Source organism: Ptychodera flava (genome assembly GCF_041260155.1).
Source record: "Ptychodera flava strain L36383 chromosome 23 unlocalized genomic scaffold, AS_Pfla_20210202 Scaffold_23__1_contigs__length_28996876_pilon, whole genome shotgun sequence".
NCBI lineage: Eukaryota > Metazoa > Hemichordata > Enteropneusta > Ptychoderidae > Ptychodera > Ptychodera flava.
The window spans coordinates 17,291,034-17,435,212 of record NW_027248277.1 but is presented as its reverse complement, the minus strand read 5'-3'; the positions used below and the strand labels follow the sequence as shown (position 1 = coordinate 17,435,212).

At 38.0% G+C, this 144,179-nt stretch overlaps 5 protein-coding genes and 1 long non-coding RNA gene across 10 annotated transcripts; 3 read left to right on the top strand and 3 right to left on the bottom strand.

Moving 5' to 3' along the window:
• Positions 1 to 6,355: 6,355 nt before the first annotated feature.
• Positions 6,356 to 8,009, bottom strand: LOC139123522 (uncharacterized). The gene is made up of 2 exons (XR_011549707.1): positions 7,959 to 8,009; positions 6,356 to 7,343 (listed from the first exon to the last, which is right to left on the bottom strand). It is a non-coding gene; the product is annotated as an uncharacterized lncRNA (long non-coding RNA).
• A 1,847-nt stretch (positions 8,010 to 9,856) lies between these two features.
• LOC139123791 (ethanolamine kinase 1-like) lies at positions 9,857 to 17,700 on the bottom strand. Its single transcript, XM_070689944.1, has 6 exons — positions 17,533 to 17,700; positions 12,909 to 13,168; positions 12,166 to 12,309; positions 11,572 to 11,714; positions 10,078 to 10,161; positions 9,857 to 9,864 (listed from the first exon to the last, which is right to left on the bottom strand). The coding sequence occupies exons 1-6, from the start codon at positions 17,659 to 17,661 to the stop codon at positions 9,857 to 9,859; spliced, it is 768 nt and encodes a 255-aa protein (XP_070546045.1). The 5' UTR covers positions 17,662 to 17,700.
• A 2,551-nt stretch (positions 17,701 to 20,251) lies between these two features.
• Positions 20,252 to 42,853, top strand: LOC139123520 (ethanolamine kinase 1-like). Of its 3 annotated transcripts, XM_070689693.1 has the most exons (11): positions 20,252 to 20,409; positions 27,936 to 28,195; positions 28,795 to 28,937; positions 29,403 to 29,545; positions 32,344 to 32,427; positions 32,925 to 33,084; positions 34,727 to 34,800; positions 35,465 to 37,235; positions 38,189 to 38,289; positions 38,617 to 38,691; positions 41,249 to 42,853. In XM_070689693.1, the coding sequence occupies exons 8-11, from the start codon at positions 37,137 to 37,139 to the stop codon at positions 41,388 to 41,390; spliced, it is 417 nt and encodes a 138-aa protein (XP_070545794.1). In that variant the 5' UTR covers positions 20,252 to 20,409; positions 27,936 to 28,195; positions 28,795 to 28,937; positions 29,403 to 29,545; positions 32,344 to 32,427; positions 32,925 to 33,084; positions 34,727 to 34,800; positions 35,465 to 37,136; the 3' UTR covers positions 41,391 to 42,853. The 3 variants fall into 3 exon arrangements, with proteins under 3 accessions (XP_070545794.1, XP_070545793.1, XP_070545792.1); XM_070689692.1 differs by lacking the exons at positions 38,189 to 38,289; positions 38,617 to 38,691; positions 41,249 to 42,853 and having other exon boundaries at positions 20,256 to 20,409; positions 32,347 to 32,427; positions 35,465 to 36,004; XM_070689691.1 differs by lacking the exons at positions 38,189 to 38,289; positions 38,617 to 38,691; positions 41,249 to 42,853 and having other exon boundaries at positions 20,256 to 20,409; positions 35,465 to 36,004.
• A 13,925-nt stretch (positions 42,854 to 56,778) lies between these two features.
• LOC139123790 (uncharacterized protein F54H12.2-like) lies at positions 56,779 to 57,981 on the top strand. Its single transcript, XM_070689943.1, has one exon. It carries the CDS (start codon positions 56,779 to 56,781, stop codon positions 57,979 to 57,981), a length of 1,203 nt encoding a protein of 400 aa, XP_070546044.1.
• A 12,000-nt stretch (positions 57,982 to 69,981) lies between these two features.
• Positions 69,982 to 71,559, bottom strand: LOC139123789 (tripartite motif-containing protein 2-like). Its single transcript, XM_070689942.1, has one exon. The coding sequence runs from the start codon at positions 71,557 to 71,559 to the stop codon at positions 69,982 to 69,984; it is 1,578 nt and encodes a 525-aa protein (XP_070546043.1).
• A 9,199-nt stretch (positions 71,560 to 80,758) lies between these two features.
• Positions 80,759 to 143,563, top strand: LOC139123517 (coronin-1C-A-like). 3 transcript variants are annotated; one of them, XM_070689684.1, is made up of 10 exons: positions 80,759 to 81,227; positions 101,442 to 101,642; positions 129,232 to 129,348; positions 130,314 to 130,463; positions 131,886 to 132,050; positions 133,450 to 133,569; positions 134,343 to 134,447; positions 134,697 to 134,906; positions 136,556 to 137,917; positions 140,657 to 143,563. In XM_070689684.1, the coding sequence occupies exons 2-10, from the start codon at positions 101,442 to 101,444 to the stop codon at positions 140,771 to 140,773; spliced, it is 2,547 nt and encodes an 848-aa protein (XP_070545785.1). In that variant the 5' UTR covers positions 80,759 to 81,227; the 3' UTR covers positions 140,774 to 143,563. The 3 variants fall into 3 exon arrangements, with proteins under 3 accessions (XP_070545785.1, XP_070545784.1, XP_070545786.1); XM_070689683.1 differs by lacking the exon at positions 80,759 to 81,227 and adding an exon at positions 82,527 to 82,771; XM_070689685.1 differs by lacking the exons at positions 80,759 to 81,227; positions 101,442 to 101,642; positions 129,232 to 129,348; positions 130,314 to 130,463 and adding an exon at positions 131,011 to 131,100.
• The last annotated feature ends 616 nt before the right edge of the window (positions 143,564 to 144,179 follow it).

Sequence of the window (144,179 nt, the reverse complement as noted above, 5' to 3'; positions counted from 1 at the left end):
ATAGGGTAACAGGTATAGGAGGTGGGCTTCTTGCATTTGTGAAGTCACAAATTCTGTTCAAACGCAGGAAAGATCTTGAGTCCAATTCAGTAGAGATGATTGTTCTCGAACTTGAAATGAAAAGTGCACGCCCACTGATTGTAGTTGGAGTATACAGGCCACCCGCTTCATCTTTTTCAGTAGACATCGAAATTGAATCAGTTATTGAAACTCTTTATCTTGAAGATAAAGAAATTGTCGTCTTGGGAGATTTCAATTTTAACTTATTATCTCAGAATGGTAACAATCACTATATTTTTAAGTGTATGGATTCAATGAATTTTACACAGCTTGTCTCGGTTCCCACCAGACCAGTGTCGGGGACTCTCCTTGAACACGAGTATGTCAGTTGCCCACAGAATTTTTCATCTGTCTGTGTTGCTGAAGTTGGCCTATCTGATCATTATCCTGTTTTTGTTGTACGACGTTTGAATGCATGCTCCGATACCACTGGTTCCCATATTACGATTAAGTCAAGACAATTTCGTAATTTTATTCCCGAGCACTTTGTTGGAGATCTGGAATCTACCTCATGGCCAGATGTCCAAATGTCTGATGATGTCGATACCACTTTCAATAATTGGACTGACTCCTTCAGTCGTATTTGTAATGCGCATGCACCGATTATCACGAGACGTGTGAGTAGGATTAGGCAACCACCGTGGTTCTCTCCTGAAATTCTGGATCTTATTCGTGTCAGAGATTTCAATCTTGTGAAAGCCACTCGGTCCAAAACCCCAACGACTGGCTTGTGTATCGTTCGTTACGGAACAGGGTTGTCCATGCAATTACCTCTGCTAAGCGACGTCATTATCGTAGTGTCTTCATAAACAACCCTAATAACGCTTCTGTTCTTTGGCGTTCTGTTAATGATATTTTGTCCCGTGGTAACAGTCAGTCTCTCAGCTCAACTTTCTACCATGAAGGTAAGAGGCTGAAAAACCACGGGGATATCGCCAAGGCTTTCAATATTCATTTTACTAGCATCATTGATAAGTTTCGTCAGCATTTTGACAACACTCGTGATCTCAGTATAACCAAAGCTTGGGTTAACTCGTGCCATGGTAACTCTTCACCAAGCTTCCAAATTCCTCCTGTCACTGTTGACTTTGTGAAAAAGCATCTTTCTTTGCTCGATGAAAAGAAGTCTCCTGGTAATGATGAGCTCTCCTCAAAATTTCTGAAGATTGGTGCGTCGTGTATTGCTGATTGTGTTACCAGTATTTTTAATATGTCAATAACAAATGGGGTCTTCCCTACTTGTTATAATGTGCCCGTGTTGTTCCCATTCACAAGGGTGGTTCGAAAAGTGATGTAAACAACTATAGGCCAATTTCGATTTTGTCCTTCCTCTCTAAAATCCTGGTTTGATTGTTGAGTCCCAATCTGGCTTCAGAGAACATCACTCATGTCACACTGCTCTGATTAAACTGACGGATCATCTATTTTCGAACATTGATTCTGGTCTCTTCAATGGTTTATTATTTTTGGATCTACGTAAGGCCTTTGATCTGGTTGACCATGATATTCTCATGGATAAACTTGCTATTTATGGTGTTTCCGGGTCATCCCTCCGTTGGTTTCGCTCGTACCTGACAGACAGAACTCAGCTTGTTCAGTATCTTGGATGTGAGTCTGAGGTCTTGCCAATTGTTAGTGGCGTCCCTCAAGGGTCCATTCTCTTTTTGATTTTCATCAACGACTTTCCCCTTTGCCTTAACACGGGTGAGTTAGATATGTTCGCTGACGACCAGACTTTGTGTGTTTCAGGTAATAGCGTCGATGAAATTACTTCTCGTATGAACGATAATGTTGTCCCAATCTCATCGTGGGTTTCTAATAATGCTATGGTTGTCAACATAGAGAAAACTAAAAGTATGGTTATTGCTTCTTGCCCTAAAATTAGACATGTTACTAACGCTGAGGCCTCTATTTGTGTCACAATACAAGAAACAATATCTCCAATGTCTCTTCTCACATCCTTTTAGGCGTTTCAATTGATTCAACTTTAAGTTGGGATGTTCACGTTGATAACCTGTGTAAGAAACTTTCTACCAGAATTGGTATCCTTCGCAAACTACGTCCATTTGCCAATACGAGTACTTTTTTGGTTGTGTACAATGCACTTTTCCTTTCTTTAATTGATTATTGTCGCACTGTTTGGGGCAATACTTCGAAGTCGAATCTTCACCGTATTTACAAACTCCAGAAGAGGGCTGGAAGAGTAATTTTAGGGGTTGACATTAGTGTTCCCTCACGAACTATATTTCTAACTTTGCACTGGTTGCCGATTGACCTTCGTATTATCTATTTCACCGCATTATTGACATTCAAATCATTGGCCTTGCACCCTCTTATTTGAGTGTCGTTTTTTATCGAATTTCATCAAACACCCGTAATGCCAGTCATGGAAATTTGTGTGTTCCAAAATTTAAGACTACCACAGGTCAAAAGTCTTTCTCTTTTCGTGCTGCAAGTACTTGGAATACAATTCCCCCTGCGATTAGAAATACCTCAACTTTAGCCACTTTCAAAGTAAAGTTGCGAGATTATCTTATGACGAAGTTTACAAATGAGGGTTCAGCTTTAGATTAATTTATTTCTTTTTGTTGCAATGAAGATGTTACTCATCCTTATTTTGAACACTTACTGTATTTACATGTACATTGTATTTGCTATTTATACGCATGTACTTTTTTTCGAGCTCACAGAGGGCTCTGATGTAAATTACAATTTGTTTTGTAACTCAGATTACCCTCTTTAAATAAAGTCTAATAATAATAATAATAATATAATAATGATAAATATTTTTCAGGTTCAAGTAAACTTTTGAAACACTTTTCATGTTCTTAATTTTAGTTTGCTGCATACATACACACCACAGACACATATACATATATACATGTATGTTAATGCATATCTATCTACCTACCTACATATGGTACATACCTGCATGCACACATATACATGCATACATACCATCATGTAAATACAGATCTACCTACCTACCTACATACCTCCCAACACACACACACACAAACACACACACACACACACACACATACACACTCATATACATACATACAGTGCATGTCTATCTATCTACATACATACATATATACATACAGTGCATGCCGACCTATCTACATACATACATACATACATACATACATACATACATACATACATACATACATACATACATACATACATACATACATACATACATACATACATACATACATACATACATACATACATACATACATACATACATACATACATACATACATACATACATACATACATGCATACATGCATGCATGCATGCATGCATGCATGCATGCATGCATGCATGCATGTATGTATGTATGTATGTATGTATGTATGTATGTATGTATGTATGTATGTATGTAGATAGGTCGGCATGCACTGTATGTATATATGTATGTATGTAGATATGCATGCATGCATGCAATACATGTATGTATGTATGTATGTCTCGGACGTAACAAAGACGACCTTTAGTTACCTGTACACTTCAGTTTATTTTGCTCACACTATTGTTGAGTAACTGAAAAACATTTTACATATTTTTGCATCTGGTATATCGATTAAGTCATCATGTATTTATAAATACTTTATAAAAATATGCAGATCACATTCTCAGGTTGTCAGGAACAATTGTAAGCACATTATACAAAGGTTGCCTTCTTGACATATCAAAATCCACGATATTCAACAACTTTTCAGAAGTAGACCCTAAGAGTAAAGTTGTTACAGAAACGAAAATACTGAAAAATGGCACAAATTAAAATTGTAGTGGAGTTTATACGAATATGGCCTTCTATTTCCTGCCACACGTCTCACAACGATGTATTTTATTGCTGATCAAACATTAAGATTCAATGTTAGCTTGTAAAGCTGAAGCACTTAGTAGGCAAACAAATAAAACTTTACAATATTTTACAACAATCTGCAAAATACACATTGTCACCTTTCCCTATTTTACTAGTCAAGGGGCAACTTTGCCATTCGGAATGTTAGATGATACAAATTCTGAAAAGATTAAATACAATGTATTAGATTGCTATAGCTGTGATTCTGCCAGTACACCTTTTTCAGTTAAACTTTCGTCCAATGCTTCTTCCATCACTTTTTTAACACCCCTGAGTCCCTCGATGACTTTGGTTGCCCGTAGAAAATAGTCCTGTATTCGTTCAGGGGTCCATCCTTCAGGAGCGATTTCTTTCAAGTCTCGTAAATTGTTCAATTTGACAGCTAATTTGACTAATTTCGCTTCGCGACTTATGTGTGGTGCATGTTCTATTTGTAGTCATTTGCGCTCCATCTGGGGAAAGACTTGTCATCTGTGACCTCTGCCACGACTTGTCTTACATCTTTACTGAAATGTTATTAGATTTCTTCAAGATGTGTATATGAGAGATAAACGTCCTTGTAATGGGGTGTAAAATAAATAAAGAGTCAAGAGGCTAGGTGAGGTTATTTAATAGTCATTTATTTTATCACAGTCGCTCTGTGATTTATTTACTCCGATCAGTCTCAGCATCAACAAAAGGAGAGGAACTAATAGAGAAAACTGAAAAAACTCAATAACAAGCTTATTTATAGTAGTGTCTGGACCGCCTATGGTCTCTGCGGGAATTTCCAACGTGTTCGCTGTACAACGCTAAAGAATTACTCTCCGCGTGCCAACCTAATGTCAGAAACATAATAAAGTTTTGATAATCTTTCATTCTTCCTAGTAGTACTCCCTTCTCTCGTATAAATCATTTGTCTGACTGATTTTTGGGAGTGCTGTCTAACTTTGTTGCCGGTGAAACAACGTGTCTGCATTTATTTATTTATTTCACTTTATTTCGGACTAAATCAGTCCATATAATTCTTATTTCACGTGTAGGAAAAATTTTCTTAGAGCATTACAAAAATATGTTTCTTGTGTTGGTAGAGAAAGACAAAATCAAAGGTACAGGGAATCGATCCACAATTTACAAATATCAGAGATGAAATAAAGACGATCATGTACCAGCCTAACGATCATTCATATTTTCACTTCTCGATAAGCGAGTCATACGGACTTACTTTAAATTTTAGATCGCCAGCCTAAAGGGCCCGACTAGGCCCAACTAGGCCTTGGTTTTTCACTTTGCCGTTCATCTTGTTTTAAATTTTCGCTGAGATATCAGCCGTGTATACTGGTCCAGGTCATTCTGACTCAGGCGTACACAGCTGTTTAGGGAGCCGTCATAATTTACGGCCTGGGGATCGGAGGAAATACACTAGAAACTCCGAAATTTTGAGTCACCCCAGCCACCCATGATGAATATGGGTAACCCCCTGTCTAACACAGAAATGTTGGCTTACCTGCGCCCAGGTAACAAAATCTTGACATAAAAGCTCACCCAATAACAATTATATCCGATGTTATGTATCCCGAAAAAAGTACGAAAAAAGAAACTTTAATTTTCTCTACAGAAGTGTACAGCTTTGTCCTTAAGGTGGCGTTGCAGTTATATAAGGGGCCGTCGATAATAGAAGCTGACGCACAAGAAACGTAATTCCTTCGTTTTACTAGAAACCCCCTCCCTCCCCCCTCAAAATGAAAGTTCTTATGTGAAATCAATTTCGTATTATGATGCCGTGTCTGACAAACCCACACGCACCTCTCCGATCCGCACGCCCATGAACTTAAATACCGGAAGGGCACGTGTATTTCGCACGTATGAAAATGTTTCACGTACATGTTTCACATTGAAAAACCATATAAATTTTTATTTCACCTTCATGTCTTTTCGTTGTCTTTTCTGTCTCCGTATTGTATGGTCATTCTGTTCTCGATGAACGGGAAGGTAGTTCTGCGTTCTCGCTGCAAAGTTGCACTTCGAAAACAATAGAAAATCCTTATGCGATTTTGACGCACACGAAACGAAATGAGCTTTTACCCCTCCCCCCTAAACGAAAGAATTATGTTTGTCGTGCGTCAGCTTTTATTATCGACGGCCCCTAAGGCACTGTTTTCGAACAAATGTTTCTTATCAAAGGTGGCATGCAAATTTCTTAGTAAAGGTAGCGAGAGTTTACTTGATGGGGTACATATTTGGGGTAGAAAACGTCAACTTTGGAATTAATGATAAAATTGATTTTGATCCAAACCTTGATACTACATGAAATTTAATACCTCATATGAAACGACTATTTGTAGAAAAACCGAAAATTCTGTTTATTTTTGTATTATCTATCTCATTCTAAAACAGTAGGGGTTGGAAGAACATGAACAAAATTGAAATTACTCGAATTCAAAATGTAAGACCTTTAATGCCAAACAAAATTGTCGTTTTGTTACAGTGTGTCATGTAGGTCATTCTCTCCAATGACCATAGTCTAGAACGTTCTCAGAAGGTCAGGTTTACTACAAGTGAAGATACTTTTAGAACCGTTATTAGCATATCAATGGAAAGTCTGTAAATTTCTTCTTTGCAAAGATTTTCACCAGACTTTTTTCGGATTTCACGTCATATTCTTTTCAAGCCCTTCACGCTAGATTTTTCTCTGTGAACACTGCACGGTTCAGACCTCATCAAGCCTGCAGCCAGAGAAGCATTCACTCCTTACTCATCAGAGTCTGTCTGGACTCAACTCCTTGGGGACTGTATTTCAGGAGTTTTGTGTCGTCAGCTAAGCTAACTACTGCAATCTCTGTACTGTTTTGTAATTTTTACTTAATCCCATAGACTTAGTTATTAATTTTAATAAATTTATTTCACAGAAAATTGCAGACTTCGTCGCCTTTTTTCTGTCGTAACAATAGCATTTAAATAACATAACGTAGTACTATTATAAAATTGTGCCCAGCCAAAGTGGGGTTAAAATTTATTGAAATGTTGAAAACAGGAGAAAAAGGTAAAGCCAGGAAATCTGCTGATTTGCATAAAGTTACGCTTCTTTCAAATCAAACTTATGATCGCTCGTCATGCGAAAAGATGTACAGATGTACGGATACGCCTTTCATTTGCACTTATACCTTTCGTATTGTCAATCATAGTGGTCTGGAATGTATGGGAGGTTTGTCTCGTTTCCTTTAAAAACTTCATTTTTCATTGATACTAGTGCAATATTGCCCTTTAACATTGATAATTATTACAGATCTGTGTTTCTTTCTCATTTTCACCAAGGTTGGCCGAATCGAGGGCTGCGATTTGTTTTAGGTTTTAGTCACTTGGCATCTGCAAAGCTAAAAACTCCTGCTTCCTGCGAAGTATTCCCCGAATCTTTGGATTGAAAACCTATAAAGATAAAAGAAATTATAAGAATCTTGAAGATGTATCACATTTAAAGAACTTACGAACTTAAGATTGTACAGTGAAAGTATACAGCTTGCTATTATAGATCCTCTTGTTGACTTTAACATACCGGCTAGAATAAAAATTTAGGAAGCGACATATAATATTTAAAAGATCCCGCAGTTTCATAATTGATCGGCGAAGACTTATCAAATGTAAATGAAAATGTGACGTTTCCTGACGATACTTCAATCATATTCGACCTGATTCCTATCATTGGCAATACTCAAACGACAAATTCATGTTCAGATAACTCACCCTCCCTCTAGCAACTTATATTTTAAATCAACTGCTTTCTGTATTCCACAACGGAATTTGAAAGCCTAGCAATTAATCTGTGAAATAATTTCACAATCCACTTTACAACAGTATATGATGAATCGAAGGTAAGATTATGTGACATTCAAAAAGTTGTTAAAAAAAGGAAATAATTCCTATTTGTGAAGTGGCGCACATTTAACTTATAAACTGACAAGAAAACAGAGTAAACATGTTGCTTTTGTGTATATCAACATTTTCAAGTAGTGGCAAGTAGTGGCACACATTACAGTAACTTACCCGAGATAATCAAAGTCAATGGTGGAATGCACTTTTTGTTCAAACCCCAAAGTACGCAATAAAATGAGCAGCCTAAGAAATAAAACCAAAGAAAATCAGAATAAATGAAATGTGTAAAATAAATGAAATACGTCACACAAATGGTAAATGACATATATTATCTGTGATATTGTTTTCACGACGTTATCAATGTTGAAATAAGACAACGATCGCAACCTCTGTAAAACAAAATTAAATTATAGGTACAACCCTGCTGAAAGCCCAATGAAGCCCAAATGCCTGTGGAGATCAAGTATTGGTCAAACAAATTCAATTTGAACATATGGTCAGTTTAACAAAGTAAACAGTCCACAATGTTGTCCATAAATACGCAAATATCAATCTTTACTCACTGCAGTAAACTGTAGTAATGCTTGATATTAAGATAGTGATATAAAGACCTTGTTCTTTCCAAGTAACCGTATGATACGACAATATTTACCAGCAACCCTTACACAATCATTCTGGAACACTTTTAAACTGGAGCGCTAGACCGTATATGTATAGTATTGTTGCTGTTTATTTAGTGACTGTGTGTTTTTAGTACCCATATTTTCTAAGCAATATTAACAAGAAACCAGAAATACCTTCCTTAAGTTTGCATGTATGTATGTATGTATGTATGTACTTACGTACGTACGTATGTATGTATGTTTGTATGTTTGTATGTATGTATGTATGTATGTATGTATGTATGTATGTATGTATGTATGTATGTATGTATGTATGTATGTATGTATGTATGTATGTATGTATGTATGTATGTATGTATGTATGTATGTATGTATGTATGTATGTATGTATGTATGTATGTATGTATGTATGTATGTATGTATGTATGTATGTATGTATGTATGTATGTATGTATGTATGTATGTATGTATGTATGTATGTATGTATGTATGTATGTATGTATGTAAGTTTGTATGTATATAGGGCCCGTCAACTATCGAAAAAAAAAACGTTTAACCCCCGTCTAACATCAGTCAGCAATGAAGTAAGCTTGCATATGAACTTGTTCCGTGGTGTGATCTAAAGGACAGAGGGGTTATGGCCAGTTTAAAGGCCTGTGTTGGCACCAGATTGTCTCATCAGAAATTTACCAAGCAGATTACACTTTCAATGGAAACAAAAGGTTATCACACCTCCATAATCCTCTTACAGACAAGAACAAAGGCGATCCCAGGGATTGCGAACAGTGCCTTTAACTTTTCAATATCCAGATGCATTGTTTTGGAATGAAATTTGATCTGAAAGACCAAAGGTTACCGATATCTGGCACTAGTCTCATCATGACGTGACATTGGCATTGCTGGTACTTAAGTATCACACTATTGATATACAAGAAGACTACGCGTCTATAAGCTTACATAAATTATGAAAAGAAGTGCAAAATTGCCACCGAAATATTGTACTGAAGCACTGCCCACCTACCAAGGCAAATTTATTGACAACGACGTATAGCTTTTCCACGTCCTCGTCGGTGACATCTTTGTTGACTCCAGACAGTGTATACCAATCGCTAAGGTACGTTTTCAACCATTTGAGTTGAAATTCCTTCTGTGGGTACTTGTCGAAGTCCATCACGTGAACTCCTGGAAAGAAACAGCCAAATGATATTAAAGCCAATGCTATATGTACCACGGACCATAATGTTTTCGGTGTGTACATTTTTACCAACGAGAATGAATCTCTATTGGTAAATGTAAGCGTTTCTGTCATATAATAATATAAGATTGAAATGACATATTGAAATATGGGGTAGAGCAAGTATAGCTCACGCACCATATCATAACATCAGAGCAAATTTGCTTGATGTTGTGTGAAGTTTGATAAACACAAAATTCGTCGGTGAATAGCTATGCGACTGTAGGATTACATCGACAAATGAAATATACTGCAAGAAAAATCTCTTAAAAATTTTGCCTCCTGTAAGAACAGGCTGATAATTGTTAAAAAGGAGGGTTTAAAGGTGTTCATGATATGTGGTCAAGGAATGGAACGTAAATCTAAGAACGTCTTTGCATTATCAAGGAATACTGAATGAATGAAGGTAAATAAAAACCAATTTTAATCTTACCAATAAACTCACAGAAATGGCTAGCAATGTCATAACCTTGGTAGTTGAAAAGCGCTAATTCAAAATCGATGAACCCAATATCTTCTGCAATAGAAATATTTTTAGTAAGTACAATTGTGTGATTTGCTGGTATTCAGCGTAACTTTCGTAAGATGTTTCCTTTCGTAGTTTTAAGTGCTTTATATAATTCAATGGTATCTTTTAGTCTCCTACTAATTAGATTTCTTATTTTCTCTTGTTTTGATAATTTTGAATTTTGGAGTGGTTGAAATCTTTTTATGATTTTAAATTTGTGATATTCATCTGAATAATGTCACGTCAAACGTGTCTATTAATTAGAAAAGCAAAAATACGATGCCAAAGGTGATTTCTACGGGCCGAGCTCTTGATTATCATACAAACAAACATGGAAGTACGGCAGACACTAGATTAGATGAGAAATGCACCTTGGGGACAGCTATTAAAACTCTCAAATATTTATGATTCTTTCCTGGTCTACTGCTTGTTGGGACTCATTTCAAAGCTCCCAGAGTAAGAAAAATCTTGTCATAGTTTTTCAAATTTTATTTTTTCATATATAGTTTACAAAGAGATAGCGGCTATTTTGACTTTCAAAGAGCGCTTAATGTTAGGTAATTTGTTTCTCTTGAGAAAAACTTAGCTAGGTGACCCCTGATTTTTATTCTTGATTTGGTAAGAGAATGGATGAAAGTTTCATTTAGGAAAGTTCGAAGAATGGTTTAGGGCGTTTCACAAATGGCTTGCTAATCTGTTATTTCTTAACTGTTGACTGAGTAACTTTTTTAAAGGGGAAGTTCACCAAGGATGATTTTTACATTATGTGCTAGTTTTGTGGTCGCTTACCCCGGAAAACCTATTTTCGCCATTTATAACTCGCGCGATTTTTTACAAAAACCGATAAAAATAGTACAGGATATTTATTGCCCATGTAATTTGAATCATGGGAAATAGCTCCAGGCTTGGAACTTGCATCACCTGATATGGAAGGGACATCTTCCCATGGGTATTGCATTGTCCACTCGCCCACGCGCAAACAAGACTGTGCGTATTTACATAACTTTTGTTTATACTGAGGATCCTTGCATAAACGATAAATCACTTATAATAAACTGTACACTGTCAGATTCTGTGTTGCTGTTTACTACTGTGTTGCTGTGAATGGACAATGCGGGGCCATACCCGTGAACTTGGTGAACTTCCCCTTTAACTGTCGACCACTTTATTGTTTTAAACCACACCATAGACATTTGAGGACATGGGAATACTGGCTGAAAAATTATATAGCATCTTCGTACCTCAAGAATAAACAGTACTCTTTTTGAATGAATGAATGGATGGATCGATGAATGACAGAATGACTGGACAGAATGACTGACTGACTGAATGGATGGATGGATGGATGGACTAACGAAATGTATTACTAATATTAGACATTCGAATAGGTTCATACAAATCGATAATTATTTCACTTACCACTTTGTTCGTCGTACACTATATTTCCAGATGATAAATCATTATGACAGAACACAATTGGTGAATTCAATGGAACCAACTTTGTCTCCAACTCTTCAATCTCCTTTCCAAGTTGGTCATAGCTCGGAATATTTTCTTGAAACCTGTGTGTGAAGGGATGATATACAGGCAGGGGATAGCAAAAATGCACTTGTGGGGGATTTTTACAGAAATTAACACGCGAAAGTACACAAACTGGGATCGACGACAGAGGAATGAAGGATATTCACCGACATATGTTTAAGGAGGAACGCTAACTATAAAGTTAAGTCGCAAATTCCAAGATATAACTCATCATTTATGATTTATCATCATTTATCATTCGCGGGTTTATAAATTTTCTCTATCAGATTTTGTCCGCTTGTTTGCCTCTTTCTGTTCTGTTTCATCATTCTCTCCTATCACTTGGGTCTTCTCTGCAAGTTTTTCTCTTCCTCTCTCAGACTGCTGATATTTTTATCTTCTGTTGAAATATCTGTCATTCCTAATTCTCCGAAATAGAAGTCTATGGAATTACCGAAGGATACCTTGAATAGTACATGTCATGGATTATACCTTCTGTTCACCTCTTCATTTTCAAACTCCCTTGGAATCATCTGATAGTATTTTTTCATAGATGGGAATAATCCAGCATTTAAAATCTGCTTACCATCTTCCGGTTTAAGTGTGTGCAGTTTTGCCATTTTATTGGCAATTAACCTGGAAATACACCAAGACTTCATATAAATACCTTCATGCATTCATCGTTGGTCTGTTCGTCACAAGGCTTCAATCACTGTTGACTTTCATTCTGCATCCAAGATTTGCCTATTGTGACCTTCAGACCGCTCAATTGCAAAACTAGCGTAATAGGCTTACCAAATTAACATGATGCATTTGCTCATCCAATAAAATTTACTCTTCTGATATATTTGCTAATGTACAATTTCTTCAAATATCAGCACATGAGTGTCTAACAAGTGTTCATTTTGAACTAAGCAATGTCTCAATTGCTACAGCTTTTTTCAAATAAAAGCTAATCTAGAACTGTATGGGATTCTGCTTTGACAGAGAATGCCAATTCAAATCTCAAAAATGCACTTAAAAATCATGTGACACTTATACTGTTGATTAGAGATATGTTGATTGTCGTGATAGTTAAACTGTTGAGTTATTGTCACTATCTATTTAAATTGTTTGATTTTGTAATCATAGGTTGCTTTGCAAAGTGAAAAGAGCAAAACATTGAGCATTGTTAAAGTACCCACCCAATGATACCAATTTGAAAACACTGATGCAAAAGATTTTCGAATACTCACGGATATACTTTCTCTGACTTGACCATGTGTGAATCTATTGTCTCACCAGGCATAAACTGATAACAAAGTCCATTATTGAAACAACAGTAAAGTTCAGGACCACACTTGGCTTTGAATAAGACCTGAAAGGTTTCTATTTCTTTTACTCTGTCCACCATCAATTTTGATTTGTTTCCGTAAACGCGAATTAAAACCATGTCACGTGTGTTTTCAGGCAAATAACAACCGAACAATTTATTCGTAGTGCCAGCCGTAAACACCTGAAATGTAAAATAAAAAATTGATATCGTATTAGATGATGGTTCTTGATTCAAAATTTGACAGTCACACCAGGATAATATACCTGCATGCGAATGTGTATCATACATGTTGGACGATTACGCCAAGCGTGGCTGGCCTGATAATTTTTTTGTTTTTCAAGGTTTATTGACATATCATGATATAAAGGTATCGACATCTTGATTGGGGTTGTCATTGTCTTGTTCCCTGAAATAATCCCAGCACGTTTTGTTCCCTGAATAATCTCAGCACAATAAATATTTTGGGTCTATGACGTAACTATTACAGCATGGTTGCTAAACTTAAGTCAATTACAAAGAGAAACATCGACAGTATTACCTTGTGAATAACATTGCTTATCAAAAATTAATCTATGCTGCCTTCATAAGTTGGCGTCGATTGTCAAGTCGTTTACACCAACGATGAAGGCTTCTGCTGTTCAGGTATGTAGGAAAACCGTGGCAAGGATAAGGCTACGCTCACAAATAACGGTGAAGGGAGGATTAGAGGAATCGCGATTGAAATCTCTTTTTTTTCAGGTCCCCTAAATGCCCTAAAATTTTCGAGTCCCTCCGTCTAAATGATCAATTTTTCAAATCCCCCAATTATGATACAGCATATTTATAAGGGATGTATGCACACAAAGAAAATATAAATATGTTATGGGAAGTTCTGCTCGAAAATGTTCAACACTACCTGTGCAAACATGAACATTGCGTGTTTCAGCATGCTTTAGGGAGACAGCAAGAAACTGTATCTGACAAATATTCATACAGATATTGAAACAATATCAACAGTTGCAGCTTATGCCCTGATATTAGGCCTACTTGTTTATTTTTATACAAAATTCATACATTTTTTTATTTTTCGAAATTTTCGAATCCCCCTGAAATCCTCCAGCCCCCTCACTCTTTTTGTGAAAGCAGAATAATGAGGAATTGACATAAAGCTAAGGGAAAGCCTTGGCGTATTGATCGTTAAGATAACTGGACTCCAAAACCGACTGGACCCTAGTCAACTAGACCTCAGGTCAACTCCACCTTAAACCCCGAACAAGTGTACCTCCTATTAAAAGTTTATCTCTTCGAATCATTTTTGATTAGTAGCCACTTGTGTTGAGGGTCATTCTGTTTCTTCCTTATGATATATGTACGGACCACGGGTCACCTGTTGTCAAGCTACAGTCACACAAGAGCTTCCATAGTTTTAGTAATTTAATTTGATTTTACATGTAATTTTTCTCAGAACTCCGTCCTGACACTGTGTATGACAGTGAAGCCCGTTCATACCTTTTATACGAGACCATGAACTGCTTGATGAATTCCTATGGTTCAGGCGTGATAGACCCCGGAGAAATAGAGGTGGAGGTGTGGCTATTTGAGTAAATTTCTCTCTCGGAGCCAAACGAATGTCACACTATGAATCCAACTGTGAACTATAATATACAATGACTATGTTGTTTCTGTTGCAGGAGATCTCGAGAACAACCCAAGCGATTTTTCTCTTTTGCTACAGCCTGTATGAAAGAGACAAAGTCGCGTATACCTTGTACTATAAGCCTTGTGACGAGCAAGCTCAGAGGCCGATATTTTCAATACCTTTTTTGAATCTGTTTTTACAAATGATGTCATTAATACCAATCCTGAATTAGAAACCCAATATATGATCCATAGCTTAGGTTCATTTTTCTGTGTCAGAGGTTAAGTTAGAACTTTAAGTCCTGAATAAACATAAAGCAATGGATGACGATAATTTGCCAGCGATAGTTTAAAAATGTGCTGATTCACTTTTCCATTCCATTAACGTTCATATATAATCGGTCTATCCATGAGCGGGGTTTCACGAAAGCTGAATAAATCTTTGCTTGTACCTAGTACCTATACACAAAAAGGGTACCAAAACAAACGTAAGAAATTATCGCCAAGTGTCCCTCTTATTTCAAAATGTGTGAGAAAATGATACCAAGGCTAGTATATAACCATGTAAAGAGTGTTTCATCTGAACAACAACATGGTTTTTCGTCGGGGCGATAATTTGATCTATCTGTCTTGCTTAATGAAGCTCGTATTGCTGTTAATGAGGCAAAACAGTTGGATGTCAAATATACAGATTTTTCTAAGGCATTTGACAAAGTATATCATAAATATTTAGTTCACACACTTAGTAAGTATGGAATACAAGACGCCCTCCTTGACTGGTTTGTAAGCTAACTAACTGATAGATCGAAGGTAGTTAATGTTAAAGGGTGTAGATCAGACCCTTGTTCAGGGAAGTCAGGGGTTCCACCCAGGTGTCACAAATAGGATCACTGTGTTTCATTCATTATTTAAATGACCAATTTGGCAATTTTAAGTGTGGCTCATTAGGCTTTGCAGACGATCTGAAGCTGTTTAAAGGCATGTCTGGCGATCCCTGGGATTGCCATTGTTCTGGTCTGAAAGAGGATTATTGGGATGTGATAGCCTTTTATTTTCCAATGAAATTATAATCTTGTTGGTAAATTTTCTGATGAGACAATCTGGCGCCAACGAATGCCCTTAAGATAATAGATAGTGTGAATGACTGTTCAATGTTACAGAAGGATATCACTTGTCCACGTGATGTGAAAAATGGAAAATGCGTCTTAATTATGCTAAGTTTGTAGTACTCAGCCTTTCTTTGAAAAGATTGCCTATTGAAAGGCCTTATAACTTTGATGCACTCAATTTGGAGACAGATTATAGTGATAGCATAGTCCCTCTGAGCATGGAGGTAGGGACTGTAGTTATAGTGATCTAAGGGTGACACTAGACACCAAGTTAACTTTTTCAATGATGTTGTTTCTATTATCACTGATGATTGAAAGCTACTTGGCATGCTAAAAAAACGGGAAAAGATTGTTAATGTGTTGCAAAAAGTTGGGACGCTATTACTGTACCAAAGGGGTGCCTTTTGGCCATAGTGGCTTGTGGATGCATTGCTCATAGTTTACACAACGTTCATCAGAACCACGTGGATAGAGGGACTGTGTCAGAACTAAACTTTAATTGCCTCAGTTGTTTGAAACAGTATTGACAAAGTGTACGCTGACAAGCAAGAAGCTGTACGGCGTAACTTTGTTAAATATTTTGTTATTTTGTAAAAGTAACATTTGATGATTATTTATAGGATGATCTGTGTGTTATACTTATTTTGCCAATGCTGTCTAAAAGGCACACCTATTTATACACAAATCAATTAATTTGAGAGGTCTCACGAATTTTTGATATGTACATGTATTTAATCTTGATCACCTTTACGATGAAAGTCAAAGAGTTCCCAGGGGTCGGTTTTTGATTTGCGTTCATTACGTCCCAGAATGTCACTGCAAGTAGTAAATCGTAACCTCCAAAATAAACGTTTTGAGTGAAATCGATCAGGGCCCGGGGCTTTGGCAAAATATTTTAGGGGTCAGTTGGCTAACGTACGGGGTCAAGTTGACCTGGGTCCAGTTTACTGTTGACTAGTTAAATATCAATCGCGTTTGTGTCAAGCCCAGAGTCATCACTCGGGTCAGTATGCTGTGGCGATGACTCTGACCACCGTAATTTGAATGGCCAGTATTAGCATGGAGCTACAAAAGGTAGCTCTATTGTATTAGCTTGTGAACACAATAAGTATACATATGAAGTTCATTCATATTCTGTACAAAGGAGCTCAATGCTGAATAAAAATATAATTGTGTACAATAACAATACAATGTACTCATATAATGGTTGTAATTCTAGATGTGTCAATTGCAAACAAAATATTGTGGACAAAAATACTGAATTAAATCAGCAAGTTTACACAGTGCGGAGATAGATTTAACACACTGCGGAGACAAATATAAGACAGCGCGGAGATTTCTACACAGCGCGGACTAGCTGCAATAATTTTAGCCTTGGTTGTTGGTGGGGATTGGGCTTCTGTCGTGTCGGCTCGCGCCTTGCCCCAACCAACGAGCGCAAGACAGAAGGCCAATCCCACCAACAACCAATGCTTCGTCGTGCGGCTCGCGCCCTTGCCCCAACCAAGAGGCAAGTGCGAGCCGCACGACAGAAGCCCAATGCCCACCAACAACCAAGGCTACAATTATTGCAGCTAAGCGCGGACACAAATTTAACACAGCGCGGAGCTTTTTACACCGCGCGGAGATGAATTTAACACAGCGCGGACATAAATTTAACTCAGCGCGGAGAATTGTCGTTTTCGTCCACGGTAGTTACATCTAGTAAATTAATAATGCCTCTGCCGAAGTAGAGTCGCGTCACGCGATATCGATTTGAAGTTGGGCTTTTCGTGCCTACTTGAAACAGGAAACGCAGCAAAATTAAAATTTAGTCACCTTGAATTGTATATTCTTGGCCATCCATTCAGGTCTGAGTGTCTTCATTAACTCCAGCGCCCCTGGTTCGGGATTGTTTTCATCCACAGTAATATTAATGCGTTTAACTCCAGCTTCAGACAGTGCCATGATTAACTACTAACCCAATCTCAAATCTATCACAGATGAAATCCCAAATTTAACTTTTTTATGCAATTGCATAAATTTGCATTAAGTTGGTCACCTCCTGTGCTTTATGCAGTGCATAAAGGTGTGTAAACAGGATGTCAGTGGTGGTGCCTGTATGCATCTTTTATGCACTCGTATAAAAGGGTTTAATGGCTCATTAATATTATGCACCTTTATACAATCCAATAAAAGATGCATAATTTTGCATGATTGTAAGACAACAATGAGGATGACAACTTACAGTCTCTACAAATTGGAAAGGACTAGGTTTTAAAGAATAGCTGGATGTATAGAGAGAAACATCTAGTCACTTCCCTGGGGTCACTTTGTAAAATATGTGAAAGAGGCTCCCCACCTAACTATCCAAATGTTTTTGTGTCAAGATTGTGTTTGATTTGTTTCGAATATGTGATCCTTCATTCTTATCCGATTGTTTGTGTTAATAAAAATGTTGTTTCGCTTCGGATATTTGTAGGGAAGTTTGGATTAGTGTGAACGGTAATGTTTTACTTGTGTGGGAAAGCTTATGGCGATGAATGCAGCACGTATAACGCCCGTGTCTGACTCAAATAAGACTAGAAGAAGCCTACAAACATGTGACAAACATGTGACGGCAGTCAGGGATTGGTCGTTGCAAAGGTGGCCTTGTAAACGTTATGCAAATATAGAACGTATAGTATTTTCGGTGTTTTTTTAATTCTCTTTGCGAGCTAGTGGCCGATTCTTTTCGTACATGTCCGCTGAGACTGTCCGTTACAAAACAAACCAATCCAAAGAATATCAAATGGTTCGACTTGAATGCGCTTAACTTGAATGGAAAGCCATGAAAACGGATAAGTTGTCTTTCAAAGTATAATGGCAATAGACTACTTTCAGTTCGTTACACTTCTGTCCCTATTCGCCACTCCTTCATGTAATGTCTCTAGTTGTAACAGTAGAATGCACTCAGGGACAGATATTCGGACTTTCAAATTTTACTCTGCAATTGTTGGCAGATCGATCCACTGCGTGTGTCACTCATTTTGAAGACTGTGGAGTACATGAAGATTTCACCGTCCAGTTTTGTTTTTGAAAATCGAAACGTCAATTTTGTCACATAAATGTATATTTTATTGAGCCTTTTCTAGTGAAACGTACGAGATTTGAAATAAATATGCAGATACACGAAATAAAAAGAAACGACAATAAAAACGCTAAAGAAACCCCGCCAAACCCAGAATTGTATCTTGAGTGCACCGTTGCAGTACGTAGATTCAAATATGAAATTTTATCCACAAAACTGATGGTACGTATTTCATCTTAAGTCTTTGTCGTTCTTCCTAAATTGCACCAATTCACGTTGACATTTTTCTGTCTTCATTCTTTTGTTTTTAAATTACAAAATGTTGAATGCATGGCACCCTCTGCCTCTGCGCATGATCTCTCCGATCACGTGACCATAGATTGTCTACTGGTGATCTCTCGGAGGCACCAGAATACTCTGCAGCATCCACGAATAGGGTTTGAGAACTTGTTCTTCCTACTCCGTTAGATAACCGACTCTTGCAAAGGTTGGGCCATTATTGGCTGAATTGGACAATCTTAAAATTTCTCGCAGCGTTGCTTCTACAATTTTCGGACGGATATCTATTTTCATTTGTGCTCCAATTCTCCAACCTTTCATGCAACATACTAACAGCCTAAGAAAATAAGAAGACAAATATTTGTAAGCCGTCATTTCAAAACATTATGCGAGATCTTTGCATTGATTCGCGTTATGCAATGGCACTTTACCGCGTACACTAAAGAAGCAGTGCGCGATTCGCGTCTACGATCGTGCGATCAGAATGCGGAAAACCCGACAATCGCGTTACACCGCGCTTTTTAAATCCTTCATCACTGTTCAAATATTAAAGCCACGAATTCTTTGCCAGCTCTGATCGGATATTTGATGTTACAGCCAGCCTATGGACCGTCAGCAATAGCTCTGCACGACAGGGCTGTGTGTTACGGGCGTTATACGTGCTGCATTCATCGCCATAAGCTTTCCCCACACAAGTAAAACATTACCGTTCACACTAATCCAAACTTCCCTACAAATATCCGAAGCGAAACAAACATTTTTATTAACACAAACAATCGGATAAGAATGAAGGATCACATATTCGAAACGAATCAAACACAAACTCGACACAAAAACATTTGGATAGTTAGGTGGGGAGCCTCTTTCACATATTTTACAAAGTGACCCAGGGAAGTGACTAGATGTTTCTCTCTATACATCCAGCTATTCTTTAAAACCTAGTCCTTTCCAATTTGTAGAGACTGTAAGTTGTCATCCTCATTGTTGTCTTACAATCATGCAAAATTAGCATCTTATTGGATTGCATAAAGGTGCATAATATTAATGAGCCATTAAACCTTTTATACGAGTGCATAAAAGATGCATACAGGCACCACCACTGACTTCCTGTTTACGCACCTTTATGCACTGCATAAAGGACAGGAGCTGACCAACTTTATGCAAATTTATGCAATTGCATAAAAAAGTTAAATATTGGATTTCATCCTGTGATAGATTTAGATTGGGTCAGTGGTTAATCATGGCACTGTCTGAAACAGGAGTTAAACGTATTAATATTACTGTGGATGAAACAATCCCGAACCAGGGCGCTGGATTTAATGAAGACACTCAGACCTGAATGGATGGCCATAACTATACAATTCAAGGTGACTAAATTTAATTTTGCTGCGTTTCCTCTTTCAAGCAGACACGAAAAGCCCAACTTCAAATCGATATCGCGTAACGCGACTCTACTTCGGCAGAGGCATTATTAATTTACTAAGATGTAACTACCGTAGATGAAAACGACAATTCTCCGCTCTGTGTTAAATTTATGTCCGCGCTGTCTTAAATTCATCTCCGCGCTGTGTAAAAAGCTCCGCGCTGTGTTAAATTTGTGTCCGCGCTTAGCTGCAATAATTGTAGCATTGGTTGTTGGTGGGGATTGGGCTTCTGTCGTGCGGCTCGCGCCTTGCCCCTTGGTTGGGGCAAGGCGCGAGCCGCACGACAGAAGCCCAATCCCCACCAACAACCAAGGCTACAATTATTGCAGCTAGTCCGCGCTGTGTAGAAATCTCCGCGCTGTCTATATTTGTCTCCGCGGTGTGTTAAATCTATCTCCGCACTGTGTAAACTTGCTGATTTAATTCAGTATTTTTGTCCACAATATTTTGTTTTGCAATGGACACACCTAGATTACAACCATTATATGAGTACATTGTATTGTTATTGTACACAATTATATTTTTATTCAGCATTGAGCTCCTTTGTACACAATATGAATGAACTTCATATGTATACTTATTGTGCTCACAAGCTAATACAATGGAGCTACCTTTTGGTAGCTCCATGCTAATACTGGCCATTAAATTACGGTGGTCGGGGTCATCGCCACAGCATACTGACCCGAGCGATGACTCTGGGCTTGACACAAACGCGATTGATATTTAACTAGTCAACAGTAAACTGGACCCAGGTCAACTTGACCCCGTACGTTAGTCAACTGACCCCAAAGATATTTTGCTAAAGCCCCGGACCCTGATCGATTTCACTCAAAACGTTTATTTTGGAGGTTACGATTTACTACTTGCAGTGACATTCTGGGACGTAATGAACGCAAATCAAAACCGACCCCTGGGAACTCTTTGACTTTCATCGTACAGCTGATCAAGATTAAATACATGTACATATCAAAAATTTGTGAAACCTCTCAAATTAATTGATTTGTGTATGACACAAGGTCAGAATAAGTATGCCGTTCGGACAGCATTGGCAAATTAAGTATAACACACAGATCATCCTATAAATAATCATCAAATGTTACTTTTACAAGATAACAAAATATTTAACAAAGTCACGCCGTAAAGCTCTTGCTTGTCAGAGTACACTTTGTCAATACTGTTTCAAACAACTGAGGCATATTCAAGTTTAGTTCTGACACAGTCCCTCTACCCACGTGGTTCTGATGAACGTTGTGTAAACCATGAGCAATGCATCCACAAGCCACTATGGCCAAAAAGCACCCCCTTTGTACAATAACAGCGTTCCAACTTTTTGCCAATCTTTTCCCGATTTTTTTTTTAGCATGCCCAGTAGTTTTCAATCATCAGTGATAATAGAAACAACATGAGTTGAAAAAATTAAATTGGTGTCTAGTGTCACCCCTAGATCGAGTGGGGTGCGGGATTGCTTGATAGCTGAATAGCCCCGTAAATAGCTAGGTAGCTAATAGCTATGTTAGCAATAAGAATAGCTTATATTTAGCTGCTTGTGGCTATTTAAGCTATTATTAATTTCCACAGGACACTTTTAGCTGCTAATAAACGTAGTAGGTAGCTATTCAGCTAAAAATAATGATTGTAGGGCTGGCTATATAGCTATTCAAGCTATTAGCCGTTTTTAGCCGCTAATAGCCACTATTAGCTGGCTACCAGCTAAGAACTCCCGCGGTCCGAATGGGCTGGCTGTTGAGCTATTCAAGCTATTAGCCGTTTTTAGCCGCTTTTAGCTGTAATTAGCCAGTTATTAACTGGCTACCAGCTAACAACTCCCGAGGTCGGAATGGCTGGCTATTGAGCTATTCAAGCTATTAGCTGTTATTAGCCAGCTATTAGCTGGCTACCAGCTAATCATTGGACACGTCTTAAAAGGCCTGACAACTACTTACAAAGGAAGTTACGGGCGTGACTTTCACTTAGGTGTAGAAAGAATTAGACTCACATGAATATACTGAATAAATATTGTAGAACCAAGAACGTAGTATTGAGTTCTGTATGGAAATATTTTCTTTCATGCAAGTATAAGTTTCTACTAACCACAGCACATGGCATTTTTTCTGCATTGAGAGCTAAAGAAATCACAAATTGTGCGTATTGAGGATTTCATTCAATGGCATGAAAAATTTTGTTGCAAAATGATCAGGCGAATCTTGCGATTTGTAGAACCATAGACCCTCGAGAAATGGTAGAACCAAGAAAATATATTAAGTCACATGGCTGGTTGACCGGTAGAGGAGTTATGGTCGATTAGTCTTTGTTTGAAAAGGTTTCATGTGATTGCTTGTGTCTGAAAAAGTTTCATGTGATTACATGGTAACGACATTCAGCAGAGGCTTTCTTAAAGACGCACTTTTCAATCCCAGGTTCTCGCATTAGTGGAGTTCTCCTCCCAGTCAAACACTTGGCCAGTACGATGTTTGATTTCTATAACATTAATTACACAAACTGATCTCAACCTTTTGTCACCTTTTGCTAATCCTGCAAACAGAGTTTATACAAGCGTTTGATTGACGGTCGGTTCAAATCGCCAACGGTCATTGATTCCCCATCACAAACGCTCGAATTTCCTAAAAAATTGTCTTCCAGTCGCGTTAGACTTTGAATATAACCACAGAGTTCGATCGGCAGCAGCTTCGCGCTGACCGCTTGGCAGTCTGTCTGCGTTTTTGCGGCCGGAAAAAACTAAACGTGTGCCCGCATACTACCTGTTTGATGTCCACTTACACAATGAACGCCGCCATAGCTTCGCGCCCTTTTAAAGGGAGGCCCCGCCTTTAAATACCTTTTTGCATTGTCTTTTGTTCAAAGACTCATTAAATATGCATGTCAGTTTGCAGCTGAACACAAAAGTTGTTTGCAGAAGACTTCCCACAACTGACAAGTACTTACATAGGAAGTTACACAAGCGTTTGGACGATCAGCTGTAGTTTTCGCTGGCCTCTGTATTAAATAGAAATGCTCTCTGCTACCTCCATGGTAGAACCAAGAAAATAATATCAAATGTCAGGTTACATTAGAAATACCTAATTGCATTGTGCATTTCTTGTCGAGCGGGGCTCTACGGAGGCAATGGTGAACATGGTAATTATTTTGTTTATTGTCTTTAAGTTTTAAGCGAAGGGTAAAATCACGCCAAAAGATCACACTGTACATGAGAATTGGTAATGTTTATGCCCACTTTACAGGTTTTAATAGATACTAATCCCGGAGACAAACATGAATGACTGATTACACAGGTTCTAAATCAGACAAAGAGCTGCGACGAGTAAGTTCATGTGGAAAAGCAGAAGCGCAGTTGCGAGATCACTTAGATCGGCAGTGGGAATAATTGGTGTAAATAAGAAAGATATCGACAAACAGGTGCTGCATTGCAATAGTAATCGCACTGTAAGACATTGCGAGATTTCTCGAGTTTAAAAGTTAAAAGTTCGTAAGCAAATGTTTGAAATGTAATTAAAAAGTCAGAAAATACACATACGCATCATGGGCCAGTGGATAGAGCAGTGGACTTACGATCACAGGATGGTGAGTTCGAGCCCCGGCATGGCCATGGTGTTGTGTCCTTGAGCAAGGCACTTTATTCCTCATTGCTCCTCCCCACCCAGGAGTGATGGGTACCTGGTAGGACAGTGTTGTAATGTGTGTGTTTAGCTCTGCTGCGCTTATTGGCTGCACATGTGAGCTGTAGTTTGCTCCCCAGGGAGTTGAGTGGTATCATATTAGGTCCAGTGACCAGGGGTAATAATAATTGTAAAGCGCATTGAGCACATGTACTTGTGGATATGTGCGCTATATAAGAACCCAATATTATTATTATTATTATTATGTCACCTCATTCGGCGGGTTGATGATGAGCGTATAAGTTCCAGGCAAGGCAATAGTTAATACGGGAAAAAATGACTGTGTTTTTGCATGAATAAGATTGATAAGAAAATAGCTGATAGCCAGCTAATAGCCAACTAGCATTGGCTAATAGCGGCTAAAAACGGCTATTGGCTTGAATAGCTGAATAGCCAAGGATTTTGGTATCATAGCAAAATAGCTAAATAGCTGCTCAACAACCCCGAAGCACTATTAAGTTACCACCATGAGGTCCCAAACATAATAGCTGAATAGCCGCTAATTATCCCTTGAGTCGTTGCTGTAAACCCTCTTAGCTGCATAGCTGCTAAATATGTCAAAGCTGGCTATTTTGGCTATCCATCAATCCCACACCTTTATGCCTAGATCACTATAACTACAGTCCCTCAGAGGGCCTATGCTACAACTATAATCTGTCTCCAAATTGAGTGCATCAAAGTTATAAGGCCTTTCAATAGGCAATCTTTTCAAAGGAGGGCTGAGTACTACAAACTTGGCATAATTAAGGCGCATCTTCCATTTGTCACACCATGTGGACAAGTGATATCCTCCTGTAACATTGAACAGTCACTCACACTATCTATTATCTTAAAGGCATTCGTTGGCGCCAGATTATCTCATCAGAAAATTTACCAACAAGATTATAATGTCTATGGAAAACAAAAGGCTATCACACTTCAATAATCCTCGTACAGACCAGAACAATCGCAATCCCAGGGATCGCCAGAAATGCCTTTAAACAGCTTCAGATCGTCTGCAACCTTAAAGGCGGAGCCTCCCTTTAAAACGACGCGAAGTTATGGCGGCGTTCACTGTGTAAGTGGACACCAAACAGGCAACACGCGGGCACACGCTCCAGAAAATGCCACTTTTTAGTTTCCCCGGCCGCAAAAACACAGACAGACTGCCAAGCTATCAGCGCGAAGCTGCTGGCGATCGAACTCTGTGGTTATCAAAGTCTAACGCGACTGGAAGACAACTTCTTTAGGAAATTCGAGCATTTGTGGTGGGGAATCAACGACCGTTGGTGATTTGAACCGACCGTCAATCAAACGCTTGTATAAACTCTGTTTGCAGGATTAGCAAAATGTGACAAAAGGTTGAGATCAGTTTGTGTAATCAATGTTGTAGAAATCAAACATCGTACTGGCCAAGTGTTTGACTGGGAGGAGAACTCCACTAATGCGAGAACCTGGGATTGGAAAGTGCGGCTTGCCAAATAGGTCATTTAATGAATGTAACACAGTGATCCTAGTTGTGACACCTGCGGAACCCCTGACTTCCCTGAACCAGGGTTGATCTACACCCTTTAACATTAACTACCTTCGATCTATCAGTTCGTTAGCTTACAAACCAGTCAAGGAGGGCGTCTTGTATTCCATACTTACTAAGTGTGTTAACTAAATATTTATGATTTACTTCGACAAATGCCTTAGAAAAATCTGTATATTTGACATCCAACTGTTTTGCCTCATTAACAGCAATACGAGCTTCATTAGCAAGACAGATAGATCAAAGGATCGTCCCGACGAAAAACCATTCTTTACATGGTTATATACTCGCCCTGGTATCATTTTCTCACACATTTTTGAAATAAGAGGGACACTTGGCGATAATTTCTTACGTTTGTTTTGCTACCCTTTTTGTGTATAGGTACTAGGTACAACCAAAGCTTTCTTCAGCTTTCGGGAAAACTCCCTCGTGGATTGACCGATTATATATGAAAGTTAGTGGAATGGAAAAGTGAATCAGCACATTTCTAAACTATAGCTGGTAAATTGTCATCATCCATTGCTTTATGTTTATTCAGGACTTAAAGTTCTAACTTAGCCTCTGACACAGAATAGTGAACCTAAGCAATGGATCATATATTGGGTTTCTAATTCAGGATTGGTATTAATGACATCATTTGTAAAAACAGATTCAAAAAGGTATTGAAAATATCGGCCTCTGAGCTTGCTCGTCACAAGCCTTATAGTACAAGGTATACGCGACTTTGTCTCTTTCATACAGGCTGTAGCAAAAGAGAAAAATCGCTTGGGTTGTTCTCGAGATCTCCTGCACCAGAAGCAACATAGTCATTGTATTTTATAGTTCACAGTTGGATTCATAGTGTGACATTCGTTTGGCTCCAAGAAAGAAATTTACTCAAATAGCCACACCTCCACCTCTTATTTCTCCGGGGTCTATCACGCCTGAACCATAGGAATTCATCAAGCAGTTCATGGTCTCGTATAAAAGGTATGAACGGGCTTCACTGTCATACACAGTGTCAGGATGGAGTTCGAAGAAAAATTACATGTAAAATCAAATTAAATTACTAAAACTGTGGAAGCTCTTGTGTGACTGTAGCATGACAACAGCTGACTCTTGGTCTGTACATATATCATAAGGAAGAAACAGAATGACCCTCAACACAAGTGGCTACTAATCAAAAATGATTCGAAGAGATAAACTTTTAATAGGAGGTACACTTGTTCGGGTTTAAGGTGGAGTTGATCTGAGGTCTAGTTGACTAGGGTCCAGTCGGTTTTGGAGTCCAGTTATCTTAACCGATCAATACGCCAAGGCTTTCTCAGAGCTTTATGTCAATATCCTCATTACTCTGCATTCACAAAAGAGTGAGGGCGTTGGAGGATTTCAGGGGGATTCGAAAATTTTGGGGTAGTCACGAAAAATAAAAAATAAATTATAAATCTTGTATGAAAAATAAACAAGTAGGCCTAGTATCAGGGCAGAAGCTGCAACTGTTGATAGTTGTTTCAATATCTGAATGCATATTTGTCAAATACAGTTTCTTGCTGTCTCCCTAAAGCATGCTGAAAACACGCAATATTCATGTTTGCACAGGTAGTGTTGAACATCGTCGAGCAGAATTGCCTATATCATATTTATATTTTCTTTGTTTGCATTCCTAATAAATATGCTATATCATAATTAGGGGATTTGAAAAAAATTGATCCGGAGGGACTTGAAAATTTTAGAGCATTTAGGGGACCTGAAAAAGAAGATATTTCAATCGCGATTCCTCCAGCCCTCCCTTCAGCGTTATTTGTGAGCGTAGCCTTATCCTTGCCACGGTTTTCCTACATACATGAACAGCAGGAGCCTTCATCGTTGGTATAAAGGACTTGACAATCGACGCCAATTAATAAAGGCAGCATAGATTAATTTTTTATAATTATGTTATTCACAAGGTAATACTGCCGATGTTTTAATTTGTAATTGACTTGAGTTTAGCTATCCATGCTGTAATAGTTACGTCATAGACCCAAAATATTTATTCTGCTGGGATTATTTCAGGGAACAAAACGTGCTGGGATTACTTCAGGGAACAAGACAATGATAACCCCAATCAAGATGTCGATACCTTTATATCATGACATGTCAATAAACCTTGTTAAACAAAAGATTTAACAGGCCAGCCACGCTTGGCGTAATCGTCCAACATGTATGATACACATTCGCATGCAGGTATATTATCCTGGTGTGACTGTCGAATTTTGAATCAAGAATCATCTAATACGATATCAATTTTTTATTTTACATTTCAGGTGTTTACGGGTGGCATTTCGAATAAGTTGTTCGGTTGTTATTTGCCTGAAAACACACGTGACATGGTTTTAATTCGCGTTTACGGAAACAAATCAAAATCGATGGTGGACAGAGTAAAAGAAATAGAAACCTTTCAGGTCTTATTCAAAGCCAAGTGTGGTCCTGAACTTCACTGTTGTTTCAATAATGGGATTTGTTATCAGTATGTCCCTGGTGAGACAATAGATTCAGACATGGTTAAGTCGGAGAAAATATATCCGTGAGTATTCGAAAATGTTCTGCATCAGTGTTTCAAATTGGTATCATTGGGTGGGTAATTTAACAATGCTCAATGTTATGCTCTTTTCACTTTCCAAAAAAACCTATGATTACAAAATTAAACAATTTAAATAGATAGTATCAATAACTCAACAGTTTAACTATCACGACGATCAACATATCCCTAATCAACAGTAAAAGTGTCCCATGATTTTAGGTGCATTTTTGAGTTTTGAATTGGCATTCTCTGTCAAAGCACAATCCCATACACTTCAAGATTAGCTTTTATATGAAAAAAGCTGTAGCAATTGAGACATTGCTTAGTTAAAAATTAACACTTATTAGACACTCATGTGCTGATATTTGAAGAAATTGTACATTAGCAAATATATCAGAAGAGTAAATTTTATTGAATGAGCAAATGCATCATGTTAATTTTGGTAAGCCTGTTACGCTAGTTTTGCAATTGAGCGGTCTGAAGGTCACAGGAAGCAAATCTTAGATGCAGAATGAAGGTCAACAGTGATTGAAGCCTTGTGACGAACAGACCAACGATGAATGCATGAAGGTATTTATATGAAGTCTTGGTGTATTTCCCAGGTTAATTGCCAATAAAATGGCAAAACTGCACACACTTAAACCGGAAAATGGTAAGCAGATTTAAATGCTGGATTATTCCCAATTATGAAAAAATTCTATCAGATGATTCCAAGGGAGTTTGAAAATGAAGAGGTGAACAGAAGGTATAATCCATGATTTGTACTATTCACGATATCCTTCGGTAATTCTATAGACTTCTATTTCGGAGAATTAGGAATGACAGATATTTCAACAGAAGATAAAAATATCAGCAGTCTGAGAGAGGAAGAGAAAAAAATTGCAGAGAAGACCCCAGTGATGGGAGAGAATGATGAAACAGAACAGAAAGAGGCAAACAAGCGGAAAAAATCTGATACAGAAAATTTATAAACCCGCGAATGATAAATGATGATAAATCATAAATGACGAGTTATATCTTGGAATTTGCGACTTAACTTTATAGTTAGCGTTCCTCCTTATACATATGTCGGTGAATATCCTTCATTCCTCTGTTGTCGATCCCAGTTTGTGTACTTTCGCGTATTAATTTTTGTAAAAGTCCCCACAGCGACAGGCCCACAAGTGCATTTTCGCTATCCCCTGCCTGTATATCATCCCTTCACACACAGGTTTCAAGAAAATATTCCGAGCTATGACCAACTTGGAAAGGAGATTGAAGAGTTGGAGACAAAGTTGGTTCCATTGAATTCACCAATTGTGTTCTGTCATAATGATTTATCATCTGGAAATATAGTGTACGACGAACAAACTGGTAAGTGAAATAATTATCGATTTGCATAAACCTATTCAAATATCTAATATTAGTAATACATTTCGTTAGTCCATCCATCCATTCATTTAGTTAGTCATTCATTCTGTCAGTCATTCTGTCAGTCATTCTGTCATTGATTCATCCATCCATTCATTCATTTAGTCAGTCAGTCATTCAGTCAGTCATTCTGTCATTCATTCATCCATCCATTCATTCATTCAGTTAGTCAGTCAGTCAGTCATTCTGTCAGTCATTCTGTCATTCATTCATGCATCCATTCATTCATTCAGTTAGTCATTCTGTCATTCTGTCAGTCATTCTGTCAGTCATTCTATCATTCATTCATCCATCCATTCATTCATTCATTCAGTTAGTCAGTCAGTCTGTCAGTCATTCTGTCATTCATTCATCCATCCATCCATTCATTCAGGTAGTCAGTCAGTCTGTCAGTCATTCTGTCATTCATTCATCCATCCATTCATTCATTCAGTTAGTCAGTCAGTCAGTCATTCTGTCAGTCATTCTGTCATTCATTCATCCATCCATTCATTCATTCAGTTAGTCATTCTGTCATTCTGTCAGTCATTCTGTCAGTCATTCTATCATTCATTCATCCATCCATTCATTCATTCAGTTAGTCAGTCAGTCTGTCAGTCATTCTGTCATTCATTCATCCATCCATCCATTCATTCAGTTAGTCAGTCATTCAGTCAGTCATTCTGTCATTCTCCATCGATCCATCCATTCATTCAGTTAGTCAGTCATTCAGTCAGTCATTCTGTCATTCATCCATCCATCCATCCATTCATTCAGTTAGTCAGTCATTCTGTCAGTCATTCTGTCATTCATTCATCCATCCATTCATTCATTTAGTCAGTCAGTCAGTCATTCAGTCAGTCATTCTGTCATTCATTCATTCATCCATTCATTCATTTAGTCAGTCAGTCATTCTGTCAGTCATTCATTCATTTAGTCAGTCAGTCATTCTGTCAGTCATTCTGTCATTCATCCATCCATCCATTCATTCATTCATTCAGTTAGTCAGTCATTCAGTCAGTCATTCTGTCAGTCATTCTGTCATTCATTCATTCATCCATCCATCCATTCATTTAGTCAGTCAGTCATTCTGTCAGTCATTCTGTCATTCATTCATCCATCCATTCATTCATTCAGTTAGTCAGTCAGTCAGTCAGTCATTCTGTCATTGATTCATCCATCCATCCATTCATTCATTCATTCATTCATTCATTCATTCAGTTAGTCAGTCATTCAGTCAGTCATTCTGTCATTGATTCATCCATTCATTCATTCATTCATTCAGTTAGTAAGTAAGTCAGTCAGTCAGTCAGTCATTCTGTCATTGATTCATCCATCCATTCATTCATTCATTCATTCATTCATTCAGTTAGTCAGTCATTCAGTCAGTCATTCTGTCATTGATTCATCCATCCATTCATTCATTCATTCATTCAGTTAGTCAGTCATTCTGTCAGTCATTCTGTCATTCATCCATCCATCATTCATTCATTCATTAAGAGTACTGTTTATTCTTGATTTACGAAGATGCTATGTATTTTTTTTCAGCCAGTATTCCCATAAGTCCTGAAATTTCTATGTGTGGTTTAAAACAATAAAGCAGTCAACAGTTAAACGGGAAGTTCACCAAGTTCAGGGGGTATTGCCCCGCATTGTCCATTCACAGCAACACAGTAGTGAACAGCAACACAGAATCGGACAGTGTACAGTTTATTATAAGTGATTTATCGTTTATGCAAGGATACTAAGTACTAACAAAAGTTATGTAAATACGCACAGCCTGGTTTGCACGTGGGTGAGTGGACAATACCATACCCATGGGAAGATGTCCCTTCCATATCAGGTGATGCAAGCTCCAAGCTTGGGGCTATTTTCCCATGATTCAAATTACATGGGCAATTTCCTGTACTATTTTATCAGTTTTTGTAAAAAATCGCGCGAGTTATAAATAGCGAAAATAGGTTTTCCGGGGTAAGCAACCATAAAGCTAGCACATATGTTAAAATCATCCTTGGTGAACTTCCCCTTTAAAAAAGTTACTCAGTCAACAGTTAAGAAATCACAGATTAGCAAGTCATTTGTGAAACGCACTAAACCATTCTTCGAACTTTCCTAAATAAAACTTTCATCCATTCCCTTACCAAATCAAGAATAAAAATCAGGGGTCACCTAGCTAAGTTTTTCTCAAGAGAAACAAATTACCTAACATTAAGCGCTCTTGAAAGTCAAAATGACCGCTATCTCTTTGTAAACTATATATGAAAAAAATGAAATTTGAAAAACTATGACAAGATTTTTCTTACTCCATGAGCGTTAAAATGAGTCCCAACAAGCAGTAGGCCAGGAAAGAATCATAAATATTTGAGAGTTTTAATAGCTGTCCCCAAGGTACATTTCTCATCTAATCTAGTGTCTGCCGTACTTAAATGTTTGTTTGTATGATAATCAAGAACTCGGCCATAGAAAACACCTTTGGCATCGTATTTATGCTTTTCTAATTATAGACACGTTTGACGTGACATTATTCAGATGAATATCACAAAATTAATTTGAAATCATAAAAAGATTCCAACCACTCCAACATTCAAAATTATGAAAACAAGAGAAAATAAGAAATCTGATTTGTAGCAGACTAACAGATACTAACAATGAATTGCCATTGTATAAAGCACCGAAAACTACGAAAGGAAACTTCTTACGAAAGTTACGCTGAATACCAGCAAATCACTCAAATGTACTTACTTAAAATATTTGTATTTCAGAAGATATTGCGTTCATCGATTTTGATGAAACGTTTTTCAACTACCAGGGTTTTGACATTGGTAACCATTTCTGTGAGTTTGCTGGTAAGATTCAAAAAAATTAGATTTCATTTACCTTCATTCATTCGGTTTTCTTTGACAATGTAAAGAGACGTTCTTAGATTTACGTTCCATTCCTTGACCACATCTCATGAACACCTTTAAACCCCCCTTTTTAACAATTATCAGCCTGTTCTTACAGGACGCAAAATTTTTAAGAGATTTTTCTTGCAGTATTTGTGTAGTATTTGTGTAATTTCATTTGTCGATATACTCCTACAGTCGCATAGCTATTCACCGACGAATTTTGTGTTTATCATAACTTCACACAACATCGAGCAAATTTGCTCTGATGTTATGATATTGTGTGTGAGCTATACTTGCTATACCCAATATTTCAATATGTCATTTTACTCTCGTATTATTTTATGACAGAAGCGCTTAAATTTACCAATAGAGATTCATTCTCGTTGGTAAAAATGTACATACCGAAAACATGGTCCGTGGTACATATAGCATATCATTTGGCTGTTTCTTTCCAGGAGTTCATGTGATGGACTTCGACAACTACCCACAGAAGGAATTTCAACTCAAATGGTTGAAAAGTACCTTAGCGATTGGTATACACTCTCTGGAGTCAACAAAGATGTCACAGACGAGGACGTGGAAAAGCTATACGTCGTTGTCAATAAATTTGCCTTGGTAGGTGGGCAGAGTTCAGTACAATATTTCGGTGGCAATTTTGCACTTCTTTTCATAATTTATGTAAGCTTATAGACGAGTAGTCTTCTTGTATATCAATGGTGTGATACTTAAGTACCAACATGCGAATGTCACGTCATGATGGGACTAGTGCCAGATATCGGTAACCTTTGGTCTTCCAGATCAAATTTCATGCCAAAACAATGCATCTGGAAATTGAAAAGTTAAAGACACTGTTCGCGATCCCTGGGATCGCCTTTGTTCTTGTCTGTAAGAGGATACTGGAGGTGTGATAGCCTTTTGTGTTCCATTGAAAGTGTAATCTGCTTGGTAAATTTTCTGATGAGACAATCTGGTGCCAACACAAGCCTTTCAACTGGCCATAACCCCTCTGTCCTTTAGATCACACCACGGAACAAGTTCATATGCAAGCTTACTTCATTGCTGACTGATGTTAGACGGGGGTTAAACGTGTTTTTTTCGATAGTTGACGGGCCCTACATACATACATACATACATACATACATACATACATACATACATACATACATACATACATACATACATACATGCATACATGCATGCATGCATGCATGCATGCATGCATGCATGCATGCATACATACATACATACATACATACATACATACATACATACATACATACCATACATACATACATACATACATACATACATACATACATACATACATACATACATACATACATACAGACAGACAGACAGACAGACAGACAGACAGACAGACAGACAGACAGACAGACAGACAGACAGACAGACAGACAGACAGACAGACAGTCAGGCAGGCAGGCAGGCAGGCAGGCAGGCACGCACACACACACACACACACACACACACACACACACACACACACACACACACACACAAACAAAAACACGCACGCACATATGTACCTACGTACTTGTTGTAGTTTATTGCAAACTTAAGGAAGGTATTTCTGGTTTCTCGGTAATATTACTCAGAAAATATGGGTACTAAAAGCAGACAGTCACTAAACAAACAGCCACAATACTATACATATACGATCTAGCGCTCCAGTTTAAAAGAATGTTCAAGAATGATTGTGTAAGTTTTGCTGGTAAATATTGTCGTATCATACGGTTACTTGGACAGAACAAGGTTTTTATATCACTATCTTAATATTAAGCATTACGACAGTTTACTGCAGTGAGTAAAGATTGATATTTGCGTATTTATGGACAACATTGTGGATTGTTCACTTTGTAAACTGACCATATGTTGAAATTGAATTTGCTTGACCAATACTTGATCTCCACAGACATTTGGGCTTCATAGGGCTTTCAACAGGACTGTACCTATATTATTTAGTTTTATGATTCAGAGGTGTTAATTTATTTGAATAACACTTTGGATATAAAGTTACGCAGCTTATACATGTATATTGATATTTCTTATTAACGTTGAGCAAATTGTAGGTCAGTGTTTCAAAATGTTTAAGCTGCGATCGTTGTCTTTTTTCAACATTGATAACGTCGTAGAAACAATATCACAGATAATATATGTCATTTAACAATTTGTGTGACGTATTTCATTTATTTTACACATTTCATTTATTCTGATTTTATTTGGTTTTATTTCTTAGGCTTCTGATTTTTATGGCGTACTTTGGGGTTTGAAACAGACAGTGCATTCCACCATTGACTTTGATTATCTCGGGTAAGTTACTGTTATGTGTGCCACTACTTGCCACTACTTGAAAATGTTGAAATACACAAAAGCAACATGTTTACTCTGATTTCTTGTCAGTTTATAAGTTAAATGTGCGCCACTTCACGAATAGGAATTATTTCCTTTTTTAGCAACTTTTTGAATGTCACACAATCTTACCTTCGATTCATCATATCCAGTTGTAAAGTGGATTGTGAAATTATTTCACAGATTAATTGCTGGGCTTTCCAATTCCATTTTGGAATACAGAAAGCAGTTGATTTAACATTGATTTAAGTTGATTGAAGCAGTTGATTTAAGTTGCTACAGGGAGGGTGAGTTATCTGAACATGAATTTGTCCTTTGAGTATTGCCAATGATAGGAATCAGGTCGAATATGATTGGGGTATCGTTAGAAAACGTCACATTTTCATTTACATTCGATAAGTCTTAGCAAATCAATTATGAAACAGCGGGATCTTTTAAAAGTTATATGTCGCTTCCTAAATTTTTATTCTAGCCGGTATGTTTTCCAGAATCAAACAATGGAGTTAAAGTCAACGAGAGGATCTATAATAGCAAGCAGTATACTTTTACTTTACAATCTTAAGCTCGTAAGTTCTCTAAATATGATACATCTTCAAGATTCTTATAATTTCTTTTATCTTAATAGGTTTTCAATCCAAAAGTTTGGCGAATACTTCCGCAAGAAGGAGGCGTTTTTAGCTTTGCAGATGCCAAGTGACTAAAACCTAAAACAAATCGCAGCCCTCGATTCGGCCAACCTTGGTGAAAATGAGAAAGAAACACAGATCTGTTATCAATTTTAAAGGGCATTATTGCACTAGTATCGATGAAAGATGAAGTTTTCAAAGGAAACGAGACAAACCTCCCATGCATTCCCGACCACTATGATTGACAATACGAAACGTATAAGTGCAAATGAAAGGCCTATCCGTACATCTGTTCATCTTTTCGCATGACGAGCGATCGTAAGTTTGATTTGAAAGAAATGTAACTTTATGCAAATCACCAGATTTCCTGGCTTTACCTTTTTCTACCGTTTTCAACATTTCAATAGATTTTAACTCCACTTTGGCTGGGCACAATTTTATAGTATTACCACGTTATGTTATTTAAATGCTATTGTTACGACAGAAAAAGGCGGCGAAGTCTGCAATTTTCTGTAAAATAAATTTATTAAAATTAATAACTAAGTCTATGGGATTAAGTACAAATTACAAAACAGTACAGAGATTGCAGTAGTTAGATTAGCTGACGACACAAAACTCCTGAAATACAGTCCGCAAGGAGTTGAGTCCAGACAGACTCTGGTGTGTAAGGAGTGAATGCTTCCCTGGCAGCAGGCTTGATGAGGTCTGAACCGTGCAGTGTTCACAGAGAAAAATCTAGCGTTAAGGGCTTGAAAAGAATATTGACGTGAAATCCGAAAAAAAAGTCTGGTGAAAATCTGTGCCATGCCGTATTTAAAATGCAAAGAACTTATTCAGAAATCGATAGAAAATTATAGACTTTCCATTGATATGCTAATAACGGTTCTAAAAATATCTTCACTTGTAGTAAACATGACCTTCTGAGAACGTTCTAGACTATGGTCATTGGAGAGAATGACCTACATAAGACACTGTAACAAAACGACAATTTTGCATTAAAGGTCAGTAGTAATAGGTGGCACCGTAACAGGCGGATTTTGGCAGGAGGTTCAGTGAGGTTCAGTGAGGCACAGTGAGGTTTCAGTGAGGTTTCAGTGAGGCAAAGTAAGGTTTCAGTGAGGCAAATTGAGGTTTCAGTGAGGCACAGTGAGGTTTCAGTGAGGCACCAATGTTATAAACACCCCTTGCTTGTTGGGACCCCTAGCCCAGTCAAAATTAACGGGAATCCCCTCCCCTCCACACTTCTATTTGTTTGGGACCCCCTAACTCAGTCAAAATTGACAGTTTGCGAATTTTGGCAGGAGGTTCAGTGAAGTTCGGTGAGGTTCTGGGGTTTTCTGCTGGCATGAGATGCAGTGAGGAGCCGCAGGCGCTAATGTTTTGGACCCCCTAACCCAGTTAAACTTGGCAACCTAAATACTTGGCTGTGGTTGGCCGTATGCATCGTGCTTAACAGCTATAAAAGGCCCAGTCTTGGCCCTCTCCTCTCAAAACAAAAAAATGGTAGTGAGGTACAGGATCGGTAGCGATAGTCACCCGTCCTGGTCAGCTCTGAGCATGTCCTCCAGCTCTAACTTGTTGTGATGTGCGCCATCTATCGACGGTTTCAACTGCTTCTTTCGCCTTTGCTACCTGTTCGTGTCTCGGTCTGTTACTTTCGCTCGAGGTAACATGGAATGGGATGATTCTCCCGAATTCACTGCAAGTCAGTGGGAAATAATCGACGATTTGGAGAGACAGCATGGACCACAGTCACCAAGTGATAACGCTGTAAGTATTCATCATCAAAAGTGAAAGTTTACGGAGATTTGTTTTTCAGTACACTGCTGCTATGTATACACGTAGGCCTATAAGCTTACATTGCCGTACCGACACTGCCATCCTTGTGATCATTTCCTTTAAGTATTTTTTATTGCAAAATACAATAGCTTGTTTACTCTTTATCATTTGGCTAAATTCAGTGTGTTCGTCAATGCTATATGTGAATATTACAACTGAAAATAACCTGTGAGTTTTATACATATTCTCCTCTGCGTACGCTATTTTCGTGTTCACTGTGGAGGCTACCGCAACTCCCGCGCCGGGCTGTGATTGTCGTCTGCGCACTGAATTCGCGGAAGCTGTGCGATCATTAACACTTTTTCGATGCATTTGAAACACATTCCCTTCAATTCCTCAGATTTATCGTTATATAAAGATGGAACAGTGTTTAGAGTCAGTTGGCATGCTTTAAAATGATAGTAACTCCTGCGCCGGGCTGTGATTGTCGTCTGCGCACTGAATTCGCGGAAGCTGTGCGATCATTAACACTTTTTCGATGCATTTGAAACACATTCCCTTCAATTCCTCAGATTTATCGTTATATAAAGATGGAACAGTGTTTAGAGTCAGTTGGCATGCTTTAAAATGATAGTAAAGGATAACTATTGGACGTACACAATGTTTTCGTGTTTCAACTGCTTACGTTTGTGCGGCCGCGGTTGCATTGCACAATGCATTGCATGCACGTAATAAATGCATTGCATGCCGCGTCCAGTTCATTCTTTCTATTTCGACTTGTAATATTCGAGCGACACAACTACAAAATCCGTGAAGATCATGTCATTCGGAATTACGATGAAATAGCTTGAAATCTGTACAGTTTTTTCCGACCGTTACAGACAACTGTATGATCAGTTTGGGACTAATGACGCTCTGATCGAATGATCTGTTTCACTGTATAGGTGTTGGAGTGTGATGAAAGCAGTGAGATGGACAGTCAGTCACAGAGGTCTGCTGAAGACGTATGTCCTCCGGCTTCACCTGTAGGCCTACGTGCAATAAAGTAAGTAAATAGTATTGATATCAAACATTGTAATTAGAGTATATAACATAGAAACAACTTATTTTCAAAGTGCAGTGAATGGTGTGAGATATAACTGCATAAAGCTGGCAATTACCTCACTCATTGTGTTTATTTTATTTCCCTGTAGCCACCCGAACGTCTCCTCCGAGTCATCGACACCTAGATATGAAGCTCACTCACCTCAGATATGCAGCTATACCTTTCTTATTTACGTGTGCGATGATATTAAATTACCCGACTTTCTCTGTTGAGTTGTGTTAAAGTCATGTACAACTAACAATTTCTCTTTTTCCCTCCGTTCAACAGAGCCGCTGTTCAATCACAGACAGCAATTGATCAATTACTTAATGAAGATGGCTGTTCTCCTACTAAAAGATCGAAGTAAGTGTTCTTTTTTTTTAACAACTGTTGGTTACTCCACACTAAGTATCTTTACTTATAATAATAATAATAATAACAAGGCAGTATTGCTGAAGGCAATGAGTACTTGGGCCGTGATAGAGTAATTTTGAGGACAATATATACTACTATTCAAATATGGTCTTGAATTTCCTCCTGTCAATGAGGCATTTGATTAATTGGTTATTAAACGAAACAATGGCATGACAACGGCAAAATATGTCTAGCAACTTTTGTGGAGTTTGAGGCAGGGGTTCTTTATTTATAGCGGGAATTGCTTAAACTCCTTAAATATTCAAATTACAGCAAATTTCTTTTGTTCTCGATGGTAAATGTCTAATATTTAGATGGGCATATTTAGATTTCTACCCTATAGTTATCCCTATATACCAAAAATCGGACATCCAGCTCTCGAGCGACTGTGATCCGGCCAGCTGCCCATATGGCCGGGTGCATGAGATTGTTTTAGATGAATTTTGTCTATAGGCTGAAATTTCGCCGAAGTTTGACAAAATTACATCGATTTTTCAGGATCATATGCGACATTTTTGAGTTTTGAGTGCAGACAGAGATAAGTTTTGAGGCAACATGGCTGCAACCCCATGTTGACCCTTGCCCTGCGTACGATGCTATGTGCTACAGCTAACACACTGTCACACAGCATCGTACGCAGGGCCAGCGAGAGAGTTGCCGACATCGACGGTTATTTACGAGAAGTGAATAAAAGACTGTCATTTTTGGAAGCGATCGAGTAGCTGAGGTAGGCTGGGATACGACTTGGGCCCAAGAACGCTGAATTTCGGCAGTAATTTGGCTTTTTACGTCAAGTCCCAAAATGGATTTGAAGTCACCGACCCAACGTACGGGTCTTTGCAGGGCTGTGGTGAGCGGGGCGTTAGCTGTAGCGGAACACACGGCATCGTACGCAGGGCTAGTTGACCCCAAGTGAAAATGTGTTCGCGATCAAATCTTCCTACATTTTTTTCAGAATTTTCAACAAAATCATTGCTTCTTACATCTTTTGTAAAATATAAAATACTAAAATAAAACTGTGATGTGCCATGTCTCCAGATTTCTAAAATATCGTTCGTTGACCGTTCGACGCAAACTTGTGACGCAGTTGAAATTCAATACTGACCGCCAAATAAATGAGACGAGATCAGTCTAGACATCCTCCAAATTATCCAACCATTCGCATTGGAGTTCAGCTCGCTTAGAGTATCATAACATTTTTCGGCCTTTTAGATCGACCCTAATATCTCCCATTTAGGAAATAAATACACAAGCTACCTCGACAAAACTTCGTGCACCATCCAAGACCAAACGCACTACAAATCTGTCTTGACGTCATCATCTCCTTACATGGTAATCGGCATACCGTATTTTTTAGCAAAGGGGACACAGAATACGTCGGAGTATTCAATTTCAAAACGTATTACATTGTGTGATGTTGTCAAAAAAAAGTCATGTTACTGCAGTGGTATAAATTACAAAACACAAAAGTTCAAATCAGTTTATTTTGGACTGGCTTTACCCAACATTTCATATTGTTTCTTATGCCAGATTTGACCACGTGCTTACTGGCGACCCCTTTTCATGCAAATTTTGTGTCAAATGTTGTGTTCCCCTGGAAAAACAAACGTACGATTTCTAAATGAAGGAGGCGAAATTTGCCCTCAAGACTCGAAACCACCCCTTATGGGGTGTACTACTAGCTATTTTTAACGAGCTTCTCGAATCTGCAGCTCTATTTCGAAATGATGGTCTGGTTTTCTCAGCTCAAGGATAAGTGTTCTCCATCGCTGTGGGCGTTACTATTCTCAACCGGGGGTACAGTTTCCAGTCGTAATGTTTTTCATTGTGTCCGGGATATAAAACCTTTCCTTTTCAAACTTTCTCTTTGATTAACACTAATCCACATCTTGTCAGTGATTAAACATGTTTCAAGTTTAAATGTTAAATTCTGGTCTCGAGCCCTCCTGTTCGACCAAACCGAAATTACCCCTCCCACTTTGGCTCGTCCAGTGGGTGTAGCAAGGGTCGTGCCATCGCCTAGTAAACGGAGGGTGCATTAATTGTTGCATTTCGATGCACATTTTGATTATATTCAGAAGATTTTGTTGCAAAAACTCAGATAGAGAAGCATTATATTCACATCTCACTTATTCAAGACTGGCTGAGAGCAGCACTTCCATTCAGTTAACATCATTACGCCATTTATTATGCCAAGAAAGATGAAGCCAATACATTTTGCCCTCCCTGGTCTCAGCCAGAAATGGTTATACCTTACAGTTTTTTCCCACGGAATGAAAACAAATGTACTTGGGCTGAGGCCCAAGTACAATAATAATAATAATAATAATAATAATAATAATAATAATAATAATAATAATAATAATAATAATAATAATAATAATAATATTACAACAACAACAACAACAATAATAATAATATTATTATTATTATTATTATTATTATTATAATGTTATTCAAATATAAGAAACAGAATCATATTTTTCCCCTTTTTTTTCAATTTCAGGATTGCAACTGGCTCTGTAGCACCACCTCTGCTCTCCACACATCAACAGCCATCCCCAGAGTCTTTAGAGGCCCTACAAGAAATCACAAACCGTCCACTCACAACTACACCGGTAACCTCGGTGGGTAATGCTAAAAGTTAGCTATGTTGCGACCACTGCAAACAGCATTTTTCTTGTCAAGGCACTTTGCGTCGTCACATTGCCAGTGTTCATGGTGAACAGCATCGTTACTCATGCTCATACTGTGACCGGTCTTTCAATCGGAAGGACAACCTGGTGCGGCACGAAACCAGTGTTCATCGTTCAAATGCACACGCCAGTACTTCCAAGGGTACAAGCGGTTCTTCCACTAAACAAAAGCGTCTTCCCTGCCCGACTTGCAACCGTCCTTTTACACGGAAAGACAACATGCTACAACACATGAAGGCTGCTCACGGCACAGCAAAGGCAAAGTACAAGTGTGACGTATGCGACATGACCTTCGTCAGGAAGTCTCATCACATCAACCATAGCAAAATCCACAAGAAAGTATGCAGATCCATTACATACAAGTGTGCGCGATGTCGTTACGCTTTCAAGTCCTTTCAGGCATTAAAGGCACACAGCCATCATGATCATGCACCCGAAAGTTCATCTCCTGCATCGTCCGCCTCGTCATGGTCTTCATCGTCATCGTGAGATGAAGAAAATGCACCAATACCAGTTCAGATGGGCGGTGGTAGGAGTGGACATGCCTCAGCGTCAGGCAGCGACATGGAACAACAATTGCCTGTTGATCCCATTGAGCCCATTTTTGGAGAAGATGATCCATCAGATCTTACTCCAACGTACAGGGAAAACTGGTCCCATATCAGGTCAAGGCATCGAGAAGGAAACCCCTTCTAGATGTTTACAATTTTAGACTGACAAGTGGTTTCCAATTAGATGACTTGAGGAGTTTCCTAAACATGGTCCATCGACGCCAATCCACCCAATATAAAGTCAACTTTGCGCTTGGTTTTATTATGCTTCATGTCGAAACCGATCAGTTGAGATACTTCTATCCATCTCAGAACACCATCTCTTAGACAACCTTAATTACAACCTTAGTTACATGTGGAGTACCACAAGGATCTGTCCTTGGACCTACCCTATTCTTACTATTTATCAATGACATTGCCCGTTCCTCCACATACTTCAATTTTAGATTGTTTGCTGACGATACCAATCTATTTCATACTTTCCCTGCTAACCAAGTTAATATAAATTTAAATACTGTCGACATTCACCTCAATACTGTAGTGGACTGGTGCAGGGCTAACAAACTTACTGTAAACTACCTCAAAACAAATTACATTGTCTTCAGAAATCATAACAAACATATTTCTTGAATGGTACTCTACACATCAATAATACAGTTATCAATGAGGTTGAAGTGACATCATTTGTAGGTATTCACATGGACAGACATCTTAAATGGTCAAAGCACATTAAAATGATTAATTCTACTATCAGAAAAAAGGTTGGCATCCTTTTCAAATTGAGACAGTTTTTACCACGCAATATCCTTATTCTTCTATACAAAACTTTCATCCTACCACACATCACTTATGGTCTTGAAGTTTTGGGGTTCAACATATTCCTCACATCTCAATAGTATCTTTCTTTCGCAAAAAATGGCAGTCAGAGCTATAACTTTCAGTGACTTCACAGCAAACTCAGCTACTCTTTTCAAACAACTTAATATTCTCGATATATACAAATTACATAAATTACATATCAGTACATTCATGTATGATCTTATAAATAATAACTTGCCACACAGTCTTACAACATACTGTCAGTATGCCTTCTCATTGCTACAGTACTCGTCATAAAATTAATGGTACCTTTATGTCCCAAGTGTCAACACTTCCTTGGGTAAATTCTCGATATCATATACAGGCTGCATCTATTGGAATACATTACCTAAACAAATTAAAACAAAAACCACTAGAAGTTCGTTCAGACACTCCCTTTCAAGTCTCCTCATACACGGTTAGTGTTTTACATGACGAAGAGTTATATTCAACTTTACAAATATGTATATCATAGATATATAAATATATATATTTCACTATACATTTTGTTTTTGTTTGTTGGGTTTTTGTTTTTTTATTTTTTATTTTACATATTTTCTACTTATTCGTAATGAATTTTATGTAGTTGTTCTTATTTACTTAGTTAGTTACTTAGCACTTTCAAGTCTACTTTACACGATTGTTTTTTGTTTTTGTTTTTTAAGTGATGAAAAGTTATATTCAACTTTACATATATGTATATCATATTTAAATATATATATATTTATATTACGTTTTTTTTCTTTCTCTCTTATCGTATTCTTTTTTACGCATTTCTACTTACTCGTAATGTATCTATTTAGTTATATATTTATTTATGTAGTTGTTCTTTTATTCACTTAGTTACTTTGTTACGATATACTTCAGTTTTTTTTTTTTCTTCGCGTTTCCTTGCTTTAACATCAAATGGCTTTGGGAACGGACTAGACTAGCATTTGCTATTTTCCGTTTCCATTTACCCTTTATCACAGCAACAACTCAGATGTACATTCATAATGAATTGTAATATTATTATGATTAAGGGTAATAAAGATATTATTATTATAACCCTGCCTTGATTCGAACCCAAGATGATTTGGCCGACCTGTTGGATCGCCTTCGTGATTTCAATGTCATGGAAGACATCAAACACCGCAGACCGGACACTAAATGGGTTATTGAACTTATTACCAATGTTACCATCTATGTTGTGAAAATGTCAAAACACAGCATCAGGTGCCAGGACATCGGCAACTTACCTGTTGCACTGACGGCATGTCGCAGTGTTGTAGCACTGGTTAACAACCCGCACACCAACCGACCCTATGATGACAATCTGTGTTTCTTTCGTTGCCTCGCACTAGCCAAGGGTTACGAAGAAACCAATCTAGAAGTGGCTACAGTCAACTACCTAAAGCAGTTTCTCCAGCAGCAGGGACGTTCAGTTGGTGAGGAATTTGAAGGTGTGTCCTTTGACGACGTTTCAAAATTAGAAAATATGTTCGCTATTAATATCGAAGTTTGCGAACTCTCTATGGAGGAAGAAGAGTCTCCCCGCTCAAAGAGAATCGTCAAACACCTTGTCCAATCCAAGAGAAAATATGGCCACACCATGTACATCAACCACCACCATGGTCACTTTTCGTACATTCGTGATTTCTATCAATATGCTGAATCCTTCAAGTGTTCCTCCTGTGACAAATTATATGACTGCTTAAGAAATCTTCACAAACACGAGAAATCCTGTACATCTGAAACAAGACAAAAGTTCCCCGGAGGCACTTTTCAAATCGCATCTACCATTTTTGATGCGCTTTCATAATGATGGCAATTGCTGTGCGGGAAGATTTGCGCTTCTACCCTTACAGGGCAACGTTTGATTTCGAGTGTTATCTCAACAAGGACAACATAAGTTCATGCCATGGTGAAAAACTGCGCCTAGAAGCAAAACACGAATTGTTGAGTGTCAGCATATGCAGCAATGTACCATCGTTTGATGAACCGCGCTGTTTTATTTCTGAAGGAGACCCTCAGCAATTAGTATGTGACATGCTCAGCTTCCTGAACACCATCAGTCGTCACTGCTTCCATATGATGGGGGATAGGTTTGCATCCATTGTAAACCAGTTAAAGGAGAAGGTGGAAGACGAGGGCGTTGCAGATGATGATGACAAACATCCTCTGATAAAGCTGTGGAGTCATTTGATGAGGTACTTGAAACAACTACCTGTTCTTGGCTTCAATTCTGGACGTTATGACCAGAACGTAGCAAAACCTTTCCTTTGGCCAGAACTGTTACAGCAAGATGAAGTCAAGTTCGTCATAAAGAGGTCTACTGATTATCTGGTGCTAGAGACAGACAGACTCCGGTTTCTTGATGTTGCAAACTACATCTCCCATGGCTGCAGTTATACTCAGTTCTTGAAAGCATACAATGCAGGTGACGAGAAGGGATTCTTTTCGTACGAATGGATGGATTCACTCGAAAAGCTGAAACAAAGGTCACTTCCACCACACTCGGCTTTTTATAGCAGCTTAAAGGCGACCAACATTAGCATGGAAGACTATGCATTTTGTCAGCAGATCTGGGAAACATGTCAAATGACAAGTTTCAGAGACTTCCTCATATGGTATAACAATAATGACGTAAACCCTTTCTCCAAGCCATTGACAACATGGTTGCCTTCTACAGAGATAAAGCAGTTGATCCTTTCAAACATGCAGTTTCGTTACCCGGTGTGACTATGCGATACCTCTTTGGTCAGCTTCCTGCCGACGTCACCTTCTCTCTAATAAGTGAGCAAGATTGAGACTTATACGACGCATTCAAATCCAACATCATTGGTGGTCCAAGCATTATTTTCCACCGTTACCAAGAGGCAGACAAAACCACCATTTGTGATGGCAAAAACTGCAAGAAGATAGTAGGCTATGATGCCAATGCCCTATACCTTTGGGCACTGATGCAAGACATGCCTACGGGTTTTTATGTCAGAAGAAAGGCCAGTGAAAACTTCAAGCAAACATGGTCAGAACCCATGGCAGTGGAGTGGGTGGACTTTGTTGCTAGCAAAGAAAACATCCATATTCAGCATAGGGGTAATGCAAGAGAACGACGTCTTGGCAGTCGTCAGCTCCCCATTGATGGGTTTTGTGAAAACTCCATCACTGTCTTCCAATTCCATGGTTGTTTCTGGCATGGCCATGATTGTATCGTAAACAGAGGAAAAGAAATCAATGAGATGCGAGGAAAGCCAATGCGTGAACTCCATAGGGACACTGTGAACAACGAAAAATACATCAGAGACATGGGGTTCGATCTAGTAACCCTCTGGGAATGCCAGTACCTTGACATGAGACGTAATGATGTTGAACTAAAGTCCTTTCGTCAGAGAAGACAGGTTAGATATTTTGACAGGTCTTTCTTCCCGCAAGAAAATGACATCCTAGAGGCCGTCCGCAGTGATTTCTTTGGAATGATTGAGTGCGATATCGAAGTACCACCTCATCTCAACAAACACCTTTCTGAAATGTGTCCAATCTTTATGAACGTGAATGTCTCAAGATCAGACATAGGTGAACACATGTTTTCATTTGCGACAGAAAAAGATCAGCTCAGGTCCCCTCGTCGGTCACTGATTGGTAGCCTACATGGCGAGCAACTTCTTCTCATTTCGCCCCTTCTGAAATGGTACCTGGAGCATGGACTTGTTTTGAAACGAATACACCAAGTCATCGAGTATACGCCGAAGTCCTGTTTCAAAGAGTTTGGCGAAGCTGTATCAGAGGCCCGCCGACAAGGAGACGCTGACGCCTCTAAGTCGGTTCTGGGCGATACGATGAAACTCCTCGGCAACAGTGCATACGGGAAAACTTTGATGAACAAGGACAAACATCTCGATGTGAAAATCTGTGGTATCGTCGAAGCAAACCGGCTTGTCAATTCACCCCTTTTCAGAAGAATCATCGACTTCTCCGATGACACCTACAAAGTATCTTGCTCAAAACAAACGATCACCATAGACCAACCCATGCAAATAGGAATATTCGTCTACCAGTATGCCAAGCTACGCATGCTACAGTTTTACTATGACTTCATGAACAAGTATTTCGACAGGAGTCAGACTGGCAATATGTTGAAATGGACACAGACTCTGCACACAATTAGCCATTGCCGCAGACATACTTGACAGTTTGGTTAAGACTGAACTGCAGACCGAGTATGAAGCCGAACGCCACTTGTGGTTTTTCCGACCAACCCATTTTCAACATGACAAGAGAACACCCGGCCTCTTCAAGGTAGAGTGGCAAGGTGAAGGCATCATCGCCCTCAACAGTAAATCATATTACAGGATTTCATCTGGAAGGCATTTACATGTACACCTATCGGCAGTTTAAATTTGGATTCACCTACCTTTACATCAAGAGAAAAGTTCTTGAAGATGGTATATCCACCATTCCATTGGATCTGTAATGTAATAGTGACTGACTGTTTGGAATTCAAATCGTGTTGTTAAAGTTAGAATCCAATCTGTTTTGTGACGAATACAGTCACTGTGACAACTTTGTTTGTTTTCATCTCAAAAAAAAACAACAAACAAACAAACAAAACAAAACAAAAAAAGAAAAAAACAAGTCATTTTACATTCGTTTAAAACTGATTTAAAAAAAGCAGCGTTTAATTATATAAAAAAAGCAGTGTGACAGCCTTGGATATTCTCATGAGATATTGAATTAATTGCCTTTGAAAGCAAGTGCTGTTCGAAATCTTGTTAAAAGTTTGATGTATTAAACCTTTCACCACCATGGTTTGTCCCAAATCCATTGTTTCTATGGTAAAGTTGGACCTGTACACAGGGAACTGGGGGTGAAAGGGTTTAAACCAACTTGCTAATTTGCAATGAACCAGAGGCTGGTCTGAATTTATTTGCAAGTGTTTGTGTATGTATGTGTTGGTCAAATGAGTCAGTGTGTATGTGTGGCCCCTTTGCCCCAAAGGCCAAAAAGTGGGCCCCGCTGCCCCGGGGGCCACCTTAAAGGAGTTGTCCTCACCAATGAATGGTTCATCCTTTCATTTGATATGTCCCCACAAGAAACTTTTGAAAGCCCTTTTGCCCTCCTGCTGTCAAGAAATGAGATCATCGGATGACATTACTTTCCTGTATAAGTTTTGATGTTTTCAGTCTGACATTCATTTGATGTGATGGGTCTCATTCTGCAAACACTGTTGAAGTTGATCATCAATAATCGGGAATTTTCACATCCAATGTTCTTCCTGTATTTATATGTGTTACCGTACATAATCTATGATAAATCTTTCAAAAGGAAGCCCGTCTCATGTCACCATAAAGTTGATTCAAACAGGGAAATTGACTGAAAAGGAATACTTAAAGGCCAGGGACTTGATACCCGGGATCAACTTAATCCCGTTCACCTTTGACATTCACGGGCGGGATCGAATGTTTATGTCTTTGTAAATTACGGTCACCATTAGTGTGCACAGGAGGTTGTACACAGGCCAATGTGTTGACATGCAAACAACAGATTACACGTAACTGAATTTAACGGCGAGACCAGTACACTGAGCAGACTGAGAAACATTTCATGAAGCGGCCTGCGATGCTTGTAGCAATAACAGGGGTAATTCAACAGTAATGACAAAGGTAAAGCACGACGCCACTGCAACTGACGGCTTTATTACGTTCCGAAGTAGACCTACCCGGGGCCAGGGCGCGGGCTGCAACTGTACAATTGCTGCAGCTAAATGATAGCGTAGACGTCGTGCCATTGTCAAGATACTCTGCTATTACCGATCGTTTCGTCTACAGAACTACTAAAAGCCCTCTCACTAAAAAAAAATAATTATGGTTTGAAATCGTTGAATTAATCTGAAATTAACACAGTGGTGCATTAATCTATAAAAGATTATTAACAGAAATAATAAAATGTAACATCACCGATCATAAGAAACGTGGTGTTGAAGAACATATTTCTTTGAAGAGAAGACTGTAGCGACTATTTTCTGTAAGTATAATATGACTTTAGCAAACTTGCGAATCAAGCATCTGAAGAGTATCTTCAACACTTTTGGTTTTGTTCCACTCTTGTTATAAAATAAGTCAAATTTCGGGAAAGTATCTGTACATTTTCGATATCTGTGCAGCGCAAATGTGTAAACCGACATAGCATCCATCCATCCTTTAGACCTTGATCAGTTCGCGAGTGCATAAACCACTTCTCTCTCTCTCTCTCTCTCTCTCTCTCTCTCTCTCTCTCTCTCTCTCTCTCTCTCTCTCTCTCTCTCTCTCTCTCTTCTAGCCATTTGATGTTTTATTTTGCCGACATTTATTTAACGCTTCACGATCACCGTTCAATGTTGATGTCGATTTTGATTTACGAAGTTTACCGGATAAACTTCGGAACTGGAGACATGTCATGACATGGAGCTAGTTATCACCATCGAAAGTCTGTAAACGTTTCTGCTCCCAAATGGACGTATTTAAATGCACAGGTGACTTCGTGCGTAAAATATTGAATTGCAATATGAATTTCACAGTTGAGAACGTCTATGACTTTCAAACTAGACGTACAAACAACAATAAACATAGCGGATCGATGATATCGACGCATATTTTCCTCGCGACCGCTGGTGAGAGCAACTTGCAGAAATTTTCCAACCTGGTAAGTATGCTGGGTATGTACATGTAAACTAATAACAAAAGTTTAGCATTTTCTGTAAATCGATAAGCCTTTCGAACACGAAAGATTCGGATATCTGAACCTCAACAGTAACTACGCAGCTCGAAAGTTATCCTACGACAGGACAGGAACATTGGTCAAAGCCGGATTTCGCATGGTAGCTATGAAAACACGCTGTTCATTCTTAGAAAGCGTGCAATGTACTGCGTACTGCTGATACTCCCATGGTCCGTGAACTGTTGCCGTCCCTACACACAGTCAGTTGCCTAACATTCACAGGATTCAATCAGTTGTGTCTTCAAATTTTGATACATGAATTCTACCAATCATCAACCACAGAACACATAAAAAAACGATGGTCGCGGGTACGGGTTAAAGGACGTTCACGAAGAGACACCATCATTGTCGCAGAATTGTTTTGACTAGTTTTAGGATAATATGGGCGATCTGTGTACGGTCGCACATCAAACCGACAAGTGTACGCTTTTAATAGATGAAAATATGATGTCCGAAATTTTATTCAACTATATACAGAGTCATCGCCTTTGTTATCGCCTAAACATCCCGAGTTTTTTTTTTCGGAGAGACTGCAACATGAATATCCCCTAATGCATAGAGTACGGCTGTTCATCCAATATATTTATTCACTGTTTCGCAAAACATCTCGTCAGATACGTGCTTTGAAGAAGGGACCAAGTTTTGTACGTTGGTCAAAAATAAATGACAATATGTTTGGATATTACATCTGTCATGTTAGGACAGAGTATTGAAGATGAAATTACTTTCATCGATCGACAAAGAAGAGAAAGAATGAGTCAGTGAATATCGAATCATAGACGGGAGAATCGAGACAGTCCACTGTCTATAGTTTACTCAACTGTGAACAAAAGTATTTCGATGAATTGACTAATGCAAACAGAAATGAAATTATATTCAACTTGAAAAAAGTCACCGCTTTTCCTTGACATCGGATTCCATGGCAATGGAGCAACACATGATGTCGTTTAGGTCCTCAAAAATCTTTTAATAGGGCAAGACGATAATAATAATACTTTTCACCGTACGACAGCAAAATCTAAAAGAACTTGAATCTGAACTTTACATGACAGTTCGATTGGAAAAAGTGGCGTGTCGTGGTACTGCGTCTACGCAAGAACGCGCTATGGCTTGATGACATACTGGCGGGCACAGGCGCTCGAGCTGGCTAGTCTGCTAAATAGATCGCTTTTAGGCTCGGTCTATCCATACCGTAGTCGACATGCCTGCACTGCAACCTCGTCAATGAGTGTTAAGGTTGCAGTCGTGGGCATATCGACTACGGGATCGATAGATCGAGCCGAAAATCGATCTATTAGCAGACTCCAAAGCTACATAGTGCCTGTGCTTGCGGGTCTGCACTGCGGTCGCTCCATCTAATTACAATGATGTGGCATATCTAACATGTTGACATCGCAAACGTTTACAGCTTCACACCTGTATCGCGTCCTTTTTTGAGTGACAGCTTGCAGACCTTTGTTACGGCCGTTTGCCACGCTAGTTGAAGACAAAGAGAAATACCTTCATCGATCAAAATCAGCTTTATTTATGCTCAAATCATAAAATTTTATCGATACATTCAATCACTAGACATTCATAGTTAGGTATAGGTGCATGGACGCCTAAATTTCTTCGCCTGTGACCATTTTGGCATGGTTTTTACGGAGCGATCGAGCGTGATGCCACCCAAGCCACGCTTTGCATGTGAACTAACTCCAACGGGGGCAGCTAGCTATTTATACCCGGCCCTGCCCTTTAAGCAGTCACACTGAAGAGCTGACAGGCTGACTTGATGTGCCATGCCCGAGTTCGAAAGAACTGTCCTTACCCTGGCTGTCATGCAAAGCACCTTGTCAGATTGGCAAACTATCTCACACAAGTGCATAACATCGAAGACAAAGTGGAAAGACGCAGATTGTTGAAGGTAGCCAGGCAATCTGATTCCCATCAGTTGATGTGCCAGCTGATTCGAATAATTCATATTTTGTCCTAACAACATCAACCCATTCAAGCATGGACGTCAGACTTCAACATCCATTCACTGCTCTCATATGTGGACCAACACAATCAGGCAAAACAGAGTTTGTGAAACGACTGCTAAGGAACAGGGAAGCCATGATTTTTCCTTCTCCAGAAAACATTGTCTGGTGTTACGGTGAATACCAATCTGCCTATGCACAACTCACTGCAAATATTCCAGGCATTCATTTTGTCGAAGGCATTCCTGAAGACTTGGACAGAATGTTCTCCCCTCGTCGATCCAATTTATTGATTCTTGATGATCTGATGTCTGAAACCGAGGATTACCAATCTTTTCACCAAGGGTTCTCACCATCGCAATCTGTCTGTGATGCTCATTTTGCAAAATTTATTTCATCAAGGTAGAGAGACCCAAACCATGAGTTTAAATTCACATTATCTGGTCCTTTTCAAAAATCCGAGAGATGGATCACAAATCACACACCTGGCCAAACAAATGTATCCTGGAAACACACGTTTCATTCGGGAAGCCTTTCTCGATGCTACCTGAGAACCCTATGGATACTTCTTATTGACCTGAAACCCAATGCACCCGAAGTCATTCGTCTGTGGTCCCACTTTTTCCCCGGAGAGACTACCTTCGTTTATGTCAGAAAAACATAAAACAGATATGACTAAGAGAAATGTCATCATTCATCATGTCTCAGCGAATGAGAAAGCATGCCCACTTTCTGTCTGTGTTAGCCAGAGGCAACCCAAAGCAACAGAGGGGAGTTATTGAAGGAGCCAGTAACGAACTCGTTCACTGTCTTTGCGAGTGTTGTTTGAATATCCTGAGGGAGAGTGTTCCACTGACAGCGAGTCAAAAGAAGAAACTGAGCAAATACAAACATCAACTTCGCACACTGACAGATAGAAAGGTTAAAACATCCAAACAGAAGAAAATACTGGTCCAAAAAGGAGGATTCCTCTCTGCTGTTTTAGGACCTGTCCTCTCCGTGCTCGGAAGTCTTCTGTTTAAGTGACACGGCCACCATGCCCATGGAACACGCCAAGAAGATGGCACTTGTGCCGCAGGAATTACTTGATACAATACAACTACAGCAGAATCAGACAACACATCCTGTCACCAAGGTATTGTCCTTGTTAGACCGGGAGATACAACAGATCTTGGCAAGAACAGATATAGCTGATGATGAAAAAGCTAAGCTATACCAACAGTCTCTTCAGCAGTGCAGAGCTTTTGTCGGCAAATGGAAGGAACCTGTGAAAATCAGCATCGTTCCATCTGAGATGAAAAGTGATGCTTCGGCTGCAACTTCCTCTTCCATATCTTCATTAAACCTGAGCGCAGAAGGGGAAAGGGTTGATGATGAAAAGCCAGCAGATGGGGTAGAGTTGGATGTCATCGAAAGTGTACCAAAATCTATGAAGAAAAAAGCAAACTTCTCCTGGAGAAAATGAAACAGAACGATCAAATAGACTGGAACAAGAAAGGGGAACTGATGTACGATGGTAGTCCTGTGCCAGGTACCCACATGGTAGATCTTGTCAATGATGTTTTACGTCGAAGGAAAACTTTCACTCCTAGGGGATGGCAACAGTTTGCACAGGTATTGTCTACCATGAATGTTCCACAAGATCTGGTAGGAAACAGAGACAGATGGAACTGGATCCAGTCTTTGAAGAAATCAAAAAGATTACTTCACATGGACCACAGTGATGATGGATTGGAAATGTTTACTGAACAGCCGTCTGCCAAACAGAAGAAGGTGTCTCCTGTTATTTCAACAACAAGAAGACCCCGGCATCGTCCAAAGAGTTGGATCGACTTTTAAAACAACAAGGCCCGTTCTGCTGCTGATCATTTTACAGGAGGTTGTGGTCATGGAGTGTTGTCCCCCTTCTCTGTCTTTAAATGATGTTCTCAAATGCGTAAGGTGTCTGTGTGTCTGGGTCCATCGTCATCAAACATGAAACATGCAACCAAATCGACGGAGTTGGATCACATCTCAGCAAGGTATTTTACGATCCAGGTCATTCCGCAAGTTTTGGAGGAATCGATGCTGTTTACCATGCTGCAAAAGAAATGGGGGCAAAAATAACCCGTCAGCAAGTGAGGGAATGGATGCAACGTCAAGACACTTACACACTGCATAAGCCTGTGCGGTGGAGGTTTCCAAGGGCAAGAGTAATTGTTGGGGTTATAGATCAGCAGGGGCAAGCTGATCTGGCTAATTTGAGTTCACTGGCAAAATACAACAGAGGATACCGATACATCCTATAATGTATTGACATCCTGTCCAAGTATGCCTGGGCCATTCCCTTGAAAGATAAACGTGGAACAACCTTAGTGTCAGCCTTCCAACAGATTTTAAATAGTGGACGAAAACCAGAGAAACTGCAAACAGACCAAGGTAAAGAGTTAGTCAACCACATATTTCAAAACTACTGAAGAATGAAGGCGTCCATTTCTTCACCACTGGAAATGAAACAAAAGCATCAGTGGTAGAGCGTTTCAACCACACCCTGAAGACTAAAATGTGGAAATACTTCACCAGAACCAACACCCTGAACTACATATCCATACTTCCTCAATTGATGTACTCCTACAACAACAACACCTGGCAACGCAGCATCAAGAGAAAACCTGCTTCTGTGAACGAGACCAATGAAAAAGAGGTGTGGGACACACTGTACAGTGATTTTGACTCCAAAGCAATCAAATTCAAATACGACATTGGTGAGCAAGTGAGAATCAGCAAAGCCAGACGAATGTTCACCTTCCAAAGTGGTCTGAAGAAGTCTTCACCATATCAGGACGGATCCATGATCGACTACCCTTGTACAAGTTGAAAGATTACAATGGTGAAGTGTTAGAAGGAACATTCTATGAGCAAGAACTGCAAAGAGTGGTTAAGAAAGACGACGATGTCTTTAGGGTGGAAAAAATACTCAAGACGAGAAAGAGAAGGGGAAAGAAAGAATACTTGGTCAAGTGGTACGGTTGGCCTGCCAAGTTTAACAGCTGGGTGACAGATTTAGCAAAAGTATAACAAGGACATACTCTGGCCAAGCACCACACTTGGAAAGTAACAGTCACCATGGCTGAACACTCCTTCTTCATGACATTACCTAGCAACGCATCCATGGAAGTTTTCCCAGACAATAAAGTGACAGGCTACACTGTGAAATTACCAAAGCACATTTCCCTCCAGGGTAATTGAGAAGTGGCCTTGACGGAAATACACTACCCTTTCTCTTGGTACAACGTGATCGAGGGCAGAAACTTCCTTGTGTATGATGATCAAGACCATAGAAAAACACTTGTCAAAATACCTACAGGTTACTATGATGATTTTGGAAGTATACTGACTACTCTGAGAGAGCGAGGTTTACCTGACGATGTCCTATTGACTTTCAACACAGAGTCCAGGAAAGTAACCGCTGATGTGAGTGAGGGCACCAGCCTCCACTTTTCTTCCAGGTCTGGCTGAAATCATTGGATTTTATCCAAATACCATATTACGGCAGAAGAGTGATGCCCCCTTCATGTTCAGTGTTCGAAAACTCTCTTCTCTCTATGTATATTGCGATCTGGTGGACGACCAGTTGGTGGGAGACACCTTTGCACCACTGTTGAGAATAGAAAATGTGGAAGGGATCCATGGACAGATAATCAACCACACCTTTCACACTCCATACTTTCTTGCCCTAAGAAATCGCGAATTTGATACAGTAGAGGTCTACATAAGAGACGACACTGGTCAGAGAGTACCATTCCAGAGTGAGAAAGTGATCGTGACACTAGCCTTCAGAAAGCGATGCCCTACACTGTTGTAGCCTGAATAATGAAAGCAACCCAGCCACTAGCTGTGGGTCCATAGCTGTGGTGTTTTCGGACTGGATTCCTGCCTTTTACGGGCTGGTTTGACTTTTTACGATTTTAACGCCGCCACCACAGCTATGGGAAAATGCGTAGAAAAGCGTCCATGTTACGCCCGACAGCACCCTTGTCGCAACTTTGTTCGGCGATATTTCGAAAAGTTCCCATCCAAATTACAAATTGCCAACACTCATCGACAACTTGGTTATTAGGACTCACCACGACCAGAAATCCGCTTAAAATTCATTGAAATATCGCCGTTTTTCTAGTTTCAACCGACATGACTACCCGGAGACCGCCATTTTGCTGGCGTAAAACTGTTGTTCGAGGCTCTCTGCAGAACGTCACTACAGTGACGTAGCGGTGACCTCTCAACTTATAGAAAACAAACTGAGTATTTCATCGTGTGATATCGATGACCATCGTTTGTCCTTTGGACATTGCCAGTCTCACATAACTAAAATCAAACTTTAACTTGGAAAAAAATAGTTCAGTCCTGGGATCTGTCATTGTTTATGCGGCGCGGATGCCGGCTGCAATCTCTTAGTTTGTTTTTATAAGTTGAGAGGTCACCGCTATACGTCACTGTAGTGACGTTCTGCAGAGAGCCTCGAACAACAGTTTTACGCCAGCAAAATGGCGGTCTCCGGGTAGTCATGTCGGTTGAAACTAGAAAAAACGGCGATATTTCAATGAATTTTAAGCGGATTTCTGGTCGTGGTGAGTTCCTAATAACCAAGTTGTCGATGAGTGTTGGCAATTTGTAATTTGGATGGGAACTTTTCGAAATATCGCCGAACAAAGTTGCGACAAGGGTGCTGTCGGGCGTAACATGGACGCTTTTCTACGCATTTTCCCATAGCTGTGGTGGCGGCGTTAAAATCGTAAAAAGTCAAAACCAGCCCGTAAAAGGCAGGAATCCCGTCCGAAAACACCACAGCTATGGACCCACAGCTACCAGCCACATACAGGAAGTTTTATGTGGATCAGGTGGGAAATGGAGCATCGTTCCAGGGAGCAGCTGTGCAGCAAGGATATGGCTTAGGTGGTCTGTTGGGAGGTCTTTTCCGTGCAGCCACACCGCTGCTGAAACAAGGTGCCAAAGTCCTAGGGAGACAGGTGTTAAAAACAGGACTCAATATTGTAGGTGATGCACTCAGTGGACATAATGTGAAGCATTCTGCCAAAAGGCGATTGGTAAAAGCTGGGAAAGACCTAATGGCAGGAAGGGGTTTGAAACAGTATTTCTCCCCTGGTGGTGGTGGTGGTATAAAACACAGAGCACCACGCAGAAGAGTCATTTCCTCCAAAGCAAAGCGACAGAGAAGATCTCTTGACATTTTTGACTAACATGGCATTTCTTCATGAACACTCCTGCGAATGTACCAAGAGTGAACTTGACTTGTTCACAGTTCCTCCAACTCAGACCAGTGTAGAAGAGGGACAATGGGAAGAAGTGCATCCCCTGACACACATAGTGGAATCGGGACCCATCGAATTTGTGATTTCGGGCTCAGGGGAAGACTACATAGATTTGTCCTCAACACTCCTTCTGATCAAGGCTAAGATCACAAAAGCTGATGGTAGTAACCTGGGTGCAGATGCAGCAGTGGGACCTGTCAATCTGTGGCTCCATTCACTGTTCAGTCAAGTGGATGTACACCTCAATGGCAAAATGATATCCAACCCTTCCCCTACTTACCCATACCGAGCGATGATGGAGACGTTGTTAAATTATGGGAAGGAGGCCAAAGACACCCATATTGGTGCTGCCCTATTCTTCAAGGACTGTCACTTGAAAATGGATGAAGTGGACCCTACTAAAGAAGGTGGGGAAGCAAACAAGGGACTGAAAAGCAGATACCGGTATGCCTTCACATCTGGCAGTCAAGTTGTCGATATGGTTGGACCCATCCATTCGGATCTCTTCTTTCAGCCCAAGTATCTAATGAATAGTGTGGAATTACGTGTCAAACTCAACAGAAGCAAGAATGCCTTCTCTTTTGTGAGCTCTGCAGAAAATCCAAACTTCAAAGCAGTGGTCACCGAAGCTACATTACTGGTCAGAAAAATAAAATTCAGTCCATCGGTACACCTGGGCCATGCAGAAGCTTTAAAGCAGGGGCCATCCAAGTATCCCATACATCGTTGTGTGATGAAAGTTCTGTCCATTTCTGGAGGTACAATGTCCTTCAACAAAGATCACATCTTTCTAGGACAGCTACCTAAACGTGTGGTCTTGGGTCTGGTGGACAACAATGCCTTCAATGGTTCATACAAGAAGAACCCTTTCAACTTCAAACATTATGACATGACATCACTCGTCCTCAATGTCGGTGGAAAACAAATTCAAAGCAAACCTCTGAAAATGGACTTCACCAGGGCCGGGGGTCAATCGTTCCTTATGACCTACAACTCCCTCTTTACTGGAACTAACAAAATGGGTCGGGATGAAGGCATCAATATCAATCACTATGAATATGACAACCGATACACACTGTTTGCCTTTGATTTCACACCGGACTTGTCTGCAGACGGAGGGCATTTGAACTGATCAAAGAGGGCAACCTAGGCATAGAACTGCAGTTCAGATAAGCCCTGCCAAATACTGTGAATTTACTCGTGTATGGTGAGCTGGACAACGTGATTGAAATTGACAGAGATCGCAACGTCCTGTTTGACTTTTAAATCTGTGTCCTTCAAAACTCCGAATAAGAAAGCATGGACACCTTAAAGCTCAGGAAGATCTTGACTGTGGACAGGTACACAGCATCTTCTTTTGCTGGGGTGCTGGCCTCTGACAAGTTGCCCAAGACAAGACTGGCATCATATCCAGCTGCTTTTGTTGCCAATGTGGACCCTAGCACCAAACCAGGAAAACATTGGGTTGCTTTCTACTTTGTGGAAAGCAACAATGGGGAATATTTCGATTCCTATGGACGTCCGCCCATCAAGACACCTTTTGAAACATTCCTGAAAAGAAACTCTCTTGACTGGATCTATAACAGGCAGAGACTCCAAGGACCCCTTTCTTCAGTATGTGGACAGTACGTTCTCTATTATCTGCTGCATCGGTGCCAGGGATGGTCCATGCCAAACATTGTGAAGCAATTCACTGAAGATTTGACTTTCAATGACTTTCTTGTCAATGATTTTATCGAGAAACTGAGAGGTTTTGATTTTGATGTTTATGATGTTACCTTTTTAAAGAAGCGTTAGAATTTGCCGTTTGCTTTTCATTGCAAGTTAGTTGTTTTTTGTATATTTGCATTGGTGTTAGCATTTGAATAAATTTTTAAAAAGTTGTTCAGTTGAAAACATTGCCAGTGTGTATCATTTTTTATCCCCTTGTTCATTTGATTTTTGTTTTGTTTTGTTTTGTTTTTTCAAGGGATGGTTTGGCGGACGGGGATAAGGGGTCAGTTAAACATAATCAACCACCCACACTTCTCTCACACACAAAGACTGTAGACTGACAAGTTTTTTCATCTTTAAGTCTTAATGGTACATTTTATTTTCTTAAATGCAAAACTTTATATAACACAAACATGAAAAAGAATAAAACAAGTTACAAGTGTCCCGCAGTGTTCTTGTTATACTGAAAAAAAGTCTGAGAAGAAACTTCAAGTAATTCATTGCATGCTTAACCTTACAAAAAAGAGAACATCAAAAAATAGCAACTCGAAGCTAAAGATGCGGTAAATAACTTTGAACGTTGACTGATACAATTGAAAACATTGCCGAAATTCTAACAACTAGAAGATCCATTTGTTGCACACATGGACTCGATAATGTCATTGCAGAGAACCATTCCGTACACAGTAATATTGTCCATCAAGGCTTCAAAGCATCCCACTGGATTGTCAGCCCATCAATAACACAGTAAGTGCAGCAATTCGTCAAGGTCAATCAATCCAAAGTCCATTTGGAGGTTACAGATCTCTGCAACTTCCTGGATAGATCTTTCCACTGCAGACATGTCGATCTGTTCAGCAGCTGCTCCAAAGTATTTGGAAATCACTTCCCTCTGTCCAGCAGGTGTGCAACCATAATGTAGACACTCATGTTCCCTCTCGGACAGATAGTCATGTTGACATCCCTCACAGTTTTCACTCACAAGTTTATCAACTTCCTGTGAGATAAATTTCGCATAGATGTATTTCACCAGCTTGCGTGCCACTTTCCTATCCAGGTCATTGGGGATGGGGTGGAGTGTGCTCTGGAATAGAATGAATTAAGTACAGGTCAGCATCTGGACAGCGTCATCAACTCTCCCTATGATACATTTTAACTGACACCATTCATCCAGTCTAATGTAATACCTTTCTTGGTGTGTATCAACTGTCCAGTCTTCTCCTGCTTAAAGAACTCACGAATTCCAACATAGGCACTTCCCTTGTACATCTTCACACTAACAAGTCTAGCAGATGTGTCCATTGAAGAAAGTTGAAATCAAAACTCCTTTTCACCTGTTTGAGTGTTGACATCACTGGTGATGGGTCTGGAGTGCACTTTGGAGTACAGTTGCGGCTGGCTATCTGTCACATCTGTACTCTGAGAATCGAACAGAAGGGGTGTTGATGGTGGTTCTTGGGCAGGCTCAGGAAGAGTGGGACTGTGGTTGCCTGGGGAACTGACTGCAGGCCCATCAAAACCTTCTGGGACACCAGGCATTGATCATCGGCTTTCATTGCTTTTAATATGGAAGTAATAGGGCCTCTCAACCCACGCTGAATAACATTTGCGCCATCCTTGCTGACACTGGCTCGGTGTAAGGTCACAGGTTGCTATAGCTGTATGCGTCTGCACTTGTCAAAGGTCAGAGCTCGAATGAGGCCCTGAGTGGCCCTGATCTCTTTTAAAGAGTGTCCTCATTTGCATAACTTCAAATGGACCAATCAAATATCTTAGATTTAAATACGCCAATCAGAGAAAGACTGTTAATCATCCCATGATGCTTTGCGATATTTAAACCAGCCAATCAATGTGTCCTTCAATATCTCAGCCATATGAAAATTTTTCGCAGACTTAGGGTGTCAATATCTACCTCACCACTCCAAGTCACCAAGTAAGAGACAAAAGAGAAGAATCTAAAAAAATTGGAGCCATACCACTGATTTCAACTGAGTTAGGGGGTCAAAATATTAGAGCCTGCAGATCCTCACTGCAGGTGATATCAGCCGAAATCCACAGAACCTCACAGAACCTCACTGAACTCCTGCCAAAATTCACAAACTGCAAATTTTAAAGGAGCAAAGGGGTCCAAAATAAATAGTTGCGAGTGGGGGGGAGGGGGGCCCAAAACGCCGGCACCTGTGGTTCTTCAATACACCTCCTGCCAAAGCCCCGCGAACCTCACTGAACCTCCTGCCAAACAATCGATAACTATTAATTTTGACTGGGCTAGGGAGTCCAACACAACAGGTGTGTCGGGGGGAAGGGTAAACATCAGCACCTACGACTCTCCAATACATCTCCTGCCAAAGCCCCCCCCCTCAACCTCACTGAACCTCCTGCCAAAATTCGAAAACTGTTAATTTTGACCTGGCTAGGGGGTCCCAACAAGCAAGGGGGTGTCTGTAACATTGGTGCCTCACTGAAACCCCGGACTGAAACCTCACTGTGCCTCACTGGAACCTCACTTTGCCTCACTGAAACCTCACTGAAACCTCACTGTGCCTCACTGTGCCTCACTGTGCCTCACTGAACCTCACTGAACCTCCTGCCAAAATCCGCCCGTTACGGTGCCACCTATTACTACATACCACTGATTTCAACTGAGTTAGGGGGTCAAAATATTAGATCCTGCAGCTCCTCACTGCAGGTGATATCAGCCGAAATCCACAGAACCTCACAGAACCTCACTGAACTCCTGCCGAAATTCACAAACTGCAAATTTTGAAGGAGCAAAGGGGTCCAAAATAAATAGTTGCGAGTAGGGGGGGAGGGGGGCCAAAACGCCGGCACATGTGGTTCTCCAATACACCTCCTGCCAAAGCCCCGCAAACCTCACTGAACCTCCTGCCAAACAATCGATAACTATTAATTTTGACTGGGCTAGGGGGTCCAACACAACAGGTCTGTTGGGGGGGGAGGGTAAACATCGGCACCTACGACTCTCCAATACATCTCCTGCCAAAGCCCCCCCCTACCCTCAACCTCACTGAACCTCCTGCCAAAATTCAAAAACTGTTAATTTTGACTGGGCTAGGGGGTCCCAACAAGCAAGGGGGTGTCTGTAACATTGGTGCCTCACTGAAACACCGGACTGAAACCCCACTTTGTCTCACTGAAACCTCACTGAAACCTCACTGAAACCTCACTGTGCCTCACTGTGCCTCACTGAACCTCACTGAACCTCCTGCCAAAATCCGCCCGTTACGGTGCCACCTTTTACTACTAAGGTCTTACATTTTGAATTCGAGTAATTTCAATTTTGTTCATGTTCTCCCACCCCTACTGTTTTAGAATGAGATAGATAATGCAAAACAGAATTGTCGGTTTTTCTACAAATAGTCGTTTCATATGAGGTATTAAATTTCATGTAGTATCAAGGTTTGGATCAAAATCAATTTTATAATTAATTCCAAAGTTGACGTTTTCTACCCTAAATATGTACCCCTTCAAGTAAACTATCGCTAAGAAATTTGCATGCCACCTTTGATAAGAAACATTGATTCGAAAACAGTGTCTTAGGGGCCGTCGAAAATAAAAGCTGACGCACAACAAACGTAATTCTTTCGTTTAGGGGGGAAGGGGTAAAAGCTTATTTCGTTTTGTGTGCGACAAAATCGCATAAGGATTTTCTATTGTTTTCGAAGTGCGACTTTGCAGCGAGAATGCAAAACTACCTTCGCATTCATCGAGAGCAGAATGACCACAAAATACGGAGACAGAAAAGACAATGAAAAGATATGAAGGTGAAATGAAAACTTTTATGGTTTTTCAATGTGAAACATGTATGTGAAACATTTTCCTAGGTGCGAAATACACGTGCCCTTCCGGTATTTTTCATGGGCGTGCGGATCGGAGAGGTGCGTGTGGGTTTGTCAGACACGGCATCATAATACGAAATTGATTTCGCATAAGAACTTTCGTTTTGAGGGGGGAGGGAGGGGTTTCAAGTAAAACGAAGGAATTACGTTTCTTGTGCGTCAGCTTTTATTATCGACTGCCCCTTACGAAAGTGCAACGCCCCCTTAAGGACAGAGCTCTACACTTCTGTAGAGAAAATTAAAGTTTTCTTTTTTCGTACTTTTTTCGGGATACATAACATCAGATACATATTGTTATTGGGTGAGCTTTTATGTCAACATTTTGTTACTTGGGCGCAGGTAAGCCAAAATTTCTGTGTTAGAGAGGGGGTTACTCATAGTTTACTCTGTTTCATTTTCATGGCATAGATGTGTCTTTTGGCTAACAGTAGCAAGTGATTATGAATGTCAGAGTAACCGTCAACACCAAAGAGCACTTCATTTAAGTTATGTCTCGTGAACAAACTGAGAGATTCCTCGAAAAATGTGTGAAACTCGTTCCAGAAGGTCTCAGTGAATTTACAGGTGTAGAAAAGATGATCTAGTGCTGTTTTGGCAGAATAAACAGAGCGGTGATTGGTCCATGCCTCTTCTAGATAGATCGTAGTTTGTGTACAGAATATGATGAAGAAGTTTGAACTGGAATTCACGTGTTTTTGTGTCTATGGCTACCTTAAATGGTTGACTATATATGGGAGACCATGGTCCAGTAAAGTCACATTCTCTTTCATAATAGCATTCATTAATTGGACTTAATTCCTCTTTCCTGTAAATGGCGTTTCTGATGCTCTCCCTGGTAACTTTGTGGGAGGGTCGAAAGTTACAATTAAAAAACACATATTCGTATTCATCTTTAAACATCGATTCAACCAGCAATGGCTCTGGCCACCTAGCTCTGAGACATGTGATTGCTCCATAAAGAAGGACTTCGTTCCCTTGGAGGTTTTTGTTGGCTAATTTTTCCCATGACAGATACCCCTCCTCGGTAAGTAAATCAAATATTAATTCAAACCCTTTCTGTCTTAGCTTTAGATTATAGACAGAATGCCCTCCAATTAGAACATTTCTGTTGTTCCAAATTGTTTGACAAGTAATGTCAATCTCAGAGTCATTGACCGCAACATTGCAGACCGACCAGGATTCAAGCATTTCTTGGTAGAATCTCGGTAGGGGCAGGCTGAGTGAGTCAATATCGAAGTTATACTTGAATAGGTACTTTCCACCCACAGATTTTAGGCGGTGGTCTAGAAAGAGTTTCCAGGGGTGCTCTATGTTTTCATCTAAATACCTTTTACTAAGGTTTATACGCATCAGCTTGTGTGTAGTTTTCACATCGGGAGCCGTTAAGCCCCCTCTCGGAGACCCCTCTGACCATTACCTTTCTGGTTATTCTATCTTTCCCATTCCAGAGGAAATTGAAGATAAGCTGTTCAAATCTCTTAAGAATTTCAGGTGTTATTGTGGTCATTCTCATGACGTAATTAAGTTGTGATAGGGCGAAGGTTTTCATCAAGGTCTTAAGCCTTCTCAATCCCAGGTTCTCGCATTAGCGAATGTGTCAATAGCCCATTAACAGTTTGTCATTCTTTTGTTTTCCATTGAATATTTCATCAAGTAACTAATATTTATATTAGATAAATCTGATAATTGAGTGGGGGTTTTAAGCCATGTCAATTTTGAGAAGAGGATTTATAAAGTATTATTTTTCAGAATTGTTTATGACCTTTGACCTGCCCTACACATCTACAGCTATGCCATGGCTATCTTTTATCCTATGTAAGAGCCGATGAGGGCTGGTGTCTATTGAACAATGGCCAGTAAGGGACCAAAATGCATATCTGAAATTCGAGGTTGTAACTTACCTTTGATCCTTATATCAACCCATACCTCATTAATTATGCACATAAAACTATAAGCTCGCCAATAGAGATAAAACCCTTATTTTTGCGCAAACAATGATGATAATGTGAGCAAAGTTTCAGTCCAACGGTGCTTTACCACAATCGATAAAGTAAATTTGAGTGAAAATGCATCAGTTTCTAGTTAAACTGCGGAACTTGAATCGTGAAATTTGGCATGCGGCCAGTGGTGCTTGAATTAGCTTACGTAGCTATACTAATATCATTAGGGTCATTTAAAAGTGCTGACAGCACACACTACACAGACCTGACATGTACAAAGGCCTGACATAGGCCGTGAAGCTTGTTCCGATGTACTGATGGTTCGCAAGACATCGTTAGGAAATCGGCAGATGGTCCATGTAGCCAACACGAAATGGGGGTAAAACAATACTGACGAAAAACATCTGGAGGGTTCGATCCGAACAGACCAACTTACTTACTTACGAACTTTCAGAATAGCTGTGCATCCCCATGTATCGAATTACGTACTTACTTACCAACTTTCAGATCTAACTATGCACACCACCTGTATCAACTTGCTTACTTATTTACTTGCCGACCTTCATTTCTAACTATGCAACCCTGTATCAAGTTACGGACTGACTTACTTATATACTTTCAGATCTAACTATGCACCCCCTGTATTTAGTTACGGACTTATCTGCTTCCATACTTTCATTTCCAACCATGCAACACCCCCACGCTGTATTAAGTTACGAACGTACTTACTTACGAACTTTCAGAGCTAACTCTACCCCTGTATCAACTTGCGGACTGATTTACTTCCTTACGAACTGTCACATTCCTGTATCGAGTTACTAAGTTGATGCAATGGAGAGCATCACTAGTCATCTGATGTCTAACCAACTACGACTTAGAAGATGAGATCCATAGAAATACTGGAAATATATCGATTACTGCAAGCGACTAGTTTGTCGGTGTATTTACACTTAGCTTCGTAGACGGTTACAGTCGTAAAATACTATCGGAAGCCTAGCAAAATGCATGTCCAAAGACGCCTATTAGAAATTTGACACAAGGGGAATCATTGATAGTCATCTGATGTCCAAGTGTAGTACGACTTAATAGCTTCTCGGACAGTTACAGCCGGAAATAATATCGAACGCAAAAGGGGTGCACTTTAAATGTGAAAGTGCGCAAATAAGTAAGTCTGTAAGTTGATACAGGGGGATGAATAGTTACAACCGGAAGTTCGTAAGTAAGTTGGTTGATTAGTTCATACACATGGGTGCATAATTAGACCTAAAAAAATTCGTAAGTAAGTAAGTCAATCCGTAACTTGATACAGGGGGTTACATAGTTTTACCTGAAAGTTCGTAAGTGAGTCTGTAAAATGAGACAAGGGGTGCATAGTTAGATCTAAAACTTCGTAAATAAGTTAGTCTGTAACTAGATTCTGCGAGTGCATAGTTAGATCTTAAAGTTAGTAAGTAAGTAAGAAAGTAAGTATGTTCGTAACTTGATCGATACAGGTGTGCATATTAATTAGAAATAAAAGTTGGTAAGTAATTAGTCCATAAGTTGACACAGGGAGGGCGGTGCATAGTTAGATGTGAACGCCGTTTGTAAGTAAGTCCGTAAATTGATACAGGATGGTAAATAGTTAGATCTGAAAGTCAGTAAATCCGTGAGTTCATACAGGTAGGTGCACAGGTAGATACAAAAAATTGTAAGTTAAGTCCGTAATTTGATGGGGGGCATAGTTAAATCTGAAAGTCTGTAACATTGCCAGTCATACTACATCTAAGAACAGTACCACTTAGCATCTTAAACGGTTACAGCCGTTTAATAATATCGGACTGTATACTATCAGCAAGTTCGTAAGCAAGTAAATCTGTACGTTGATACGGGAACTCATAGTTTAAATGAAAATTCGTAAGCTAAGTCCGTAAGTTTACACAGAGGGGCACACAGTAAGATCTCCAATTTCGTAAGTAAGTAAAAAATCAATAAAGGGGGATGCATAGTTAGATCTGAAGGTCTCTAAGTCCATAACTTGATACGGGAAGATGTGCATAGTTAGATCTGAGTAAGTAAGTTGGTAAGTTGATACAGGGGGAGTGATCTCTGAAAGTTTGTAACATTGCTAGTAATCTGATGTCCAAATACAGTGCGACTTAGCTTCTTTGACGGTTACAGCTATAAAATAATATAGAACACAAACGGCGGTGCACCTTAAGATCTTAAAGTTTGTAAGTAAGTCTGTAAGTTGATAGAATGGGGTGTTCATAGTTAGATATCAAAGTTTGTAAGTACGTCCATAAATTGTTACAGGGGATGCATAGTTAGATATAAAAGTTCGTAAGCAACCCCGTGAATTGATACGGGGAGAGGGTGCATAGTTAGTTCCGAAAGTCTGGAAAGGGCAGACATGAAAGCTTTGCACTTTGACTAAAAGTTGGATGACAGCTTGTGAAACCTTTGCACTTTGCACATATTAGCATATCATTGTCGGCTACATGGATCTCTGTCTGCCAATAATTCAACCAGTACATGCTTTGATCAGTATCATAGAGAAAGATAGATAGAGTGGCAACGGGTACTGTTTAAGGCGTGAAGCGGTTACGTAACCCATCCATGTTCGCCTCGCCTCAGGTTGCTCTCGCCTCTCTTTTCCGAAGAGTGCCGACCATGAATCCTTCGGTAGTTTTCGGATTTCGCCAATTGTTAAGCGAAAGTATGTTCGGCAAAGTTTGTGTTGTTGTTGTCGTGTGGTGCTGAGCAGAATTGACGTGCTGGCGAAAACGGGAGTGTTTTGAGCTTCAGGAAAACGAGTTTTACGGTTTTAAAAATTCCTCTCATATTTTTATGAATATATAATGAGTGTGTTTGAACCAAATTTGAAAGTCTTTTATCGATACTGTCTGGTTTTACTCAATGGTTTACGGTCAGTCGTACCCTCTTTTACACGTGCGTCAAGGAAGGACATGTTTATGAAACTGCTGCCGTGTTATGTTTTGATTGGCGTGAAGCAGTGTTTCTGGCCTGAGAGCTCACAAAGTAACTATGGTTGCTACGCGACTGGCAGTACGATGCCATCTCGTCGTATTTTTCGCATAATCTCGTGTAATCATCAACCACAAACAAAGCCTCCAAAAAGTTTAACACCTTTGGAGCTCATTTTAATATGAAAAACCAATAGTCTACCGAGACGACCATGGAACAAAAGGCATGCAAGTGTTGCTACTCTGTCTATGTTACTCTGTGTCAGTATCTACTACTCATCTACCATAGCTACTAACTATATCAACTTTAACAACGAGTATTTTCAACCATTTTTCCATAGGCCATAAAGAGTTTCTGCTCAAGTTGTGAACCTTTCTCTCTAACTTATTCGCGTCAATGTTAAAGCAGACCTGTACGGGTTGATTTATTCAAAGATAAGCATATTTCATCATTTTGCAAGATCAACGGCACCAATCACTGTCGCAATAAATGACCATTGTCGCAATAAATGAGCAAAAAACCTTTGCGGTGGCTTGCAGCGATACAGTGGCATTGACCCCTGACTCAAGTGCGAACAATACGGCACAGCACCGCCAGCATATTCACATTTAACATAAATGCAGAGCTTACCCCAAGGATGAAACTAATTCATGCATCCACCATCACTGCTGGGTTCATCAAGGCAGAAGTGATAGACCCACTGCTATCACAGACATACAAGAGTAGCTGTTAGGATCATTCATAATTGACCCAGCCATGGAGAGACTACAACCATGTGTGGTAAAGAAAAAAGCTCCATTGACAAGTGATAGCCTTCTGTGATATTTCAATATTCTTATATCGTTATCGAAGTTAGGGCACCAATGTCGGTTAGTCTATTGATGCCAGCGCTGATCAGTTTGGTTCTGTGGAAATCTACATTGAAAAAACATTCACATACTTGTTTTACTCTCTCTGTATCACTGTTTCACAACCACATGTGGTTTGATTTGTGAATACAAACAGCCTTCGAGACCAAGAAAAATGTTTCTTCTCATTTGGAATTTCCTGCATACTAAACCCTAACTTAAACGATCCCTAGGCTGCTAGTGATCAATACAAAACACTGTTTGTGTGCATGCATCTTTTTAAAGTTGTTTTTAAAATAAGTTGATCTGTCCTATACAAGAGCCATAACTTCTACATCAGTATAACTGCGTTGTTATTGTTGAGGAGTAATTTCTGGTTAGGAGTAGAATTCAAATGCAAACAATAACAGTACATTTTACACATATAGCTGCTATTCGGGTATTTCAACATTCTTTTAGGAGTAGAATAAGAACTAGAAATTGAGATACCAAATAAAAATCATGAAAACAATCATCAAAAGATAGAGTTACTGACCCTTTAGTAAACTTTAAGACTACAATTTCATGTCCAATTATTGTTAATTTGCACAGTCTTATACTGTTATTTATGGAATAGTTGAGAAACAATTGGATTACTTTAACCAGTTACTTTTATAGTTCATAACAAGAAAAGGCCATATTTTCAGTGTCAATAAAAGTTTATTTTAATGAAACAAACAACCTTGCATACAAGTAGTGCTTACATGTAACATGGCAGCATTTTCAGTTCAAATTAGATATTATGTCTTGAATATAGTCATCAACATGAAAGATTATCTGTACATATAAATTCTCAAAGCTGACCATTTCAGAGATGATGATGACATTGAGCGGCAGACGAGATATTTTTACGTAGTAGCGAATATGCTAATGAGAAAATTCCACATGTGTACTTTTCATGTTAAATGCATTCTATTTAAAGCCTATTGTTATCAGTTGTATGGGGGACCAATATGGAATAACTATTCTGCAAATGTCTTGAAAAAATTGAAAGTTGCTTACAATAATGCTGCACGACTGTTATTGGGTTATGAGAAACGGAGCAGCGCGAGTCTAATGTTTGTATCTAACAGAAAAAGCAACTTTGATGCTCCTCTGAGAAATCAGATTAACAGCCTGAGACAAAGACTTTTGAAAAGTAGCAATGCAATTGTACGAAATGTATGTAAATCATTGTATTTCAATTCAGAGATGGTAAAACACTGGAATAAGTTACTCTTTGTTTAAATGTCTGTTTAAAAAGAAACCCATTGGATTATGTATGTAGATATAATCAATTTGTCTATCTTTTCAACCATAATTTGATTTTGTAACTGAATTTTCATACTATTGCCTTATTTGACTTTTATATGGATGCTCAAGTCCGAAATAAAGATATAATAATAATAAAAGCATAGACAGGAAACCAATCTGCACACATGTTACAAAGTATTGAAAACTAATGCTAATGTGAAAAAAGTTCTTTAAATGAATGTCTTGAATATAGTCATAAATTTGAAAAATTATCCTTACATACAAGTCTGAAAAGATAGAAAGGAAAACATTCTACACATTATTGAACATTACAAAAATATTAAAACTCATTATCTGCAAATTCTTCTTCAAATAAATACTTTGAATAAAGTCCCTGACATCGGAATAACTGATAGCTTCTTACAGTACAGAAAGGAAATCATGAACATCAAAATGTCACCTGGTATTTGTCTTTGGATTTGACCAATGCCAATCAACAAAACACAGTCTGGTACGATTTATTGTGATGTTATCACTGTACAAACACTTTGATACAATGGTTGTATGTATCAGCTACAACCACCCTGCAAGGTACATCATCTGTCAGTGCTATACCAATGGGATAGTCCAGCCTATCACTATCACTATCAATACGACAAACAAACTTACCACTACTCTCAAACTTCAGTAGATTACTAGCGTCAAAATAGCTACCAGTAGTAACATAGATATATTTATCATTTTCAATTGCTATTCCCTTGGGATGTCTCATCTTACCATCCCCACTCTGACAATCAAAGGAATACAAATACTGGTCATGTGCATTGAATACCTGGATACGCTTGTTTAACCAGTCTGCTACAAATACCATTCCAGTACTTGAAATGATGACACCCAAGGGATCATTGAATTGCCCTTGACCTTTACCTTGTGACCCAAATGACCTAAGGTATTTGCCATGTTGTGTATAAACCCTGACACAATGCTGACCCCTGTCTGTCACATAGACATTGCCGTCTACAGGACTAATCCCAATACAACATGGATTTTTCAACTCATTTTGCCCAAAGCATCTGATGACATGTCCATTCTCGTCACTGACAACTATTTGATTGTTGTTGTCCTCTAAACTATAGTATGTATTATCACTTGATATAGCTATGTCACATGGTGTGAAAGGCTCCTCAAACTGTTTGAATTTCAAAATTTTCTTAAATGTTCCCTCTCCTGTAGTTATCTGCAACCTATTATTATCATAATCTGCAGTGACAATGTCTCTGTTTTTGTTTATGGCCACACCATGGAGTCTATTGTAATGTCCCTCAGCACTTCCTTGACTGCCAATGGTCTTCACCAATCCTTTGATGACAGGTATGGTGACAGGACAGCCTGGTATTGGTTGATCTCCTATTGTCATGGTAACTTGATATTTTCCATCCAATTGTCCAGCCACTGTGACGCTGTGTGTACCATCTCTGTTATCAGCTACATTGATGTCTTCCCATGATGCATCAGGTTTTTTTACCTTGGCTTTCAATTGTTGTTTTGGGATGACTTGGTTTCCTGTGGAATCTCTGGTTATGATCAGTAGGTCTGCAGCGTCACCTTTCAGGAGTTGTTTTGGAATGTTTCCTACTGTACACTTTGAAATACACACGTCAGATTTCATTATTCCCAGAATTCCAAGCTCACAAAATTCATCATTTGGTGTGAATATGAAGTCCTTATGTTCAAACTTTGCAAAAGTTTTCATGGTAATCAGTTGTTTGATACGAGTGCCAACATCACTCTTTGTGGAGAGAAGTTGAACAGCATTCCCATGATGCATCAGAGTCTCTATGTAATTGCCTGCACTTTTAATGTTACCGTGTTTTAATTCCATCTCATCAATATCAGCAGCTGCTCTTTTAATTTTCATTTTGTAACTGTTTTTCAGTTCATCTATCAGTCTCTGCTCTTCTCTCTTTATTTTCTTGATGATTTCTTCTGCTTTCATTCTCACCTTCCTTTCTTCTCTGCTGCACTGCTCTGTGAGATCAGTGTGTATCTGCTTGGCCAGGGTTTTGTTCTTTTCAGCTTCCTGTTCTTTCACTTTCAGTTTGTCAACCATGGCTTTCAATTCTGTAAGATACTCATCTGCGCCATCTTTCAAGTCTCTGTGTACATGTTCTGGTATGGGGTGTTTGACTATGGTGCAGTTTGTACAGACAGGTACCTGACAGGTTTCACAGTAGAATTCAATTTTGTTCTCAGTATGAACACTGCAGTATTCCACTGCTTGAAGTGTCACAGGACTGGTCCAATTTGCTGGTTCATATTCTCCAATGGTCATCAGTCGATGTGTCTGTGTTAGTGGTAGGCTTCTATGTGTCTTAACACAGATGTTGCATAGATAATATCTGCACTCCACACACCTGTGAGTTGCCGTATTCTCCTGACAACCTGTACATTTGATCTCAGCTTCTTTCACAGACTCCAGTCGTTGCTTGAATATTTCAACCAGATTGCTCATAAAGAAGTTGCCTTTTATTGCTGGCACTCCTCGAACAGGAAGCTGATATTGTTGTCGACATTCTGGACATTTTAGAGATCCAGTCTTCTCAACCAGTGTGACTAAACACTTCTCGCAGAATGTATGCAGACACGGTAGAATTTTAGGAGACTTGAAGTGCTCCAGACAGATGGTACAGCACAGGAAATCTTCACCAATTTTTTGCAAAACCTTGTGATCAGATGCAGCAGCCATTATGCTTAGGTGTGACAGTAAACCAACCTGAGACAGGTACAGAGCTGGTAGCAGATAGTGCCACTTAGTATTGCAGATATACATTAGTTCGTGTTGTCATGTGATTAATACATGGCTGATGTTCTGACTTGTTGCAAATTAATGCACTTTACACTAACATAGGGAGTTTTTGACGATCTACTTCTTGATCCATTTCATTGAATGCATGCACTTAGTTTTGACAAAGGTTATCAGAGGTCAGAGGTTTTTTGTTTTTATATCTTTTTGTCAGTTTCAGTTCTGTGTTCTGGATGGCCCTGAATTTCCTCACTATTGCAATCTTAAATAATCTCTGAAATGCCAGTCTACTTCTACATTCACAATTTTTCATCCTGATTGAAATTTATTCATGTAAGGTAACGAATTATATTTTTATGAATTTTGCTTATGATATTGTTCATAAGAAGAGATAAGAAGCAACAGATAACTGAAAGATAACAATAAAGTGTCAATTTGTATAGCAGGGTTATCTTTAAGTTTTAGTTCAGGCGGTTGAAATGAAAAATATAAGACGGCGATGAGGTAGGTTTTGGAGGGGTACCCACCTCCCGACCGCTGTATATGTTTTGTTTGAGTACTTCTGATTATGATCATTTGGTGACACTTGAGGACCTTATTTTCCTTACAATTTGTGTACAGAGATGTTAAAAACTTTTATCAAAAGCGAGGTTTGTACCATATATTTTCAGTTCACCTTCATCAGTAATCACCATCACAAAAATCATCATCATCTGCATCTGAAAGATCATCACAATAATCTGCTAATTGCTTCGAAAGTTAATACTGGAAACAAAATATAATATTTGGGAATTGAAAAAAAAAACACTAGAAATTAAATAAAACATATTGACCTTAAAAAAGATCACATACCGGAAATGAAAGAAAATGTATTGAGAAAAAATAACATACCAAAAATGAGATGAACAAATATTAGACCAAATATTTTAAAGCTACACTTTGACCCTTTTTGAGTGCAGTAATTTCAAATTTTAGTAATTTTTGTGAATTTTTTTTGTCATTTTGTAAATACTTTTAGACCGAATGGACATCACTTTTCAGTGGCTACACCTTTTTAATCACATCTTTGGCTAAAAACAATAACTAGACTGTATTTTATAAAGGTGACAAAATATGACCGGCACCCAAAGGGTTAACACTAATCATCTCTTCTTCTACTTCCATGCATGGAGTTTTACTCTAAACATTTCTAATGTTAGGTCTTCTAAATTATAATTGCATGATGCTACTGTTTGCTATGTTTGTACAAAGAAAATGACACTAATTTTACTGATGATGAAGCAAATGGGTTAAAACAGAACGCCGAACACATAAGATTCAGAAAATTCGTTTTATGACGACGGCCTTAAATGACCCTTTGGGAGTAATAAGCTATACAGTAAACTTGGCCGATGGCCCGCCGGGACATGATGCGATGTTGATTGATTTCACGGTATGAAAACATTGCCATCTCTTCTGGTTATAGTTCAAAAATACGTCATTCACTTTAACGTTTACCTTTGTCTATTTTTTGTTAATTAGTAAAGTTGTGTTGAATATAGTCCGTGGGGTGGAGGGGCCAACTGTACACCCCGACATCCCTACTATATGGGTATTTTTTGTTCTTTAGAACCTGCTGAACTAGAAAAAAGATGTTAACATTGGATATTTTGGATGCACTACCACTCTGAGGTAGTTTTTGATTTGCATGTACTGCTCAAAATGGCGAAATATGTGTAGGGGTAGGGGGTACTACATCTTCTGCCATATTAATTAAACTTGCATGAAAATACATAAACCTTAGACACTGATCTTTATGGGAAGCACAAACTTTAGTGAAGTAAATTTGCGTATGTTGAATAAGACGATTTTAAAATAATTTTTTTTTGCAGTTTTTAATGTTTTTACCCAAAATACAATGTAACAATTACGATTTTCTTTTTCTAAAGCAAAATTTTGACAGCTTTATGGGTTAAGATTATTTATTTGTATACATTAACCCTTTCACCCCAGTTCCCTGTGTACAGGTCCAATTTCACCATAGAAAACAATGGATTTGGGAAAAACCATGGTGGTGAAAGGGTTAAACAAGAAAAAACTGTTAACATTTGATATTAAACAAATATGCTACTTCTTCAGAGTCCATTTTAAAGGTATACAGTCACCTGTAATTTAAATATGCCCATATATAGTCAAAGGGGCGTTCTTGGTATTCAAAATGTCCATGTGAGGGCGCTGTTTTTAAAAAGCGGCCACCCGCTTAAAATCTGTGATTGGTTAGATTTTCTCTTTCCATGGTAACTGTGGCGAAATTGGAACAGGTGACAGTATACCTTTAAGATATGTGTATTCTATAGGGCTACGCAGGGGTGAGGGGTACTATATTCTTTCCTGGAGAACGTAAAGTGGCATTAAATGCCATACATTTTACACTTTTAGAAAGCTGAGATGCTGGTCTTCAAAAATTATTATGTTTTAGTGAAACAAATATGAATATATGGAATTATATGACTTGAAATAATTTTTTCTGGTAATTTAGCATTTCTACCTGAAGAAAGTGTGATTATTATAGTTTCCTTCTAATGAAGCAAATCAAACACACTTATGGGTCTTATTAACTTATTACAATGTGCTGAAGAAGGAAAAAATAAAATTTAGAATTTCAGTATGTAGTATTATGTCTGGTTACTCAAGGCGTTTGGCCATGCTGGTATTGTGTGAATGAGAGGTTTTATCGGTTTTTATGGACGTAAAACCAGATGCATATCTTTAAAAAGTGCATTCACGTTCAAAGCAGGAATAACAAACAATGCATTGATAGTGATGTTAGATGTGTCACCATCACAATGAAGGCATAGGACAATTTCCAAATACATCTTATAAAAATGATTTTGTAAAACAGATATATACAATATATATTTTTGAAAAAGTCAACATTCTATATTACTTTTTCGAGAAAATTACACTCTGACCTTAGTCACAGTGTAATTTCCTATGCCTTGAGAATACACCTAGCACTACTATTAATGAATCGTTCTTCATGATTCATGTTTATGAAGTGTATGTTTTTCCCATAGTTATAGATACAACTTTCTTGGTAATTATTCAATTTGTTTCTTTTTTCATGTTCGGTTGCACGGGATGAATTCTCATTTGTACTATATCCTCACTTCATGTGTGTTTATCTTTCTGTGACTCTCCTAGCCTTACTTGAAGACAAATTGATGAGAAGGGTCTATCAACATTTTAGACTTTGTTAAATCTGTCTTTTCATTCTGTAATTGTTCACAATGAGAGAGAATTGTAAATTGTCTACAGTTATTAGGACAGCAAAACATTCCTAGAAAGCAAAGTTTGTTGATGTCTGGAAGAAAGCCATAGAAAGTAATGAGAAACTAAATATTTACTGTAAAATTAAAACTGTTTTCAAATATGAGAAGTATCTGTCTCTTGTTCAAAATCCTTTTAGTAGAATAGCATTAATAAAAACTAGAATTTCAAATCTTATTTTTCCAGTTGAAGTCTGTCGTTATTAGAATATCCTTAGACACCGTAGACTTTGTACTTTATACAAAAGTGATGTTGGAGATGAATTTCATTCTATTATGATTTGTCAAAGTGCACCTGCACAAGGTTTAAGAGATATTTACTGTACTTTTTGATATTCAGGCTCAGCTGAAACATTTTTGAGAAGATGTCCTTCTTCAAATACACAATGTCATGTTCCGATGATTCCTAAAGTACTGTGAGGCGAGCGTCACTGAATTGAGCGCGATGTGATGGCGCCCCCAACGATAGGATGAGGTCCATGCGATCAGCTTTGCCCATTCGCCATGGAGCTTGAAAGCTTGCACACTTTCACATACAGGATGCATATTTTCACTGCCTTTACCGTTAATGTTCAGCGAGATAGAACATTTTAGATCTTTGTGGCTATAACTTGAGCTGCAGATTTGTCAACAAAGCCGCTGAATCCCACTAGTTCTATTACACAGGCTCTCGTTCGCTGGGTAGTCTAGATCGATCGATTGTCTGCTCGATCTATTGATCCCGTAGTCGATATGCCCGCCACTGCACCAAAATACTCCTAAATACTCCAAACAAACATACAAATAAATAAATAAAAATTCAACAAACATACAAACAAGCATACAAATACGTAAATAAATAATTGAATAAATAAATAAACAACAAACGGACAAACCAAACAAATAGATAATAAACAAACAAACACACAATATCATAGAACGTTGAATAAATAAAACATACAAAGAAATAAACAAACAAATAAATATATACATACAAATGTATACACATGCACATATGTAATATATATATAATATATATATATATATATATATATATATATGTGTGTGTGTGTGTGTGTGTGTGTGTGTGTGTGTGTGTGTGTGTGTATGTATGTCTGAGTCTAAGAGACAACAGTATATCGAAAAATGATTGACTGAACAGTTCATGCAACATATTCAACATGCGACGGCAGTACCAATACTCACTATCCTTCCACGTCCATGCAATCAGCCTTGCCATTTCGCCATTCTCACACACTTCCGCACTTTCACTTACGGGATGCTCATTTTCACTGCCTGTAACGTCTTAAATATGAACTTCAGTGGTACTACTGAATAATTATGACGAATAAAGTATCACACAAGTTATTACAGTTAGTATGACTCTGTATTACGTTTTTGTTCCCTCCCCTTTATGTCCAATGGATGTGCTGAACTAATATCGTCCCATTTCCGATTTTAAAAAAAAAACACTTTCACAGCTATCACTTTTGTGGTCGATGTCGGGACAAATTTACCCATACTGCGCAATTCTCATCTTCGTAAAGAGGCTGTGTCTTCCTACTAGACAGAGGTAAGAGTAACACAGCCACCCTTTTCACGTATTATGTCGGAAAAAGTTAGCCTACATCGCTTCATTTTTAGCTGTGGTTGAAAGATGATATCTATTCGTAACTTTAACCAATCCAATCCTCCTATGTTGGATGTCGAAACATTACAACTTCATGGTTTCATGCTGTTTATACAGTTTGTACTTCACACATGTTGACGAATGCCTGTATGATGAATGCCTTGACTTTTGTTTCGTTGACCACTTTTCTACATGTAAAAGTAGAAAGTTTTCAGCTTCTGGCTTTAATACTTCATGTACCAGATCAGACGAGAGAAGAATACTTGCAAACGATTTATATTCGTTATGATGTTCAAACATTATTCTCAAAGCACGTTTCAGAACCTCCTGCCATACTATGCCATACCATAAATTATCGGTGGGAAAACAAATTGAAAAAACCTATTTGAGGATTTACTTTTTTGGTAACAAGTAAGTTTTTATACATCGATTATTTGGGGGCATATAACCGACAAGGTAGACTATAGGCAGGCCTTTCGTTTAGTTTCATTTCGTTCAGTTTGTTCTCTAAATATAACATTTCGTATTTCGTTTCGTTGAATAGAATAAGCCTGCTGTCCATGCAATTTTGTTGCTTTCAAATGAAGTTCACCATGATCTAAAATTCAGTTGTCAACAACAACATTGGATGTAACAGCTTGTATCACAGATACTCTGTATCAAGAAGCTCAATATTTATAGGCATTTCGGTACGATTTTCTACTAAGAACAAGAAGGGTTTTTTTTTGCAAACGGAACAAAAATAAATGAAATGAAAAAATAGTCGAAAAAAGACGGCTAATCGTCAGTTTCCACTCCATTTAACTGTTACCAGAGCGTATACTATGATGGTACGCGCTCGGGACTCATATTCAGACTCAACTTATTCCAATACTTCTCTGATCTACAACTTGTGGGGGTTCATTTTGAAGCTCCTGGGGCGAGGAAAATTTTCACCGGCTTAGTTTTTCGAAAATCGAACATTTCACTTTTCTTTAGAGAGTTAACATAGGGATGGCGCGGCCATTTTAAATTTCATTCATGTGTGGGGAAAGATGGGTAACCTGTTTCTCTAGTACCAAAAGTTGCACGGTGACTCCAGATTTTTATTTTTATTTGATAAGAGAATTACTGAATTTTCATTGAGGAAGGTTTGGGTAAAAAGTTCTTTAAGGCGCATACTACATCAAGGTGGTAAGAGCCACGAAATTTAAAACACTCAAAACTTTCCTGAAACTTTCCGTGAGAAAGCTCTAAACTATCCATTTCAACAACAAAGGATAAAATGAGGTATCACCATGTAAACTTTACTAGAGAAACAAATTACCCGATATTTCCCGACACTTGGGAATTCAAAACGGCCCCCGTCCCGGTATAACTCGATGGGGAAATTGAAATTTCGATTTCCACAAAAATAACCCGGTGAAAGCTTTGATTACGCTATGAACTTTAAAATGAGCCAAAAAGGTGTAGACTCAAAACGATTTGTTAAAGTTTGACAATCCAAATATATGTTTCCAAGGCACATTCAATTAAAATTTTAATATCTGACAGACCAAGTTTACCTTAGTGACGACAAATCTACAAACGTAATTTCTTGTACATAGCTGTTACTTTGACGTAATCCCATCTCTCTCTCTCTCTCTCTCTCTCTCTCTCTCTCTCTCTCTCTCTCTCTCTCTCTCTCTCTCTCTCATACAGTTTTTCGTTTTTCGCATCAACATAGTAGCCTTTGCCTTGTTAAGATCTTGTCAAGAATATTTCAATTAAAAGCCAAAATCATAGTAAAATGTGTTCAAATTATCGACACCGTAATTGTGTAGTGTCAAAAGGTTTTGTTGAATTCGAAAACAAAGGTTAAACCTTTCACCACGATGCTTTGGTCCCAACGAATTGTTATCAACGGTGGTTGTGAGTCTGTTTACGAGGAATTTGGGATGTATGGGTTAATCCGATCTGGAATTCCTTTGTCAAAAATAACATCACAAAAACTGGACACCGTGCGTCTTTTTGAATAATTCCTCATACCTTAGTTCAGATCACCGTCCCTCCACTCACCGGTCTGGAAACGCTTACACACCTTTAAGGTGTAAGAGATTCACGGATTTTTTGTAATTGATATGTTTACCCGTAACGCGCATCGGAACAAAGAAACAGGAGCTGTTTCCAGACAGGTGGGTGGAGGGACGGTGTTTAGATATAAAAAAGGCGATTTTTATTTTTCAAATGGATGTTGTACTCTAAATTTCCCATAGAAAACTACACATCGAACATATAGATAGACAAGGACTAAGCCAAAACGAAAATTGTACACTGGATTAGATAAAGAAAATTTTCGTTTTATTAAATAAAAATAAGAGTAGTATATTGAAAGTTACAAACGTTGCTCATTTTCGTTGATGTAAAAGCAAATCACATCAAAAATGATAGCAATTTTTGTCTTATCAAGAATTTCACAAAATTAATTATTCTCACTCTATGCTCGACAAGATAAATTTTCAAGGTGAGACACTTTCCAGCTTAGGTAAACATAAACAGCCTTTCATTTTCTTCAAGGAGTTCATCTCGGTTAATTTTTGAATAAATAATAAGAGGAATTTTTCATCCGCCGTTTACAGAACTGTCGTCTATAACTGTTTCTTTGCAAAGACTAAGTCCCTTCACATGAAGATGCACATGCGCGTGGAACAAACTGCCTGGTCACTAGAGGGCGGGCTTCGTCGGCTTCGATGTGCTCGACCTGAAACCATAGCCAGGACACCGCAAGTCTGAACTCAAAGAGGTCTATACATTCAATGGTTTCGAACGATGCAGATCATTGACAGAAATTTTAACATAAAGCGTAGGGAAATGTGGAAGTCATAATCTCTGTCTTTCCTTTCAACTTTTCATGGAAGCGACAGAGACTTTTGAAGTAATTTTGAAACATGCCTCTCTGGTACAGTTTAAATTGATTAAAAAAACCAGAAGAGACAAATTGTTATTGTATTGTCATTTTTTGTGGAATGCAATCGCAGAATTTTCAGATGCTGATATCTTTGACCACAGTCAAACACACCACAGCATTTACTCAGGTATATTTTTCCATCAGAAGGACTGGTCATCTGCAGAAACTCAATCGACGGTCGTTTGTTCTGACGCGTTCAAGAAATTAAGCTCACTTTCGGTGTTACCAAATTCAGTTTCCTTCATACTGTGGAAAATGATCGACACGTATCGAAATTAAATATAGATCGTTTACAAAGCGAGGCCTTAACTTATATCTATTGACTAAACATGATAATATAACCATCCACTGATGTGTGGATACTCAGATCAGTTGCTAAAACTGTTATGATGGACTCAACCATATTTTAAAGGGTAGTCAGGTTACACTGAATTGAGGGAATTGAGATCTCATTTGAGTTCTCGTGTCAGAGCGCAGACAATATTTATTACCTTGTCTTGGATGATTACGCTCGTTATTTACAAAGGTGCTTTTTATGTCGTAATCCCAGCCAAGCAGTAAACCCCTTCTTAAATGTATTGTTATGTAAATATCTGAAGAAATTAAGGCCCTCAAAGCTCCCATTCGAGAATGTAATTGACCCAAGTAGGCGAGTAAGGTTATAATATTATTCATGAATTATCCCGTGTTTGGGTAGGACGATTTTAGGTCAGGATTTAGGACTGTATCCCCGTGGACTGACTACTTTTCGGAGTTCTATAGCTCCACAAAGTCAACACGCTTAGGCATTCAAATTGCACGTACCACGTGGTTCGCTGGAGGGCCAGCGGATAGGGGCAGTGAGATATACGGGAGCGCGCCCAACACGCAAGCCGTACACTACAGTCTACACAGCGCTCTCCGCTGGAATTGGAAATTTCTCACTTTTCTGTCAAAATCGGGATTCCCCCTTCGACAGGACATCAGTGAAGTATCAATGATCGACGGCAGATCGAGTAATATATGCGGATAACTTTCGTGTTTTGCCGCGGATTTGGGTTGGGACCGATGTAAAAAAACGGATCGACCCGTTTACTCAGGTGGTCAATTGTACGTTATTCCAGACGTTCGCTAATCCAACACCGAGGCCAAGGTAAGTTGTATTTCCCTTTTAGACAATCCGTCAATTTTTATCCAAAACTGCTTCCCTAAGCCTGTCTATATCTGTTAGCCCGCTCCAGGGTTTTTTTTGGGTGGACTTACGAGGAGGGTGGAGACAGGGCGGGTTGAAATTTTCAGGACACCAGCTGTGGCAGTGGCCCGCGTTGCGGTTGCCGGGAAGCGTGAGCAATGACCGTGACTGTCGTTCAGTGAGTACGTACGACCTGGCTATCGGCACCTGGAGCGAAAAAACGGACGCAGTTTATCAAAAAATCAATAAACTGTTCGGTGACATCACCGTGCCACGGCGCACGGACCCTTAACCCATCGTTTTTCATGCCTGACACGTTTATTTATCTCTGATATGTGAATTTTTGAGTGCGGTACATGACCCGATGGTCGCCGCGCTTGTTGTGCTGACATTGTATATCTGCTACAGCGAAAGTGTCAAAACCCGGCGGACGGAAGTACAACAGCTCGCTGTTAATGTTCAATACAGACATCCTGGGTGTGGGAATATTTCTAATCTGAGCAATCCAGACCCCTTTGAAGCATTTTGCGACGTCAATTTTATCAGAATAGGCGGCGGATACCCGCTTTCGGTCAGAAATTCAGAGAACGAACGACAGTGCTGGTCTACGTCTGTCGTATGACCGATCAAAACAAAGTCATTTGAATTTTAATATCGTTTGTAATATTCAATTTTGGTCGCATTATTAATATTCAGTACATTGTATGACCTACACTGCTATCAGCATAATTTCAGTCACGAAATTTTATCTCACAACATGAGATATTAGCTGTTCAGCTATCGTTCGTCCACCCGAAAATAGTCTTTGATGTCCGACGACACTAGATTTCATAGAATACATTGATAACTGTAAATTATGAGATATGGTAATTTGCGGCAGACAGCAATGTTCTGTACATTTTTATGAAATTATGCAATATTACTGTGCCGTTTACTTTTTTAATAGTTTTATTGTTTGCTGAACAAACGACAAATTACAACAACAAACGTAAAATTCAACGAAGACAATTGTACACTATATAATCCGGATAGCCCACAATTGTTTTGAAATTTTTTAATTTGTGATTAATGTGTTTAATTTTAATTGGTAAATTTTCATTAATGAAAATGAACATAACATTATGTTTACACAATCAACAAGGTATGAACCGAACACGGGGTTAAATTTGCCAGGTATTCATGCATGACCTCAAGTGGGAATTTTGCATGTATGTGTGGACCGACCGACCGCGACCTCCGCACGCCACACCCAGCCTGGTTGAGTGTAAAGGTTAGACTGCAACCTGATAGTTTAGTTTTCATCGGCAGCCATTGCCTATCGACGCCAACCGCCAGTGTGTAGACCCTTGTCCTGTGTTGCCTGGCCCCAAGTGGCGAGCCAGCCGTTACATCACCGCAAAACCGACCACTGGGGTTTTTCAAAGGAAGTATTACTGTCTGTTTGCGGACATTAGGTAATCCGAAGTGTGTGAAAGAAAATGGCTGAACAAGAAGATTCGGAAGAGGTAATTAACCGCACTGAAAATTTCACTGATGCAATGTGTGAGGCAAAGCAATTTGCGTTGCGTCTGGTTTCCCCGTCTGCCATCCAAACCAATCTTTTGAAACGACAAAAATTACTGCTTGAGCCACGAGTTTTTCATCCCCAAAAAGCTAACATTTTAACTGGAAAGCTGTAAACTGTATGTTTGATTTCCTAGCTGGGTGACTTTGCCCAGAGAGCAAATTTACTTGGGTGAAACTTGAGTTGTCGCTTGTGCAGGTTGTGTTTGCTGTAGGGATTTCAAGAAGGCACATGTCAATCGTGGACCCTAGAATTATTTTTAACACTGCAGTGAGATGTAAACAAAACAGGCAGAGTAAAGATTGTAAACATTTCTTCTTAATCCCATGTCTTGACCTCGAATGAACCAAGAAAGGGGTGACCTCACCTCCTGTAAGACCTTCAAGAGGGGTTTAACTGAAGTTAAAACTGGGGACCATTGTCTGTGGTTAGGGTCGATTGTTTCCGCATACCTTCACCAAATGTCGAGCAAGTTTGGGCAAAAAAAAATCCCTAGTTGACTTATTACTTTGACATGATTCGTCAATGACAGAATGTACAGTTCATAGTTCAACAACTGGACTTTAAATTGATGGTCACTTGAAAACTTATTTTGTCCACCTGTAAAGACACTGGCCAAACACACTAGCAGCCACCTTGCGAGCCGTAAAGTTCCAATAATATTGCACATCCATGAATCTATACAATTTTCAAGATTATGAAACAAGAATGCTTTATATCTGATTATCCTGAAAACAGAATTAGTAATGCTGCTAGCTTTTCGATATGAGGTAGTTACATCAATACCAGGCAGTCGTTGATCTTAGTGGAGTGGATATTGTATAACAAGGCACGATAAGTATGATTTCTTAGTCATTTGCAATGCATCTGGTCTATGAATTTGACCCCTGGCCTCCGATGATAACATTAGTCATGACATGCATATGTGCTCACTCATTCTCTGATATTTTAAAGAAGGATGCAATTTTGACAAAATCTGTCTCTTATGAGAACAGCTTTCTTTGAAGACACAAGATATTAACTTTTTGTGGCACTGCAGATATATAGCCCTCCTAGAATACAGTGCAAAGATGTTAATTAAGTGGCTTTGGAATTAAGCAGAATGTGAAATATGTGGATGATCTATTGCCTCATGGCGGTGTGGTCACACTGACGACTTAGAAGTGGGTGGATGCCATCTGGTCGGGTATGCTGTATACCCGATGATGTGTATATTTTTTGTGTACATTTCTGCATTTCAACATAGTCTGTGGTGGTATATTTTAAGTGCTTTCGTATGTAATTTGAAATTATATAGAAAAAGGTAATTCTGTTTCACAACTAGATCAGTAGTGCAAAATGCTGTAGATGTCAAGGGCGTGTATTCATTTTACTCAGTTGAATTCCAAGAACATGCACCGAAGACATGAGAAAATTTCAAATATGTGCCCAACAATGGTTTTATGGTTGGCCATGTGCCTGACACAAAGAAAATAGATTTCCTTCTCATCAAATAGTTCAGAAAGTGGAAACTTGAATATTCAATCAATTTGTCATGTGATATTTCCTCTTTTAGAGTGATATGCTTGGTGACAAGTCATAAAAATGCCATAAACCAAGTAATTCTGGCCTGACAAAGCATCAAATCTCCTGATATAGTTTTATTCTGAAGACTTTATGACACACATACAACATGTACATATACATTTACAGGTTTACTACTGGTTAGATTTGAATGTCGTTGGATTGTGACCGCAAATCACAGAGTTTATTTCAAAAAGTCTGAATGATTTCTTGTAATTTCTGGCAAATTGCAAGAAGAAAATAATTCAAAATAATGGAATTCAGTCTAAAGAAGCAGTTTATATTGAATTTTCAGTTTTTATCCAATGTCAACAAAATTGACAGCCAACTCAGAAAATATCTCTTTGTTGACAGCTTGAATTTAAAGGCACAAAAATGAGCTCCTTGTAATGTTTTGATTCCCAGTAGTTTTGTTTTTGAAACCAAGTACATGTTTGTTGCCTTCTGCATAAAATATATGCTGACACAAAACCTTCGCCATGTGAAAACATTGCATTATGTCAATATTGAATGCTATTGATCATCCAAGACAACATAGGGCTGGTGGTGGCATTGCTGTTGTTTATCGAGAAGACCTGTTCAATGTTAGTAAGATTCATGCTGGGGAAGAATGTTCTTTTGAATTTGCCGAATGGAGTGTTACTGGCAAGAATGGAAAGATAAAGCTTGTAACAATATACAGGCCTCCATATTCAACTGTTCATCCAGTCTGCCCAAATGTCTTCTTACGTGAATTTGAAAATTACCTGGATAGTATCTTAACCTGCAATGAGCCAATCCTAATATGCGGCGACTTTAATATTCACGTCAACAAGGCTGAAGACCAATCAGCCCAGAAATTTAACAACATCTGCTTTGCAAGGGACCTCATTCAACATGTGTCTATTCCAACCCATGAATCCGGAAATACGCTTGACTTAATCATTACAAGAGATGACAATAGACTTGGTATCACTTCACCTGAGAGTAATCACTTTATTTCAGATCACTGTTTTGTTCACACTTACTTGAGTCGTGTTGACAGGAGTATCGATAACAAATATGTTACACTTCGTGCTTATAGAAAGATCAACCTCACAACATTCAGAAATGATATGCTATTGTCTGCTCTTTACGACCCAGTAATTTTGCAGAGTAGTGATCTTAATAAGTTGGTTTCCACATATAACACTGTATTAAGCAAACTCTTAGATACGCATGCTCCAAAAGTTTCGAAACGAGTAACAACTAAACAGAGTTTACCTTGGCTAAATGAGCACATTACACGTGTCAGAACACTGAGGAGACGTGCAGAAAGAAAGTGGAGGCTGCATCAAACAGTAATCAGCAGACAAACTTTTAAACAGTTTAGAAATCGCTTTTGCCGGGAGCTTGATTTTGCTGGCTCTGAATATTACAGAAACAAAGTCAATGACTGTCATGGTAATCATAAAAAGCTTTACGGTGTCATTAACTCATTGCTAAAACCACCTTGTATTACACCTTTACCAGATCACGCCACAAGTTTTGAGTTGGCTAATAGATTCAACAGTCATTTCCTAGAAAAAGTTGACAAAATCAGAGATGATCTTGATTGTCAAATGGGAAGATATGTACCGACAGTAAGGTGTACTTCTAGAGTAATTACTCAGAAATTTGAAGTTTTCAAACCAGTCACGACTGATGAAGTAAGGAAGTACATATTAAGATCACCATCAAATCATTGTAAGAGTGATCCTATTCCAACCTGGTTGCTCAAAGAGTGTGTTGAAGAATTACTTCCTATTATCACCTGTATGATAAATTGCTCTCTTCAAAATGGCATTTTTCCTGATAGCTGGAAAGAAGCTATTGTTACCATTGTTGAAAAGCCAGGTGCTGGTACAATTCTCTCCAATTACAGACCAGTCAGTAACTTAACCCTTTCACCCCCAGTTCCTGTGTATAGGTCCAACTTTACCATAGAAAACAATGGATTTGGGTGAAACTATGGTGGTGAAAGGGTTAAGCTTTGTTTCAAAGCTTGTTGAACGGGTCGTTGTTGACCAATTAACAGCTCACATGCAAGCAAATGCCCCATTACCTGTGTGTCAATCTGCATACAGGCAATATCATAGCACTGAGACTGTACTCAGCAGGGTAACTTCTGACATATTTCAGTGTATGGGGAAACAACAGGTGGCACTAATGGTGTTGCTGGATCTCAGCACTGCCTTTGACACAGTAGATCATCAAATCTTGCTCCACACTATGAAGGCTGAATTTGGATTAGATAACACAGTTTTGCATTGGCTTTCATCTTATCTAAGTGATAGAACACAAAGAGTACTGATATCCGACAGTTTGTCTGAAAAGTGTAGTATCAGATTTGGTGTTCCACAGGGATCTTGCCTTGGACCGGTTCTGTTTACAGCTTATTCAAGTACATTGTTCCACGTCATTAACAAACATTTATTATACAGTCATGGTTATGCAGACGATACACAGCTCCTGAAAGTGTTTGCACCGAGAGCTGATGATGAGACCACAGCACTTGAATGTGTACAAAACTGTGTTTGTGATATTCAAAATTGGATGTTGGAACATAGGTTGAAACTTAATGACAACAAAACAGAAGTTGTGATTTTTGGTACCAAACAACAGCTCTCCAAATTAACTTGTGACTATGTTCAAGTTGGTAATGACAGAATCAAAATTGTTAACAAGGTTCGTAATTTAGGAGGATATCTTGATTCGACCTTGTCGATGGAGCACCATGTCAACCAGATTTGTAAAAAAGCCAGTCACAGCTTATACAACCTCCGACGTATTCGTCATTATTTGAATCAAGACACTACTGAAATTCTTGTTCACGCTCTCATTAGCTCCCACCTCGACTACGCCAATTCAATCTTATATGGCATGCCAAATCAGCATTTTAATAAATTACAGCGTGTCCAAAATGATGCAGCAAGAGTGGTAATGCATCTGAGAAAGTATGATGGTGTGACTGACTCACTGATCCAACTACACTGGCTTCCAGTAAAGGCCAGGGTTAATTTCAAAATTATCTTGCAGGTCTTTAAGGCTCTAAATGGTATGGCACCACAGTATATTTGTGACTTGGTAGAAAAAGTCAGCGTTAATAGGTATAATCTGCGGATAAATTTCGGTATGAATCTCGTAGTACCAAGATCTTTCAACAAGTATAATGATCGTGCATTTGCAGTCTGTGGTCCAAGGTTATGGAACTCACTCCCACTTGAATTAAAGTGCATAACAGAAATTCAACCTTTTAAATCAAAGTTAAAAACTTTTCTTTTTAAACAATTTTATCAACTGCACTGATTAATTTTTAATATTATTGGACATTTTATGAGATTTTTGTTTAAATCTTGTTTTGTATTTTTATTGAATGCAGTACTTTTATTGTTTTACTTGATGTAAAGCGCTTTTGAATATTTTATTGTAGAAAAAGCGCTATAGAAATATATTAAACATTAAACATTAAACTATTATTGTCTACAAATGAATAGTCTTGGGTTGAGATGTCAACAATAACAACATCGCACACATAAACGCTGTCAAATGGAACGCCTCAGGAATTTTGTCATGATTTTTGGAGTCAAAACTGTTTATTGCAAATAACAAAATACATCATGATAACTATATAGATCTGTGATAGATGACTATTTTGATCTCAATGCATTTTCCATATCATATTCAACATTTTAGGTAAAATTTTCCAGTAAGAGTGATCAATAATGTTTTATTTTGAAAGGCGGACAATTCTCAAACAGTGCACATTAAAATCTTGTGTAAGCTTTCCAATTATCCATGGAGGAGATGATTGGGATGCCAACCAAGTGTACGTGAAACCAGGTACCAGTAGTGTACTGTGGATGTTTGGTAACTGATATTTGGCCGCTGTGTAATGCATGACCAAGGGTGAAATTTTCAAATTTAAGCAATTATAGCTGTGCTCAATACTTCTCAGCATGAAATTCATTATTTTGGATGTCAAAAAGTATAATCATGAAGAACTTAACATTATTACCCCAGCTGAGCTGATATACAAAAAGGAAAAATTAAGCATTAAGGGGTCTGTAGGTCACTTTTGTCTCTCTGATTGTGACAATTCTACCGGTATATCAACTTGTTTTGTTGACAGATCTGATTGGCAGTTGCCATGGCAGTTATGAAGCATTGTAATGTTTTTGATCAATGTTACAATGAAAGATGTCTAGGTGCTACAGTGTGGCAATAATGATTCTGTGGCAGTTCTTGTCCATTGTTATATTTTTATCAATGTTTTAATGAAAGTTATCTAGGTGTTACAATGTAGCAACAATGATTTCATGGCTGTTGCTACTGCTACACTGATCAGTGAATCTACTCTGAAAGTGTTGTCTACATGCTACAATGTAGCAATAAAGGTTCCCTTGTGTGTAGTAATATTTTGATCAGTGTTGCAAAGAAAGTGTTGTCTACATGATACAATGTAGCAGCAATGGTTACCTTGTTCTTGACCAGTATTACAGTATAACATTTGGATCAGCCTTGCAAGGAGAATGTTTCCTGCATGCCACAATGTAACCATAATGATTCCTGTGCAAGTTTTTCTAGTTTGTTGTCAGTGAAGATCTCTGACTTTGTGGTTGAATGGCTATGTAGGCTTTATGCATTCAAGGCTTTTCATGGCTTTAAGCTCATCATTGGATGGGCTTTCAGATAAACAAGCCAACCGTGTTTTGTTCACACCCATTTTGAATGATGGATCACTTGTGTACCCACAAAAAACAAAAAGCTGTGTACAAGGATTCCGTAGAGGAGAAATAAAAAAGAACTATGAGAGACAATAAATTGGACCAGATAAACCAGCTTTATTTGAAGTTGTCAGAGTAAAAACATCAAACCTAAATATTTAATTTGTAATGCAAATGCAGAAAATGTTATTTTTACATCAGGAGAAGAGATTACCCGTTTCTAGTCATGTGGAGAAAATGATGCAGGTCACAACACCATGTTTTATTAGTTTTTTTTTCCTGTCAGTCTATCTCCCTCCATATCAAAAAAGGCAGGCTCACTCTCACCCTTTCACACCTGGGTCTAAGTGAATAGATCAAGCTTCACCATGGCAAAGAATTGGGTTATACTAAAATGTTGTGCTGAAAGGTGTGACAGCTATGTTTGGCATGAGGATTTCGCCTTGAATATGTAATGACAATGGCTCTTATTCAACAGGTTGTCTTGGTGGCACAGGTTACTTGACCATCAACACATTTTCAAGGAACATTATACAGTGTTTTCACTATCGGTAAATGATTTGTGTACCCCTGTAACATTTATGCTGTCCTTGAATCTCAGTGCAGTGATATACAAAGTATTACCCAAGTAAAATGACTGGAGAACCCTACATGTGCCTGCTTACACTGTTATAGCACTGCTATGATGTCTGTTATGTACTCACTATCACTGATTGACCTGACCTAAAGTCAGTCATCAGTAGAGCAGTTCATAGTTTTGCAAATAAATTTGTTGAAAACTTTTGTAATGTCACTTCCATACAAGTAATTTGCTGACGAAAACAAAATTTTCAAAATAAAACCAGGAGTTGTATTTATAGTAAAGATTACTCTCTGCCTGCATATTCATTGAAAATAGATCTTTAAGTCCCATTGATGTACATGGGACAAACTTTATTTGAAGCTCTGTGCAGTCATTCAAAGGTTTTGTCACACCATTGTTGTTGAACCAACGTTCTGGAATCCAGTTGTTTTGAATTGCTTGTCAAGCAACCACTGGTGTCAGCAACCACTGGTGTCAGCTCGAATTTAAGTACTGTGACAATGCACAATAAAGAGTGTCTTTAAGAATGAATCACTGCTTGATTGCAACAATGCGTCATTGTCTCTGTTCTAAATCTTCTTTCTTCGAAGAGGTTCCACATCTTGACTGCCAGGTTGAGGTGAGCTAAAACGTGAACCCAAAACCTTGCAGTTCAAGCTACCTCAAGGTCAACCCGATTCATGATATGTCCAATTGCAATGCCCATATGTACCCTTAATATGCATGTTTATATTCCAAATATCAAAATACAGTTTTAAAATACAATTTATTTGGAATTTGCACAGGGGTACTGGTAGTGACACATGTGTCTTCAGCAGAAAAGAGGTGTCCAATAGATCATTTCGACTGAAAGTGGTGTAAATTACCTGACAAAGCAGTTTCAGTGAAATATAAATTGTTGTTCTGGCTTCCATGTTGTATTACAGCCGTGCAGAGTGGTAATGGTTATTGTCTGAAAAGATTTGATAATTTTATTATTTTCCAAGTAGTAGTACTGGGTTGTCGTTCGAATTGGGTGAAAGTTTAGCATAACAAGGTTACAGGTTTAATTGATCATGCAATGGCACTATCTGTTCAGCCATGTAATAACCAGTAATTACATCAATGTAAGAAAGTGTCTATTATTAAGTAAACCAGTAGCTACAAGGGATACAGGATCTTCCAAAAATATATGTGTGTTGGTATGTAATGTACATTAGCAACCATACCTATGTACCCAATAATATGTGGCTAGTAGAGCTTTGTGTGTATACACATGTTAGTAAGTATGTAGCTATTATGTACCTATTATGTAGCAAGAACCTATGACATGTAACTAGTAGTCAGAATGGTGTATCAAGTAGCTGTTACAATGTAACTAGCATTAACTGCAACAATGTAACTAATAACCAGCATTCAATGCAACAATGTAACTATATCCATATTTGAATACAGGTAGTAGCAATGATTGTGTAAGTAGTAGCTAGTATTATGCAACCAATAACTGGTAATTCTGCCAAAACTGTTCGCTACAAATATCACAAATTTATGTGGCAATGTTGAGACAATTGAATTCTCTTGTTTAGTATCTTACAGGAGAAAACATACCTGTAAAAATTGAAAACTTACACAAATTCAGATGGTTACACCCATAATCACCGTGTGCCACATAACAGGATGTGTGCAACAAATGTACCAGCTGTGAGTTTATTTGACATTAGAAAAAGGATGAATGCCTGTTATTGTTCAATTTTGGCGGAAGATAATGTCAATGTGTCCTTGAATATTGTAAGAGTTGTGAGACCAGAGATATTTTAAAATATTCCATATTTATACTTCAAGGGTAAAGATGTTTGGAGTAAATTGGAGAACAATTAGAGTGCTGTGAAACCTTGAATTTGAATGCAAATAAGTCATAAAAATAGTCACCGCACAGATGGCTTTAATTTCATGTGCACTGGGCTAAGCTACTGACTCCAGAATAATTCTTTTGATTAGAATTTGTTTATGATGGAAAAATTTTTTTAAATAATTTTAATTTTGCCATAGTAGTATGAAATATGATACTATCACAAAAAATATTTACCTGTCAGCATCGTATGTACAAGTCACTGTCTTTTGATTATCATCATTAAAATTTTATCAACCAATCTCAAAGTTATAAATCCAGAATGATAAATTTTCCATCGTAAGGAATTTTTGGTTGTATGTACAACAGACCTCATTAACCACCTGAGAATGTACTACTGGTTTGATTTAAACCTTTGTGTTATCAATGGCAGGCTGTGACCTTTACACTTTGAACTGTGAGGTCAAATGTTGAAACTCTAAGTAGGAATGATAGTATGGTGGGGGAAAAATTAGAAATTTAAGTTTTCTGACTTCATTTAAGTAATCAATACTCAACTTAAACTTGTCACTAACGCAGTCTGATTCACAATCGTGTTTTAATGAATATAGCCAACATCAATGCTAGGAATGTATGGAAATTGGTTTATGTATTGTAAAATTGCATGGTTCGACTTTTGCCAGGTACCAAGGCAATGTTGATGCTGACACCTTGTGATAGTGTAGAGTAACACGATTTCTCATAGAAAAAACAACATACATTTGAGCACAACTACAAACACTGACCATAAAAAACTTGAAGTTTAACCTGTCCGCCCCTGTCTCTGTATAAAGGTCCCATTTTGACTGTGCAAACAATAGAGTATGGTAGTACCAAGAAAAAAGTAGGAAATAAGTTCAATTTACACCACCTCCCCATTCTAAATCCATTATTCTGAGCGCTTTCACAAATTACAGATAAATGCAACATTTTTTCTTCAGTCAGTATACATTTCTGTGTGTTCGTTGGTATTGGTTCCATACATGAACAGCTCATTTACATAAACATCTAATTTGCATATATTTGCATACATTTAGAGGTAGTCTTTCGTATAGAATTTATTTAAATGATTTGAAGTGAGCACTGCATTGTGGAGAGTAACTTGATCATTGCTGATGGATAACGAATCCCTTTGGTTCTCTGGTTCAATAAGTACTTGAAGTAGCACTGGGAGGCACCAGCTAGACTCTATTTGATGATGGTGAGTTTGAGACATACGTAGATATGACTTGGTACCATACTCATGTATTTATGATGGTGAGTTAAACCTTTCACTGTCATGGTTCGCCCCAAACCCATTGTCATCCATGGTAACTTTGGACCTGTTTACAGGGAATAAGGGGTGAACAAGGTTATAGACCATGCAGTGCTGTATCTTGAACATTCACCAAGCATTGTACTTCTTATTGCTACTACCTAATTTTAGAAGAAATTGGTTTTCCATCCGATAATTTTGCTTCTACCTCTTTGAATGTCATTAGAGTTTTAATAAAAATGACCAGGCAACGTTACCCAGTGTGCTATCTGAGCCTCAATTACTTGCTGCTGACTCAAAAGAAACTTTTCTCTGTTTGTATAAAAGTTTTCTTAGCTACTGGTATGGAGCTACATCAAAAAAATTGTCAGAAGCTGCTGTTTGGCTGAAAGACTCCTGGATTTTGAAATGTTGTCAGTGAGAGATCTCTCTGGTGTAACCCCACATGCAGCAACACGCACAGGTCTCGGGTCAGCTGATTCTACTGTAGACCACACAGGGATATAGGCAGTACAATATCTGTACACTACTGTTCTTGGTTTCCAGGTATAGAGTCAGATTTACAAGGTTATCATGCACTTAGCAGTGTCGTGTTCAAGGCTTGTCTTACACGACACAAATAGCTGACAAGTATCAAACGAGTGGGTCTTTTTTTAACAGATCTGACAAACATCAATCGACAGAGAGCTGCCTAGAGTGTTTGCAGGGTTTTCAAAGGTGAAGGGTGTGTATTGACGAAATAACCTTTCACCACCATGGTTTGGCCCAGTCCTATTGTCTCTTTGGTGAATTTGGACCTTGCTACTGGCAAATGGGGATGAAAGGGTTGAAGGGTTATTGACAATGTCTTAGGTTTATCCTGCACCCTGCCAAGCTCATCTGTCACCATCAGGTCAAGTTGGTGAAAAACAACTTGAGGCACAACTTGTCCAATGTATTGCATTTTAACAAAAAGTAAAATTTGATGGCCCCTGAATACATGAATACTGTAAACATGATTTTTGCTGACTAAACCTGCCATAACATACCATGTCAAGTAGGTGAAAATCCATGTACGTGTAAATTTTGTTCAATACTGCTTGCTGACTCAGCAGATGGGGAACGTGATACTGTCTGGCAATACCGGAGTAAATTAAGGAGCAAAATCATGGTTAATAACCAAGGTTTTTTAATGATGCCAATTTGCTAAAGTTTTTTTCTTTCTGAAGCTTTTGTATATTGGAGAGCAAGACCCACATTGCGCTATACACATTGTGTGAATGCATAAGAATACAATAAATCCCGTAAAATTTTGCCAGTCTCAGTGATGCTAAATTCATTCACCTGCAGTGGTACCGATGCAGTGTGTCATTACTATACTGTGATAACATGGTGAACTGATATCAAACAACAAGCAGAGGAAAAAATACATTTCCCCATTGAGACAGAGGACCACAGTTATAGATTTTACAGTGTTTAATGTCATTAGACAAAATATCGTAACATTTCTAATTATAATACAGTAAGTTCAGTGAAAGGGAGGTGGGAGGTTGTCCCCTCTGTGCCTTTGCATATGGGACCCATACAAAGAATCTGTTGCCATGCACAACATATCATTTCATTTCATTTTATTGCAAATTAAAGAGTGTGTATGTCATGCATGTTGAGACAGTGAAAAGATAAAAATGGCAATAGGAGTCAATGTGGTTGTAAAATATAGGATATCATAAAAATCCCTTGTCAAGTGCATATCCCAAATTTTACAATGACGGATGTACCCAAACTGGTGTCCATAGCTGACGTTGTTTCATGTAAATGAAGGGACACAACCAATATTTATTTGGCAATGTCTTGCAGTGATTGGAAAACTACAAAACTGGTGAACTATGAACATGCATCAAGCTCTGAATTTGTTCACATTTGCACGACATTACCAATTACAGGGAAGAGGCATTTTTTTATCAACAAGAAAGTCTCGCAGCTGCAAACAAATGATTCCCTCCCTTTATTTTTGTTTCTTTTTTACATTCAGTTGGAAAAAAGTTGTGAGCAAAAGTATTTGCAGTACGTCTGGACAATACAGTGATTGCTTAAAATAATTGGTTTGACCCAGTTGTAAAGTGTAGTAAAGCCTGACCTCTGTACAGGAACCTTAGGGTGAAAGGTCAACGAGACCTGTTCAAACTGTCCAATCAGATTTCTGCATTTATTCAAGTGAACTATACGACCATTTAAATCAATTTACCCAAGGTTGGAGTAAACCCAGATTTACGTTTGATGTAGCTCAAGAGTCATATTTAACAACCTGGCCTATATCAGGAACTTTGTAAATTAGGCTGTTTTAAGGTATTCATACAGCAGGGAGTGGATATTCTGCTAAAGCTGCAATGGCTGAGCCTCAGTCATATTTCTTGTTAACCCTTTGATTTCTGTAATTTTTCCCACTAAAATTTTAGCGCTACATACCAATTTTTATGACTTTGTTTTTGTAATTTTTTGAGTGTTGTAATTTTTCCCACCAAAATTTTAGTTTAGATTTTACAAATTTTAATGAATTTTTCTGGTATCATTCCGTGAGAATTTTTGACCAAATGAACATATCTTTTCAAAGGCTACAATTTTGATAAAAAAATTTCGAAAAAATCTGAAAAAAATAGTGTTTGGACCTAAAAAAATTATCTTCAATACTTTATAAAGGCAACAAACACTGACTTTTGCACTCAATGGGTTCATTAGTACACTCTCACTTCAGGCATTTGATGTCAAAGTCTGCTTTCCCTCAGAAAATTTGCTCAATCAGTCATTTTGAGTAGGAGTAGTATGGGGAAACTTGAGATCACATAGAAATTATGTTTCTATTCATGATGTCGGTAGCTTTATTGAACACAGCTCCGATATTTCCTTTGGCTTTATAACTGAGCTGTGATTCTAACATAATTCTGATTGGAAAAAACACCTAATTTATAATGGAAAATTTAGCTCACATTTACCAGAGAGTGGGGATTTGGCCGAGCAGTTCTGTCTGTTGCCTATCCGCTATGCGACTGGATGCCGTATGTTGTGATTTTGAACCTGATGGAAAACTAGCCATATATTCTTTATGTAGTACTAGTAGTGTGAATATTTTCACTTTACAATCACCCTAGTGACTACACATCGTATTCACTGAGTAATATGGAGGTACATACATGTATTTTTACATTCGCTGTAGTGACTCTAACTGTGTGAGTGGAGTCTTTATGTAAAGAAATATTTATAAATATCATGACAACAGTATTGCCTAGCCCATTCAAACATCTGTAAACATGGTTGTCAACACAGTGTTGATATCACCCTTTGCTCTGATTTAACTCAGCTTATGGATCGCGAAATTATGGTATTCTTGCATTCAAGTAGTACACACCTAAGAAGTGCAACAGTTTTGCTCGAACTTTCCTACAAACGAAACTTTCAGCCATTAACAAAGCAAGAATAAAAATCATGGCTCAACGTGCAAATTTTGCTAAGTAGAGAAACAAATTCCCTAATATTCACGTTAAAATTCAAAATGGCCACCTTCCCTGTGTTATCCCATTTATGAGAAATTAAATTTTCTGTTTTCACAAAATATGAGGATGAAAACTTTACTCTCTCAAAAAAACTTCAAAATGAGCCCTCACAAGTGATACCTACCTGAAAAGAATTGTAAAAAATTGAGAGTCAAAAGGTCTGTCCCTGAGGTACAGTACAGCAGTCTACTGTTAATGAGACTACTGCAGTTATATCATTTCTTTGAGGGATCAGTCTGACCATAAGTCCAGAATCAGGAATGCATTACCATCAGCCATGACTGACAGTTTTCATACAAAAGTGTATTTTGATATTCTTGAAATATTTTACAGTCAATTACTGCATATTTTAGAGTTTATAAATCGAGTAATATGACCGAACAGTGTAATTGATATCACTGCTTTCTTCCTAGACTTCACTGTGTATTGTAATGATACTTTATATAATGATGCATTCATGTTAAACATCCCAAGATCATTCCTATGACATTGTAACCATGGCAGTGGTCACCATGACAATACTTGTCGGGATGACATCACCATGACAATGATACCATTATCGTCATGATTATGACATACTGTAACTATGGCAAAATGTACAATAGGCATACACTGGGATGTCAATATGCATGATAAACAGTAGTTATCAAACCAGCTGTTTCAGCTTCCACTACGTAAAAAGTGATCAAATCGTAATGAAATGGTTATCTGTATTTTTTAAGACTTGCTGCGGAGAAAATTACATTTCTGATAACAATTGACTTTTTAGATTTGAAATTTTCCTGATGGAGTGCCACTGTACTTTATAATTTTTGCACACTTCTAAATTACATCTGATATTCTACGTAGAAAGCGAGAAAATGAAATCTATTGTGATTTAAATTATGATAAAGTATACAAGATAAATAATTAATTAAACTGATTAAATTTTATTACAGCTATTTGACTATATGTACAGTATAAAGCATGACCATACAAAATGATGGTATAAGAACTCAAACCATCTTCTTAATGAAAACTCACAAGCATCAAATATATCATGTATGCAGTGTTGTCCTTAAATTTCAGAGTAGCCGGTAATTTATGAAAGTAGACGGGTGGACTGCGAGGGAGCGAAGCGACCGAGCTGCGATTGGCGTAGCGAACGAGGGGGGAGAGCGCGCGAGAGGGGGGATTGTCCCCCCTCTCGCAAGGCGAAAAATGAAATTTTGGAGTGGAAATGGTGTTCTCTGGTGGCATCTGAGGTAACATTAAGCTGAGACTGAAACAGTACTTTTGTTGTGTGTCTCAGACGTGGTTCACATACAACAAAACAAACAAACATGATTTTGTTTTGTTTGTATTATTTATGACACATTTATGGTTTTATTTGCAGTGAAGATGTAACATTTAATCTTAAGTCACCCACTGTCTGCTCATTTCATTGCTCATTTCCCATTCTTCATTACCACATAGTTGTTTCCCCAAAACCATGCATCAAACTCATTCTATTCTAATCAAAACACACTCGCTTTTGTTAAGAAAAACATCGGTAAGATAATTCACTGTAACAGTGTTCGCATTTACGAAAACAAATGCATATATAGAAAACTCATAACAATGAAAAAATGCGTAGAGAGTCGATCAAATGCATAATAATATTACGCATTGGATTGAGTCTCTACGCATTTTTTCATTGTTATGAGTTTCTATGAACGCAAACGATAATAGTAAAATGTTTGCGAAAGCACTCTCCGCGACTGAGCTTAGGCGACAACCAGACGAGATGAGTGCCCACTTGACATTAAATTTGTTGCCACATTTCTGTCAATCACTCATTTTGTGTGGAAAGTTTCGGATTCTCTGAGTGTAGTCTGAAAAATCGGCATCGTCGAGTCAGAGGCACGTTACCATGTCAGCTGTGCCTATGAACTTACTACGTAGCTAATTTTCAGGCGAGCGATAGTTTCTGAAACTTATGACACAAAGTGAGTGATTGACAGAAATGTTGCAACAAATTAAATGCAAACCGCGCACGATCATCGCTGTCCCCAAATTTGATCAAAGCAGATATGCAGCATGGCGTCGGAAGGAAACAACTCTATTTTCTTTCAAATTTGCTCCACGAGTCCGTGAAAAAAATTATCCAGAGGGTCCATCGAAATACACTATCGGGCAACCCAACATGGAGAGGCGCAGTGAAATTGAACCCATGCCGGAATCCACGACGTATTGTCCTGTTGTCTTAAGCAACAGGGGATCAGCGCCACGGTGAAGCCGTGAACCGTGACGATGATGCGCCGGTCGGCAACACAGATGCCTGTGACCGTGGATTCTAGTACGTAAAAATAATCAATGAAAAAAATACCCATTCAAATAAACAGTTGCTTCTAAAAAAATCAGTTCTAGCTCGTTTTTTTTTAAATCTAGAAAATGCGTCGGTATTGCTTTGAGAATAACTTGATTTGTTGAGAAGATCATACTCGTAGTGACCGTGACGTTGGCAGCCAGCGCGGCGGCGGAAAACAAGCTGCAGTCTCATGAACTTCGAATCGTCGATCAAAATCACATCTTTTCGGCGCTTTTTTCTCACAAATTCAGCGAAATTGAAGTTTTTCATACATAAACTAAATATATTTTTGGAATCAAGTATACCTTTCGAACGGGCTTTCTTCGGTAAAAAATATTCCATCGGCAAGGTGCCAGTGGCCGACGCCACATTTCTTTTTGACACCATCGTTAAAAATGACCTAAGATGACCTTCATACTAATCAAAACAATTACACTACTCGTAACAAAGATAACACCATAGGCGCGTCCATCAGCCAATCACACTATTTAACAAATAAACGATCGGGCTCAAAGAGCTAGCCACAAACGGGATTTAGAAACTGTTTTATGTTTGTGCAGTTCCATGCGGGGGAAAGGGGTCGCGAAACTGCTAATCGTACGTGTGCCGTCTAACAGCTGGCAGTGCAATCCCGAAATTACAGGTCTATAAAATAATCTAAAGACGTTAAAAGTAGCCGGGAAAAAATGCAAAACAGCCGGGTTATTTACCCGGCACCCGGCTTCTAAGGACAACACTGTGTATGCCTAAAATAATTCGCCTCTGACCAAAACTTTGAGATTTCCACCTGTCCAATTTTACAAGCCTGACCTCACAATTCAGAGGCCACATGCAGGCGAGCAAGCATCTTGATTTCCACATCTCAAAGACGTCAGCATGTATTCACACAGGGGCATTAACCTCTTTTCCCTATAGCAATGTCTCTGTCAGACAAATCATCAACGAGTCTGTACAGACTTCAGGCTATGTCTGTCAGCCTGTACAAAATTCAACTTTGTTAATTAGTATTACAGAGTAACACAGGACTGTATTGAAGCGTTTAAAACCCTCAACTGTCCAAAGTTCACTCATTATACTAACAGAGGCAGCAGCATACAATGACTTGCATTGTTCATCGCAGGCAACGCTTGTGTCATGCCATGTTGGATTAGGGACTGATAGGTTAATAACCGTGATAAAGAATATGAGGCATGCCAGTCAGTATAAATCAGTGCCCTACTGTGAGCTATTATCAATTTACTATAATATTATCTGAACTTATCTACCCAGCTTATCTTTCTGACTCCGTGGGATGCAACGAGCCATGATGCAAGCCATGATGCGTACCAGTATTTCTGATTTATGCGATCACATACCACCTGCGATGCAATGTGTACGCTTTGTGTTTCCTATCGCATTCCTCTACATCCATAGTGATTAAATATTCAGAACCAAACCTGTTCACTTCTACAGTCGGTTGAGCCCTGTTGTTATTGATGATGTGGTTGGATCCACACCTAAAGGGGGAGAGAGGGGGTGCAACATTGTGGCTGCCAGATTTTTCATTAAGTAAAGTTACTGTATATGGTCAAAAAAATTTGAGATGTTTCAGGTCATCATCCGCATCACTTAGTGATCTGCACACCATGTCTTTTAATCTCCTCTTTGTTATACTTGCCAAACTTTTTAGTGGAGTGTTCTATCCTAAAAAAATTACTGGAAAGATTAGACTATTTGTAGGTAATATTCTTTCCCTTGATATCCACAAAATGTCCACAAGGAAGATAAAATTATATGTCAGTGAGTAACAAAGTAATTGATGGTAATTTCGTACCAAAGTAATTAATATTAAAATCTTGGAAACAATTTTTTTGCCATCAGTGGTGGTTTCATACCCAAGAAGTCAGTAAAAAAGTTGAAAAAAATCAAATTGCATCACCACATATCATTTTACCAAATATCATAGATAATACATGTAATTTTGCAAATACCTGTTTTTGGCATGAAATAAATCCAGTACATGAAATGTTTGCAAGCTATTTGTGAGTCCCTCCCAATTGCCCATTTGCAACAACCCGACTGTTGTAACATTGGGTTTAGTTGATGGTGTATTGTACAGTAATAAATTTACTATTTAGGCACAAAAGTTTCATTTGCTACATGTATAATATTCATAGTTCCAATTATGAATATTCATAGTTCAATTTCCATATTCATGACCTGCTTGAACCAATTCAGGAAATTGAAATTGCTTGCTTAGAACACTGTCTTCATGATAGCCATTCTTTGCAAACCACAAATTTTCCAGTTGGTTGCTTTTGTGGGAAACTTTCCCATCTAGATACCATCTTGTGTGATTGCCAGTCTCCAGGGGGTCTGTTTTTTCTTTGTGTGAGCAGAACTTTATCTCTCCAGTGATGGTGTCAGATTATAAAGCTTTTTATGAAAGTTTTCGTTTCCAATTGTTTAACTTTTCCTTTCCATTTCCTGGCACAAAGCGTGAGGTCAAACCACTGATGACCCAGTTCCTGCTGGGGTCATCTGTTGTGTTCAGGACAAGTTGGTTGAAGCCAGTAAACTTTGAAGCACATGCAGTGTCCTCAATTCCCTGTAAACAGGTCCACACTTACCTCTGATAACAATGGTTTGGTCCAAACAATGAGTAAAATAATTTTTTGTGATGCAAGGTCAATAACATGATGATGATAGCCGGTTGCAATTTTGGTGTAGGAAATATTTTGAATTTTTTTCATCAATTAAAAGTCACTTTTCTGTGTTTTTCAGATGCCCTTTTTCCGTGGTGTTCGCACCTCCAAGTACAGGCACGTGTATGGCAACCCTGCTCGGAAAGAAAAATGCTACGAAAATGTCAAAATCACCCGGAACGCCCACGACAGCAACTTCTGTGCGGTCAACCCCAAGTTCATAGCAGTTGTCACGGAAACTGCAGGCGGAGGATCATTCTTGGTGTTGCCAATACAAAAGGTAGGTCGCCATGGATACCAAGCAATGGTGTCTGAGAAATTTAATTAACGAAGCATACCACTGCATAGACAATACCTTTTTGGTTCTGTGTATGTAGCAAATGGCCTCTTTTGTTGCAGAGGTTGAAAATAGATGACAGTTGCGTGACCCTTTGAGTGCTGTAATCGTAGTGCAACATTTTACCAATTTTTATAATTTTTTTCTCATTATTTTGATAATTTTTGACCAGAGGTACATAAATTTTCATTGGAAACATTTTTTTATCAAAATTTTTGGGAAAATCTGAAAAGAAATTGTTTAGATCGGAAAAAAATTTGCTTGTATATTATATTTTACAAAGGCGACAAAAATTTACTTTCACAATCAAAGGGTTAGCCCTTTCACCCCATTTCCTGTGCAAGTTTCTAACTGTGCCACAGGGAACAAAAGGATCTGGACGAACCATTATGGTGAAAGGGTGCATTGCAACTGCAATCATAAACAATTTCTTTCGTTCATTTGGCAGTATAGTAGATCAAATTTTCAGTGACATTTTCTTTGTAATTTTAAACAAACAGATATCAACTTGAGTAACCAAAAGAAAGAGTGGACAATATATACAGAACAAACGTAAATTTTTTATCAAGTGCCAAATATTCTTTTGTAAGGAGATCTTATCCTCAGAAATGTAGCAAATTGTGGCAGCTTTCTTGGCTGCAGGATTTATGCCATTTATAGTTCACAAGGTGTTGTCCATTGAACTCAATCTGCATACTTAATCCACAGAAAATATTGACACACCATCACTCTAGTTAGGCCAAATAAAAAAATATGTGCTGTTCCGATTACATGGTTTTCAAAAATAGGGTAGGTAGGTAGGGAATTTTTTTTTCAATTTTTTTTTTATTCCCCAATGTGCATTTTGTACGCGTTCAAACAAACTATCAGTAAATAATTTCCTCATGAAACACACTCAAATTGAATATCAAACTATTAAAATAAAATAAAATCGTGTGATTTCATGTGTTTCATGTTTTTTCATATAGTTATGCTTACTTCCTGGTTTATGAAGCTCAAAAAAGTCTAGGGTCGGAGGATAAAATTGGGGTAGGTCGGGTAATCGGAACAGCACATATTTTTTATTTTGGCCTTAGCGTTTAATGAGTATTTCTGCCCAGACTCAAAACAATGACACATAGGTTGAACTGTGGAACCATGTTAGATCGTAAGGTTTGACAAGAATATTCTTGAACCTCTTCACCCTCAATAACCTGTAAGCTAGTCTGCACTCACTACTGATAACAATAGGTTTGGGTCAAACCATCTTGATGAGTGGGTAAAACATATCAAATCTTCCAACTATCAGATATTCATCGGGAACTTCACCTTTGGGGATATCACTGGTGGTCTCAAACAGTTGGTCCCTGTAATAGAACACATATGATAGAAAATTTACACATTTCATGATATAAACAGTAAATGGGCATCTCAAAATTACAGTGGTCATGAAACAAGTTATTGACTCAGAGCTATTCCTGATATTCCTCTCTATAGATAGACAAAGAATAAGCATATAAATTGCAGAATTGTATTTTTGTAAACTGGTGATGTAAAAATACACACTAGTGTCTGTTTTATAGCTACAACATATATCATTTGTTAGCTGATTGTATTATATAATTAATTGATCGCAAATCGTATCCCCAGACAGGAATTTAATAACCATGATACGCAGTGTGTCTAGAATGTTGACTGATATCTTCAGTCCTAAATTATCTACATGTTGCCTCTAATTTTTCCCACCCTTGGGTATTTTACATATATTTTTAGCTGGTGGGTGGGGAATTTGACATGGCTTAGGAAAAAAATGTCAAATTCCCCTGTTAGGCCTGTGCTCTGGTTAACCCTTTTAGTGCTGTAATGTTTCCAAACCAAAATTTTAGTGCAACATTTTACCACTTTTTATGAATTTTTCTGTAATTTTTTTGATAATTTTGGATCAAACAGACATCACATTTCATTAGCTACAGTTTTTTAACAAAATTTTGGCAAAAATCTGAAAAAACCTGACTTTGGTATATTTTTTATAAAGGCAAGAAAAATTGACTTTGGCGCTCACAGGGTTAAAAACATGAGTAGGTGCATATAATAGCACGTCCAGATTTCGGCAGTTTTGCGCATGACTCGTCAGTGTTGTAAGAGTCATCATCTGTAACCGTTATCTATTGTCAATTCAGGTCTTCCTGTCAACATTGCAGATATTGTTGTCTTTGTGGCAAATTTTCAAAGTTAATAATGGTGTGTAGGTACATAAAGCAATGTAACGAAGTCCCATTTCAATGATAGAGTGTAGGTATGTACAACAATGTTATGACGTGACCCGACTGAACCGGATCTCAACCCCAGTGTTCGTACATTGTAAAGGACTACGTGCAGGGCAAAGTAATGTGGTCCCCACCCATGTCAGAGTGTACACACAACAAACATACCAGTACAGGACAGTTGTGAATACCTGACTGCAGGTTATATAAACATCCTTGTCACACTGATTGTGTAGCTGTCACCCCTTTCACTGTCAGCCTTTAGTCTTGCCCCATTGTTTTCAGTAGTGTTTTTGACCTGTGTACTTGCTAATAGGGGCGAAAGTATTTAATGGTGAAAAATGCAGAGTAAAAATGAAAATCTGTAGGATATTTTTCCTCAGATACATCTTGTAATCATTTTAATGGCGTACTTGGTATTCTTATTTCATGAGTTTTTGCAAAACATTAGAAATACTGGTTTCCTTGTGACTAATTCACATGCCTTGTTTCATTTTGGCTTTTATGAGATTTAAAGTCAATAGTTCTGATTTCAAGTGATGTCTCAGATCCGTTATTATTGATGAGCAAAATTAAAATATTCGTCCAGAATTGTAAAGACTAAGAAGTTACAGTTCTTGCACAGGATTTGGGAAATTGTTACTTTGTTGCCATCTGTGTTATGATTTAAACTACAAGCTGTAACCACAGGTGCAAACATATGAACTTTGTATGAATTTCTGTCTGCAGTGCCTAGTAAATGCTGGGTGCATACCGGTACATGATGTTTCATCCAGGATGGCATCAACAGGGGGGATTTTCCCCTTTACCAGAAAATTTAGGGAGGATTTCACCAGTTAATGTGTTCTACTTGTACATGTATCTCTAAGGTGTAACTGGCACCATTTCATCGGGCTGGTCCCCCTTGACAATTACTAAGGGGTGCCAACATGTCAACAGAGAGGGAATCCCCTCATCCCCCTGTCTAGATAAAATACTGCACAACCCAAAAAATTGTGATATAAGTGCTGTTCAAATAATCAGTGTATAGTATTCTCTTTATCAAAGATTAATAAGAACAGGTAGAGTTTTAAAAATTTATGCTCAGAATTGTTTCTTTTAACTTCATTAATTAAACTTTTCCTTTATGTTGTCAGCCATAAAGTGATCATGTTCTTGAACTTGTATCACACAAAGAACAAATTTTGTTAAAGAAAATCAATAAAGCACTATTTGTTTTGCTTCTATGGTACATAGTGTCCTTTGCAGTTGCTTGGCATTTGATGTTGTAAGATTTTTCTGGAAATTTTCTTGTTATGAAGAAAAGTTGATGAATTTCACTCACAGGCAATATTGAGTTGCCAAGTTATTTGTGATATCATATTTTTCTGTCTGGTCCATGTTGTAAATTTCAGCAGGCCGTAATTTCCTTAACCTTTGAGTGCTGTTAATATTCCCGCCAAAATTTTGATGCAAAATTTTAACAATTTTTATGAATTTTTTGTAATTATTTAACAATTTTCAACCAAATGGACATCACTTTTCATTTGCTACAGTTTAAGATAAAAAATTTGGAATAAAATCTGAAAAAATTGGTATATATATACTTTATAAACGTGGCAAAAATTGACTGTAGTGCTCAGTCAAAAGGTTAATGTTAATGGTTTCTGGCTACACAGACAAATTTATTAGTTTCTAATAAAAATGTTTAAAACACTTCTTGCACAGGAAGTGATATTCTATCAAACTATCAAAAGTATCAGCTTTTGGCATTTTCATCGTAAAATTCCAGGGCTAACGAAAGGTCAAAGGGGTATAATCCTAGTTTTGACATGTTCAACATGGGAAAGTTGTAAACACAACCTTTTATGAACCTTCAGTGTCAAAGGTCACATGGCTTAGCCAATGGTAAACAATCAAGCTATGTCTGGGATTTCTTAGCTGCTCCCAGGGTTGTCTGCCCATTTCACCTCCCCAGATCATGGGTTCACCTTTGAACTTTCACCTCCAAGATTGCAGACTATTGTTTCTGTCCATTGCCTCCATGCATGACTGGACCAATAGAAGGAAAAAATCAGAGATTCTGTTTAAATGAAAATTACATCGTCAAATATTATGATCCAAAATTACGAAGCAATCCCTTCATGTTTAATGTTGACAGTCTCTGCTTGGCAACACAAATATGGGATACAGTGAATTATTTTGTAAATGGCAAATGTTTTGAATGTTTTATTTAAAGTGTTCTGGTCATATACCCCAACAAATACCCTGCTAAATCCTGGACATGTACAAATTTGTACATCATGATTATGCCTAGGCTATTTTCTGTACTGCTAAAGTTAACTTTTTTGACCCTCGAAATCTCAACTGTTATATATGAACAGATATTCTTTTGTTTCTATGGAGGATAAAACATAAAACAAAGCTGTTTAACACTTCGAGTGCAGAAATTTTTCCCACCAAAGTTTCAGTGTAACATTTTACCAATCTTTACGAATATTTCTGTAATTTTTTGATAATTTTGGACCAAATGGACATAACATTTCAATGGCAGCAATTTTTGACCAAAATTTTGGGGAAACTCTGAAAAAACTTGTCTAGATCTGAAAAAAGTTACTGGCTACGACATATTTTATAAAGGCAACAAAAGTTGACTTTGGCACTCAAAGGGTTAAACTCAATTTGCTCAGCTGCACATGCAAATTAATGTGTAACATGATACCTTTCTCTGTGAAGACTTTACAGAATAGCAAAGGCCTCCATGTACACTGGCAACATTTTGTTGTGCATCATTGATGCATAACCAGGCAATCACCCTATGCAAACTTTTCCCTTGCTTGAGTCAGATTAGAATTTAGAATGGGAAATATGTGCACAGACATATCTTCTCTCCTTAACGTAAATCACGAAATGCATTTATAAGTTTTGGGGAAGAAGTCCGGTTTTATCAGCTTCATCTCTAAGCAAATTGACCTAACTGAACACAACTCTCAAAGTTTCAAAGAGGAATAAAAGAATTAAAATTCTACAAACAGGCAATGCTAACAAGTGCTAACACGATATTTAAATAATGATTTAAAATGTGTAAAGATTTATTCCAATATATAAAATTACACAATTGTCCTACATTGTTTTAACTCAGAGATGTTCAGTTGTTCTGTTTTAGCGTGCAGGCATGTAACAGTCTATTTTGACTGTTTTATAACTGGGTGAGAGTTCTATTTAATCGTTTTATTGTATTGTACCACCATTGAATCAAGGTCTTGCATGTTTAAAGCTCCGTAAACACACACAATGAAACGTGAAGAGCCATTAAATCCACACCTTAAGTTTCACCTGACATGTAGTGACCCACTGGATACAACCCTCCTATTGGTTGCAGTGATGTAGAAATGCTACAAATATGCAAAATATTTGAACTTTTGCTACAATAGAGCTCTTGTTTTGTCTTCAGAATCTATAGTGTGTCAATACCCGCATAGCTTGGAATTTTGCCATGCGTTAATAGCGAAAACAAATTGTGTGATGTCTTACAAGATTTCATGGATAAGTAAATGGCCAGTAACTCTAACTTTTGATGATTTTCTCATTGTTTCTATTTTTGATGTCAACCATAATTTCTTGTTCTACTCACCAACACATGCTGAGATACACAGTATTCAGCTGTTTGACTCAGCATGTACATATTGTGTAAACTGCATTGCTATTGTTGAAAGGTGAATTCTGGCAGAATTCAAGGTAGTGAAGATAGTAACAGTGCATTTTACACATGTAGAGGCTATGTTGTCAAGCTAAATGGAGGATGTTTCAACATACATTTGAACAAGAATTTAAAATGGTAAAGGTTCTCAATAGCTGATTGGATGTCAGATGTTTGTACAGTTAATCATAGCGGAGCAAATTGATCATAAATTTTCAATGTTCAATCCATTTTATGTCTGAACCAAACATTAATTATTGCTATTAAAGGCAGGGCATTTGAGGGTTCAGTGACCTCTGTGTTGTAATGGACAAACCTGTCATCTGTGAAAATAATAGTCAGACACTGATAGTACCATGTGATGCATCCAGGTACCTCTCCTTGTGTTCAAGCGCATGTATATATATATATATATATATATATATATATATATATATATATATATATATATATATATATATATATATATATATATATATATATATATATGTGTGTCTGTGTGTCTGTGTCTGTGTGTCTGTGTTTGTGTATGTGTGTGTTATTTTTCACAACCAGCATCGAATTGATGTCCACAAGCAATCAATATAGCATCTGCTTTGAAGTAAATCAGATATTAACAGAATTTCCGAATGAGCTGTAAATTTTGCTCCTGTCGTACCAACATTATACAAATTCTTCCATCACAGTACTGTTCATAGTCGCGCAAAATCATAAATATAATTTTTGTTTTCAAAAATGTCAAAACCATGTCTGCTCAAAAATGTTTAAATCTTTTGCTCAAAAATTGATGTACATATTGGTACATGTATGTAATACCGGTAGTGTAACTAACCAGAAGAGTGGTAAAACCTGCAGCGTAGGTATACTTCAGATTTGCCAAACAGACGTTATTGTCTAAATCCACTTTGCCACATCCTCACATCAGCAAGTCCAAGCGGCCGTAATTTCATACTGGAACAAAGCTATCAATGATGTGCCACTTCAGGAAACAACGATACTTTGATAAAATATTTTGAAATTTCATCTGCAACGTGCACATACGAGAATGGAATGTCTGATGTAGGTTTCGGAAAATTTTGACTCTTTAGTACAACCTGATGTAACTGAATTTTGATTGTTCTCCTCAAGTTCACTTTCCAAAATTACATGTACATGTTTAAAATTCTTTGATTTCAACCAGCTGCAACTCACATCAATCCCATCCTAAACTAGCTGTTCAAGATTTTAATTTTCTTAAGCCACCAATAATATACAAAAATTTTCATTCGTACTCAAATCATTACATGTATTAGTATAATCTTTCAGATTTTTTGTAAAATCATTATTTTTTTTAAGGCCCCATTAGCTATATATTTTTGCATTTTGCTTTATACCAAAAAAATACCATCCAATCTTCAGAGAGATGTTTTGATTCCAATCGGATTGTCCTTGAAAATGTCAGTGTTTCAGTCCTTAGCAATGGATCCGGTCGATTGTTCTCAGTGTTTGTGTACTCGCTCACAGCTGATACATATAGTATGACTTGCAACTTACAGCAAGTTGAAAATCTAAGTTGTGCGTTCATTGCCAATGTTCAAAAAACATTCTGTGGTCACACTCGGGTGAGCATTTTTACTTAGGATGCTTTTGATTACAAAACATCTTATTGAAAAAAAATGCGAAAAGATACAGCTATTGGGGCTTTATAGGAACTGCAGGATATCTTACATTAGTTTTAGAGAAATCGAAAGTTGCAGGTACATGACAGTGAGACCAAACACAATCCTGGTTCTGCACATTTGACTTCTAGGGTCAATATTCTACATGGATGGAAGTCTACATGTGATGGAAAGTTTGTTAATGAATCAATGCAGTGTGTTATCTCCACTTAGCATTCCTGTTACGTTTTCATCACCTTTCACCTATCATGCATACAGTGAAACGCAAACAGATTTGAATTATTGTTACCATCCATTGCATGGTACATGACATGCGTGTCAAAATTTCAGAATGAGTTGCTTTATTAAGGAAAGACAGAACAGGAGCACATATATATTAGTGTGAAAACAGTGTAGAACAGGGTGTTCAAAACATTTTTAAACAGGCGGCAAATAGTTATTTTCAGGTGCCCAGAGAAGTGGAAAATTTAAGAGATGTATCAACTTCATGGCTGAGAAAAATGAAAGATATGTAAATATAGCCATCAAAACTTGTGAATAGTTTGTAAATTTATCCAGTGTTGTGCTAAAAATGACATACTGAAGAAACTGTGATATGCATCCTTCTATCCCAAATGTTATTGTTCAGGTCTGTGCACTCCATGGCGATAACGATAAATATAGAGAGAGACCAAAGTATGATTGTGAAGGTTTAATTATTTATGGAATTGGTAATGATATACCAAGGGTGCATCGAACAGCTACTGGTTTGTAGATATTTCCATGTATCCTTGATATTCATAGCTAAAGTAGAGTCTTCAACTCTTAACCCTTTGAGCGCCAAAGTCTATTTCTGTCCCTTTATAAAATAACCCCAAGTTAATTTTTCTCAAATTTTGCCAAAATTTTGAGAAAAAACTGTAGCCAATGAAATGTGATGTCCACTTGGTCCAAAATTATCAAAAGATTACCGAAAAATTCATAAAAAATTGATAAAATGTTGCACTAAAATTTTGGCAGGAGAAAATTACAGTGCTCAAAGGGTTAATGGAATTTAGATGTATTCTAACAACAGACGAAAGAGGGAATTTCTGAAACAAATTTAGGCAAATTAAACATTTTCATATGTGTAACTGGTACCAATACCAAAAACTTTAAATGGCCTAGACATGCCTTACACATTGACTACGCTGCCTTCAGTAGACTGAAATTAGGAAATGACTTCCAGAATTAAATAAATAATTTAGCAAACCAAAATGGCTACTGATATAACAATATCATGGCTGTGTGTGTGCCTATGCAATTATTTTAGGCTGAGTAAATTTACATATTGTGAATCATTGCTAACAAGATTGAAAAGAAAAGGAATTATAATTTATAAGTTCTTTATCAGGTGACCTTATATATGTTGTCGTTTGTGCATTTGAAATGAAGAAACCTACACAAAATGGCAGATTTGAAGAGTAACATAAAATATTTATAGAACAGATGTATGCACTGTACGTAAAGCTGACCATTTCATTAATTCACACAGTATGCATGCTGTGCATGCTGTGTTTGTTCAAAAAGAGGCCATCCTGTCTCCATGGTGTTGAACAACTTTGTTTGTATTCCCGGGTTGAAAATGTACAAATTTCAATCCTGTGAAGTGATTGCTAATAGAGTCATAAAGAAATCATCAGTGCTGGCAGATATTCGTGAATCATTCAAAGCCAGACAGGATATTATAAGGTTGACAGTTCAAACTGTTGAGGGCCTGCTTTCGTAGTTAATGTATTCCTTTCGTATTAAAAATTTAAAGTGGCCGTTTTTTTAGATGTGAGTCATACTGATGAGTACTTGCCATTTATTGATGCAAACGACAGTAAAATATTACGACTCTACCCTTCCACTGTCAAATATTGGTGCAACTGTATTATTTTCCAGGGCAAAATTGGATCGATACACTGGGAAATTAGGGGTGAGAGGGTTACAATTCTCCAGATGATTGCAGATTATAAAATTAAATTTGCAAGGGGGAATATCACCTGTGTATGTCAGATTTTGCAACATGGACTATATTGTTACAACTTGTTGCATAATAAAACTAAGGTGTATCAAAAGCCATTGTTTGTAATGGATACTTTGTAACATGTACTGTTTAACAGAACTTGTCACATAAAAACACAATAGGATATCAAAAGGCTATTGTTTACAATGAATACTATGTAACATTATGTATACATGTAGTGTATTAAAATTGCTGATATTGACCCATCTGTAATTTGAATATTTTTAAGCGATGAATGAATGAATGAAAAGTGTAGTTATAAATCTAGATTGGTTCACATTGACATAGTAATATTAAAGCCCCAGTATTTGTAACTTTTAACAATTTTTTTCATACTTTTGATTAAAATGACATCCTCAGTATGCGAAAGTAGACCATAATTTATACTGAATCACATGGTTTGCATGCCCAGCCCGCCTCACGATTAACAGTAAAAGGAGTGAAAAATGACTTCTTGTCCGGACCAGAAGTCAGCTTTGTTGACACACGAAACGAAACGTAATCACACCACTGCGCATGCTCAACCACATCTACGCAAGTTTTACTGTGGCGTCCGTAGAAATTATACGCTCTTCGAAAAGGTCTGGTCCATCGAAACTGGAGACTCAGCTAAAAACGCGCGAAAGTTGGGTGAAATACCGGAAAGATATAAATATGTAAGTGTTCACAGATTGTTCTGACTATAGTGAGCCATGCCAACAACGTCTTGAACAGCTAAACTAACGACGGAGACTGTCGATTGTAAGCTTCATGCAAGGCATTGCACGTTGTGACCGACGGTACGGAGATCAAGTTTGCTGAATGAATTGAGAGAGAAAAACATATATGAATAAAAATTCAACACTTCACCATTGTAATCACTGAACTAGTCGTTTCTTCCATTATGGAGTATAATGAAAATTTCGTTGAAAATAAATGACGGGACTGATTCTGCTCCGTCTACTCAAACGAAGTTTTGTGTACGGCCAGGCTACGCTGCAGGCAACACAGCCTATTAACTTCGCATATCATTGCTGTACGGCGTAATTGAAAACGCTCAGAAAGGAAACATTATATCTTGAATGCAGTACAAAAGTCTTACTTATTAAATTTAAAAGTATTTCCAAATAATATCGAACGTAACGGGCATCTAATCCTCACAAGGACTACAGTGGTACAATTATCGGCTAGCTGTGATGCGATGGAGCTCCAGGCATGGTAGAAGTTCGAACACAAGAGAGATCCCGGCTTCACTGCAAAGTCGTCCCCGTGCACACCCGGACCAACAGCAAACTAACCTCTTGGTTTGATTCTGTTGTTTACATATTTTTGTTTAAAATTCATGATATATATACTGTATCTGACTTTCACAACTGTACAATTTGCTTAGGACTGTGATTGTGGCTGTAGTCTACAGACGATCGGAGGGAGCTATAAAGGCAGGCCCCAAATTTGCAGCTCGATGAGAAAGTCATTCACATAAACCTAAATGAAGTGATCAATACAAAACTTTTAAACATCACTGGTTCTGAAAATTTATGATCAATGGTTCTGACCTACGGATTTTACACTGCGGCGTTGTTTTTTGTGTTTGGCCGGCTACTAGTCCTGTAAGGCTGTACTACATGGAGGTAGTAGACTGTACAAGTGCAGCGGGGCCGGGCCGAGATTGGTGTGGGGCCTGCAGCAAGGTAAAGTTGACAGCGTCCATTGCAGAATGCCCGCGTGTTATCCTTTCACGTTTGGGAGGAAATTTACCGCTGTATTCAGAATGCCTTTTTACCAGTATAAAAGCTCAGAAACTGATGCATCAAGAGCCAAGAGTCTGTAAATTTCTTAGCAGTAGCTCCATTGTTTTTTTCTAACTATTCGCTGAGATACAGCCGTGCGTATACTGTTCCCGATCGTTCTGACTCAGGCGTTCACAGCTGTTTAGGGAGCCGTCATTATTTACAATCTGGGGGTCGGAGGAATTACATTAGAAACTCCGAAATTTTGAGTCACACCCCAGCCAACCATGATGACTTTGAGTAACCCCCTCTCTAACAGAAATTTTGGCTTACCTGAGCCCATGTAACAATATGTAGATATAAAAGCTCACCTAATAAGCAGTCTCCGACCATATAGTATTGTTAAATTTGGATGGGTAGCATGTCATTATGGTATGGTTAAATATCCAAATGGTTGTTGAACTCAAGTCAATTAAAATTTACATTTCTATGATAATATAAAGGATGAATTCACAACAGTTCAGTTTTGTCGACGTCCCAGATCCTGTGCACTTATAGTGATATCTGTCTAGAACATTTCCCCATGACCCAGCCTCTCCTTCCACCCCTGGTAACGACTGCAGAAAACTACTGTGTGACATCATCATCACCACTGTCGATCCTCATCTTTACTATTTTAAATACATGAACAACGATATCATTCTCATCGTCACTATCTTCTCTTTCATAATAAGTGTTGCTAGTAGTAGCAGCTACTTGTAGTTTTTAGTCCCCACGGACACCGTCCGGGGGGACTTATAGGTTTGGTCATGTCCGTGCGTGTGTGCGTGCGTGCGTGCGTGCGTCCGTCCGTCCGTCCGTCCGTTCACGCAGATATCTCAGAGATGCCTGGAGCGATTTCATTCAAACTTGGTACAAGGATTACTTCATATGTCATACAGATGCACATCAATTTGTTTTTTGATACGATCCAATATGGCTGCCAGGCGGCCATTTTATTATGATTTTTTCATGTACAGAGCCATAACTCAGACATGTTTCAACTGATTTTATTCAAAGCTGGTACAAGGACATTGACCAATGTCATAGATATGCACATCAATTTGTTTTGTGATACGATCCAATATGGCCGCCGGGCGGCCATTTTGTTACGATTTTTTCATGTACAGAGCCATAACTCAGGCATATCTCAACCTATTTTATTCAAACTTGGTACAAGGACATTGACCTATGTCATACATATTCACGTCGATTTATTTTGTGATACGATTCAATATGGCCGCCAGGCGGCCATTTTATTACGATTTTTTCATGTACAGAGCCATTACTCAGGCATGTTTTAACTGATTTTATTCAAAGTTGGTACAAGGACATTGACCAATGTCATATATATGCATGTCAATTTTTCATGTGATACGATCTAATATGGCCGCCATGCGGCCATTTTGTTACGATTTTTTTCATGTACAGAGCCATAACTCAGGCATATCTCAACCGATTTTATTCAAACTTAGTACAAGGACATTGACCAATGTCATACATATTCACGTCGATTTGTTTTGTGATACGATTCAATATGGCCGACATGTGGCCATTTTATTACGATTTTTTCATGTACAGAGCCATTACTCAGGCATGTTTCAACTGATTTTATTCAAAGTTGGTACAAGGACATTGACCAATGTCATACATATGCACGTCAATTTTTCATGTGATACGATCCAATATGGCTGCAATGCGGCCATTTTGTTACGATTTTTTCATGTACAGAGCCATAACTCAGGCATATCTCAACCGATTTTATTCAAACTTGGTACAAGGACATTGACCTATGTCATACATATGCACATCGATTTGTTTTGTGATTCGATCCAATATGGCCGACATGTGGCCATTTTATTACGATTTTTTCATGTCCTGAACTACAACTCAGACATGTATCAAGCAAATTTATTCAAAAGTATTTTTATCACAGACCTAAAGAAGAGGACTCTATCCTCTCTGAGGACATGTAATCAAAGTACCCATTAACAAGTGGGGACTGTGTCATCAACGATGACTTGTTTGCCTTGCTTCATCTATCGGTGCACTGCCGACTGCAGTTTGAATAGAATGAGCATATTTGGGTGAAATAATCACCTCGCTTCGCTCTGTGATTATTTCCCGCCAAATATGCTAATTTTCACCCCAGAGGTCTTATATCCGCAACCAAATACCCTCGCTTGCCGTTTATAACCTCTAAATACATGAGGGACACATGACACTGTTTTGTTCACATTTTGACACAAAAATTAAAACATTTGAAGCAACATTATTCCTAACATATACAAATTGTCAGCGTTTCCGTTACAATTTCAAAACTTGCGTACGATTTTACGCAACTGAGTTTTTATTTGCGTAAATGTATTCAAAATGCGTACGATAGGAATCAGTATCTGAAGTGAGCTGGGCAGTCTTTTCTGTAGAACTTGGGGGTTTCCTGTAATGCGCATGCTCTATTAACAAAAAGCAACAACCTGGGGGGCTTCAAGGTGTAGCTGAACGCGTAACGTTTGCCATGCCGTGAGCATGTCCCGGATATGATCGTTGAGCAGCCCAATGAGTTCATGTTCGAAGAAAATACCTCCTGACTACGACATTAGTGTTTTCAAAGGGCCAACAAAAAGCAGATACTGTTCAAAGTCCAGCGGGACCTCTCAAGAATGCAACCCGACAGAGTCTAAATGGTCACCCGTAAACACTTTCCAAATAACATGCGACGTAATGACCATTAACTGTATTGTGGAGGGACCGTGGTGTTACCAACAACGTAGACTCAATCGATTCTCGAATTTTTTGCATCTGTAGTGCCATTGTCTGTACAGAACTGATTGACATGACGTTTTGTGATGATGAAATACAATGTTGCATAAAGTGCTGCGGTCTGCTAAAGTCTAAAATGTTGCAATATCATGATAAATGTCACTTGCAAGCAGGTGCATATGTTCTATTTTTGTCCTGCATTGAACCACGTTCAGGCAATGTAGTGCGGGCCAAGTACGTCGTGTCATTGGGCGGCATTTCTCAATGCGTATTTGTTTACGCAGTCATGATTTTTTTTGCGTATTTCCGAACAATTTTGCGTAAAATACGCAGGATTTTGCGTTAACGGAAACACTGAATTGTCTTAAATGGGCATGTTCTTTGAGATGATAAATCTATCACTGACAGCTTGTACATATCTAGGCATCACTTTACAAGACTTGTGCTTGATTAAAATGTAATCCTAGCGTTATGGATTACAGATAGGTATGATTGCGATTATTTTTCTATCAAAACATTTTGCTTTTGGTTAGTGAAAAGGTATACTACTCATTATATTAAACAGAAAATAAATTCTTGCCATGAACTTAGAATTCAAAAACACTTGCAAAGTGTGAATAAATCAGTGTTTCATCCAGGATGGCATCAAAAGGGGGATTTTTCCCCCTTTACCAGAAAATTTAGGGGGGGATTTCACAAGTTAATGTGTTCTGCTAGTATCTCTAAAGGTGTGACTTGCACCATTTCATGGGGGCTGGTCCCCCTTGACAAATTACTAGGGGTACCAACATGTCAACAGAGGGAGAATCCCCCCACTCTCTCTCCGATGAAACACTGATATGTATATAACTGTCTGTAGATAGGTACGTACAATTACAACAATAGAGGTATAACATCAAGGACTATAGTTTAATTCAGCTGATCAGGAATGCTGTATTTCATCGACAATGTGTAAACATACTCCCGGACATGTCCTCAAAGTTAAACCTCATTGTTACCAAAATTAGCCAACAAACATCTCTCTAGTCCTTATTGTCCATTGTCCCTATGCAAATGAAGAGAATGCAATTAGCATATGAATACTGCTTAAGCAATTTGCATAACAATACATGTTCTACAGCTAGCATTTCTTGTTTATGGCTCAGAGTTTTGGTGTTACCTAACTGGTTAACCACACCTATGCTTTCTCCCAATCACAACAACAACAACACATAATATAAGTGATATATGGTCCACCTTTTTACAACAAGTGGCTCAATGTTAAATCAGAAGTTGATATAATAAGATTTCAGAAAGAGGGTTCCTACCTTGTAAACCTTCACTGATTATTGTTAGGTTTTGAACAATAAAAAGTTTCTGTGGATAGTATGCAGCATTAGCTTGACATGACCAATAGACAAACTTTCTTATTCCTCTTTCAAAGGTTTTGTCAAAAGAACCACGCTCCTTTCAACAAAAGGAATGTTCTTTGTCCTGTTATTGTTGTAGGTCTATGTAAATTCGAAGTTTGAAGGTCACGGAGATGTGTGAATTGACAGTTTCTCTGTTGTATTTTGAAGGAAAGAAATCTAAGTTTTATCGGGTCAGTGTTGGCATCTACCAGTATTAGTTAGTATAATTAAATTTGACGGTTTCAGAATTTTTGAATCTATTTAAGTTACTGGGAAGAAGAGTAGCCGTTTAAATACCTTCATTAAACAAACTGATTAAAAGGACATGACTATAACTTTCAAATGAGAGCAAAAGACTAACATCACATAAATAGTCAATGTTCTTTGAAAGTTTTTTGAGTCGGCCCAAGCTAAACAGAAAGCTCAGAGTCAATAGTGTGCTAAATTGGCTTGTAAAGGGATCACTGCGGTTAGTTTGCTCAATTGGCTTATAAAGGGATCACTGCAGTTAGTGTGCTCAAGCGGCTTATAAAGGGATTACTGCTGTTAATCTGTTCACCCCCAATTACACATGAACAGGTCCACAATCACAAGTGATAACAATGGGTTTGGGACAAACCATGGTGGTAAAAGGGTTACTATTAACCCTGGTTCTCCCTGTTTGTATGTGTGATGCTTTGAAACTTGCCAATGAAACATTATGTTCCTTTGCCAAAACAGTTGAAGATGACAATGAAAAATACCGTCATTGCAAACAAACACCATACACTCCAAAAAATATTTTTTAGAATACAATCAGAAATAAGTGACCTCCACAGACTGATGTGTTGTCACCGACCTAATAACCTCCCCTGGTCAAATTATATTGCTATTTTGTGTCAAAGGTCAAAAAATTGAATGATGTTCATCACCACTCAGGAAATCTTAGTTTTGTAAGGAAAGCATCATTTTCAATACACATCATGTATTGTTGATGTATGATTCAACTATACTGATGGTATGGTAATACCAAAGTCTGCACATAGGCTAGGATAGGGACAGGGATGTAGTAAATAGCAGAAAGCTGGCAAACACAACCAGCTGTCAGTTAAAATATGCCGGCTGTGAAAATATAGTTTTACAAATCAGGATATTTCGCACAAACTTAATGTGAACAGACACTACTTGTAACCGCCAGTATTTTCATTTTTGCCTTCTGTTACTAAAACTTTCTACATCCCTGCAGAGGATTTAGTTTTTAGCAGTTACACATCTGTGGATCACATATAGAAATGCCTATTACCATTTAAAGCAAAGAGTTTATAATATACGATAGAAAATTCATCATGTATTTGTGTGTGGTATTTGTCAGATACATGATATACAATATCACGTGGGATTTCATTCTAAAGCCAAGCAAATATGATAAATATAATCCCATCTCAATTAGCATTTAAAAAGGATTTAAAATTAATGCACTTTCTTTAGAATAATATGCCATAATATTTGCATACTTGATTCTCTAAGTTTTCAGTTGACCAGTTTGCGAATTCCTATCACAGGAAATGTGGGCATAAAATATTGATTGGGTTTCACTGAAAATGAATTGTTCGTTCTTGAGTATTTGAAAAAATAGAGTCACATATGTGAATAGGGTTTTTGTACAGTGGTGAGTCCGAATATCATGTGACCTTCAGTGTGTATTTATAGCATACTGTTGAAACAAGCAATTATAAATGAGACATTTGTAATGGATTGTCATTAACAAGTTGCTGATGAAATTCCAGCAGTATCGGTTCGGCGGACTTCCCCTTGGTTTCAAAAGACTTCCTGTGCACTAAGCATTCTTGTATCTAAGATTGCTGACAATGCACTGGTGTTTAGTTCACGTTATCAGTGTTGTTTGGTTTTAATTTACATCAACAATCATGACTGCATTCATTTCATTCCCAGCAACAAAGGTAACACTCTAATTATTTCATATTTATGATGTCATATCAACTCCAGTCACAAACAAGTCATTATTTTCCTGATTGCTCAAAGCACCAAGCTCATAGATCATGCAGATTGTTATCACAACAATTTTACTCATTAGTTCTCCTTTTTCGATAGAAATAATTGTCTTTTTGCTTTCGTATCCAAAATATTATGTCAACCATTTGATATCTGAGGAAGCTTGAGCCTGAAAAACATTTTTTTGGGAAAAAAGTCATACTCTATATCATTAAGGAATGTTGAAAAAAAGGTCGTGCAGGACTTGTGAAAAAAGTCTGCTTTGCAGTCATTCGGCCAAGGTCCTGAACTTTCCCAACGTCAAAAAGGTCAACCCTTCATGGAAAACTCGGATCTCACCAAATTTTAATATCTTTGAAAGAAAATCATGTGTGACAGTAGCATGAAAATTATTGAATGAGTGTACTTGAAGTAAGAGTTGATCAGTGAGTACACAGAAAGAAGGTACAAATCACATGTGAAGCGCCCTCATATGGTCCTGGTGATTGACCTTTCACCTTTCTTTTTGCTTGAAGACAGAGTTGGCATCAAATAGCTAAATTGTGAAAGCATTTATGGTAACTTTTTGAAAATTCACAATCTTTACATAAAATTCTTTGTTTGCCGTCCTCATGCTGGTAGGTTTTCAGAGAAAATTAAGAAAACAAACACAATGTTAACACTATTACAAATAAAAATATTATTTTTCAAAAGAAACCAAATAAAAATTGAGCTTGTAGTTTACTTATGTTTAACACTTATGTTTTTTGTCTGTGTTTGTTTTTCCCCTGGCTGGCTGGTAGGTTTTTCAAAAATCCAAGGATGGCAAACAAAGAATTAGCTTCAGATAGCCTTACAATGACTGTACCACTTTAAAATACCGGTAGGGAGAAGAAGTAGATGAGGAATGAATTCAAAAACTACCTGCACCATTGGTTCAGAATGTAATGGCTAAAGCTTGGAAACAATTTCTGTGTTTATGGTTTCTCTATACTTTGGTAGAACCCTGTCATTTTCTGTGATATGGTCAAGACCATTCTCAGGGAAAAGGGGTGAGAGGAGATAAAACTCAATAGCCATCCCACTCAATTAACCTGTACATCATAATTAGTTCATTGATAATTCCATATATGTACATGCAAGGGTAAAGGACATGTTTCTTTTATAAGCTGTCACAAATTATTTCAGCAGGTTTATCATAGGGATGGACTGGAATGAGGTGCAAATATAGATACCAGTATTAGAGGGGAGTGGACCCAGGGAGAGGAATGAGAGGGGTCAACTTTATGGTAAAGATGCAGTGTTTTCCACAAGGGGGTTTTTAGGGGTGGGCCACCCCTCTATTTGTGGAGCAAAATATTCATATCTTAATAACCATACAAAAGAATATATTTTCAAAAACAAAATGGTATGCAAATTATGCATTGTTATGTAAATTGACCACCCTTTTGTTTCACCAAGCTGTGGAGAACACTGAGACGCATCAACCTGATGCTAACCATATCTCTAATACTGATGCAATCCTGGGTTTTGTTCAAAATATAGACAGTGACTCATCCTGTTTGAATGATGTCTGGCCAGCCACTCCCAGATTAGCAAAAGTACCGTCACATTTTGTTGAACATGTCAGTCGCATGTTTAATAAGGCCTGTTAGGTATTCGTGATAAGGATTTCTATGCAAATAAAGAAAACCTGGTCATGTTTGGGTGAATGTCAAGGTTTGTAAAAAATACTGGTATCGTAACTTGAATTATTGGGGTTCTGTTGTCGTACCCTGGAAGGGATTATTTTTTTGCTGCATGTGTTAATATAGTGGTTCTACTCTGGAATGAAATTATCTGTTGGTTCAGCGGACCAATCACGCCCAAGAGATCATGTGATGACAGTATGAAAAAAAATCATTTGTACAAACACGTATGGAAAGCCTTGTATGCATGTTTGTGCACATGGTTTTGTTTGAACCAAAAAGTCCATGCAAATTCCCTGTTTTAAACCCAATTCTGTCATTAAAGAAAATCGAACCATGAAGAAATTTTAAAAGAATGAGAAGAATGATATTGAACTTGAATAGGGTTTCAATTCTTTAATCAAATTAAATAAAATATACATTAGAATTATGAATTATTTATAGTACAAACAATTTTCCTTCTTGACTATTCTGCAGCTTTTATTTAATTTCTGGCATGGTAAAATCAATGAATAAAACAACAGGATGAAATAAATTAAGAAAGCGCCGGTTGAAGTTACCAAACTGTCTGTGTCATGTTGCTGTCCTTACTGCCCTATGTTTCTGTAAATACATTTAGGTCCACTCAGCATGTAAGAAACTGTCAAGATGTACGAAAGCCTGGTGAAGAAAAGAGTCAATGAAGTAAATATTTATAACCTGCTCACCCCCATTCACAATGAAAAGGTCCATGCTCACCATTGATAACAATGGGTATGGGTCATACCATGGCGGTGAAGGGGTTAAAATACATAAATCCACTGCACAAATTTTTTTTCTGAGCAGCAGTGTCTGTGTATGGCTAGAATCAACAGGTGTTTTTTGTGTTGTCCTTCAGTAGAAAGTGATGACATCATCACTTTTTGCATGACAAAGACTGATGATGTAATTACTACAGTATCCTCCCAGGCAATTACGGTGTACATCTGTTGTTTGTTGTATTGTTGGAGGTGTGATTTCACCAGCTTTAGAAACAATGTTGAAGGACATAGTGTCAAAACGTTGATAGGTTTATTATTTTACAATTTTCACAGATGCTGATTAAATATGATGCAGACAATCTTTGAGATCATCATCTGATAGTGACCTTTGACCATCTTTTATTGCTCTGTACTGACGTAACACTTTGACCACTGCAATTTTTCCCACCAAAATTTTAATGCAATATTTTACCAATTTTTGTGAATTTTTCTGTAAGTTTTTTCACAATTTTGGACCAAATGGATATCACATTTCATCAGCTACAGTTTTTTATCAAAATTTTTGGCAAAAATCAGAAAAAATTGACTATGGTGACAAAAGTAGACTTTGGCGCTCAAAAGGTATTCTTGTCCCTTCCAGGGGCAGTAGTATGCTATTGTGAACATTGAAATAAGTACTGCAATTTTTTCTACCCCATTTTTGCACTTGGAAACCCAAGGCTGTTGTTGAATACAACAGGGCTATTCCAAAATTTGGTGTTGAAAGGGGGTGAAGGTTGAATGAAATACTGCAATTTTTTCCATCCCCATTTTAACACTTGGAAACCCAACACACTCTTGTAAAATACCAGTATTGTAGGATTGTTCCAAAATTGTTGTTGGAAGAGTTCAAGAATCTTGTATCAGATAGCAAGTACTAAAAGCCCAAGGTCCTTGTTCCAAAGATAGAGTAGTGTAGTGTAGTATATCCTTCTCAGTGCTGCACTATATGTATCAGTTATCAAATTGAGGAAATTTTCAAAGTTTATCATCCAAAATTCCTGTTTATCTATCAAAAATATTGTATTTCAGTGTAGTTTAGATATTGAACACTATGCATTTGGTAAAAATTTGGAGTAAAACGAGAAACTGCATTTTACCAACAGAACAAAACCACGTAAGATTTCTGAAAAAAGTTGTAGGCAATTGAACTTCAGAATTGAAGTGAGCAAGCATACACAGTGTGGCATCAGGGCCTTATACAAATAACCCCATATCGATTTATTCTCCATATTTGGCAGCCCTCCACTCTGGAAGGCTGATTTCAAAAAGGAGAGGTCACGACCTTTCAACTTGGATGACCCATTAATCACTCAGGTGACATATCAGATACCTGTGTTGTTCAGGTGTCTATGGTATGTGTTCATGGCCCTGTACACACCATTCATGCTGTGACAAGCTAAAACACAATTTTGTAAAGCTTATTATCCTTTACGTATAGTGCCCCAAGTGTGCAGAGATAATGCAGGTATTTTAATGAAATTCCAGGCTGATACGCTGGACTATTGGACTTATAAATCTTAAGTTCTTTATGATGTCAATGCCTGATCAATGAGAGCCTAAATAGCGTTTGACAGGAATCAACCTGCCACCCCCTGAATTTGGTACGACCCAGTGTTTGTCAATTGTAAAGTTCACCCAGTAGAAGGTTGAAGGGGTGAGTGGCTTGGTCCATTGTGCATGTGATAAAATTGTTGTTCTCATCTGTTTGAAATGTGTACAGCCCGGAGTTATACCAATCCTTGTACTTGAAGACTAGAATAGAATCCACGGCATACTAAAATTCATGCCGAAATGGGCTTTATGTACTGTACCACCTTAGATCTTAAAATTTGAGAAAAAATCTCACCATAGAAAATCAGGAATGGTTTACAACATAGTACAGCAACAAATGAATTTTACTACAAAGCTCACTTTGTTATTTTTTTCATTCAATGGCCCTTGAAGTATATTGTAAATAAATCCCAAAGTATTAAGTTTTAGAGTATTACAGAGTACATTATAAGCTTATAGTTATTAAAAAGATTTAGAGTTAAGGCCTATTTACGTGTTTGTTATAAATCACACACACATACACACTGTATTGACAAGCTAAATACTAGGTATTCTATCATATTTCAGAGTGTAGAGCATGAAATATGAAGTTGTTGCTCAGAAAAAAATGTGAAAATTAAATTACCAACCCCCATGACCAAAATTATTTTTGATTGCCACAAAAATGTAGCATTAATTTTCATGAGTGAATCTACTGCCTGGGTTTGTCATATCTATGCTGCACTAAAATATATAACATTTTAAATGCTGGGGGTCACTTCATGAGGCAAAACAGCTGATTTGAAAAGAGGCCAATTACTGATGTAAAATATTTGCATAATTTTATATTTACAAACCTTTATTTAAATGAATTATGCTCATTGGTGAAAGGTGTCTGGTATTTGTGAAAGGAAAATAAAATATCGTAAAACAACAAAATTAATAGAACAAATTCAATTCTAAGAAATATTATGTAAACGGCTGGTACAGGGTTTGTTTGAAGGTGTGATTTTCATGAACGGATTTGAATTTTATACAGTTACCTGTAATAAAAATGCTTATATAAATCCAGAAATCCAGAAATGATGGTTTGTCATACACTGGCATGTTGAAAAGACACGGATATATTTATTGACAGTTTACCAACAAAACACGCAATAATCAAATCTATGATAAAGAGATATTCAATGACTTCTTTGTTTAAAATATTTTGAACATGAAACTTCAACTTCCCATGTTGATATTAGCACTTTGAACATATTTGTTGTCATATTCTCTGTTATGCCTTGTATGTTCAGATGTTTGGAACTTCAAGGACCAGTAGCTGTAACTTTTGTTGATTTTTTCACTCTTTTGTTTTTTATGTGCATTGCATGTTCTTGTACTTCTTTGAAAGCATGTTGAAACACCAACTATTAGGTTGCCAACACAGTGGCTGTATTTGTAAATATGCACTGTTATTGTTCACATTTGAATGTAACAATAATCGGAATTACTGACCAGAATTCACTTGTCAACAATAACAATGCAGTCTACACATGTACAGACTGAGTTGACAAGCTGAATACAGTGATCTCCACATGCTTTGGGGAGTTGAACAAGAAACTGGAGTTGACAAAGTGAAAAAAAATCATCAAAAATTACAACCACTGGCCCCTATAATGATATGCCATACATCACCAGTCGTACCTTGAACAGATTAATCATCCAGAAAATGACAATTTAATTGTCATGTAAGCACTGTGCAAAGTTTATTAAATTTAATCTGAAATGATTGGTGATGCTTTCATCTTAATATCAGTCAGTTAGGGATCATCTCACAATAAGGGATCATGTTAAGTTAGGGATTGTGGCACTGTTAGAGGTCATCTCACAATTAGACGTTTTCCTACGGTGTTGGATAAAATGGACTTAACATGCACATATCGTACTGGGCATGCGAATAGGCAGTTTATCTCTGGTTATAGCATTTGTTAGTCCCCACGGACACCGTCCGGGGGACTTATAGGTTTGGTCATGTCCGTGCGTGTGTGCGTCCGTGCGTGCGTGTGTGCGTCCGTGCGTCCGTTCACGCAGATATCTCAGAGATGCAAGAAGCGATTTCATTCAAACTTGGTACAAGGATTACTTCATATGTCATACAGATGCACGTCGATTTGTTTTTGTGATACGATCCAATATGGCCGCCAGGCGGCCATTATATTACGATTTTTTCATGTACAGAGCAATAACTCAGACATGATTCAACCGATTTTATTCAAGTTGGTACAAGGACATTGACCAATGTCATAGATATGCACGTCATTTTGTTTTGTGATACGATCCAATATGGCCACCAGGCAGCCATTTTATTACGATTTTTTCATGTACAGAGCCATAACTCAGACATGTTTCAACCGATTTTATTCAAAGTTGGTACAAGGACATTGACCAATGTCATAGATATGCACGTCATTTTGTTTTATGATACGATCCAATATGGCCACCAGGCAGCCATTTTATTACGATTTTTTCATGTACAGAGCCATAACTCAGACATGTTTCAACCGATTTTATTCAAAGTTGGTACAAGGACATTGACCAATGTCATAGATATGCACATCAATTTGTTTTGTGATACGATCCAATATGGCCGCCAGGCGGCCATTTTATTACGAGTTTTTCATGTACAGAGCCAGATCTCAGACATGTTGCAACCGATTTTATTCAAAGTTGGTACAAGGACATTGACCAATGTCATAGATATGCACGTCATTTTGTTTTGTGATACGATCCAATATGGCCGCCAGGCGGTCATTTTATTACGATTTTTTCATGTACAGAGCCATAACTCAGACATGTTTCAACCAATTTTATTCAAAGTTGGTACAAGGACATTGACCAATGTCATAGATATGCACATCAATTTGTTTTGTGATACGATCCAATATGGCCGCCAGGCGGCCATTTTATTACAATATTTTCATATACAGTGCCATAACTCAGACATGTTTTAACCGATTTTATTCAAAGTTGGTACAAGGACATTGACCAATGTCATAGATATGCATGTCAATTTGTTTTGTGATACGATCCAATATGGCTGCTGTGTGGCCATTTTGTTACGATTTTTTCATATGCAGAGGCATAACTCAGGCATATCTCAACCGATTTTATTCAAAGTTGGTACAAGGACATTGACATTTATCAGTGTCATTTTAATTAATTTGTAATTGCATAAGTAATGAACTTTCCTAATTAGGGTGATATAGCCACAAATTAATACAACGTCAAATGTGATGAAACTTGATACAGATGTTGATCTCATAGTGTCGTAAATACTGCATCAAACTTTATGAAATATGGTACCAGTGATAATCTGTCAAGTGTTAGAATTGTATGCAAAAATGTTTTGCAACATCCTGTTGATTAATTCCTAGTTGACTCATTTTATGAACTTTAGGATGGTAGCCTACATTGGTTTTATGTTTTCATCACCATGGAACTCATTCTTGGCCACTGAGCGCCATCTGTATCAAAGTATTTTTATCACAGACCTAATTAATGAAGAGGACTCTATCCTCTTAGGACATGTAATCAAGTACCCATTAACAAGTGGGGACTGTGTCATCAACGATGACTTGTTTCCCATAATACAGTGTCATGTGAAAACGTTGATTTTTGACGTACAGCAGCATTATGATATAGCTTTGCCTATCTTTTGCACAATCATGAACCATGTAGATGATTCACCATGTTTCACATTAGGCACTTCCTGAAAACATTTGCAATGATACTCAATCTTTGTAAACTACAAACCACAAACGGAGATTTTTTCATGCTATATTGTTGACACAGAAATTGATCTGTTGGTAGTGTCGGTGGCGGTTGACTGCCACAAGCAGAAGCTCATAATAAATATTCTCTCAATAAACCATTGTTTTGGTGCTTCCATAGTTTATTTGCCAGAAGTGTTTGTATTTCTGATTTATCTTGATGATAAATATATCCGCATCATGGTATGATACTACTAGTAGTTGTCTAAACACGTCACTGCCATCACAGCTGCCGCTAAGTGATGGATATGTTTCAGTGTTGTGTGTTGCTGTGTACAAAGCTAAGCAGAAAAGATAAAAAATGACAGTTAATTGACATAGTACAATGTTGGTGCTGTCTATGCAGACATGAAAATACATAAAATATACATCATCAGGGCATGAAAACCTACTGGTAGTTATTTGGTGAAGTATTCTGACCATGCGGATTGATGATAACTGATAGTGCTAAGCTTGGTAATGTGAGGGGGGAGGGAGGGAGAGAGAGAGAGAGAGAGAGAGAGAGAGAGAGAGAGAGAGAGAGAAGGGGGGGAAGGTAGGGAGGGAGGAGAGAGATATGGAGAGACAGGCAGAGAAACAGAAACCAACTTAACAACAATTGATAGTTTAGTAGGCTATAAGAGGAGAGACAGGCAGACAGACAGACAGACAGACAGACTGCATTTCAATCTGTAAGGGGTAAGAGACTGCAGACTTCAACAAGTAGGCATACACAAGACATGCTAGCAGACAGGACTTTGAAAGAGTGATTAAGGCAAAAATCTGACATTGTGATGGAATTTGAAGGAAATTCAATTTGAAAACTTGTATCTGAGAATTTTAAATACATTAGAATGGTAATATGTACTGTCAGTATTAATAAACTAACTAATATTTAGATCTATAGACCTCATTGCCTTGCGAATTGTTTTCCTTCAGACATTCCTTGATAACCTGTCTTGTGAATTATTTAAGAGATCACTTTTTGGAGAGTGAAATATTCCAAAGTGGGTTTTAATAACAAAGCTTGACTGTAAATAAATTTCATGGACTCCAAAGCAGTGTTGACACTAGACTGTTTAATAAGTTGAAAACAATAAAAATAGCATACCAAAAGATGAGTACTGAATTCTAACAAATACAATTGCTACAGCAAAGATATCCACTTTTACACCGTGCATGATTTTAAGAATAATGTGGAGGCACAGTTAAGTGTGTTTTCCTTTTGTTTGCCATTATCAAATCTATATACAACAGAATAAAACTATGATAAATCACAGATTTTAATTGCAAAGTATGAAAACGCGTGAGATGCTCTGACTTCCAATTTGTGCATCATGAGCACATAGCCAAGAAGTCCGACTCTTTTTAAAGGCCAATTTACGGTAGTATGGCTTTGAAATCGAAAGACTTCCAACTTTTCATCAAGTTTAAAGAAGGGAACTTTAAACCATCCCTTTTCAAAATCAAGGATAAAAAATCAAAGGTCGCATTCCAAAATTTTGTAATAGAGAATTAAATTGCCCAAAATTTACTGACTCTGGAAATTCAAAATGGCCGCCTTCCCAGTGTGGTAACTTTGTTAAGAAAAATTAACTCTTTGGATTTTTAAAAAAAATGAGTCATATAAAACTTCAAAATTACCTCCCGCAAGTGGTAGACCAAAAAGGTATTGTAACAGTATGAGAGTCTGAATATCTGAGAAATATGCAAGGCGCATTCTACATTAACAACCATATTTCATTCCATAGTCTTCGTCTAAACTTTACCATCAAATGTTACATTGTTGAGAGTATTTATTAGTATTTGCACTCAAGTCTGATTGTGTTGCCGATCCAAAGATTAGAAACAGGAAGGGCACCGACAATACAGAAATGATATTCATGTGAGAAATTTTATCACAATGTGTAATTATTCATCAATATCATATCTGACCTAAAATATCTTCCTTACACTTCTCATTTTGAAACATTTTCCGTACATTCCTTTCAGAACATAAAAAAAGTTGAATATTGGAATCAAAATTGATTATACGGTACTGTCAGATTAAATTACGACAACTCAGTTCACATCAAAAGCAATCAATCTAATATGCAATTTCCTCAGTAATGATATTCGTTAATGCAAAGTGTATCAATTAGCATTATTTAAATATGCAAATTAACTTATAATGAGTCATTATCAGTGGAGAACATTCACTGATATAAAATCGTAAAAGCAATGCTTTAATTGATATTTCCTTTTTTCCTCCACCAGACTGGTCGTATAGAGGTCAATATGCCAAAGGTCACAGGTCACCGTGGCACTGTATTGGATATCAAGTGGGATCCGTTCGATGATAATGTTATTGCCTCATGCTCTGATGATGCAACGGTATGTAAATATGAATGCTGATCTCATCAAGGCCAATAAAAAATAAACTTTGGAAGAAAATAATCCACGATAACCGGACAACTGTTTTTGTTGAAATGAAATCCAACAAGTGGCCTGTATGAAGTTTGTATGGGGGCAGTATAACAATACATGATATGAACGAATACACGTAGTTAATATACAAATTTATGGCACAGCTTTAAAGTGAATTTCATTTGAACTAAAGTAAGAGGTCAAGTGAGATGATAAAAATATTTGCTGGGTATTTTCTGCATTTAGACTATGGTAGATAATTTGTGACATTATATATTACACAAATCTCAGGCCAACAACTATTAACATTTATTAAAATTCTTACTTGGTGTGACCACAGATTTTTCAAACATCAGCAAGGAAGGTACAATTTACAACTAAATAATTTGTTGACTTGTAAATCACAAATGACCGCAGCAAGTGAGTACACAAAAACTGAACAATCAACCGAATATGTCGCCAAAGATTGAAATGGTGATATTTTCAAAGACTGTCACTTTAATGGAATCAAGAACGTCTTTCTGAAGACTGAATGATATTTTTCGGGTGAGCAAAATGCAAAACGTTACAGCTTAAGGGGCTTAAGCCTCGGAAGTTTTCAGAGCAGAACATTTAAAATTAGGAGGCAATCCGTCCGACAGAGTACATTTCGAAGTTTTAACCCTTTGAGTGCTGTAAATTTTCCCGCCAAAATCTTTTGGTTCAAAATTTTCCAATTTTTTATGAATTTTTTTGTAATTATTTGACAATTTTGGACCAGATGGACATTACCTTTCATTTGCTACAGTTTTTGATCAAAATTTTAGAAAAAATCTGAAAAAAAATTGTCTGGGTCACATTTTATAGAGGTGACAAAAATTGACTTTGGCACTCAAAGGGTTAACTAACTCTTACATTTGATGATTTGTCTTCTCTTGTCTTTATTTCTACAGATCAAGCTATGGTATATTCCAGATGGCGGCTTGACAGAGAATATGAACCAGTATCTGGTTAACCTAAGAGGACATCAACGCAGAATTGGATTTATCGAATGGCATCCGACCGCTAGTAATATCCTAGCTAGTGCTGGTTATGATTACAAGGTATGGTTATGCTAGTTATGCTTGGTACTTTGTTGGTTATCTAGTGCTGGTTATGATTACAAGGTATGGTTATGCTAGTTATGCTTAGTACTTCTGTAGGTTATCTAGTGCTGGTTATGATTACAAGGTATGGTTATGCTAGTTATGCTTAGTACTTCTGTAGGTTATCTAGTGCTGGTTATGATTACCAGGTATGGTTCTGCTAGTTATGCTTAGTACTTCTGTAGGTTATCTAGTGCTGGTTATGATTACAAGGTATGGTTATGCTAGTTATGCTTGGTACTTTTTTGGTTATCTAGTGCTAGTTATGATTACAAGGTATATTTACTAGTTATGCTGGTACTTTTGTTGGCTATCTAGTGCTAGTTATGATTACAAGGTTTGTTTGTGGTTGATAAGGCTTGATACTTCCGCTGGTTATCAAGTGCTAGTTACTACAACAAGGTATGTTGATGCCAGTTATGCAATGTTGTATTGTTGGTTATCAGTGCTAGTTATGATAACAAGATACATGATTACTAGTTATACTTGGCATGTGTGTCGTGGTTATCTAGTGCTGGTTATGATTCCACTTAATGTCAACGCTTGTTATGCTTGGTACTTTTGTTGGTTATCTAGCACTTGTTATGATTACAAGGTCATAGCTTGTTTATAACCCCTTGACTGCCAAAGTCAATTTTTGTTGCCTGCATAAGATGTAACCCAGACAATCTTTCTGATCCAGATAATTTTTTTTTCAGATTTTCCCCAAAATTTTGATCAAAACCTGTAGCCAATGGAACGTTGTGTCCATTTGGTCCAACTTCATCGAAGAATAACAGAAAAATCAGTTAAATATTGCACTAAAATATTGGGCGGGAAAAATTACAGCACTGATTGCCAAATACACAAATACTATGTACTAAGTATGCATGGTACATTTGTTATAGTTATCAACTGCTGCCTGTCAATCATTTTGTGTTGGTTTATCTTGCAATTCTGAACGAGTGGTTGGAAACCAGTGACTGGACCCCCCCACCAATTCATCATTGTAATGTTAGAATCTTAAATATTCTCACACTTTTTGACCCACCCACCAACAATTTTTGTCACACAGAGAGATGCCTCCAATCTTTGCCTGTTCAACCATGCATGGTACAGGTTTTTGAAGGTATCATCTGTATCTATTTATGGCTGTTCAGGAACAGCAAGGTGATGACAAAAGCCACATGTGCCCTCTAGAGGGCGCACTATAGCCCGAAGGATTCTGTTTCAAACATTCTTTGGTCAACAGACAAGTTTGTTTGAAGCAATATTGCAGCTCTTGAAATATCTTCATTATTTTTACGAATTCAAGAAGAAATGTTTTTCCTATATAGGGAAAAGAAGTACATTGGATCATATAATGTGAAATTAATGACGGTTGTTGTCCTTTTTTTTCAGGCCATTGTTTGGAATGTTGAAAAGGGAGAGGCCATCACTTACATCACTTGTCATACGGATACCATTTACAGCTTGTCATTCAACGATGATGGCAGTCTCCTAGCAACCACGTGTAAAGACAAGAAAATCAGAGTTTTAGATCCAAGAACTGGAGAACTTGTCGAGGTCAGTGTTAATCGTTGATGTCAAACCTGCTTGATATCATAAACTAAGGATTTTGCTCCATTTTGTGGTTTTTATAATTGAATTTTTCCTAGGTATGCCGTTTACTGTATGATTTTGTTTTCCTGAAATGGAAAATTGATGTTTTGTGTTGTACTGTGAATTTAAAGAAGAACAGTGCATAAATGTTACTTTGATATTCCCAAATAATATTTCCCCTCCAAAGCTGAGATGTGGATTTTTCTGAAAGTGAACAAAAATCCAATCAACACGACGAATGCAGATAATCTTTAACATTTGCCATGACAGTACAAACCATACCTCCTTACTTCAACTTCACAGTACCTTACAGTATTTTAACAAAGTCTCGGATGAGAAAGAGAAATCAGCGTGATAGTGGTATATGTGCTACAGTGTCCTCTCCTTGCCAAATTGAGGCACCACTAAGTCAACAAAGTTCTCTTTGAAGCTAGAAAATTTTACATGCACTCAATTTTGAGAAATTCCTGACTTTTAGGGACAGCAGCTGTAATTTTGCAAGGTTTTTCACAATTTTTGTTTTTCATGTCAAGTGTTCTACTCCCCAAAGCATGTTGAAATACCAGCTATTTAGTATGTCAACACAGCATCTGTAGGTGTTAAAATACACTATTTTTTATGTTTGAATTCTAGTCAGAACCAGAATTCACGGATCAATAACATAACTATGCAGTTTATGATATACATATGCACAGATTGCCATGGGTTGACAAGCTCAACACTGTGTATCTCGTCTTGCTTCAGAGAGTGGAACAAGAAACTGTAATTGACAAAAGAACGAAAGTAATCAAAAAATTCATCAAATGTTACTGTTACTGGCCTTCTAACTTAACCTGTTCACCCCCAGTTCCCTGTAAACAGGTCCAACTTTACCATAGAAAACAATGGATTTGGGACAAACCATGGTGGTGAAAGGGTTAACCTATTCACCCCCAGTTCCCTGTAAACAGGTCCAAGATCACCATCGATAACAATGGGATTGGGTAAAACCATGGTGGTGAAAGGGTTAAAGAGTTTGATAAATGTTATCAGTTAGAGGACTATCAGTGCATAAAGTTGAAAATGGTTCTATATAACCCTTTAGGCACAGAAGTCAATTTTTATCCCCTTTATAAATATACCCAAGTCAGTTTTTTTTTCAGATTTTTGCCAAAATTTTGAGAAAAAACTGTAGTCAACGAAACGTGATGTCCATTTGGTCCAAAATTATCAAAAACTTACAGAGAAATTCATAAAAATTGATAAAATTTTGCAATAAAATTTTGGCGGAAAAAATTACAGTGCTCAAAGGGTTCAGCAATAAACTAAATTATATAAACGTATAAAACAGCATTGTTTATCATGGCTTTTTTTATTTCTGCAGCAAGCACCAGGACACCAGGGTAGCAAATCTTCAAAAGTTGTGTTCATAGGAAACATGAACAAGTTGGCAACTACTGGATTTTCAAGAATGTGTGAAAGGCAGTTTGCTGTATGGAATCTGGTGAGTTGGAAACATGCACTTCGTTTCAATTTCTTTTAGCATGAAAACTGATGAGGCAACAATTTTCTCAGAGAGTACATAATTTTGATCATTTAATTTCTATGGTAGATATGGAGATATGAAAACATCTGTTTATGGAGTGATGAGTGACAGTTTTCCTGGCTTTGACTCAAACAGTAATTTTGGCGGCCTCACCCGATTACATGGAATTTGTCACTTTCCCAGAGTATCCTAGCAGCTTTCGCTTACCATTCCGGACACCTGGTACCCACCACAAAGTGGTGGTTCCAGATGTCACTATTGTTATTATAACTTTCAGTTTATTCCTTGGACCTTGTGCATTATTTATATTATTGCACCAGTTTTGATGTTTTGTTGTACACACAGAAGAAGTCTGTTCAGTTATTTTAAATTCTTCAGCCCTGGTTTTGATGGCAATTAAATCTGTAAGACGCTGCCTTTGATACTTCATTCACTTAGGGTGCTATTCTGACCCAAGGATAGTCTCTATAGGGGGCGATGATCCCATTGCAACTTCACAGATTTTTTTCTTTGTAGCACTTCATTCCTTAGAGGTGCTAGTCTAGCCCAAGGCCGGGGGGCGGGTGGGGGTGGGGGGGTGGGGGTGGCACTGATCGTATTACAACTTCACAGATCGTTTCTATACGGAACTTCATTCCCCAGAGGGCGCTAGTCAGGTCTTGGGGCATTCCCTGTAGGAGGCACTGATCCCAGCTTTAGTTTACTGACCTTTTTCCTCTTCCAATCCTCAGAATGACATGTCCAAACCAGAGAGAATGGAGACAATAGATGCTGGCTCTGGTACTCTCCTACCATACTATGACCGGGACAACCGTATCATGTTCTTGGCAGGCAAGGTAATATATGTGATGAACTCTTTAATTGCAGTTTATCTTCTTTCTTTTGCCTGTGTTCTTTGCCTTTAACATTTAAAATGTTAGGAGACTGCTACACAGTGACCACTATAAAGAGGTGACCGCACTGTCAAGGCGACCACTAAGACAGCTTTGACTGTACTGTAAACAAATTAGTGTTATAAAATCATATGTAAGTAAACTGTTCCTGCTTGTATCTCATATCCATGTTTTTTTATTTTCTTTAACAAGGGTGATGGTAATATTCGTTACTATGAGATCGTCACTGACGGCACAGGCTTTCACTATCTGTCAGAATACCGCTCTTCATCACCCCAGAGAGGACTTGGCTCATTGCCAAAGCGAGGCCTCGATGTCACTCGCTGCGAAATCATGCGGTTTTATAAGTTGCATTCAGTTGCCGGGATGGTAGAACCGGTTGCCATGATTGTACCAAGGAAGGTAGGTTTCATTAAATTAATTCATTAAATAAAAATTAATTAAGGCAAAGAAAAATAAAAAGTTTGTTTCTCATCCTCACGCACGTCAATTCAGGCCCACCACCTCAACCTTTTTTTTTTCTGCTCATGAGGAAATAAAAAAAATAAATCAAAAAATGCGCGGTGATAGTGCATAACATAGTACTGTATAAGACAGAACTGTAAACAAAATAACTGAAACTAACATTCCATTCAGAACTGTACACCTATGTCACTGTTATATTACGCTGTAAAACTGTGCATTGATGCACTATAGTCAAACCGCAGAACTGTTGCCATACAAAAATACTAATGCAACACTGCTGTGCATTTGAAGAATAAGAAAAATTGACAGTAAAAAATCCCGCGTCACCGCATCATTCTTGAAATATGTCTAGGATAAGAAACAAACTTTTAATTTTTCTTGGCCTATTGTATTAATGAACAAACAAACCTAAGCATTTTTTGAAATTTTCATTTGTATGCTTTTCTTGTATGTGCCTGCTTTGTCCAAAACCATCTCCTTTCAAGTCTGTCTGTCTGTCTGTATGTATGTATATAAATGCCTTAGTCTTTCCGTCTCTCTCTCTCTCTCTCTCTGTTTGTCTGTGTCTCCATGTGTTGTAAATACACACCTGGTAATTCATTGTTTGGTTCGCATAGCTATATGATAAACAGCAATTTTCAAATCATAAACAATCATTCTATGTCAGACTTTTCCAGAAACAATGGCCAAAGAGAAATCTATAAAGCATATTAGATTCAGAAAATAAGAACTCTTATTACACATCTAACCTCGAGAACAATACTATCATGTGTGTGGAAATAAAGCCATATGCAATGCCCCTTCCGTAACAGTTTCAAGGTGTCCCCTGCCAGACCCCATATGCAGTGCATTCTGGGGTTGCGACTGCCGGTTCATTGCTGAACAGTTTCAAGGGACCCATTGGACAATTGCCAGAATATGTTTTGCTATCTGTATGTACATGTAGTTCACAGACTGGTGAAAAGGGCGTACAAGATAGCATTCCATACTGGCACTATAAAGCAGAAGAAAAGTTGTTCAACTTGCATAAAATGGTCAATGCCAAGCCCAATTTGATTCCCAAGTCAAAAATGTCACATATATAATAATAAGGTTATCAGGAAAATAGGTCAAGGATGTACGCGGACATTGGCACCATCCGTCGTCTGATGGGATACGCTGTACCAATGTCCCTGTGCATCCTTTGTGGTATTTTAATAATAATCTTATGTCATTGAATTGCTATCGTGTTCAGCAATGACAAGTGCAAGTATATGAAGCTTTCGTATCAAATATGAATCAAAGGGCAACATTTCTTGAGCTGTCTCCTGATGTTATTATACAATGTAATATGCAAGGTACATGGACATACCACATTAAAGTAATCATTAGCATAAAATTTGAATATAAAATCAATATTCGTGAATATTATTTGCATAAATGAATATTAATATTACCTCGCATTTTGTACTTACAGGATGTTGTTCAGTATGAGTGTTGTACATCTTTAGTGTCATCACTATCTTGCCATCTTTTTCACACTGCTCTAGCCTTTAAGATTGTAAATGTAGGTTAACATTTTGTCCCTTTTTTAAATCCTTGTGCAGTCTGACATGTTCCAAGATGACATATATCCAGACACTGTTGCACCGATACCGGCACTGACTGCCGATGAATGGATATCCGGAATCAACCGCGATCCAATCATGATGCCGATGAAAGAAGACCACGAGGTCTACACACCGCCCTCTGCAGCTGATTTCAGGCCAGGGTCCATGAAGAATGGGATCATTGAGAACACTGGCAATGAAAAGATGATGGAAAGTTTCCAGCCCACGGTAGATGCTGGATACTACAAACGTGCTGGATCCAAGGAAAAGAAGGAGGAGCATATTGTCAAATCTCCACCGCAGGAAACGATAGCCGATGCGGGATTCTTCCGCCGCACCAAATCTCCGGAAGAGCAAACTCAGAGGGCCGAATCAGATTTCCAACCAAAGCGACAAGAGCAACAACTAGATTTGAATTTTCAAGCGCAGGACAGGGCTGACCAAGGAACATTCTTTTCACCACGATCTGAGGGCACAAGCTCTGACACAAGCTCACCACCAGAGGGCAGGATGCGATTCAAGACGCGGCAGCGTCCACCTGAGGAGCAGCAGGAAGTGGTGAAAATGCCACCCGCTGAAGGAAAGGTATTCCGTGGCAATCGACGATTCCAGGACAGGTCTCCCGGACAGTTCGACAGAAGTCCTGAACTTGAAGTCAAAGAATTTTCTGAAGTGACAGAAATCGTCAAAACAGAACAAGTGCCACAGTATGTCGCACAAGAGGAATACGAAAGGCCTTCACCAGAAAGAGGTCGAAGAGGGCAATGGCGTCACACGCAACCTGTTACGATCAATGAACTTACTAATGTGGAAAACAGAACACAAAAACAACCATCACCCGAACGGTATCAACAGCGCCCTCAACGTGATTTCTCTCCAGACGAGTATACACAAAATGTATTTAATGCAAATGACGATCAGACAGATAAACTGAAAAGTGTGCATGAACGGCGTAGGTCTTTTGAGCCAGCAAAAACGCGAGAGTCGCGAACTCAAGATTTTAAGAGACGCACGCAGAGCGATGATTTGGAAACAAGAAATAGAAGTGAACAGCAACTTTCCAGTGAGGGGCGTAAGGTTCAGGTGTTTGAAGGTGCTACACGGCAGTTGGTGATCATCAGCCCAAGCGAATCAGTCCCAGAAGAGGTGGAGGCACCCTCACCTTCCTCCCCACCAGCCCTCAAATCAGAACCATCGCCATCGGAGGAGAATGAAACAGGATATGGTGGCCCAGGGTCGTACGTCTCACGCACTAGAACAACTCTCATCTCCAAGTTTGGCGGAACGGTCAGTCAGAACCAGCCTGCCGAGCATTCGTCCATCAGAAAGACTGAATCTGATTTGACAAATATTGATCAGGTGAGTCTTAGAAATACACATGGTGTGTTGTAATCTTCCCTCAAATATATATATATTTAAATCATGCAATAAACCACACCCAGCGACAGTATGCCACAAGATTGTGACCAGTTCACAACATATTTGCATGAGCAATAGTGAGTGCACATACAAAGTGAACTGGTCAAAATCAAGTGGTATACCTGTTGCTGAGGTGGTTTATTGCTAATTTATCATAATATTTAATTGAAATTTTGGTGTGAAATGTCACAAAGGGAATTTTTCTCTAGCTTAGAGCTCATGCCTGTTTTAATCTGTGCTATATAGTGATCAATCAGATAGCCACATTTGTGCCATCTGTATACTGATATGATGTAATATCAAATATCACGCCTTCGGATATCCAGTGTCGCTTGACGAAGAAAAAGTAATCAAATTGCTGTATCAAACGTACTGTGAACACATAGAATCTCAGTGGTTTTTTCCAGCACTCAAGGTATCATATTGATGTGGAAATTTCAAGCATTCAAGATAGTCAAGGGGTTACATTGAAATCACTAATCAAAATATCAATATCTGATCTTATATCGGAAACAATATTCAGTTTCACATAATCATATCCAATACAACATATTAAAATATCTTATATCACTTATCAAAATATCCAATATCACTTATCAAAATATCCAATATCACACATTGAAATATCCATATCACATATTGAAATATCTATTATATACCATATATTGATAGTGCAAATGCAGCGATCTGATTGGTCAAGACATGAAAAGAACCGTGGTATATTTGAGATTTAACATGGCTGGCACACTTGCGAGCTCTCAACTTTGTTAAAAAATTATTTTTTTGACGTTCCATGCCAGAATTTCAATATACTGTTATGATATGATTGCAATAAATCACACCCAGCGACGGTATACCACTAGGATTTTAAGTCCACTTCATTTACACTCGCTATCGCTCTTGCATGTATGTCATGAACTGGTCAAAATCTCGTGGTATACCATCGCTTGGTGTAATTTATTGCTTAACACCTTTCACCGCGGGAGGGCGCATTCTGCGCCAACGGCCAGACTGCGGGAGGCGCGTAAACGCGCCAAGAACGTACGCGTTTATTTGCGTTCGATATACGTTGGCTTTGTTTGATCTACATCATGTTTGTTGACTATTTCCTCAAGCCTAGCGTAGTATACGAGGTAGAGGTCAAACCTAGATGAGCATGCGCGCCAAATTTGTAAACAAATGCCGCCATATTCGGTCATTTCTCGGCTGTGATTTGTTGGGATCGTGTGATCGTTTGTTGTTTTTACTCTCAGAGGGTATTTAAAAATGGCGATGCGGGCACAGTTTAACACTGACAAAGCCCTTGAGCATGTTTTTCTATACACTAATAGTGGAATTGTCACTGATCTTGAAACTGAACTCGACTAGATGGCGGAAGTCAAATTTCAAATTACAACTTTAATACAGAACTTGAATATGTTACCAAACCAGTTGAGCAAACACAGAGATCGCAAGCAAGACACTGACAGGAAGGTAGGCAATCTGAGCATGCGACAAAGGACCGATGACTGACATCACAAACGTCGAAGGGGTATCCTGTGGATGTTGTACGACATCAGTCTATCAATGACAATTACACATCGGACTGGCTACCAGTATATAAGCTTAAATTGAACATAGCTCTCTTTTGAAGGTCAGATGATACCTGTTGTTCGAAGATAAACCTGTAATAATATGCATATTAATCTCATTTACGTGGAATATGTTTAAGCGTATGTGTTCCTCCTACTGAATTTGAGTTTATAAAACGTAAGTGGTAATTTTTTAAGTGTTACGCCAAGAAAAATACATTTATATATTGAAATAACAAAAAATTCAACATTTTTTGAATTTTTTTTTGTAAATCCAATATGGCCGCCATGATCACGTGATCTTCAAGGCGTGTCACATGACCTTTTGTGCATTTTTATGATGCTCTGTCATATTGCCATACTCACTGAAAAAATTGTCCTGAATACTCAAATAATTACAAAGATATAGCACATGCATGTAAATCAATATTTATAAGGCCATATACCCATAGAAAACTACGCACAGGAATGCACGTATAAAAATTAATTACGCAGTGTAATTGTTAAATATTACATCAAAATATCCAGTATCACATATCGAAATATCTAACATCAAAATATATCGAAATATCTAACATCATGAATGCATCTAAACATCAAAATCAAGTATTGGTAAAGCGTCTAATGTTACCCATAGAGTATAAAATGTGTCATATATAGCTGTAAAATTATTTGGTATCACCAATCAAAATATCAAAAATATCAGTTCCAATGCTTGAAGTATATTTTAAATTATCAAAAGCGATAAACCCAAGATGTTATAATAAGAAGTCTGCTGCTTTCTGTTTATACCTTTGACTGCTACATCATACTCATAGCATGTTATGTGGTGAGACTGGTGAATATTGGTCATCACCAATCCATATTACAATTCATCATTTTCCTAGGGGGTACATTTCTATTGATTTTAAGGCACCCCTAAGACGAGCACATTATTGTCATACAGAATATTGAACCCATTCTATTCAGGTTTGCATAATGCTTTCACACTCATATATATTACCATAAATTTCATCCACACTGGATCATGGATGTTAAACTTTCCTCTTTTCCTGTGCAAAATAATGTTTTTTTCATCTGTTCAAAATTTTTTTGGTGTGTGTTTCAGCTTCGCAAGGCCTATCTACGCCAACAAGATGAAATCCGTAGACTCAAAGCGGAGGTCGCAAGCCGTGACATGAGAATACGTAATTTGGAGAGAGAACTAGACGAGCTGAGACAATGAACTTTCCACCGCTGATGTACTCTGAAGATATGAAATTATGAACCAACAAGGACATTACGATAAATTTATCTTTTTTGTGTCTTATTTTGGCACTGACTAGTAATGTCATGTATCCATGTTACCTGGTGTCTCTCAATGTAAATTTATGGTATCCCTCCATGCATATATTAACACCCCTGTGATTAAATTGAGTGTCCCTATCTGCTGGTATTAATAGATATGTTAATTTATCTCATATAGTACCAGGATGTGTGACCTCAAAGGTCAGAAAGTACCAGGATGCATGACATAGGTCAGTGTGAAGAACTAAAATGAGGTAGCTGTTTAGCTGCCAGACAATTGATAGGTATTTGCAAATGAATTCAGAACTCCAAATATACTTTCTGATTGGCTGTTTCTCTTTTGAAAATGAGGTACAGAAACTTATCAGCCAATCAGCAGTGCTATTTGATTGTGATAGTCAGCTTTTGCCCGATAAACAGGACAAGTGATTGCAACATCAAAGTCACTGAGTTGTTTTTTCTAAGAATGGCTGACATTCAAAGCAAAACTGGATTACTCAACAGTTTTCCACTATTTGACAGCTCGATGTGACGAAAGTAAAGTTGTGTCTGGTATCGTTGGATCGTCATTTAGTCTTCAATTATTGTAAAAAATGTCAATATGCTGTAAAAAGAAAGTAGGACATCAGAGTTGTCGTAGAATTTACTGACTATCCCACCTGTATCTAGAACAAAAAATCGAATGTAAAGAAATCATCAATCGTTTCAACACAGAACAATTCAATTAAAACCCCTAGAATTAGACTCTCATGGAATAATCTTATTGTTCACAAGGCCAGGTAGAACAAACCACACTGAGATAAATAGGGGTAGACATGTAGTGCATAAATTTAGATCCAGCAACAAAAATTTTCAAGAAGGAAAACATGTTAGGATTTTAATAATCATCTCTGTTGGATATTAGCATGATGGATAGTTTTATTTTACATTTGATAATAATGTTCCCATATGGACCTCTGCCTTGTATTACTGTTCAAGTGCTAAAAAATTAAGAGAAGAATATGAACAAAGCGTATTTTTTTGTTCCAAAATCAGATAGAGACTTTCAGTTGTTTCAGGAGGATGAGTGTTTTGTAGTTTGTACTTGAAACTTCACCCTCCTTGCCACTCTGCACACCCCCATCTTTATGTTGGATGATCCTCTCGTCCGTTGTTCCCACAAGTCAATGCACTGCACTGTCAAGGTCAAAGTTCAGCCTTATTCATGCCCACAGGGGTCAGTTGGAAGGTTTTGTCAATATGGTGTCTGCTCCTCTGTCTCAAATTTGTCAGACGAGCAGGTGTATTTTTGTACTTATTTTCTGTTTTGTGTACTTGCCAGCATATTTTAGGAAAATATCGATCAACAAACTTATAAACATCTAACAAATTATTATAAATGCTGAAAACAAATCACAGTGCTTACAAGGTCCAGCTTATTGGCAATTACTGAACAATGAAATGTTTTTAATAATTTATTTGTTTTTATTGGTTTGCTTTGTAAATTTTGAAAATGATTCTTGACGTAGTACTCAAAGGATAAAGATTTCCTTTCTTGCATGTAATCCTTCACGAAGATCTGTCATCCAAAAAATCAGAAAAAAGATAATTAAATCATTATTTTAATCTGGATTTCTTATAAGTATTTAACGGAAGCGATGTTTTCATTTTTTATCAAAAGAAGGTTGTTTTCATTTAACAGACATGTAAACGTAGCAAAGTTTTAGTCAGTAAATTCATATTATGTTGTTGTAAACATATGATTAGTCAGTGCAAAAACAAAGCAAAAGTTTGTAAAAATTTATGAAATTTTTTTTGTTAGTCAAGAAATTTTTTATGCCATTATCTGACTACTGTGTGCTTTTCACTACAGAAGCTCTTGCTGGACTATGAACAAATCAATGCGTGCACTTTTCCCAGTATCAAAAGATTAAGTATATGTCTCTTCTACTGTACGAACATGAAAATATATGTATCATGAAGTTAATGTTTATTTTGTACCTGTTCAGGTAACTCTGAATAAAGTTGCCTACATCGTGTAGTTTTGATGCCGCAGACTGTGGTTCTTCTGTCGTAACCTGATAACAATGTAACACTTTGCGAATTAGAGTAGTTGTTCTGGCCGTAACCAGTTATGTCAGGTCTTTCATACTTTTGCAACCATATATGGACAGACTAATGAATATTCATAACACATTAAAATATGCAGAAAATCAATATGCAAATTAGCAGATTGTATTCATGTTCCAGGGCTAAACTAAATATACGTATAGCATACAGAAGAATTATTTGCATCAACAGTATGAAGACATCCTCTCATCACCAAAGATTAGTACAACTCTATTGGTAATGATGTTGGACCACTTTACTCTAAAAATGGGGATGATTAACATAAGAGCCATTAGAACTCCAAGAAAATTTGACCTGCATTTTGCAGATGGCTGATTGTCTTTGGTATGAGATGATGTGCTATTCTTGGACAATTTACAAAGATGTTTTTTATAAAAGTGTAGTTGATCAATTGATGGAAACACTTCAAAACTCAAAATTCTGACATGAAGAGTGGTGCTTTCTGGAACAGGGATGATCAAATTTTCAAACCAACTTGCATAGTTTACAATTTTCAACTTTTTTTTTTAATTTTCCAGGATTCTGTTGTAGAAGTTTTAAACAGTCCAGTGTAATTTTTATGTATAGTCTGAAATATAAACGTCTTTCTGTGAACAATAAATGACAATATCAAAAGTGAGCGAAATTGTAATTACGTAAGTATTCATAACACTGATCCAATAAAACATGTCCAAATCTAACACAATTAGAACCAGAACATTTGTTTTGAGAGAGTTCAGTTTATAGAGGAATATTCAACATTTTGTCTATTTTTATTTTGCATGAGACGGAGATATACTGTTCAGTATAGACAGAACAAGGTAGTGTAGACAGACTTCTGATTGCGAAGGTTTTACCATAGATCATTCCTTTCAGTTCGTTAAGCTAAACTATCAATTTCCTGAAACTTTAATTCACATCTGTCAAAATACATCGAGTTGATTTTAGTTTAACCCTTTCACCACCATGGTCTGGCCCAAACCCATTGTTATCAATGGTGAGAGTGGACCTGTTTACAGGGAACTGGGGGTGAACAGGTTAAGGTAGGTAGTGCCTCAAAAATGAAAGACTTGAACTTTCGCTCCCGAACTTTCAACCATTCTTTCCCCAAATCAGGCATAAAAATCAGGGGTCACCGCGCAAATTTTGGTACTAGAGAAAGAAATTACCTGACATTAGCGATATTTGAAATTCAAAATGGCTACCATCCCTGTGTTATCTCTATGGGAAAATAAAATTCCAGATTTTCAGAGAAT

Bases quoted from the DNA above. Each gene is read 5' to 3' on its own strand.
- LOC139123790 (XM_070689943.1), top strand. From the start codon at position 56,779: ATGGCATTTCTTCATGAACACTCCTGCGAATGTACCAAGAGTGAACTT.
- LOC139123517 (XM_070689683.1), top strand. From the start codon at position 82,745: ATGGCTGAACAAGAAGATTCGGAAGAG. The intron at 101,643-129,231 runs GTAGGTCGCCAT...TTCCTCCACCAG, and splicing joins TGGTGTTGCCAATACAAAAG to ACTGGTCGTATAGAGGTCAA. The intron at 129,349-130,313 runs GTATGTAAATAT...TTATTTCTACAG, and splicing joins CATGCTCTGATGATGCAACG to ATCAAGCTATGGTATATTCC.
- LOC139123520 (XM_070689691.1), top strand. From the start codon at position 28,879: ATGAAAAAATTCTATCAGATGATTCCAAGGGAGTTTGAAAATGAAGAG. The intron at 28,938-29,402 runs GTATAATCCATG...CTTCACACACAG, and splicing joins AATGAAGAGGTGAACAGAAG to GTTTCAAGAAAATATTCCGA. The intron at 29,546-32,343 runs GTAAGTGAAATA...TTTGTATTTCAG, and splicing joins AGTGTACGACGAACAAACTG to AAGATATTGCGTTCATCGAT.
- LOC139123789 (XM_070689942.1), bottom strand. From the start codon at position 71,559: ATGGTTGACAAACTGAAAGTGAAAGAACAGGAAGCTGAAAAGAACAAA.
- LOC139123791 (XM_070689944.1), bottom strand. From the start codon at position 17,661: ATGGCACTGTCTGAAGCTGGAGTTAAACGCATTAATATTACTGTGGAT. The intron at 13,169-17,532 runs GTGACTAAATTT...TTTACATTTCAG, and splicing joins CCAAGAATATACAATTCAAG to GTGTTTACGGCTGGCACTAC. The intron at 11,715-12,165 runs GTATAATCCATG...CTTCACACACAG, and splicing joins AATGAAGAGGTGAACAGAAG to GTTTCAAGAAAATATTCCGA.